General features: G+C 46.1%; 1 protein-coding gene and 1 pseudogene across 2 annotated transcripts; both read left to right on the plus strand.

Annotated features, from left to right (window-relative positions):
• Positions 1–2,954: 2,954 nt before the first annotated feature.
• LOC137542111 (uncharacterized) lies at positions 2,955–119,369 on the plus strand. 2 transcript variants are annotated; one of them, XM_068263786.1, is made up of 13 exons: positions 2,955–3,120; positions 34,678–35,292; positions 45,532–45,875; positions 57,448–57,551; positions 65,836–65,984; positions 72,295–72,662; positions 75,521–75,561; positions 85,253–85,440; positions 98,836–99,200; positions 103,861–103,934; positions 107,554–107,951; positions 109,913–110,289; positions 115,305–119,369. In XM_068263786.1, exons 2-13 carry the CDS (start codon positions 34,734–34,736, stop codon positions 115,401–115,403), a joined length of 3,066 nt encoding a protein of 1,021 aa, XP_068119887.1. In that variant the 5' UTR covers positions 2,955–3,120; positions 34,678–34,733; the 3' UTR covers positions 115,404–119,369. The 2 variants fall into 2 exon arrangements, with proteins under 2 accessions (XP_068119887.1, XP_068119888.1); XM_068263787.1 differs by having other exon boundaries at positions 107,557–107,951.
• Positions 23,864–25,378, plus strand: LOC137541055 (uncharacterized; annotated as a pseudogene).
• Positions 119,370–126,418: the final 7,049 nt, after the last annotated feature.

Consider the following 126,418-nt stretch of genomic DNA (forward strand, 5'->3'; position numbering starts at 1 on the left):
TCCTGTGCCCATGCAGCCACTCACCGATGCTCCGGCCCCGCCTCCGGTTCACTTCTGGAATTTCTGACTTTAAAGTCTGAAAAGCACTGCGCCTGCGTTGCCGTGTCCTCGCTTCCCCTGATGTCACCAGAAGCGTACTGCGCAGGCACAGACCATACTGGGCTTGTGCTATACACTCCTGGTGACATCAGCGGGAGCGAGGACACGGCAACGCAGGCGCAGGGGTTTTCTGACTTTAAAGTCAGAAATTACAGAAGTGAACCGGAGGCGGGGCCAGAGCCTCGGTGAGCGGATGCACGGGCACAGGATGTCTGCGGGGGACCATTACAAGCCCCGGGTAAGTTCAGCTCATTTTCCCCCAACCCCCCTACAGTATTCCTTTAAAGAGACTCAGAGACTAAACTATTAATAGATTTATACCTACTTGGGTGTTCCTCCAGCCCCATCCGCATGGATCGCTCCCACGCCGCCGTCCCAGTCAGGGCCATTCGACGCAAGCGCAGTGCGCTCCCTCCGTACTGTGCAGGCGCTGGCAAGACGGAGGGAGTCCCTGTGGATGCGTACAACTAGCCACGGCCAGTGGAAGTGACGGGACCCGGGACCGGCAGTAAAGGCAGCGGAGGACGGCAGCGTAGGAGCGATCCATGTGGATTGGGCTGGAGGAAGCCCCGGGTATATATAAGATCTTTTTCATTTTCCCGTCTCTGGTTTCCTTTAAAAACGCTCACGTAATTGCTGCACAAAGCGATTTTGTGAGCGTTTTTCCTTATAGCAAACACACCCCAAAAATGGTACAGGCACAACGTGCTGATATGAACCTTCTCATAGAGATTCATTGCACAAGCGTTTTATGGGCAGTTTTGAAAATCACCTGCGCTTGAAAAAAAGGGGCAAAAACGAGTGTGAACAAACCCTCCCACTATGTAACTGCAGCTAGGGTCACACCTTAAAGGTAGAAGATGCAGTTGCTACAGCACACATAGCTCCCAACTGTCCCTCTTTCACGAATATATATATATATATATATATATATATATATATATATATATATTTTTTTTTTTTTTATATAATATTTATATCTACTAAAAAGTGTGTTTCATTGTCTCTAAACTTCGCCATCCTTTAATGATATATCACTAATTTTAAAATGTTAATATGAAGGAAAATAAACCAGCATAGAAACCACATAGTGGGGTCTGAATTTTAAAACATATTTTTCTTATGAAACCTTTATGGTATGCGCGACTAGGGGTGTGGCAGGGGCATGGCTTAAAGTGAAACTCCGGCCAAAAATTGAACTTTATCCCAATTAGTTGCTGATACCCCCTTTTACATGAGAAATCTATTCCTTTTCACAAACGGATCATCAGGGGGCTCTGTATGACTGATATCAACCCCTCCCACAAGTAACCCCTCCCACAAGAAAAGTTCGAACTTTTGGCAGGTTCCTGTCTGAACCTTGTTGCATTGTAGGAAATAGCTGTTTTAAACTGCCAAAAAACCATGCAGCAGTTACATCACCTGCCAACAGTAAAATGTTCACTGGAGTTCCTCTTTAAAGGGGTTCTTTCGCGGAAAAAAGTAGGCAGTTAAAAAATGTGACAGATGACAGGTTTTGGGCCAGTCCATCTTTTTAACCACTTGAGGACCCACCCTTTACCCCCCCTTAAGGACCAGCGCTGTTTAAAGGGATCTGTGCTGGGTGGGCTCTACAGCCCCCAGCACAGATCAGAGGGCACGCAGAACGATCAGATCGCCCCCCTTTTTTCCCCCCTATGGGGATGATGTGCAGGGGGGGTCTGATCGCTCCTGCGTGCAGGCTAGTTGCGGGGGGGGGGCACCTCAAAGCCCCCCTCCGCGGCGACATTCACCCCCCTCCCTCTCCTACCTCTCCCCCCGGTGATCCGGGCTGCACAGGACGCTATCCGTCCCGTCACATGGAGGCGATCCCCGGCCGCTGATTGCCGATCTGCCTTACGGCGCTGCTGCGCAGCAGCGCCGTACAATGTAAACAAAGCGGATTATTTCCGCTTGTGTTTACATTTAGCCTGCGAGCCGCCATCGGCGGCCCGCAGGCTATTCACGGAGCCCCCCCGCCGTGATTTGACAGGAAGCAGCCGCTCGCGCGAGCGGCTGCTTCCTAATTAATCAGCCTGCAGCTGGCAGTACTGCGTCGCTGGTCCTGCAGCTGCCACTTTGCCGACGCACGGTATAAGCGTGCGGTCGGCAAGTGGTTAAGGGGGATTCTCAGGGCTTTCTTTGTTTTCAACAGCATTTCCTGAACAGCAGTTTAACTGCCAAAATAGCAAGATACCAGCTGGCCTCCCTAATCACTTGCACACTATTATGTCAGTTAGATTTTGCAACTGTTGTTCAGGAAATGCTGTTGAAAACAAAGAAAGCCCTGAGAATCCCCCTTAAAAAGATGGACTGGCCCAAAACCTGTCATCTGTCACTTTTTTTAACTGCCTACTTTTTTTCGCGAAAGAACCCCTTTAAGTGTCCCGCTTTCTCATGTCAAAAAGTTGGGAGGTATCAGCACACCTCCTAACAAGCGTTGCCCTGCTTCCTGGTAACAAGAGCAGCCTAGGTCACACCTTATAAGGACTGCTGCTGCTAGTTTCCCCCAGTTCCACCTCACTGCTGACAGACAATCCTATTGCCACCTCAGAACCCCATATTCTAATTCCACATCTCGCTACCTCACGATACGCGCAGCTGCAAGCCGAGCCACTTCAGGGCAGGCACTCGTAGTCGCTAAACTCGCTATAATTTAAAAACGAAACTCACACAGCCAGGAGATTGAGAACACGTGACCGAGCTGCCCAATGAGAGAGCTGCGCAGGGAGGGCGGCTGTCACCGGGAAATGCCAGTGAATACGCAGATTGCGATTCCCCTTGTCATTCAATTCTATAGCGTAGCGCGGGTCACGTGACCAGTGCTGATGGCGCCATCTTGCGGCAGGGACCCGGTAGGTACTAGGTAGTGGCGAAGGCGGAAATGTGGCGCCAGCTCGGGGAAAGTCTGCTAATGGAGTTTTTGTAGTCCGGACTCCGGAGCCTCTGATGGGAGTATCTGCTGCGGATACCAGAGGGTCCCTCTCCTGCCCTGGCCAGCAGGTAACTGTCATTAGTGTCTGTCATTTGTGTGATGAGGAGAAGGGTGGTTACCCCAGGCCAGGGGCGTAGCAATAGGGGGTGCAGAGGTAGCGACCGCATCGGGGCCCTTGGGCCAGAGGGGCCCCTAAGGGCCCTCCCTTAACTACAGAATTAGCTCTCTATTGGTCATATGCTCATAATAATGACTTCTGTAGATACTTTGAATAGTGGTAATCATTAACAAACTGTTCCCCATCCCCTTCTTGCACCTCTGACACTGTAGTTGCCATTGGCAGATTTTGGTGCGCCGTATAAATTGTTATGTATAGAGTGCTTGGGGGGCCCCATTGTAAAACTTGCATCGGGGCCCACAGCTCCTTAGCTACGCCACTGCCCCAGGCGTGTCATGTGACTATATATATATATATATATATATATATATATATATATATATATTCTATATATTTGAGATAATATGGCTCCAGTTAACTCCAATTCCACGTAAAGGAGTTTTAATTCAAGTAACGTTTTTTTTTTAGTTTTCTCATAGGTGATAATTTTCCACTTCTTTTTAAAGCGGCATTGTCACCATAAAAATCAAATTTCAACAGCAACTGGGTTGAGTGTATTAAAGGGGTTCTCTTGCACTTAAAAAAAACAAAAACTGCCACTTAACTGGGGCTTCTATTGGCCCCCTGCAGCTGTCATGTCCCACGCCGTCCTCCTCCGATCACTCGTTCCCTGGCACCGGTGTAATTAGTCGTCTAACTAGACGCATAGAAGTGCGGCTGTGAGCACACGCAGCCAAGTCTGCGCAGCCACACTTCTATTCATCTAGTTAGCCAAATAATTACACGGGTGCTGGCGGCGGGGAACGGAGGATCGGAGGAGGACGGCGCAGGACTTTCTAGCTGCAGGGGGCCAATAGAAGCCCCAGGTAAGTAGCAGTTTTTTTTTTTTTTTTTAAGTGCAAGAGAACCCCTTTAAAGGGATACTGTAGGGGGTCAGGGGAAAATGAGCTGAACTTACCCGGGGCTTCTAATGGTCCCCTGCAGACATCCTGTGCCCGCGCAGCCACTCACCAATGCTCCGGCCCCGCCTCCGGTTCACTTCTGGAATTTCAGACTTTAAAGTCAGAAAACCACTGCGCCTGCACGCCCGTGTCCTCGCTCACGCTGATGTCACCGGGAGTTTACTGCGCAGACACAGACCATACTGGGCCTGCGCTGTGCGCTCTTGATGACATCAGCGGGATCAAGGACACGGCAACGCAGGCGCAGTGGTTTTCAGACTTTAAAGTCTGAAATTCCAGAAGTGAACCGGAGGCGGGGCCGGAGCATCGGTGAGTGGCTGCGCCAACACAGGATGTCTGCGGGGGACCGTTAGAAGCCCCGGGTAAGTTAAACTCATTTTCCCCTGACCCCCCTACAGTATCCCTTTAAGTGATAAAGATGCTAATCCTGCATTCAAAACTTTTTCTGCATGGAGTTATCACATACCTTAGTAGCACAGCCCTTTAGTAGCCGTTGCCATTCAGTTGCATGCTGGTTTTTTTTGTATCTATAATATATTCCGCCTCTTCTTTATGTCGCTGCCTAGCTAAAACATGATCCTCTGCTCACTTGAGTTTACAAGCAAGGCTGAGTGACTCAGTGATTGGAAGAGAAAATAAAAAACAAGTTAAGGGAAGAAAGGACATCAGTATCTAGCCTTGAACTGTGGGCAAAAGACATGCCCCCACCAGGAACAGAATTATCTTCATTTACTATATAAAATTCACTGAAATCAAAAAGTGGACAGTACAATACATGTGTTATGTAAGTATCTGTCTTTGCGTTCCTGTCCGCAATAGCGTTCTGTGCTGGCCGCTATTGCAGAACAGGAATGCAAAGAATACGCACGGCCATCGACTCCGATTCTAAGCCAAGGCGGGGGAACGGAGGATAGTTGACGGGCACAGGGGGCTGGTGGAAGCCCCAGGTAAGTGAAACTCTTTCTTTATTTGTCTTCATGTACAAGTAACTTTTAAGCACTCTGCAACTGAAAAAGTACAAGAAAGTAGGCTGCGCAGTAGCCCAGACTAACGTGGCTGAGCCAATTACCGGGGCTGATCGCGGATGAACGGCAGAACGTGGGAGGATGGCGAGGGACGCGCACGTGCTTGCGGAGCAGGAGAAAGCCCTGGGTGAGTATAAAATCTTTAGGATCCCTCAGCTCAGGTTTCCTTTAAAGAAAACCTGTAACAAAAAAAAAAAACCTTCCCGGGGGGTACTCACCTTGGGTGGGGGAGGCCTCCGGATCCTATTGAGGCTTCCGCTGTCCTCCTGTGTCCCACGGTGGCGGTGATGAAGCTCCCCAAACAGCGGGGATGTAAATATTTACCTTCCCGGCTCCGGCACAGTATTGGCTCTCTGCTCGGAGATGGCCGGAAATAGCCGATCGCTGTCGGCCCGCTCTACTGCGCAGGCGTAAGTCTCCTGCGCAGTACAGCGGACCCAACAGAGATCGGCTATTTTCACCTATCTCTGTGCTGAGAGCCGCAACAGCGCCCCCGCTGGAGCCAGGGAAGGTAAACAAATCAGTGCTTGTCAGGCTTGTCGAGGGAGGATTGCCGGACACTTTGGGGGAGCCAGCGCTGGATTGCCTGCAGCTACAGGGGAGGGGGAAGCCTCATTGGGTCCCTGAGGCTTCCCCCTCCCGAGCTGAGAAACCCTCCCCCCCCGGGGGAACTTATCTTTGTTACAGGGTCTAACCAGTAATGCGTAAAAATGTATGTGTTAATGTTCCTGCACTGGCGGGAATGCATAAAAATGTACGCAACGCGGCCCGCCGACCTCGGAGGTCGGCAAGCTGCCAGCGGGGGACTGGAGCAGCAGTGAGTGACTACGACAGCACAGGATGGCTGCATGGGGCTGGTAGAAGCCCCAGGTAAGTGAAACTCATTTTTTTATTTTGCTTGAACCTTCCCTTTAAGTGGTTAAAGTAAATTGGAAGCAAAAATAAAAACACATAACGACAGTCACATAGATCAGTATCAGCGCCTCAAAGAGAGGCGCTCAAAACTTTGGCTATCAATCATTTTACTAATACATTATACAGTGGAATGCGAAAGTTTGGGCAACGTTGTTAATCGTCATGATTTTCCTGTATAAACCGTTGGTTGTTACGATAAAAAAATGTCAGTTAAATATAACATATAGGAGACACACACAGTGATATTTGAGAACTGAAATGAAGTTTATTGGATTTACAGAAAGTGTGCAATAATTGTTTAAACAAAATTAGGCAGGTGCATACATTTGGGCACTACAAAAAAGAAATGAAATCAATATTTAGTAGATCCTCCTTTTGCAGAAATTACATCCTCTAAACGCTTCCTGTAGGTTCCAATGAGAGTCTGGATTCTGGTTGAAGGTATTTTGGACCATTCCTCTTTAAAAAACATCTCTAGTTCATTCAGGTTTTATGGCTTCCGAGCATGGACAGCTCTCTTTAACTCACACCACAGATTTTCAATTATATTCAGGTCTGGGGACTGAGATGGCCATTCCAGAATGTTGTACTTGTTCCTCTGCATGAATGCCTTAGTGGATTTTGAGCAGTGTTTAGGGTCGTTGTCTTGTTAAAAGATCCAGCCCCGGCGCAGCTTCAGCTTTGTCACTGATTCCTGGACATTGGTCTCCAGAATCTGCTGATACTGAGTGGAATCCATGCGTTCCTCAGCTTTGGCAAGATTCCCAGTCCCTGCACTGGCCACACAGCCCCACAGCATGATGGAACCACCACCATATTTTACTGTAGGTAGCAGGTGTTTTTCTTGGAATGCTGTGTTTTTCCTCCATGCATAACGCCCCTTGTTATGCCCAAATAACTCAATTTAGTTTCATCAGTCCACAGCACATTACAAAATTAAGCTGTCTTATCCAAATGTGGTTTAGCATGCCACAAGCAGCTCTGTTTGTGTGTGAGTGGAGAACTGGCTTCCTCTGCATCACTCTCGCATACAGCATCTCCTTGTTTAAAGGAGAACTGTAGTGAGAGGTATATGGAGGCTGCCATATTTATTTCCTTTTAAGCAATACCAGTTGCCTGGCAGCCCTGATGGTCTATTTGCCTAAAGAAGTGTCTGAATCACACCAGAAACAAGCATGCAGCTAATCTTGTCATATCTGTCTAAATTTGTCAGAAACACCTGATCTGCTGCATGCTTGTTCAGGGCCTATGGCTGAAAGTATTAGAGGCAGAGGATTAGCTGAATAGCCAGGCAACTGGTATTGCTTAAAAGGAAATAAATATGGCAGCCTCCATATACCTCTCACTACAGTTCTCCTTTAAAGTGTGCAGAATGGTTGAACGATGCACAGTGACTCCATCTGCAGCAAGATGATGTTGTAGGCCTTTGGTGCTGGTCTGTGGGTTGACTCTGACTGTTCTTACCATTCATCGCTTTTGTCTATCTGAGATTTTTCTTGTTCTGCCACTTCAAGCCTTAACTTGAACTGAGCCTGTGGTCTTCCATTTCTTCAATATGTGCATAGCTGTGGAAACAGACAGCTGAAATGTCTGAGACAGCTTTCTCTATCCTTCCCCTAAACCATGATGGGGAACAATCTTTGTCTTCAGGTCATTTGAGAGTTGTTTTGAGACCCCCATGTTGCTACTCTTCAGAGGAAATGAAAAGAGGAGGGAAATTTACAATTTCCCCCCTAACCACTTAAAGGGAACCAGAGACGAGGGTTAGCTTAAAAATGGTAAAAGATGTCACACATACCTGGGGCTTCCTCTAGCTCCATAAGCCTGGATCGCTCCCACGCCGCCATCCTCTGCTGTCTGTATCGCCGGGTCCCGTCACTTGTAAGCATGCGCAGGGGCTCCCTCCGGATTTGTGCGCCTACGTAGTACGGAGGTAGTGCACTGCGCTTGCGTCGACTGCCCGAAGGGACCCGATACCGACAGACAGAGGCAGCGGAGGACGGCGTCGTGGGAGCGATCCAGGCTTATGGAGCTGGAGGAAGCCTTACGTATGTATAAATCTATTTGTTTTTCAGCTCTGGTTCTCTTTAAAGAGACTCCGTAACAAAAATTGCATCCTGTTTTTTATCATCCTACAAGTTCCAAAAGCTATTCTAATGTGTTCTGGCTAACTGCAGCACTTTCTACTATGACAGTCTCTGTAATAAATCAATGTATCTTTCCCCTGTCAGACTTGTCGGCCTGTGTCTGGAAGGCTGCCAAGTTCTTCAGTGTTGTGGTTCTGCTATGAACTCACCCTTCCTGGCCCCTCTATGCATACTGCCTGTGTGTTATTTAGATAAGAGAGAAAAGAGAAGCTGCTCTAATCAGCTGGATAAATCGTCCTCTGAGCTGGCTGGGCTTTCACATACTGAGGAATTACAAACAAGGGCAAAGCTGTTTGCAGGAAGAAAAGAGCAGCCTGAAACTTCAGTGCATGGGGGAAAGAAACACACAAATGATCTCTTGAGATTCAAAAGGAATGCTGTATACAGCCTGCTTATGTATGGATGTATTTTCTATGTGTGGACATACTGTACATCAACCTACTTCCTGTTTTGGTGGCCATTTTGTTTGTTTACAAACAAACTTTTAAAAACTGTTTTTAACCACTTTTAATGCGGTGGGGAGCGGCGAAATTGTGACAGAGGGTAATAGGAGATGTCCCCTAACGCACTGGTATGTTTACTTTTGAGCGATTTTAACAATACAGATTGTCTTTAAGGACTGTAGTCTTAACCACTTTACCCCTGCTCGTACGAATTTCTCCGTCCCTTTTTCAATCCTTTAACCCCCAGGGACGGAGAAATCCGTACTTTCCGCGCTCCGGCCGCTGCACGCGCTCCCGCTCGCTCTAGCGCGCACTCCCGCGGGTAAACACGCCGCTCGCCTGGAGATCAATGAACGGGAAAATCCATTCCCGTTCGTTGATCTAAGCCCCGCAATGATCCGCTGCTTTTCCGCTAAGCAGCGCGATCATTGTGAAAAAAAAAAACAACTTACCCAGCCTCCTAGTACTTCCTCCAAGCGTCCGGAAGTATTAAACAAAAAGTTACTGTTGCCATCTTGTGGCCAAATAGGAAAACTACACCCTAAACATTTTTCACATACAAATTAATTACTTAAAGAGAGTCTGAAGCGAGAATAAATCTCGCTTCAGACCTTAGTTAGCAGGGGCATGTGTGCCCCTGCTAAAACGCCGCTATCCCGCGGCTTAACGGGGGTCCCTTCACCCCCAAATCCCCTCGGTGCAGCGGGGGAGCGCTTCCTGTTTGGGGCAGGGCTAACCGCCGCAGCCTTGCCCCACGCGCGTCTGTCAGACGCGTATCTCCGCCTCTCCCCCGCCCCTCTCAGTCTTCCTTCACTGAGAGGGGCGGGGGGGAGGCGGCGATGTGCGGCTGATAGACGCGACTGGAGGCAGGGCTGCAGCCGTTAGCCCTGCCTCCAGGAAGAAGAAGATTTACGACCAACTTGCGACCAAGTCTTGCGGGGGTGGGTTTGGGGGTGAAGGGACTCCCGTTTAGCCGCGGGATAGCGGCATTTTAGCAGGGGCACAAATGCCCCTGCTAACTATGAGCTCTGAAGCGAGATTTATTCTCGCTTCAGAGTCTCTTTAAACACAAAAAATGAACTCATTACCTCCCACACTCCCCATTTTTTTTTTTTTTTTTAATTACATTTTTTTTTAAATTTACAATTAAAAAAAATACATAGTTACCTTAGGGACTGAACTTTTTAAATATTTATGTCAGGAGGGTACAACACTGTTACTTTATAAACTATGGGCTTGTAATTAGGGATGGACGCAAAACTGAAAAAAATGCACCTTTATTTTCAAATAAAATATTGGCGCCAAACATTGTGATAGGGACATAATTTAAACAGTTTTATAACTGGGACAAAAGGGCAAATACATTTCATGGATTTTAATTACAGTAGCATGCATTATTTAAAAACTATAATGGCCGAAAACTGAAAAATAATTAATTTTTTCCCACATTTTTCCTATTTTCCCATTAAAACACATTTAGAATAAAATAATTCTTGGCATAATGTCCCACCTAAAGAAAGCCTAATTGGTGGCGGGAAAAACAAGATATAGTTCATTTCATTGTGATAAGTAATGATAAAGTTATAGACGAATGAATGGATGGAGCGCTGAAAGGTGAAAATTGATCTGGTGCTCAGGGGGTAAAACCCCTCAGTGGTGAAGTAGTTAAAACCCCTTAAAGAGACTCTGAAGCGAGAATAATTCTCGCTTCAGAGCTCATAGTTAGCAGGGGCATTTGTGCTCCTGCTAAAACGCCACTATCCTGCGGCTAAACGGGGGTCCCTTCACCCCCAAACCCACCCCCACAATGCTTGGTCGTGAGTGGAGGCAGGGCTGCAGCCGTTAGCCCTGCCTCCAGTCGCGTCTATCAGCGGCGCATCGCCGCCTCTCCCCCGCCCCTCTCAGTGAAGGAAGACAGAGGGGCGGGGGAGAGGCGGAGATACGCGCTGACAGACGCGCGTGGGGCAGGGCTGCGGCGGTTAGCCCTGCCCCAAACAGGAAGCGCTCCCCGGGTGCACCGAGGGGATTTGGGGGTGAAGGGACCCCCATTAAGCCGCGGGATAGCGGCGGTTTAGCAGGGGCACACATGCCCCTGCTATGTATGAGGTCTGAAGCGAGATTTATTCTCACTTCAGACTCTCTTTAAGGACCAGCCACTTTTTTTCCATTCAGACCTCTGCAGCTTTAACGGTTTATTGCTCGGTCATACAACCAACCACCTAAATGAATTTTACCTCCTTTTCTTGTCACTAATACAGCTTTCTTTTGGTGCTATTTGATTGCTGCTGTGAGTTTTAGTTTTTATTATATTCATCAAAAAAAAGACATGAATCTTGTCAAAAAAATGATTTGTTTAACTTTCTGGGCTGACATTTTTCAAATAAAGTACAATTTCTATATACATTTTTGTCCAAATTTATTGTGCTACATGTCTTTGATCAATAAATAGACACTTATTGGATTTTTTTTTTTGTTTGGGTAAAAGTTATAGCGTTTACAAACTGGTGCAAAAAGTGAATTTCCCCAGTTTGAAGCATCTCTGACGTTTCTGAGCACCTGTCTCGTTTCATGGGGTGCTAGAATTCCAGGATAGTATAAATACCCCCCAAATGACCCCATTTTGGATAGAAGACATCCCAAAGTATTTACTGAGAGACATGGTGAGTTCATAGATTTTATTTTTTCGCACAAGTTAGCGGTAAATTACACTTTGTGACAAAAAATAAAATTAAATCTGCCACAGACTCACCATGCCCCTCTGAAAACTTTGGGGTGTCTACTTTCCAAAATGGGGTCATTTGTGGGGTGTTTACTGTCCTGGCAGTTTGGGGGGCGCTAAATTGTAAGCACCCCTGTAAAGCCTAAAGGTGCTCATAGGACTTTGGGCCCCTTAGCGCACCTAGGCTGCAAAAAAGTGTCACATGTAGTATTGCCGTACTCAGAAGTAGTATAATGTGCTTTGGGGTGTATTTTTACACATACCCATGCTGGGTGGGAGAAATATCTCTGTAAATGAGAATTTTTAAATTTTTCTTTTACACACAATTGTCCATTTACAGAGATATTTCTCCCACCCAGCATGGGTATGTGTAAAAATACACCCCAAAACACATTAAACTACTTCTCCTGAGTACGGCGATACCACATGTGACACTTTTTTTGCAGCCTATGTTCGCTAATGGGCCCAAAGTCCTATGAGTACCTTTAGGATTTCACAGGTCATTTTGAGGCATCTGAATTTCCAGACTACTCACGGTTTAGGGCCCCTAAAATGCCAGGGCAGTATAGGAACCCCACAAGTGACCCCATTTTTGGGTATTCCGTTAGGAGTTTGGTGAGTTCATAGAAGATTATGGGCTTAAGTCACAAAGCGGAGCTAACTATTAGCACGCCTGTGAAAACCCCCTTAGCACGTCTAAACCAGCTTTTCGCGCACAAAACTTTATGCGCACAAAACTTTACGCGCACACTGCACAGAGCGCTCCGCGCGAAGTGCCCATTAAAGCCTATGGGACTTAGCGCGCGCATAGGACTTTGCGCGCGTAAAACTTTGCGCGTGATCTGATTGAGAAATCTGGTGCTAACCTACTTAGCACCCTGGTTAGCGCGCCTAAAGACTTTAGATGTGCTAAGTAGGTTAGCACCGCTTTGTGAATCAAGCCCTTTGTCACAAGTTAGCAGAAATTGATTTTTATTGATTTTTTTTTTTTTTTCACAAAGTGTCATTTTCCACTAACTTGTGACAAAAATAAAATCTATGAACTCATCATACACCTAACGGAATACCTTGGGGTGTCTTCTTTCTAAAACGGGGACACTTGTGGGGTTCCTATACTGCACTGGCATTTTAGGGGCTCTAAACCCCATGAGGAGTAGTTTAGAAACCAAATGCCTCAAAATGACCTGTAAAATCCTACAGGTACTCATTGGACTTTGGACCCCTTAGCGCACTTAGGCTGCAAAAAAAGTGCCACACATGTGGTATCGCCGTACTCAGGAGAAGTAGTTTAATGTGTTTTGGGGTGTATTTTTACACATACCCATGCTGGGTGGGAGAAATATCTCTGTATGACAATCTTTTGCTTTTTTTTACACACAATTGTCCATTTACAGAGATATTTCTCCCACCCAGCATGGGTATGTGTAAAAATACACCCCAAAACACATTATACTACTTCTCCTGAGTATGGCGATACCACATGTGTGACACTTTTTTGCAGCCTAGGTGCGCTAAGGGGCCCAACGTCCTATTCACAGGTCATTTTGAGGCATTTGTTTTCTAGACTACTCCTCACGGTTTAGGGCCCCTAAAATGCCAGGACAGTTTAGGAACCCCACAAGTGACCCCATTTTAAGAAAGACAACACCCCAAGGTATTTTGTTAGAAGTATGGCGAGTTCATAGATTTTATTTTTTGTCACAAATTAGTGGAAATTGATTTTTTTTTTCCACAAAGTGCCATTTTCCACTAACTTGTGACAAAAATAAAATCTTCTATGAACTCATCATACACCTAACGGAATACCTTGGGGTGTCTTCTTCTTTCTGAAATGGGGTCACTTGTGGGTTTCCTATACTGCCCTGGCATTTTTGGGGCCCAAAACCGTGAGTAGTAGTCAGGAAACCAAATGCCACAAAATGACTGTTCAGGGGGTATAAGCATCTGCAAATTTTGATGACAGGTGGTCTATGAGGGGCAACATTTTGTGGAACCGGTTATAAGCAGGGCGGCCTCTTAGATGACAGGTTATATTGGCACTGAAGTGCAGGACAGCGCTGTGGAGTCAGAGCAATTTTGGGTGCCTGGAGTCGGAGTCGGGAAAAAATGCACCGACTCCTATTGCAATTAAAATAGAAGATATGATAAAATGTTCTATTTCTCAGATAATAGTCATTAAAAATAATGTGTGTGTGTGTGTGTGTGTGTGTGTGTGTGTGTGTGTGTGTGTGTGTGTATATATGCAGCCGGGGACATGCAGCCGGAGAGTCGTTCGTCGCAGCAGAGCGGGGAGGCTGCAGACATTGCTTCTGCCAGCACCCGCTCTGCAGGAACGGCAGGATTCCCCTGCCGCGACGAACGACTCTCGGGACACGCGTGTCCCCGCCGGCTGCTACTTATTGTATGGAAGGCGGGGATCGGGGAGAGGAGAGAGGCAGTGCGAAAGCCGGCGGCTTCATCTATTACATTGACGCCGGCTAGATTTCATTAAATTAAGCAAGTTGTCATCAATTTGGCCGCAGCGAGACGGCGTAAACATAACATTTCTAACATTGGCCGCTGCGCTGCGGCCACTTTGCACATTGGCCGGCCAGAACTAGAAGTGGCCACACTTTGGGTTCTGGCCGTAACATATATACGAAGTAACATCTATGCTGTAAGAATAAAGCCTGATGTGTAGCTGTGTCACTAATAGAGATGGTCAATGAGATGGAAATAATTCTGCATTGATGCTGGTTTATGCAAATGTATGCACTCCCTTTGCTCATGAAATCAAATAATTTGATATGTTGTTAAAATTTGGTTTGGTGACTATGAATTAAAGGGTACCTGAGGCGAATTAAAAGAAAAGCTTTATACATACCTGGGGCTTCTTCCAGCCCCCTTCAGGCCATTCGGTCCCTCGCTGTCCTCCTCCGCCACCTGGATCTTCTGCTATGAGTCCAGGTAATTCAGCCAGTCAGAGCAGTTTGGCTACGTGCCGCTTCCACAGCCAGGAGCATTCTGCACCTACGCAATAGTGCTGCGCAGGTGTAGTACGCCTCCGGCGGCGGAGTGTGTGCATGTGCACTACACCAGACTGGCTCAAGTACCTGGACTCATAGCAGAAGATCCAGGTGGTGGAGGAGGACAGCGAGGGACTGATTAGCCTGAAGGGGGCTGGAGGAAACCCCAGGTATGTATAAAACTTTAATTTCATCTGTCTCAGGTTCACTTTGTTACACAGTAGTACTATACTCTACATATGCTCTCCCCACAGAGCTGCAGGGAATCCACTGAAAATGATGTACACATTGTACACAGAGAGGTGTTGTCTATCACCCATAAACCTGGTTCAGATTGTGCATGAAGAATGTGTAATAGAGGAAGAATCTCCTCATTCCCCTGCAGAGTAGCTGCACATCATTCTTACATGTACCCACAGTTACATTGCCTAGGGCCTGATAGATGTTCTTTGTTCCGGTCTGTACCTTTTGCAAGTACTCTTACCAAGGACTAGTTTTAGTCTAAAGGGAATAAATATGGCAGTCTCCATATCCTTCTCACTTCAGTTGTCTTGTAAAATTCCTAAGCGTTGACAGTTAAGAGACGACTTTCACGTTACATACTGTTAATTAACAAAATTGTAATATGCAAATTAGAGGAGTCGGAGTCGGTGGAATCCTAAACTTCGGAGTCGGTGGATTTTTGGACTGACTCCACAGCCCTGGTGCAGGAAGCGCAGGATGTTTTCAAATCGTGACCTGGACATGGCAGCAGAGAACAGGGTGTCATGATATAGCAGCTAGGATGTTGGGATAATACAGAAGCATATTTTTCTGACTGTATCATATGTGATGTCTGCTACAGCCATTCTGGCTTTGGGGCAAGCTGTGTTTGTTTGTATGGCAGTATGAAGTACTTTGAGCTTTTTGTAGTCAGTTCCTCTGGAAGTTGGATGCTGCTAATTGAATCTCCTGTAGTACATATGCATTTGAGGGGGAACAATAGCAGACGATCTCAGATGTGATTGTCTGTGTCTGGTTACAGGTAATTGCATGCACACGGCTACCTGTAACCAAAATACAATCTTTTGATGTATGGACTAGACCAGGGGTGCCCACACTTTTTCGGCTCGCGAGCTACTTTAAAATTCGCCGAGGCCAGGAGATCTACCAACATTTCAAATACTGAGCTTAGCATTAATAATGCTGGTATATTACTATACAAGTCTTGTATAGTCATATAACAACATTATAAATGCTAAGTTTAGCATGGGACGACCACAAATTGCAATCTCATTGGCAGAGGATTTCCCCACAAAGGCAATCTCATTGGCAGAGGATTTCCCCACACAGGCAATCTCATTGGCAGAGGATTTCCCCACGCAGGCAATCTCATTGGCAGAGGATTTCCCCACGCAGGCAATCTCATTGGCAGAGGATTTCCCCACGCAGGCAATCTCATTGGCAGAGGATTTCCCCACGCAGGCAATCTCATTGGCAGAGGATTTCCCCACGCAGGCAATCTCATTGGCAGAGGATTTCCCCACGCAGGCAATCTCATTGGCAGAGGATTTCCCCACGCAGGCAATCTCATTGGCAGAGGATTTCCCCACGCAGGCAATCTCATTGGCAGAGGATTTCCCCACGCAGGCAATCTCATTGGCAGAGGATTTCCCCACGCAGGCAATCTCATTGGCAGAGGATTTCCCCACGCAGGCAATCTCATTGGCAGAGGATTTCCCCACGCAGGCAATCTCATTGGCAGAGGATTTCCCCACGCAGGCAATCTCATTGGCAGATGATTTCCCCACGCAGGCAATCTCATTGGCAGATGATTTCCCCACACAGGCAATCTCATTGGCAGATTTCCCAACAAGTGCAATCTCATTGGCAGATTTCCCCACAAGTGCAATCTCATTGGCAGATTTCCCCACAAGTGCAATCTCATTGGCAGATTTCCCAACAAGTGCAATCTCATTGGCAGATTTCCCAACAAGTGCAATCTCATTGGCAGATTTCCCCACAAATGCAATCTCATTGGCAGATTTCCCCACAAATACAATCTCATTGGCAGATTTCCCCACAAATACAATCTCATTGGCAGATTTCCCCACAAGTGCAATCTCATTGGCAGATTTCCCCACAAGTGCAATCTCGTTGGCAGATTTCCCCACAAGTGCAATCTCGTTGGCAGATTTCCCCACAAGTGCAATCTCGTTGGCAGATTTCCCCACAAGTGCAATCTCATTGGCAGATTTCCCCACAAGTGCAATCTCATTGGCAGATTTCCCCACAAGTGCAATCTCATTGGCAGATTTCCCCACAAGTGCAATCTCATTGGCAGATTTCCCCACAAGTGCAATCTCATTGGCAGATTTCCCCACAAGTGCAATCTCATTGGCAGATTTCCCCACAAATGTACCCCCACACAGTGACATTAACCCCCCCTCCCCACCCCAGCATATTTGGCAGCAATCCTTCCCTCAACTAGGGGTGCCCACATTAAGCTCAGTTAAACCCCCAGCCCTCCCTCCCCTCCCCCCGCATGGCTTCTATGAATAATAACTAAATCCCCTTCCCCCTGCAGCCCCACAGTAAACTAATTGGCCCCGACCTGCAGCGCGACCCGACCCACCAGCACCATAATTCTATTACCCACCTTGGCAGCAATGTAATTCCTCCGCTCTCCAGTGTCCAGTCCAGTCCTTCCAAAGATGGATGCGGTAGTAGAAGCCCGCGGGACAAGGGGGAGGCATGGCCACAACGCTTGACCATCACAGAGGAGGGAGAGAAGACGCTCACAATTGGCTCCTCTCCCCCTCCAGCCACGCCTCTCCCATCAGCGCTGCTCAATTGGCTCCTCTCCCCCTCCAGCCACGCCTCTCTGTTTAGCCGCGCCTCTCCCATCAGCGCTGCTTCGCTCGGAAGCAGATTTTGACAGCCGCAGCACGACACAGAGAACACGCGCGGCTATATTTAACAAGACGCGGCCAAGAGGCCGCGATCTACCAAATGATCGACCTATTGAGCACCCCTGGACTAGACTATAGTTACTTTGCAAATTGGATTTTATTGAAGTGTTTTGAAATCTCTGAAAGATCCAAAACTTAAGGTGGCCATACACTGGCCCGATTTGCGCCCGTTTCGACAGCAGATTCGATCACTGGGATCGAATCTACTGCCAATCGTTCACGCTACACGCCGAATTTCGATCCATTCCGTCCGATCGCGCCGTGCGGAAAATAACCGTCGATCGCCCGCGGGTAAAGAGCGCATCGCTAGCGGCGTTCGAGTGCCCGACGACCGACACAATAGAGCCGCATACATTACCTGCTCCGCCGGCGCGACTCCCGGGTCTCCGCTCTTCTCCGTCTCCGCTCTGGTCTGGTCTCCGGCATGCTTCCCTTCTTCCTGTCCCGGCAGGAAGTTTAAACAGTAGAGGGCGCTCTACTGTTTAAACTTCCCCCAGACAGGAAGAAGGGAAGCATGCCGGAGACCAGAGCAGACCAGAGCGGAGACGGAGAAGAAGAGTGGTGACCGGGGGCAGTCGCACCAGCGGAGCAGGTAATGTATGCGGGCGGGGGGAGCGGCGGCAGCACCACCACAACAGATTGTGATCTGTTTCAGGCTGAAATTGGTTCACAATCTGTTTGCAGTAAAGGTAGCCATACGATCCCTCTCTGATCAGATTCGATCAGATAGGGATCTGTCTGTTGGTCGAATCTGATGGCAAATCGACCAGTGTATGGCCACCTTAACACAGAATTGCTTTGAAGTCTGCAAAGTGTGACAGGAAAAGCTTTGAAGTTTGCCTGTCACAGTCTGGGAAATTGCATTAGATTGTGGGATGAAACATCCTTTGCCCGGGGCAACACTTGGGACTATAAAACAGCAGTTAGGACAGTCACAACTTGTAGTCTTTGGAGATAGCACAACGCTAGGACTAACCTGGTTCCTGACCAGAAGTTGCGTCCTCCCACAACGTTCAGATCGATATGCTGGTAACGTTATCCCATTTTTATTTTTATGCAAATATCCTTGTGTGTATCGTAACTTTTATTTTGTAACTGTTTACATTGTTTTTTGTACATCTTTTGTATATTGTAACATCTGAAACTGTGGCGGCTGCGGATATGCAGACTATACCCGCAGCCGCCTTTGTTCCCTGTTCACAGGCCTTATCCGTCCCGGCGGCATCCAGCACGCCGGGAACGGCATTGACTCTTGCTCATAGGGTCTCTGTATCGTGCGGGCGCGCGCGGAGACAGGACCTTTATGCTGGAAGAAGGCGCTGTGACAATCCAGCCCCGCGATCCCGTCGAGATCTGCTCCCGTTAGCGTACGCAGGAAGTACGGGCGCAGACGGACGAGACCGGTTGCTGGATCGCCAGAGGGAAGAAAGCAAAGGAAAAGGCGACAGAGCGTGCCAATCCCGTCTAATCTGCTCCCGTTAGCATACGCAGGAAGTACGGTGAACAGACTGACAGAGATTGGTCGCGCAGCTGCCGACAATATGTAATGGGACAAACATCCACCAATCCCGTATTACTAGGCCACTGTTGCCATGCAGGTCTCATGCACTAGAGACTTCTGGAGGCAAATTCACTGTGTGCGTAGTAAACGGTTAAAGAGAATCTGTATTGTTAAAATACACACCAATTTCACCACTCCCCGCCGCATTAAAAGTAGTCAAAAACAGTTTTAAAAAGTTTGTTTATAAACAAGCAAAATGGCCACCAAAACAGGAAGTAGGTTGATGTACAGCATGTCCACACATAGAAAATACATCCATACACAAGCAGGCTGTATACAGCCTTACTTCTGAATCTCAAGAGATCACTTGTGTGTGTTTACCTTCTGTCCCCAGCTTCTCTCATGCACTGAACATTACAGGCTTCCTGCAGACAGCTCTGCCTATGTCGTTAATTCCTTAGTATGTGACAGACCAGCTCCTTTCACAGCCTCCAGAGGAGGATTTTTATCCAGCTCTCTTCTATCACTGATAAGATAGCAGAGAAGCTGCTGGCTTATGTAAATAAAACACACACTGGAGTGTGCATAGAGGAACAGTTCAACACTGAAGAACTTGGCAGCCTTCCAGACACAGGCCGACAAGTCTGACAGGGGAAAGATACATTGATTTATTACAGAGATGGTTATAGTAGAAAGAGCTGCAGTGAGCCAGAACAGATTAGAATAGGATTAGGAACTTGTAGGATGGTAGAAAAAACGTTGTAATTTTTGTTACAGAGTCACTTTAAGATCGGTTGGAGATGCCCATACATGTACAATTCTGATTGTATATACAATCGGTAAACTAAAATATCGATTTCGCGCTGGAAATCGGGTAAATGCACTGCCACCACTCTTCCAGTTCAGGGAGGAAAGAGACTCCCGCAGTCGCAATACGGTAGCCAGCCCAATCACGTTCAACACGCTCCAGTCACCGTTCGGGGAATAGTCACTTCCGACGGTTTAAAGACTGTGAGCAATGTGACGTTAAAGAAAGGTTACTGGGTCCCTATATGATGCAATCTCGAATTGTGTTTACAATCGAGAAACGAAAGTTATCGATTTTACACAGGAAATCTGGTACTAGCTACTCCCAGAAGGAAGAAACGGTTATTTACAACCTAGCTAGCAAATCAACAATTTATAAGCAAATCGTAAAACAATGCGGTAGTATGACTGACTCTTCAGAGGGCAGATTCGTTATAGCAGCAATCAGATGACCAGAAAAGGCACAAGACTGAACGATAAAAATCGTTAGTTTATTTCTAAACTACATACACACAGCTTATTTTAGAACAGATTGATTTGACAGAGGGAAGAGAGGAAAAGAAACAGAATGTCCGATTATATACAGTTCAAATACCGTTATTGGTAGTCCATGCGGCAATCGCAAGTCTTTGGCGAAAGTCCCAAAATGGCAGTTGCCATGCGGCCAACAGGCCTTTGTTAGAAGTAGTTCTAAGATGGAGGTTTTGGCCCGTGTCCTTGCGGGCTGCCAGGATGTTACTAGGCATCAGATTGAAGGTAAAGGACCCCGAGCTTTCTGGGCTCTCTGGGGTTATAGCCCCCACTCCAGCAAGGAGGGGTTAGGGGGCGTGGATCACACACACCTCTTTGCAGCAGGAGGTCTCTGCCCATCTCATAGAAACAAGAATTTACCTGAATCATGATAGGTGTGCTCATCTGCAAACCGTACAAGTTATGTTAAATCTAATAACATTTTTAGGTTTGTCAGAATTTATCAAGAACATTGATACCAAACTTGGGGGGTTTAGAGTGAACGGTGACCCCCAAATGCATATCTCTGCTTTGGCAGGGCTTACCTTTAATTCTGGAACATCCAATTGTGTGGTTTGTTCCGAATTTCATAATAATTCTAAAGGCCTCTAAGGTTCTAAAGGCCGTTGCCTATTTGGTAAGTCATCTTTATGACAAAAGATGAATTTCATATTTGTGAGGTCACAGCTAGGTTTCCTAACTGTCAGTGGGAAAGCCAGCTGGGAGATGGCTTCTTTCTGATCTCTCAGGACATGGGGCCAGGTGACAAAACCTGCTGAGATCGGTGCCTTCAAGTCTCCAGAAAGAGGCCTTTATTGAATTTTGTCAGGCTTATCTGTGATGGATGAGGTCATAAACACCTCAGGGGGTCCCCTGTGCTGGCAGAGAGTCTTTTCACAGGAGGCTAATTAACTGACCATGAAAAGATTTCTCCAGCCCTTTGGCGACGGGAAAAAAAAAAGTGTATTTAAACCAAAAACTGTCACTCTGGTTGCTTGCAATGAAATTCGCAAGTGCGTTTGGGACTTGAATGGCGTACGCGCGGTTTTCTCGGGAACCGCGTGCGTCACAGGCGCGTCAGCTGACTTGCCGGTCGGCTGATGTCAGGGGTGACTCGCGCCGCTCGGATTGGCTGATTGCTAGGGGACGTGGCGCTGGGCTCTCCTCGGCTTCTTAAAGGGAAGGTCCAAGCAAAAAAAAAATGAGTTTCACTTACCTGGGGCTTCTACCAGCCCCATGCAGCCATCCTGTGCCCTCGTAGTCACTCACTGCTGCTCCAGTCCCCCGCTGGCAGCTTTCTGACCTCGGAGGTCAGGGCCACATTGCATACATTTTTACACATTCCCGCTAGTGCAGGAACAGTAACATATACATTTTTACGCGTTAGTGGTGCAACGTGTACATTTTTGTTCCTGCACTAGCTGGAATGCGTAAAAATGTATGCAATGTGGCCCTGACCTCCGAGGTCAGAAAGCTGCCAGCGGGGGACTGGAGCAGCAGTGAGTGACTACGAGGGCACAGGATGGCTACATGGGGCTGGTAGAAGTCCCAGGTAATTGAAACTCATTTTTTTTTTTTGCTTGGACCTTCCCTTTAAGCCTTCACAGATCATTGGCAACTTGTCTGCTTTTGCGAATACACTCGTGTTAGTGCTCAGACCTAGTGAGGTTCCTGTTGATGATTAGATGTATATGCAGTGTTTGCGATATACATCTATCTATAGTTAGTTATTATTACATTGTATTCTGATAACCTGTGTATGATTCTGGCTACTCTCTGACCTTGCTATTACTAAACGATTCTGTACCTCTGCCTTTCTGACTTAAAGAGACACTGAAGCGGAAAAAAAATTATGATATTATGATTTGTATGTGTAGCACAGCTAAGAAATAAAACATTAAGATCAGATACATCAGTGTAATTGTTTCCAGTACAGGAAGAGTTAAGGAACTCCAGTTGTTATCTCTATGCAAAAAAGCCATTAATCTCTACGACTTTCAAAGTCGTGGAGAGGGTTGTATTCTGACTTTTATTATCTCAACTGTAAGTGAACAGTTTTCTTTTTATCTACCAGAGGAGAGGTCATTAGTTCAGACTGTTCTGAAAGAATCATTTTGAATGCTGAGTGTTGTGTAATCTGCACATATTAGAGAATGATGCAATGTTAGAAAACACACTATATACCTGAAAATAAAAATATGAGAATATTTTCTTTGCTGCTAATCTTCTAGTAATTATTCATAGTACACAACCAATTCATTATATCTTATTTTTTTTTTCGCTTCAGTGTCTCTTTAAGTTGCTGAACCTCTGCCTGATATTTACTACTCTCTCGCCTGCCGATTTTGTACTATCTCTACCTGCCTGTTATCGTACCTTGCCTGTCTGACTACTCTACTCACCAGTGGGCCCTAGCCACTGGTGAGACGCTATAGCTATTAGAACCTACCAGCCAATCAGGTGAGGTTCAGACATACTTGCATAGCTCCAGTGACTGATAGTACCTTGCCAGCTCCACTGGCAAGGTCTAGTTAAACTATTCAGTCATTTGTGCTGTTAGTACCTTACCAGCTCTTCTGGCAAGGTCTAGTTAAACTATTCAGTCATTTGTGCTGTTATTACCTTACCAGCTCCTCTGGTAAGGTTTAGCCAAACTTCTTTAATTCTTTCATTATTAGTACTTTGCCAGCTCCTCTGGTAAAGGTATTATTACTTGTGTTGGTAGACCCTCCAGCTCCTCTGGAGAAGTCTATACTGTTGCACCAAACACCACACCTTACTCTCAGCTAGCTATAATAGTATTATTGGTGATACTGCAGATCACCACATAATCAGGTATAGCGTCTGTATTATTGGTGATTCTGCAGATCACAAATAATCAGACGTCTGAGTTGCAGCACCCAATCGTTACATATATTTTCTGCATTGTTCCACTTTTTTCTGGAATATTAAATAGTTGTTTAATAAGTTTGACTTCTGCTGTACTAAACAAACACTCATAGCCTAGAAGAGACTGACGTGTAACTGTGTACAAGTCCATGCTTGATTGTACGTTTGAGCAACACTACCGTATGAGATTGTAATTGCATTGTGTGTATGGGGCACTTTTGCGCTCGACAGCAGAGTGGCTAACAGTATCGTTTGGAACGATAGTTAGTGGTTTTGCTGCACTACAGTGTAACTTGCATTACAAGTCAGTGCCTGATTGTGCCGTGTAACTGTACTGTGTGTGCGTGGCGTTCCCGTATTCGGCCTAAAGCGCACAGCTGACCCGAATACGAAAACGCGGATTGCGCGCTGAGCATTCGACAGCCGAGTGGACGTTTCCAGCAACAGCTAGTGGTGGCAGTAAGAAGCATTTGAGGGGTCACAGCCTTGTTTTTAGCTTGAATAAGGCTGCTCCCCGCTTGGTCAAACCTGCAGTCGGGAACCGTATACGCAGGCGTGCCGCGGGCCGGTTCCTGACATAATGGCTGGCAGTGGTGGGATCGTTTAGTACATTAGTACGCAGTTTAGCTCGCTATTCTGAGTACTAAAGGCTGGAAGCTTGCTAGAAGCGACTAGCCTACAGAAGTCTACTCAGTGCAGAATCTATATACTTTTTTTTTTTTTTTTCAAGGATACACACTTGGTATTTTGCTTTCCCTCCCCCTTTTTTCTTTTTATTTTGCAACGCGATGGCTCAGAAAGCAACCAGCTATGCAAAACAAATAAATACTACTCAACCTGTGTGAGCACAAAGGCATCGAGACGGTGAGCGGCCAGACTAAGGAGCAGTTAGTTCGTGCCCTCGAGGAGTATGATGAGGCAGAGCAAGCCCGTGCTCCACCGCCAGCAGCTGCAGCTCACAATACATCAGAGGAGGAATCGCTCCCGCCGCAGGATGCGAGTGGAGACGATGTCCTGGACGATCCACCGAACATGGAGATGACATCTTTGGAAGCCGACCTACAGCTACTAGGTTCGGCTGATCCCGAACTGCGCCTAAAGCTGATCCTCGAACATCGGCAGGCCGAGAGGGAACAAGCTGCACAGCGACTCCAGGCCGAGAGGGAACAAGCTGCACAGCGACGCCAGGCCGAGAGGGAAAGTGCTGAACGGCAACACCAGCTGGAGCTGGCTAAACTTCAGCAGCAGAACCGGTCTGCTGGACCCGCAGAACGCGAAGGTGAGCAAGTCCACAGAATCCCCCTGGATAAGTTCCCCGCTATGGACAAGGACTCTGACATAGACACTTTCCTACAGGGGTTTGAAAGGACTTGTCGGCAGTATGGGGTGCCCCATGAGCAGTGGGCAAGATACCTCACACCAGGACTGAGAGGCAAGGCCCTGGAGGCGTTTGTGAGTCTCCCCCAGGAGGAAGAAACAGACTTTGAGGCGATTAAGAAAGCCATCATTGCGCGATACCACCTCACGCCAGAGGTGTATCGCAAACATTTCAGGACAGTGCAGCGAGGTCCTAATGACAGTTACCTGGATCATTCGTGCAACCTGCGCACTGCCTTCCAGCAGTGGGTAAAAGGACTGGCTGTTGAAACCTTTGATGCCCTGCAGGAACTGATAATAAAAGACCAGTTCCTCCACACTTGTCCTGTTGAGGTCCGGCAGTTTGTACGGGACCGAAAGCCGAAGACCATGGACGAGGCCGCGAAAGTCGCTGATTCCTACACGTCCAATCGTGCATCGGATTTTCGGAGGACTACGGCGCCCAGCTGGAAGGGAGAAAAGACTGCGAGACCTTCTCCTCTGAGCACCCAGCGGAGCCAAGAACCGCAGCCTCCTGGAGGTAAAACGGCCACCATTGACACTCGGAAATGTTTTGCCTGTAACAAACCGGGTCACATCAGTGCTACGTGCCCAGAAAAGAAGGAAGCCCCAAACTCTGGCGGGGCCCGAAATGCGTTGTGTGCCACCAGGAATGCAGGTAGCTATGCAGAGAATCTGCAACCTGTCACGGTTGGGGATACAGCTACCACCGGTCTGAGAGATACTGGAGCAGAGGTGACTCTAGTGCACCCCCAGCTTGTGAACCCCGAGGAGTACATTCCTGGCAAAACTATGGCTGTCAAAGGAGTTGGGGGTGTCACCCCCACCATACCCACCGCCTTGGTCCACCTGGATTGGGGGGGCGGCAGCGGAATGAAAGAAGTGGGGGTAACGGATGCCATCCCCATGAACTTTTGTTGGGTACTGACCTGGGACTGTACTCCAACCCCCGTGTAGCCTGCATCCCCAGCAGAAGTTCAGGACTCTAGCAAGGTACTGTTTGATAACTCTGTGCTGGTGGGGCCCCAGGGGCTAAGGACTGTGTACTAGGAGCCAGCCCTAGTGAGTCTCCAGTGCCCAGGCCTGGAGGGGGACACGTTGTTACCATGAACACAGATAATGTTGATGTAATATGTAATGTGTTGCATAATGACGTGTACAGTGAACGCTCCGTCAGCTGCAGTGGTGACCCGCAGTTCTCACTGGGCTGCAGCAGACTAATTGTCCACTGAAGGGGCGGATGTCACTGGGTCGGGCTCTTCCACTTCAGAGCCTGGCTCTGAGGACCCAGAGGCCTCTCAGTTTGCCACCTCCCTGGTGCCTGTGGCCGACAGCGCTGAGTTCTCCGAGGCTGTGCGACTTGATAGCAGCCTGGAAGAGCTCAGGAGTCTGGCGGACAGGGCACCGGGGGAGGGCGACAAAGTGAGGGTGTTCTGGGAGCAAGGCAGACTGTAAAGAGAGGTTATTCCCTCTGAGCCAATATATATTTGTATTGTATTTGTAGCGCACACCCTTGAACAATGATCTTCAACACTTTCTTTATATCTCCGGCATATTGTCCATAGACTTGCAGCACTTGTCAATACCAGCAGCACCTCCACCATAGACACCCACTCGTGATCAGACTCACTGGATGTATTGGCCACTGTTAAGCCGCATCTACACGCGTAGATGCGGCCGCGATGCTCCTTATCAATCGAGCCGCTGATGCGGCTCGATTGATAAGATCCGACAGGACGGATCTCCGCACCGCCGATTCCCTGCTCGATACCCGCGAGGGGACAATGGCAGGGAATCGTGCGGGAGATAAGCGGCGCCGGCGGGGACGAGCGGGGAATCGAATGCGGCGCACGCGCGGCGAGCGGGGACGCGGCGGGCACGCGGAAGAGGCGATCCGGCGGCTAATCGAGCCGCCGGATCGCTACAATGTCCCATGGTGTAGATGGGGCTTTAGACTGGCCAATCATGCACGATTCCAGGAAGCCTAGGCGCCTCAGGATCCTGGTGCAAATGCTGCTCTGTATCTTTATCCCTTTGCAAGACCTTGATAGCTGAACCTCTTCCTATAAAAGGAACTGCAAGTGCAGTGAAGAGGGAGTTATTAGATTTCTTGCACAGATGTAAAGTACCTCCTTGTTAGACCAGCCTTCTGCAAAATGTGATTCCTGGACGATTATGACATCTGCTTTGCTGGCTATGGCTTCTTTCCACAGAACAGGTTTTATTTGTATATTCAAGCTCCCTCGTAGAAAGAAAGACAGGACAATGGGACGTTACTCACAGTATAAAGTATCTTTTTATTAAAAGCTCCAAAGTTGCAACGCGTTTCACGGGTCACAATCCCGCTTAATCAGGCAAAATTTTTTGGAGGGTACAAAATCAGGTCAATGGCCTGGCTGAGCCCCTCTGTGACCACTTAATGGTTTTAGTACAGTATATCTACTCCCCTAAAAAACGTCATCTAAGCCTCAGGGGAGTAAATATACGTTCTTTGTCAAAATCGCCGCTGTGCGCTCTCCTGCTCGCCCATGCGTGCGATCCTGTGATTGTTCTCGACACCCCCTGTTAGCCCGGAGATCAATGAATGGGATTGCAGTTCCCATTCATTGTTTGTTTTAGGTCCCTGTGTCAATGATCGCAGCATTAATGTGACGCCTGTGGTCACGCCTGTGGTCATTTGTAAACACTAATTACCCGTACACTCATTACTTCCTGTTTTGCGTACTAAAAGCACGCGCAGGAAGCTAATGAGTGAGGACATTTTGTGGCCAAATAGTAAAATTATACCTACATTCATTTATTTTAATAAAGAGACCTACACATCATTTATAATTAACCCTTTACATCCCACACTCTCCCATAAATACCCACATGAAACTTTTGCATAAAAAAAAAAAATACAATTAAAAAAACAAACAAACCATAGTTACCTTAGGGACCAGGGCTGTGGAGTCGGTACAAAAATCTTCTGACTCCGACTCCACAGTTTATGAAACCACGACTCCGACTCCGGGTACCCAAAATGGCCCCGACTCCAACTCCTTAGTCTAATACTTAACTGGGCTATGGATTTTGTACAAAATCCTCCGACTCACGACCACGACTCCTCAGTTTATGAAATCAAACTCCGGGTGCCCAAAATTGCCCCGACTCCACAGCCCTGTGAACTTTTTTTTAATAAGTGTGTCAAGAGGGTATATTACTGTTATTTTTTTTTAAACTATGGACTTGTAAATAGTGATGGACGCAAAAAAATGCACCTTTATTTACAAATATTGGCACCATACATTGTGATAGGGACATAAGTTAAATGTTGTAATAACCTGGACGAATGAGCAAATAAAATACATGGGTTTTAATAATGGTAGCATGTGCTAATTTAAAACTATAATGGACGAAACCTGAGAAATAATGAATTTTTTTTCCGTTTTTTACTTTCTTAATATTCCCATTAAAATGCATTTAGAAAAAATAATTCTTAGCAAAATGTACCGCCCAAAGAAAGCCTAATTGTTGGCGGTAAAAACAAAATATAGATCATTTTGTTGGGATAAGTAGTGATAGTTATTGGCGAATGAATGGGAGGAGCACTGAAATGTGCAAATTGCTCAGATGCATAAGATGAAAATACACTGAAGGCTGAAGTGGTTAATACAAGTCACATTTTTTTTTTTTTTTTTAAACATTTTTTATTTGAGTTTATGCACATGACGTTAGTATGAAACATACAGATTGGTGTCGTACATCAACATCACATGCACAATTTTCCAGTTTACCCCCAGAAAGACCCCTCCCTTCCCTTCCCCGCTCATGCAGTACCTCGCTGTCTTCCCCACTTTTGCGTTGTTTTGTTTTCAACTTTTCTCATCTTTTGCTTTTTATACTTTTAGTCTCCCCAAGGTCCCCCCCCAGGTCCTCCAAGCAGTACCAGGATGTCAATTTGTAGTCTTTCATCAAAGCATTTATCTGTTGAGAAGTGAATTGGTTCAGAATAAAATTTCTCCATATTTTGAAGAATGCTTTCGTTCTTGTCTCCAGTGCTTGATGAGTGTTTAGTCTCTCCATATTAAAGACATACAAAAGTTCCTGTTTCAACATTTTTAAGTCTGGTGTTCCTGGGTCGAGCCATTTATTGAGAATAGTCCGCCTGGCTGCTATTAGTATAATATGAAACAGTTCCGATGGTTTGTCTCGATGATCGCTGGAATCACTTTAAGAATAGTTAAATAATATAAGCAGCTGCTGTTTAGAGACTTTCTTTTTACATGTTTTGTTTGCATACTGTAGAACTTTATCCCAGTATGTCTGAATCTTTGAACAAGACCACATACAATGCAGTAGATCTGCGTTTTTAGTTTTACATTTCGGGCACCATGGGTTATAACCTTGGGGGGGTATTTTATATTTAATATTGAAGGCATATTTGCCTCTATGAATAAACAACAGATAAGAGGAACGCCATTTTTCATCTTTTATTACCTGTCTTACTATCATATTGCCCTCTAAAATTTTTATCCCACTCCTTCTTCTGCTAAGATATCTTCCCATTTTTTCATTGCATCGTCTGCTTTATGTTGGCTGTCTAAGGCTCGGATTGCTAAATAATAATCAGCTAGGGATCGAGCAGAAAGCTCAGGTTTAATAATATTATCGAATTTTGTAGGCTTCATGATAGACTCATGGAGGTGTAAATTCTGTTTAACTATCGATCTAATTTGGGCATATGCCAGAAAGTCCCCTGGGGGAAGTCCATATTTTTTTCCTCAGTTCTGAAAATGACCACCATTTGCTCTCTTGTAGATTGAACATATTTCCCAAGCATTTAAGACCTTTATCGTCCCAGCTTGCAAAAACCTTTTGTTGAGTACTAGATGGAAAATTGGGGTTTCCCCAAATCGGAAGATATTTGGAAAATTGCCAGAGAAGCATACATTTTTTCCTAACTGCTTTCCAGGCTGCAATGGTATCTCTGAATAGAGTATTGTGTTTTAGCCTAACTGGGAGATTAGATAGCCGTGCATGTAGAAGGCCTGTAAGAGACCAAGGGAGCGCCTGCTCTTGTTCTAGCTTAGTGTTAGAATAGTGTTCTCTATCAGTAATCCAATCATGGGAGTGACGAAGAAGAGAGGCTAGGTTATATTACAAGTCACATTTTTACATAAAATTAACTTCACCCCAGAAAGAATGCACAAAATCAAGAGTACTAACAGTGACGTGCCCCAGGTGTCAGATAGAAATGGGAACATTCTTCCATATGTTCTGCAGCTGCTCACCACTAAAGTTCTTTTGGGAAGACCTATTTAGTGTAATTAATGAAATATTACTCACGTTTTATGCAGGGCTGTGGAGTCGGAGTCGGGGCAATTTTGGGTGCCTGGAGTCAGTCGGAGTCAGAAAAAAATGCACCGACTCTGACTCCTAATGAATTTAAACTGTAATTAAAATATAAAATATGATAAAATGTTCTATTTCTCAGATAATAGTCATCAATAATGTACATATACAGTAATAGCTGTGCTTAGTCCACAAACATGAAATAAACCAATCAAAATTAGTTACTTACTATAGTTACCTGTGTACACATCATATATACTGTACAGTCACAATCAGATGTGTATATCTGACTTTAAAAATACGGGGACTGCTTTATTGAAGCAGTCCCCGTATTTTTAAAGTCAGACATACACATCTGATTGTGATTGTGACTGTATATATGATGTGTACACAGGAATCTCATATATATACTAAATAACATCTATGCTGTAAGTATAAAGCCTGATGTGTAGCCAAGTCACTAATAGATGGTCAATGAGATGGAAATAATTCTGCGTTGATTCTGATTTATGCAAATCTCTTTGCTCATGAAATCAAATCATTTGATATGTTGTTAAAATTTGGTTTGGTGACTACGAATTACCGTATTTTTCGGAATATAAGACGCACTTTTTCTTCCCCAAAACTGGGGGGGAAAAGTGGGTGCGTCTTATATTCTAAAGGTGCGGTATTTTGGCCCCCATGATATACTTACTGGATCCTGCCGCCGCGATCCTCTTCTCCTGCGGTAATCCAAGGGTCCCAGCTGTCATCCGAGGGTCCCAGCCGCCATCCAGGATCATGCTTGTTTAGTATCCCAGCCGCCAGCTCCTCTTCGCTGCAGTTCCCGTAGGCAGACTGCAGCCTTTCTGTGTACCCGCTCTGCCGATCCACCGACATCCTCCATATTTACGACGTCCTCTTCCTGGTTACAGTGCCCTCTACTCTGTGACGAGCGGCGCATGTGTAACGCATGACGTCAGGCGCACGTGCACCGCTCGTCACACAGTAGGGGCCACTGTAACCAGGAAGAAGACGCCATAACTATGGAGGATGTCGGCGGATCGGCAGCGTGGGTACACAGCTAAGCTGCAGTGGAGGATCCATGGAGGATGTCTGCGCATCAGCAACAAGATTGATGCCCGGAAGAAGTCACTTCTGCTGCAAATTGCGACGTCATTTGGGGCGGGTGGTGCTCGGTCTCTCCTCCCTTCCCTCATTCGGTAAGAGCCTTCAAATTTAATCACGGCAGCCTGGGGTTGCTCTTTTGCTCACACAGTTTATTCCTTTGATGTGGGTAACGTTCGTTTTCCGATTCCTCCTTTCTCACGCTGTGAGGTCTGTTCTTTTCACACTCAGCAGCCTTGGGCTGCTTTCTTTATAGCACAGTGTCACTATTGTTGGTTTGGATTGCCATTACTTTACGGTTTCTCTTCTATGCACTTTATTTTTGGTACCTTTGCTCTAAATTGCATATTGGCACGCTTTGCACTTTTGGTTCTTCCATTTTCCTGGACTTATCAACTGAATATTTATTGTTATTTATTTTGCACTGGCTCTTTGTGCATTATTGTTCAGGTATATGTCAGGATGAGACGCTCCTGCACTATAGACACACCTAGGTTTATGGTAGTTTATTTTTTAATTTTCCAGATTTTTGCCCTCTAAAACTAGGTGCGTCTTATATGCCGGAGCGTCTTATATTCCGAAAAATACGGTAAATGGTACCTGAGAAGGATGAAAAGAAAAGTTTTTTTATACATACCTGGGGCTTTTTCCAGCCCCCTTCAGGCCAATCAGTCCCTCGCTGTCCTCCTCCGCCACCTGGATCTTCTGCTATGATTTCCGGTAATTCAGCCAGTCAGCGCTGTCCGGCCGCATGCCGCTTCCACAGCCAGGAGCGTTCTGCACCTCCGCAATAGTGCTGCGCAGGTGTAGTACGCTCCCGGCGGCTGCGTGTGTGCATGTGCACTATGCCAGACTGGCTCAAGTACCTGGACTCATAGCAGAAGATCCAGGTGGTGGAGGAGGACAGCGAGGGACTGATTAGCCTGAAGGGGGCTGGAGGAAGCCCCAGGTCTGTATAAAACTTTAATTTCATCTGTCTCAGGTTTCCTTTGTTACACAGTAGTACTGTACTCTACATATGCACTCTCCACAGAGCTGCAGGGAATCCAATGTGAATGTTGTGCACATTGAACACAGAGGTGTTGTCTATCACCCATAAACCTGGTTCAGATTGTACATGAAGAATGTGTAATAGAGGAAGAATCTCCTTATTCCCCTGCAGAGTACCTGCACATCACTCTTACATGTACCCACAGTTACATTGCCTAGGGCCTGATCCATGTTCAGATATGTAATAGAGGAAGAATCTCCTCATTACCCTGCAGAGTACCTGCACATCACTCTTCCATGTACCCACAGTTACATTGCCTAGGGCCTGATCCATGTTCAGATTGTGCATGAAGAATGTGTAATAGAGGAAGAATCTCCTTATTCCCCTGCAGAGTACCTGCACATCACTCTTACATGTACCCACAGTTACATTGCCTAGGGCCTGATCCATGTTCAGATATGTAATAGAGGAAGAATCTCCTCATTCCCCTGCAGAGTACCTGCACATCACTCTTACATGTACCCACACTTACATTGCCTAGGGCCTGATAGATGTTCTTTGTTCCGGTCTTTACCTTTTTACAAGTACTCTTACCAAGGACTAGTTTTAGTCTAAAGGGAATAAATATGGCAGTCTCCATATCCTTCTCACTTCAGTTGCCTTTTAAAATTCCTAAGCGTTGGCAGTTAAGAGACTAATTTCATGTTACATACTTTCAATCAACAAGATTTTAATATGCAAATTAGAGGAGTCAGTCGAGGAGTCGGAGTCGGTGGAATCCTAAACTGAGGAGTCGGAGTCGGTGGATTTGTACCGACTCCACAGCCCTGGTTTTATGCGCTCCCAGGGAATCTCGATTAGGCCTGATGGTGTGTCCCGTCCCCCCAGCAGGTAGGCCTAGTATCTCGTATTTATTGCTTGTTTTACGCCGGTGAAGAAATACTGAGCATGTGGACTACGGATGATCACATTTATGCAAATTGTTTGGAATGTATGCAAATTTTATGCAAATATATGCAGCTTGAAAATGGACCAGTCTACTTAAACCTGGGTTTAAATTGAATGGTCAGTTTTTCAAACTGCATACATTTGCATAATTTCAGAAAAATTTGCATCTCATTTGTCATTCCTAGTGTGAACAGGAGACAGGGTCCCTCAGTTAGTTACTAGAAACAAGCGATCAATTCTGCCTTTCCTCTCTACAGAATGACCGATAAAAATCTCAACTACCCACAAAGATTCGAGAACATTTGGGCGCCTTGGTATAACAACGCAGAGATGCCAAATGTCAACACCATATGACTAGATAGAGACATACTTCTAGTAAAGAGGAAAAACCGAGAGCCAAAAATAGTGTAGTATGTCAGTACAATAAGTATGGTGTTTGTACAAATGAAAAGGTACTCACAAAGGTGTCTTACCGCTAAGGCAACCCCTGTAATTGCAGGTGGGGCGATTGGAACCAACCCCACTTGGGTTAAGAATGTTGCTCTCCGTAGCAGTGAAGGATAAGGGGTAACGCCTCTCCACCAAGGGCAGAAAAAAGTATTAGTAATTTTTGTACAGAGGCGCCAATAAAGAATAAAAAAAAAAAAAAAAAAAAAAAAAAGGGTAGTGGTGAATACTCTGCATGGGGCCCTGGGGAGAACCGCATTAGCAGGGGGGACAGCTGGGCGAGGGGTGGTAAATATACTGAGTTTCCCCAAAAATAAGACAGTATCTTATATTAATTTTTGCTCCATAAAGTGTGCTTTTCAGGGGATGTCTATTTGCACTGCACAATGTGTCCTCATGCTGGCTGCCTCTTATTGCTGCTCATTGTAATGTCACAGTGCCGATCAGGCACCTGTCATGTCATCCCTGCACACAGTTGATAAACTTGCTGTGTGTAAGGATGACATGACAGGTGCCTGATCGGCACTGCACAATGTGTCCCCATGCTTGGGCGCCTGTGTGAAGCCGATGTAACGTTTTAAGCTACCTCTACGTTCTAATTGGATCAGGTAGTCTGTGAGGCAGGATCATGGCTCTGTGATTGGGCCAATCATTACAGTCGCTGAGTAGCAGTGAGTGCAGTGATAGGCCCAAAAAATGGAGCATGATCCCGCCTCTGAGGCTGCTCGATCCAATTAAAAACAGCCTGTGTCAACTCAGGGCGAAGGAGGCGATTAGCGGCTCAGCGTGCAAGCATGCAGCCCGGCATGAACGCAGAGACGGCAGCTACCGGTAGTAACTAGATACCGTACTACGCTATTTCATTAGCGGTATGTGTAATGTGGGATGCGGCTGACGGGGTATCATGTTGCCTGGGGCTAGGTCTTATTTTCGGGGGATGCCTTATATTTGGGGGAATAAGTGAAATTTCAGCTAGGTCTTATATTCAGGGGATGTCCTACTTTAGGGGAAAGACGGTAGATTCCATGCTGAAATTATTGAAAATCAATGTGCAGTGTGTGGCAGCTATAGAGCCCTCTCTGATCAGATGATGGTTAATTTGCATATATTCAGCAGTGTTGCTCTGGGAGACATATATTCAGCAGTGTTGCTCAAGCTCACTCCAACCTGAATTATCGCAAATTCTTTCTGTTTTAGGAAAGCAAACTTTTGTTTTTTCTGATCAGATCAGAGAGTGAACTGTGTTTTGGGCACATTGGGAGAAAGCCTGCCAATGTATGGCAGGCTTTACTTTGTCGCAGATCTTGGTTAGGAGGAGGAAACGGGGGCATACATACATAGTGGTCAATGTTTTTCTTATTTTTTTCATTTTCATTCTATAATGCAGCTTGAAAAAAATAACAGATTTTACATATTTTCTCTTTTATAGAAACGCAAGATCACAATACGATAAAGAATTCACCCCAGCTGGAAGCCTTACCGCAAATGGAGACAAAAATGGAGGGATGTCTTCATCCAAACCAACCTCTGAAACAGACATTATCAAGCCAAGATTTTGTCAAAATAGACCCCAAACCTGCACCCTACCCACCACCGTTTGCTAGCGGTGATAATCCTTTAATAACAGGGACTGCAAAATCTTCCCCAATGAAAAAAAACAGAGGTCCTAAAGCTGTTCTTATGATAAAACCTGGTTTGTTAACCTCACCATCCATTTTCATACAGCAACAAGTTTTTGTACTACAGACTACAGTTACTGTACCACTGCAAGCAGGGTTTGTGCCTCCGCAAGCAGGGTTTGTGCCTCCGCAAGCGGGGTTTGTGCCTCCGCAAGCAACGTTTGTGCCACCGCAAGCAGCGTCTGGGCCTCCACAAGCAGCCTTTGTGCCTCCGCAAGCAGCGTCTGTGCCATTGCAAGCAGCCTTTGTGCCACAGCAAGTAGCGTTTCTTGTACCACAACAACCAGTTTTCTCAAAACAGCCAACAGATGTTCGGTTGTGCCTCTCAGAAGGTTTTAAGCTTGCCCAGGAACTGGAGAATAAACGTGAGTAGTGAAAGTTGTTTATAATGAGCAGGACATAAAAGTTGTTTCTATTACGCTAGGTCATCTGTATGGTCCTACTGCAATCTTTGTCAAAGCAAATCAGAACTGATAATAGACTGAGGTAAACATTTTGTGTCTATAGTACACTGAAATTCCAGTATTATTTTGTGCTTCAAAGCTAAAAACATAAGTTTTTTTTTTTTGTTTTTTGTTTTTTTTCTCAAGTTTTAGTTGTCTCAGGTGGATGATGACCATTTTTTTACTTTTTTTTGACAGCTCCCATATTGAACTTTTGGCCCTCTGTTATCTATTCCCTGCACTAAAGGCTCGTACACACATCCAACTGAGTTCACGACCAACTCCACGATATGACTGAGGCCCCATTCACATTGCACACGTTGCCGTCCGTGTTTTGGCAACGTGTGCGGAAGGCAGAAACGCGCAACATCAGAAGTGCATAGACTTCACTGTCTGATGTTCACACTGCATGCGTTCTGGACCAGCGAGGTCCGCGAACGCATGCGGCACGCGCGGCTGACCCATTCCATGCATTGAATGGGTATCAGCCACGCAACGCATGCAAACGTGGATGGCGTTTGTACGCTTTGCGTAATGATCGCACTGCCATCTGCGGTTGGTAATATGAACGGGGCGTGACCAAGCGATTGCTTGACTTGTATTTTCCAACAGGGCTGTGGAGTCGGTCCAAAAATCATCCGACTCCAACTCCTTCGTTTCAATCTATTGATTGAAAGTATGTAACCTGGGAAAGTATGTAAATGCTGGGAATACACGGGTCGATCCAGCGGGCGATTAGCCGCCGGATCGACCCCAGCCGCGCCCCCGTCGGCGCTTCCTTATCAGCGCTCGATTCCCTGCCATTGTCCGCCGGCGAGAATCGAGCGGGCGGGGGTCGAGCGGCTTGATCGGGCCAGCTGAATATTATCAACTGGCCGGATCAGCTGGTCGATACACGGTACAGAAACGTACCGTGTATCCCCAGCATAAAATGCAAATGTTGTCAGAGCTGAGCAATTTAAAAGATATATTAACTGGCATCTGCTTTAAAGGAATTCTGTAATAGAAAAAAATAAATAATAAAATACCCCTCTGGGGGATACATACCTCGGGAGGGGCCTCTGCATCCTAATGAGGCTTCCCCAATCCTCCTCCGTTGCTCCGTTAGCCTGCCCGAGTCCCCCAACGTGCGGAGATGTGAATATTTACCGCTCTGCGATCCAGCGCAGGCGCACTAGCCGCTTTTCGTGCGGGTAAGGCAGAAATAGCCAAACAAATCGATCCGCTCTACTGCGGTCCTATGGGTAGTATATGGGCCGTGCTGCCCATAATTATTCATACACCTGGCAAATTTTATTCAACCAGCAAGTCATTTTGATGGGAAATGACCTAGGCATCTCCCAAAAGATAATAAGATGATGTACAAGAGGCATTATTGGTGAAAAAAAAACATTTCTCAGCTTTTATTTACATTTGAGCAAAAAGTGTCCAGTCCAAAATTATTCAAAATCTTCTCAATAATCAATAGAAAAGCCTTTATTGGCTATTACAGCAATCAAACCCTTCCTATAATTGCAGACCAGCTTTTTGCTTGTCTCCACGGGTATTTTTTCATCTTTAGCAATGAGCTCCAAGTCTTTCAGGTTGGAGGGTCTTCTTGCCATCACCCTGATCTTTTGCTCCCTCCACAGACTCTTAATAGGTTTCAAGTCAGGACTCTGGCGGGGCCACTCCAAAACGTTAATTTTGGTGTCTGGTAACCATTTCTTCACCACTTTTGCTGTATGTTTTGGGTCATAGTCATGCTGAAATGTCCATTGGTGGCCAAGGCCACGTTTCTCTGCAGATTGCCTGATGTTGTAGTTGAGAATCCTCATGTATTACATGTATTGTGATTAGGTTCCCTGGTCCAATGGCTGAAAAATCAACCCCAAAGCATTAGGGTTCCCACCGCCATATTTCTCAGTGGGGATGGTGCTCTTTGGGTTGAAGGCTTATCATTTTTTTTTATGCCAAATTAGGGTGCAAATGCAGAAAATAGCCATTTTTTTCATTGTTAACCCTTCCTAATTTTCACATGACACATCCCAAAGTTATAAAAGACAAAAATGAATTATTTGGCCCTTCCCGGTTAAAATGATACCCCATACATATTTTATTACTAGCTGAGCATGTGGTGGACCATTATACCCAGTCTGTGCGTCTGTAGCGATCGGAATGCTTTCGCTAGGTTGACAGTTGGGGGCCATAGTGCTGTACAGATGCATCACTAGGCAACAGCAGAGCGATACATCTGTAGAGCATTGGGTCCCCAAACTTTCGCTCTAGAAATCACATACGACTACTACAGGTGGCAGTTTATAGTTTATAAAAAGTTTCTATCCAGGCATAGGTATTGCAGGGGTTAATAATGGGTTAATAGGCTAGGCTGGGGTTAAAAATTACGGTAACTGGGGATTAAAAAAAACAAAACAAAAACCCTACTTTATTGGGACCATGTCACTGTACAAACTCTCTCCCTCTCCCCTGGGTCATGACTGGGTCTAACTATAGCGTAACCCTCACTGATAATAAATTGCAGCCATAAAACACTTTCCTAGCAGTGAATGGCTTCTGAGAGCAGGAAGCCATTCACTGCGATTTGCTTCTGATCACAAATCGCAAGGTACATTAAACTAATGGAAACTGCAGCAGCAATTTCCATTGGTGCGATCCGATTGCGATGCGATTTTGGTCAAAGCGCAATCGTCGTCCTGCCACGTTTTGTATGCGATTGAGCTGGACTATGAGTATAGTAGCTCAATCGCATGGTGGAAATTGAAAAGCGATTGCGATCGGAATCGCGATCGCATTTCATAGTGGAAAAGAGCCCTCAATAGTTCATAGATTTTAGCTCTGGCATACATCAATGCATGTGTCATTGAGATGAGGTAAAAACTTAAGTAGATTTAGATATAAACTAAAACTGTAGGACAACTAAAAAGGTCATTTTTAGAAGGAGGATAGATAAAATTGTTTATCTCATTAGTTTATTTTTACCTCTGATGTCCTTTAAGAGTTTAGTTTTTTGTCTTGATTTTTGCCCTCAACCTAGGTCCGTCTTATATGCTAAAAACACAGTACTTATCATTGAGAGTTACTTAACTTAAAGAGAGTCTGAAGCCTAATAAAATACTTCTCTTGACCTTCTACTTATGTGAAGCAATATCAGCAGTGCTGAAACCAGGGCTGTGGAGTCGGAGCAATTTTGGGTGCCTGGAGTCTGGAAAAAAATGCACCCACTCCTAATGAATTTAAACTGTAATTAAAATAGAAAATATGATAAAATGTTCTATTTCTCAGATAATAGTCATCATAAATAATTTATATATACAGTAATAGCTGTGCTTAGTCCACAAAAATGAAATAAACCAATCCAAATTAGTTACTTGTGCTGCTTCAATAAAGCAGTCCCCATATTTCATTATTAAGTCAGATATAGATATCTGATTGTGACTGTATATATGATGTGTACACAGGAATCTCTTATATATACTAAATAACATCTATGCTGTAAGTATAAACCTGATGTGTAGCCGTGTCACTAATAGAGATGGTCAGTGAGATGGAAATAATTCTGCGTTGATTCTGATTTATGCAAATGTACGCACTCTTTGCTCATGAAATCAAATAATTTATGTTGTTAAAATTTGGTTTGGTGACTACGAATTAAAGGGTACCTGAGACAGATGAAAAGAAAAGTGTGTTATATATATACCCGGGGCTTCCTCCAGCCCCCTTCAGGCTAATCAGTCTCTCGCTGTCCACATCCACCACCTGGATCTTCTGCCATGAGTCCAGGTAATTCAGCCAATCAGCGGAGTATGGCCACGTGCCGCTCCCACAGCCGGGAGCATTCTGCACCTGCGCAATAGTGCTGCGCAGGTGTAGTATGCTCCCAGTGGCGGAGTGTGTGCATGCGCACTATGCCAGACTGGCTCAAGTACCTGGACTCATAGCAGAAGATCCAGGTGGCGGAGGAGGACAACGAGGGACTGATTAGCCTGAAAGGGGCTGGAGGAAGCCCCAGGAATGTATAAAACTTTAATTTCATCTGTCTCAGGTTTACTTTGTTACACAGTAAGTACTATACTCTACATATGCACTCCCCACAGAGCTGCAGGGAATCCACTGAGAATGTTGTGCACATTGAACACAGAGGTGTTGTCTATCACCCATAAACCTGGTTCAGATTGTGCATGAAGAATTCCCCTGCAGAGTACCTGCTCATCATTCTTACATGTACCCACAGTTACATTGCCTAGGGCCTGATAGATATTCTTTGTTCCGGTCTGTACCTTTTACAAGTACTCTTACCAAGGACTAGTTTTAGTCTATGACTAAAGGGAATAAATATGGCAGTCTCCATATCCTTCTCACTTCAGTTGTCTTGTAAAATTCCTAAGCGTTGGCAGTTAAGAGATGAATTTCATGTTACATACTTTCAATCAACAATATTATAATATGCAAATTAGAGGAGTCGGAGGAATCCTAAACTGAGGAGTCGGAGTCGGTGGATTTTTGTACCGACTCCACAGCCCTGGCTGAAACGCCGCATTCCTGCTGCAGAACGAGGGCTTTATACCCCCCAAATTCCCGGGGCAAAATTTCGCGACTTTCCAGGTTGTGGATTTTGCTGCCCGGGGAGGCAGAGCTTTGCGCTGTAGCTCTGCCTCCACTGGAGTCAGTCTCCGTGTGGATCTCCTCCTCTCCTTGCCCCTCTCTGTGAAAGAAGATTGAGGGGGGCGGGGAGAGGTGGCGAACAGCGGAGATTGACTCCAGTAGAGGCAGAGCTACAGCGCAAAGCTCTGCCTCTATCAGGAAGCACTCCCCGACTTATAAAGCCCTCGTTCTGCACAGGAATACAGCGTTTCAGCACTGCTGATATTGCTTAAAGGGGCACTACAGCGAAAAATTTTAAGATGTAAAATATGTGCAAACATGTACAAATAAAAAGTACGTTTTTTTCCAGAGTAAAATGAGCCATAAATTACTTTTCTCCTATGTTGCTGTCACTTATGCTGGATCCACACGGTGCGTTCGCGCACTCGATTTCCCACTCGATTCCCGCCGATTCGTTTATTTCCAACATGTCCGATTTGGATTTCGATGGATCGTTAGGTCGATTCGGCATACTTTGCATGCGAATCGACCTAACGATCCATCGAAATCCAAATCGGACATGTTGGAAATAAACGAATCGACGGGAAATCGAGTGCGCGAACGCACCGTGTGGATCCAGCATTACAGTAGGTAGAAATCTGACAGAAGCGACAGGTTTTGGACTAGTCCATCTCTTCATGGGGGAGATTCTCAGGGATTTATTTATTTTCAAAAGCACTTAGTGAATGGCAGTTGCTCCGTCCAACTTCCAGAAAACTGTGTAGGGAGCAGGGAAGCGGGCCAGCATCATTGTTTAAATCCTTAGGGAATATCGTTCTAAAGAATAAAAGCCTTGCTGAGAATCCCCTATGAAGAGATGGAATAGTCCAAAACCTGTCGGTTCTGTCAGATTTCTACTACCTACTGTAAGTGACAGCAACATAGGAGAAAAGTAATTTATGGCTCATTTTACTCTGGAAAAAATGTTCTTGGCTTATTTGTCTGTTTACACAGCTTTTAAATTTTACAATTTGTCGCTGTAGAGCCCCTTTAACAAAAGTAGCAGGTAAAAAGAGGTATTCTATTAGGCTTCAGACTCTCTTTAAAGAAAATCTGTAATGAAAAAACGTCCCATGAGTGGGGAGAATAATGCATTTGGATGTCTGGGTTTGCTAAAGATCTGGCATGCCAGATCTTCAGAAGATGTTGGGCAAGCGCTTTAAAGGACAACCGATGTGACATGATGAGATAGAGAAGTGTATGTACAGTGCCTAGCACACAAATAACTATGCTGTGTTCCTTTTTTTCTTTCTCTGCCTGAAAGAGTTAAACATCAGGTATGCAAGTGACAGTTTATGTCCGAGTCGGGATCAGTTCGGACTGGGTCAGACCATAGCATAACCCTCACAGATAAATAATTAAAGCCATAAACCACTTTCCTGTCAGTAAATAGCTTCTCTGAGCAGGAAAGAGATAAAAGGGTCAGTAATTCATAGATTTGAGCTCTGGCATACTTCAGTGAATGTGTCATTGAGCAGAGACAATGAAACAGTAAAAACTTCAAAACTAGATTTAAATATAAAATAAAACTGTGGGATATCTAAAAAAAAGTCATTTTTAGGAGAAGGAGAATAGATACAATTGTTTTTCTCATCAGTTTATTTTCACCTCGGATGTCCTTTAACCACTTCACCCCAAGGCGTTTTTTACCCTAACGGACAAGAGCGATTTTTCACCTTTCAGTGCTCATTCCTTTCATTTGCCAATAGCTTAATCATAATGAAATGATCTACCGTATATCTTGTTTTTTTCACCACCAATTAAGCTTTTTGGGGTTGATATTTGTTTTCAGTAATTAATTTATTTTGTATGCATTTTAAAGGGGAAAAAATACACTATTTCTCCAATTTCATCCCCTATAGTTTTAATATAAACACTGCTACTGTGCATAAAACCCACACATTTTATCTGCCTATTTGTCCTGTTTCTTACAAGATTTTAATGATGTCCCGAGTACAAAGTATGGTGACAATATAGTATTTGGAAATAAAGGTGTATTTTTTTCTATGTATTCTTTTAATCACTAATTTCACATGCACGCTCGCGGGAACGCACGTGCACGCGACCAACGGCAGCAGCAACAGCACGGATTGACTTATAAAAACGTCCTGGAGCCGTTAAAATGCTCTAGCAGGACGTTTTTATAAGTCTGCTTGACACTAAGTGGTTAAACACACTGGATTCATGTTAAATTTTTGGCCGAGGTGGTCTTGATCAGCTGCCACAGCAGGGTTTGTTTTAGCATCTGTAGATTTGTAAAGGAATTGTAATCACGGACGCGCAAATAACAAGGGGATTGAGGAAGCGCGCGGACAGAACAAAGCATGGACCCTGGACCCGCACCGATCAGTACTGGGATCCTTCAGGATGGTTTTACATATGAAATGTGTGTTTGCAGTGCGATCACCTGCCACTTTTTAAAAGGTTTGCATCACCCACTGACTTCCGCTGTCACAGAAGTCAGGTGGTAACACGCTGTTGCCCCTGTATGGGCTTGGTGGCGGATCCGCCACTTCCGGTGCATCCCAACGCGGTAAGTGTGCATTGCCTTAAAGGGAACCTGAAGCGAGTAAAATTATTTAAAATAAACTCGTGATGTAGCTGCAAATGAATATTACATACTTACCTCGCCATCAGTTCCTCTCAGAAGCTCACCATTTTCTTCTGACAGTGATCCCTTCCAGTTCTGACAATATTTTGTCAGAACTGAAATATACCAGTTGCTGTCAGTTATATATCAGCAGCTGTCAGTTACAACTGAATGTGCAAGGTAATGTCCATGTTTCCCTATGGCTCAAGTGGGCGATATTACAGTTTAACAGTGTGCTGACCAGGAAGCCGTTATGGGGTAAGGGCCATTTTTAAAATGGAGGACGGAGACTTTCATTGATCACAGTGGACAAACGGGATGCAGGAGAGGAGAAAGAGATAGTAGTAGACTACACAGGAGGTAAGTATAACCTGTGTATAGTTATTTTGACTTTTTATTTTCAGTTCAGGTTCTCTTGAAACATGTTCGACAAGAGCCGTCTCTATCCGAGCATGCCTGCACTAGCAGGGCTGTGAAGTTGGAGGAATTTTTGGGATACCTGGAGTTGTAAAAAAAATGCTGACTCTTATGAATTTTAAATTGTAATTAAAAGGAGAAATGTGGTAAAAGTCCTGCTACCTGACATGAGTGGAAGTTCTTGACTGTGTGCTTATTTGTTCTCCAAAATGCTGATCTTCTAGCATATGTGCTAGGTCACAAAGCCCCTCAGATCAGCTCATTGGTAGTCTCCATGATCTTCTTCCACAACCTTGTGACCTGCTCTTTTACTCTTTTTACAGTTTGGCATTTGCAGAAATATAATTTTATCCCCTGTGTGAATACTTCACCCTACTACCAATTACTGAATATGAGAGAGCCTAAGCACTTTGAGACCTATGGGAGAAAAGCGCTATAGAAATGTTATTGTTACTTTTACTCCACCTCTGCATGCGCTCTTAGGGGATGTTGGGAGGTGCAGGCAGTTCATTGCTCTGCTGAGTGTATACTGACTGAGGCGCTACACCTGCTATTGCCGAAAATCTGTTTTGTCCCCACTTTTATTGCCTGATGAAGCGGGCTGGGCCTGCAAAATGCGTTGCACTGTTTTTGGGGTACCGTATAATAAATGTATTGATTTATATGAAGACAGGATCTCGTGTCTGCTTTTTGGAGGCAAGCCCACCACTTCCTCCAAGCAATTTTTTAAATGTTTTATTGACTTTTATCCTGCTGGCGCCTCTGTTCTACATACAAATACTCTGTGTCCACTCCTGGTGGAGGGGAGTGCTACCCCCTTTCTTGTTTCTTTACTACAGAGAGCGACTTCTTAATCCTGAGTGAGGACAGGTCTAATCTCCTCACCTGCCTATTGAGTGGTTGCCTGAATGGTAACCCATGTTTGTGAGTATAAATTCTCTCACTAAACCACTTACCAATTGTCTTTAACATACTACACCATAATGGGCTCTCGGTTTTTTCTATTTTATATATTGAAGAAGGGCTATAGATTTCCTAACCTGCTCCCCGGTACCTGTAGTTTGTAGGGGGACATAAGAGATGTCGGCAGTTCTTTTCAGTACTTTAAGCGAAACTGTAAATTGAAAAAAAAACCAAAAACACTTTAACTTACCTGGGGCTTCCCCGAGCCCCCAGCAGCCATCCTGTCCCGCACCGGTGCTGCGCGTGCCTCAGTTTTCCCGTGCCGGCTAGTTTTGTTACGGTTGTTGACAGCAACTGCGCCTGCACGCCCCAGGCTGTGCAAAGCTTTCTTCGCGTTAGGCACGCTATAGCGTCCTGTGCTATTGCAGGCAGGAAAGCGAAGAAAGCTTTGCGTAGCCCGGGGCGCGTAGGCACAGTTGCCGTCGACTTGCAAATCGGCGGTAACGAAACTCGCCGGCACGGGAGAACGGAGGCTTGTGCAGCACTGGCACAGGGCAAGACGGCTGCTGGGGGCTTGGGGAAGCCCCAGGTAAGTGAAACTTATTTTTTTTTAATGAATTTACTGTTCCGCTTTAATTGTAATAATGTATTGTGATTAATTGTAATGGAAATGGATTTCAGCCTTCTTGCTATAAAGAAAGCAGGACTGTTTCCTTTAGGCTACGTTTCCACTAGTGCGTTTTGACTCCGTTGCGGAAGACGCGTAAACGAATTCGCATACGGATGTATGCAAATTTAATTTTTCTATGCGATTTTAACCATGTCAGTGCCTGTGTACTTTTTCATTACGTTTTATACAAAAACGTACGCAAATTCGTATGGAAAATCGCATGGAATTTTCCTATTACATTACTTGCGAATCGCACACACTGTGCAGTGTGCGAATTCTTATGGCTCAGAATTTTTGTGTGCAGCCCTGCGCGCAGATTGTTTTTGTAGTGGAAACAGGCCCATTGACTTGTATTGTCATGCGAATCTGCATGCAGAAAATGTATGCGAATTTGCGCTACTGAAAACGGGCCCTAAGACCTACACTTTAAAGGGAACCAGAGGCCCCAGAAAAAAGATTCTATACATACCTGGGGCTTCCTCCAGCCCCATACGCACGGATCACTCCAACACCGCCGTCCTCCGCTTCCTGTATTCGGCGGTACGGGATCCCGTAGTTTCGGCCAGTCGGTGGCAGCACGCGGCCAATTGTCCGCATCACAGGGGCTCCCGGCATACCTTTACGCGTGCGGCTGCATACTGCGCAGCCGCACGCGTAAGGGTATGGAGGGAGCCCCTGCTCATGCGGACAATTGGCCGCGTCCGCCGGAAGTGACGGGACCCGGTACCGGCGGATCCAGGAAGCGGAGGACAGCGGCGTGGGAGCGATCCGTGCGTATGGGGCTGGAGGAAGCCCCAGGTATGTATAGAATCTTTTTTTTCTGGGGCCTCTGGTTCCCTTTAAATTGAGAGGTTAACCTTTGGCAGAGTGTCACTGTAGTACTCTTCCTATAAGCGGGTTGGCAAATTGAGTAATTTCATGTTGGCTTCTTTTCCTACAGCTGGTGACTTCACTTTAGTATTTGACTTTGTGAAGGCGAATCGGGAAGCCATACTGCTACTAGGAAGAAACAGCGATACCTACGTGGCAATTGGAGACCATTTCTTCTTTCCTTCTGTATGGCGGCCACAGCAAGAGCCATGGAAAGAATTTTACCTCGCAACAGGGACCAGACTTGCAGTTCTTGGGATAATATGTCCCTTAATACGATGTCTTGTTCTTGTGGGAGAAGATGGCTTCATATATGGCTATGAAATGCAAACTGATATAACCTATCGGATTGGCAACAGTCTAAAACAGCTACTTCAAGATGGAATTACAGCCACTGGCGAATCTGTTGAAAAGGTACATATATAATTGTAAATCAATTACCGTGTATTTCAGACCATAAGACGCTCATGACTGTAAGAGGCATGTAGGTTTAGAGGGCAAAAATCTGAGAAAAGAAATGACTAAACTTCGTGCGTCAGTGGTGCAGGGGCGTCTTATGGACCCTTTTCCCCTAAGCTGTCTCTCAGCTATTCTATGTAAGCTACACTGCCCAGCTGCTTTACACTACCCCCTGCTGCCCCCACCATTTACACCCAGGGCTGTGGAGTCAGTACAAAAATCATACGACTCCGACTCCTCAGTTTATGAAACCACCGACTCCAACTCCAGGTACCCAAAATGGCTCCGACTCCAACTCCGACTTCACAGCCCTGGTTACACCACACTAGCCCCTGCTGCCCCCACCAATTCCACTGCACTGCACTAACCACTGCTGCTCCACTATGCCAACCCCTGCTGCCCCACCAGCTAAGCTGCACTACACAATACACTGCACTACACTATGCCAACCCCTGCTGCCCCACCAGCTAAGCTACACTACACAATACACTCCACTACACTATGCCAACCCCTGCTACCCCACCAGCTAAGCTACACAATACACTGCACTACACTATGCCAACCCCTGCTGCCCCACCAGCTAAGCTGCACTGCACAATACACTACACTACACTATGCCAACCCCTGCTGCCCCACCAGCTAAGCTACACTACACAATGCACTGCACTACACTATGCCAACCCCTGCTGCCCCACCAGCTAAGCTACACTACACAATACACTGCACTACACTATGCCAACCCCTGCTGCCCCACCTGCTAAGCTACACTGCACTACACTATGCCAACCCCTGCTGCCCCACCTGCTAAGCTACACTATGCCAACCCCTGCTGCCCCACCAGCTAAGCTACACTGCACTACACTATGCCAACCTCTGCTACCCCACCAGCTAAGCTACACTACACAATACACTGCACTATGCCAACCCCTGCTGCCCCACCAGCTAATCTACACTACAAAATACACTGCACTACACTATGCCAACCCCTGCTGCCCCACCAGCTAAGCTACACTACACAATACACTGCACTACACTATGCCAACCCCTGCTGCCCCACCAGCTAAGCTACACTACACAATACACTGCACTACACTATGCCAACCCCTGCTGCCCCACCAGCTAAGCTACACTACACAATACACTGCACTACACTATGCCAACCTCTGCTGCCCCACCAGCTAAGCTACACTACACAATACACTGCACTACACTATGCCAACCCCTGCTGCCCCTCCAGCTAAGCTACACTACACAATACACTGCACTACACTATGCCAACCTCTGCTGCCCCACCAGCTAAGCTACACTACACAATACACTCCACTGCACTATGCCAACCCCTGCTGCCCCTCCAGCTAAGCTACACTACACAATACACTGCACTACACTATGCCAACCCCTGCTGCCCCATCAGCTAGGCTACACTACACAATACACTGCACTACACTATGCCAACCCCTGCTGCCCCACCAGCTAAGCTACACTGCACTACACTATGCCAACCCCTGCTGCCCCACCAGCTAAGCTACACTACACACTCCACTACACTATGCCAACCCCTGCTGCCCCTCCAGCTAAGCTACACTACACAATACACTGCACTACACTATGCCAACCTCTGCTGCCCCATCAGCTAAGCTACACTACACAATACACTGCACTACCCTATGCCAACCCCTGCTGCCCCTCCAGCTAAGCTACACTACACAATACACTGCACTACACTATGCCAACCCCTGCTGCCCCACCAGCTAAGCTACACTACACAATACACTCCACTGCACTATGCCAACCCCTGCTGCCCCTCCAGCTAAGCTACACTACACAATACACTGCACTACACTATGCCAACCCCTGCTGCCCCATCAGCTAGGCTACACTACACAATACACTGCACTACACTATGCCAACCCCTGCTGCCCCACCAGCTAAGCTACACTGCACTACACTATGCCAACCCCTGCTGCCCCACCAGCTAAGCTACACTACACACTCCACTACACTATGCCAACCCCTGCTGCCCCTCCAGCTAAGCTACACTACACAATACACTGCACTACACTATGCCAACCTCTGCTGCCCCATCAGCTAAGCTACACTACACAATACACTGCACTACCCTATGCCAACCCCTGCTGCCCCTCCAGCTAAGCTACACTACACAATACACTGCACTACACTATGCCAACCCCTGCTGCCCCTCCAGCTAAGCTACACTACACAATACACTGCACTACACTATGCCAACCCCTGCTGCCCCTCCAGCTAAGCTACACTACACAATACACTGCACTACACTATGCCAACCCCTGCTGCCCCATCAGCTAGGCTACACTACACAATACACTGCACTACACTATGCCAACCCCTGCTGCCCCACCAGCTAAGCTACACTACACAATACACTACACTATGCCAACCCCTGCTGCCCCACCAGCTAAGCTACACTACACAATACACTCCACTACACTATGCCAACCCCTGCTGCCCCTCCAGCTAAGCTACACTACACAATACACTGCACTACACTATGCCAACCTCTGCTGCCCCATCAGCTAAGCTACACTACACAATACACTGCACTACACTTTGCCAACCTCTGCTGCCCCATCAGCTAAGCTACACTACACAATACACTGCACTACCCTATGCCAACCCCTGCTGCCCCTCCAACTAAGCTACACTATATACACTGCACTATGCCAACCCCTGCTGCCCCACCAGCTAAGCTACACTACACAATACACTGCACTACACTATGCCAACCCCTGCTGCCCCACCAGCTAAGCTACACTACACAATACACTCCACTGCACTATGCCAACCCCTGCTGCCCCTCCAGCTAAGCTACACTACACAATACACTGCACTACACTATGCCAACCCCTGCTGCCCCATCAGCTAGGCTACGCTACACAATACACTGCACTACACTATGCCAACCCCTGCTGCCCCACCAGCTAAGCTACACTGCACTACACTATGCCAACCCCTGCTGCCCCACCAGCTAAGCTACACTACACACTCCACTACACTATGCCAACCCCTGCTGCCCCTCCAGCTAAGCTACACTAAACAATACACTGCACTATGCCAACCTCTGCTGCCCCTCCAACTAAGCTACACTATATACACTACACTATGCCAACCCCTGCTGCCCCACCAGCTAAGCTACACTACACAATACACTGCACTACACTATGCCAACCCCTGCTGCCCCACCAGCTAAGCTACACTACACAATACACTGCACTACACTATGCCAACCCCTGCTGCCCCACCAGCTAAGCTACACTACACAATACACTCCACTGCACTATGCCAACCCCTGCTGCCCCTCCAGCTAAGCTACACTACACAATACACTGCACTACACTATGCCAACCCCTGCTGCCCCATCAGCTAGGCTACACTACACAATACACTGCACTACCCTATGCCAACCCCTGCTGCCCCACCAGCTAAGCTACACTGCACTACACTATGCCAACCCCTGCTGCCCCACCAGCTAAGCTACACTACACACTCCACTACACTATGCCAACCCCTGCTGCCCCTCCAGCTAAGCTACACTACACAATACACTGCACTACACTATGCCAACCTCTGCTGCCCCATCAGCTAAGCTACACTACACAATACACTGCACTACCCTATGCCAACCCCTGCTGCCCCTCCAGCTAAGCTACACTACACAATACACTGCACTACACTATGCCAACCCCTGCTGCCCCTCCAGCTAAGCTACACTACACAATACACTGCACTACACTATGCCAACCCCTGCTGCCCCTCCAGCTAAGCTACACTACACAATACACTGCACTACACTATGCCAACCTCTGCTGCCCCATCAGCTAGGCTACACTACACAATACACTGCACTACACTATGCCAACCCCTGCTGCCCCACCAGCTAAGCTACACTACACAATACACTACACTATGCCAACCCCTGCTGCCCCACCAGCTAAGCTACACTACACAATACACTCCACTACACTATGCCAACCCCTGCTGCCCCTCCAGCTAAGCTACACTACACAATACACTGCACTACACTATGCCAACCTCTGCTGCCCCATCAGCTAAGCTACACTACACAATACACTGCACTACACTTTGCCAACCTCTGCTGCCCCATCAGCTAAGCTACACTACACAATACACTGCACTACCCTATGCCAACCCCTGCTGCCCCTCCAACTAAGCTACACTATATACACTGCACTATGCCAACCCCTGCTGTCCCTCCAACTAAGCTACACTATATACACTACACTATGCCAACCCCTGCTGCCCCACCAGCTAAGCTACACTACACAATACACTGCACTACACTATGCCAACCCCTGCTGCCCCACCAGCTAAGCTACACTACACAGTACACTGCACTACACTATGCCAATCCCTGCTGCCCCACCAGCTAAGCTATACTACACAATACACTGCACTACACTATGCCAACCCCTGCTGCCCCACCAGCTAAGCTACACTACACAATACACTGCACTACACTATGCCAACCCCTGCTGCCCCTCCAGCTAAGCTACACTACACAATACACTGCACTACACTATGCCAACCCCTGCTGCCCCTCCAGCTAAGCTACACTACACAATACACTGCACTACACTATGCCAACCCCTGCTGCCCCACCAGCTAAGCTACACTGCACTACACTATGCCAACCTCTGCTACCCCACCAGCTAAGCTACACTACACAATACACTGCACTATGCCAACCCCTGCTGCCCCACCAGCTAATCTACACTACACAATACACTGCACTACACTATGCCAACCCCTGCTGCCCCACCAGCTAAGCTACAATACACTGCACTACACTATGCCAACCCCTGCTGCCCCACCAGCTAAGCTACACTACACAATACACTGCACTACACTATGCCAACCCCTGCTGCCCCACCAGCTAAGCTACAATACACTGCACTACACTATGCCAACCTCTGCTGCCCCACCAGCTAAGCTACACTACACTATACACTGCACTACACTATGCCAACCCCTGCTGCCCCTCCAGCTAAGCTACACTACACAATACACTGCACTACACTATGCCAACACCTGCTGCCCCATCAGCTAGGCTACACTACACAATACACTGCACTACACTATGCCAACCCCTGCTGCCCCACCAGCTAAGCTACACTACACAATACACTCCACTACACTATGCCAACCCCTGCTGCCCCTCCAGCTAAGCTACACTACACAATACACTGCACTACACTATGCCAACCCCTGCTGCCCCATCAGCTAGGCTACACTGCACTACACTATGCCAACCCCTGCTGCCCCACCAGCTAAGCTACACTACACAATACTCTGCACTACACTATGCCAACCCCTGCTGCCCCTCCAACTAAGCTACACTATATACACTGCACTATGCCAACCCCTGCTGCCCCTCCAACTAAGCTACACTATATACACTACACTATGCCAACCCCTGCTGCCCCTCCAACTAAGCTATACTACACAATACACTCCACTACACTATGCCAACCCCTGCTGCCCCTCCAACTAAGCTACACTACACAATACACTGCACTACACTATGCCAACCCCTGCTGCCCCACCAGCTAAGCTACACTACAGAATACACTGCACTACACTATGCCAACCCCTGCTGCCCCACCAGCTAAGCTACACTACACAGTACACTGCACTACACTATGCCAACCCCTGCTGCCCCTCCAACTAAGCTACACTACACAATACACTGCACTACACTATGCCAACCCCTGCTGCCCCACCAGCTAAGGTACACTACACAATACACTGCACTACACTATGCCAACCCCTGCTGCCCCTCCAGCTAAGCTACACTATATACACTGCACTATGCAAACCCCTGCTGCCCCTCCAACTAAGCTACACTATATACACTACACTATGCCAACCCCTGCTGCCCCATCAGCTAAGCTACACTACACAATACACTGCACTACACTATGCCAACCTCTGCTGCCCCATCAGCTAAGCTACACTATATACACTGCACTATGCCAACCCCTGCTGTCCCACCAGATAAGCTACACTATATACACTGCACTATGCCAACCCCTGCTGCCCCTCCAACTAAGCTACACTATATACACTACACTATGCCAACCCCTGCTGCCCCTCCAACTAAGCTATACTACACAATACACTCCACTACACTATGCCAACCTCTGCTGCCCCACCAGCTAAGCTACACTACACAATACACTGCACTACACTATGCCAACCTCTGCTGCCCCATCAGCTAAGCTACACTATATACACTGCACTATGCCAACCCCTGCTGTCCCACCAGATAAGCTACACTATATACACTGCACTATGCCAACCCCTGCTGTCCCACCAGCTAAGCTACACAACACAACACAATACACTGCACTACACTATGCCAACCCCTGCTGCCCCACCAGCTAAGCTACACTACACAATACACTGCACTACACTATGCCAACCCCTGCTGCCCCACCAGCTAAGCTACACTACACAATACACTGCACTACCCTATGCCAACCCCTGCTGCTCCTCCAGCTAAGCTACACTACACAATACACTGCACTACACTATGCCAACCCCTGCTGCCCCACCAGCTAAGCTACACTACACAATACACTGCACTACACTATGCCAACCCCTGCTGCCCCACCAGCTAAGCTACACTACACAATACACTGCACTACACTATGCCAACCCCTGCTGCACCACCAGCTAAGCTACACTACACAGTACACTGCACTACACTATGCCAACCCCTGCTGCACCACCAGCTAAGCTACACTACACAGTACACTGCACTACACTATGCCAACCCCTGCTGCCCCACCAGCTAAGCTACACTATATACACTGCACTACACTATGCCAACCCCTGCTGCCCCACCAGCTAAGCTACACTATATACACTGCACTACACTATGCCAACCCCTGCTGCCCCACCAGCTAAGTTACACTACACAATACACTGCACTACACTATACCAACCCCTGCTGCCCCACCAGCTAAGCTACACTGCACAATACACTGCACTACACTATGCCAACCCCTGCTGCCCCTCCAGCTAAGCTACACTACACAATACACTGCACTACACTATGCCAACCCCTGCTGCCCCTCCAGCTAAGCTACACTACACAATACACTGCACTACACTATGCCAACCCCTGCTGCCCCACCTGGTAAGCTACACTACACAATACACTGCACTACACTATGCCAACCCCTGCTGCCCCACCAGCTAAGCTACACTACACAATACACTGCACTACACTATGCCAACCCCTGCTGCCCCATCAGCTAGGCTACACTACACAATACACTGCACTACACTATGCCAACCCCTGCTGCCCCACCAGCTAAGCTACACTACACAATACACTGCACTACACTATGCCAACCCCTGCTGCACCACCAGCTAAGCTACACTACACAGTACACTGCACTACACTATGCCAACCCCTGCTGCACCACCAGCTAAGCTACACTACACAGTACACTGCACTACACTATGCCAACCCCTGCTGCCCCACCAGCTAAGCTACACTATATACACTGCACTACACTATGCCAACCCCTGCTGCCCCACCAGCTAAGCTACACTATATACACTGCACTACACTATGCCAACCCCTGCTGCCCCACCAGCTAAGTTACACTACACTACACTATGCCAACCTCTGCTACCCCACCAGCTAAGCTACACTACACAATACACTGCACTATGCCAACCCCTGCTGCCCCACCAGCTAAGCTACACTACACAATACACTGCACTACACTATGCCAACCCCTGCTGCCTCACCAGCTAAGCTACACTACACAATACACTGCACTACACTATGCCAACCCCTGCTGCCCCACCAGCTAAGCTGTACTGAACTAACTAATCTACAAATGCAAGCAAATCTGTAAGAAAAAATAAAACCCTTGGGGGCTACTTACCTCAGGAGGTGGAAGCCTCTGGATTCTGACGCTTCCCTGTCCTCCTTCGTCTCGGCATTCCAGCGCTGGAAACTCCCGAGCCGCGGAAAGGTAAATGCTTACCTAGTGCGATCCAGACGCAGTAGCGTCTTTCCATTTGGGGTCAGGCGGAAATCGCCAGCCCATCGGAAAGCAGCTACTGTGTTTGCGTTGGAGCCGTGGAAGGTATATATTTGACATTCCTGTGCAGTGCTTGTAGGGGGAATTTTCGGGGGGGGGGGGGGGGGGGGGGGGCAGCACTGGCTGGATGGTCGAGGCTAGGGAGGACGGGGAAGCCTTTTTGCAGTTCTAAGGCTTTCCCCTCCTAAGGTAAGTACCCCACATGGGCTGGGTTTTTTTCTTACAGTTCCTCTTTAACTGTGAGCTCTCATCTGAACCAGCCACCACACTCTTCCCCTTGCTCTGGTCCTGCCGCCCTACACACTCCTCTCCTCTCCTGCTCTATCCAGCTGCTGCCGTTACATTGTGGCCACCTGCTGTTATACCCGTGCTTCTCTTCTCCTCCGTCTCCAGCTGCTGCTATACACTGAGGCTGGCTGCCGCTATACATGTGCAGCACGCATCACGCTGGACCCAAGCGCATGTGCACGACTGGGGTCAAGCAGTTACAAAGAACCACTGACAGGAAGTGTATAGGCTCAGTGTGTATAGGGGCAGGTGACTGCAGTGTACAGCAGCAGCTGGATTTGGAGGAGAAGAGCTTGTGTACAGGGGCAGGACCGGAGTGAGGGGGAAAGGAGTGCAGCAGCTGGATGTGGTAAGTGTTTCCCTGCGCACTCTGCACCACTACGGCACGCTTTGCTGTATATTTACACTATAAGACGCTATACACTCTCCCCCCCCCCCCCCCCCCCAGAAAGGAAGAAAAAGTGCATCTTGTAGTCCGTAATGCAGCCTGAAATGGCTTACTAGAAAAAAAAGAGTCCCAATATTTTATATTGCCTCTCGTAACTGCCACAAAGCTCCAAATACCAAGATGGATTTGTACTTTTTACCACCCAAGGCCCACTACCTCCAGCTGTCCCATCAACATAAGAGTTAGGATAGGGTTAACAGACATAGGAAAGTGGGGAGGTTAGAAATACTGATAGATCAGGATATGAGGGTTAGGTATTAACAAAAAAAAAAAGTGGTTAGGGGAGATTAAGGTGTACCTGAGGCATGTTCCCTGCTGCAGGACCTTGTGGTGTGGTTGGTTTACATAACTACTGCAACAACCCATCAATGTTAAAGAGAATCTGTACTCTAAAATTCTTACAATAAAAAGCATACCATTCTATTCATTACGTTCTCCTGGGCCCCTCTGTGCTGTTTCTGCCATTCCCTGCTGCAATCCTGGCTTGTAATTGTCAGTTTTAGGCAGTGTTTACATGCTAACCAGCTTGTGATAGGCCGAGAGGAGCTCAGTCTGTGACTCACACAGAGCCTGCAGGGGGCATGGAGAGGGTGTGTATAGCTTCTATCCTATCCTATCACAAACAAAGCAGCACATTCCTGCCTGAGTGCCTGAGCCCGACAGAGCCGTCAGAGGAAAGACGATTAGATTATAGAACAGAGATAATACAGCTACTGTGCAACTAGGAAAGGCTGCAGTAAGACAGACCACATTAGAACAGGCATAGGAACTTATAGGATAGAAGAAATAAGGCTGAACATTTAACTTGCCTTTTAAACCATACTTTGCCACCTGCAAACGTCCCAGCTCTGTTTTTTTTTTTTATTTATTTATTTATAAACCTTAATATGAACTCACTAGATGTTTGGATTATCCATTTTAGGGTACCAAAATTCTTTGTGTTGGATGAGGTCAGACATGGGTTATGTTACTGTTGATCTTTTTAGCAAATGTACATCACACCCACATTTTATGCCTCCTAACCTATCCTGCAATCCTTACATTTGTCCCTCCTCCAACTATCATTAACTTTTTTTTATCCACCCCTCTTCCAGTCATTGCCGTCTGACCTGCATGTATCTATCAACTGCCACTTAGGGAACCCGAGGTGAGAGTGATCATATTTAGTGCCATATTTATTTCCTTTTAAACAATGCCAGTTTATGCCTGGCAGCCCTGCTGATCTATTTGGCTGCAGTAGTGTTTGAATCACAGCAGAAACAAGCATGCAGCCAATCTGGTCAGATCTTACAATTAATGTCAGACACGCCTGATCTGCTGCATGCTTGTTCAGGGGCTATGGCTAAAACTATTAGAGGCAGAGGATCAGCAGATTAACCAAGGAAACTGGTATTGCTTAAAAGGAAATAAAAATGGCAGCCTCCATTTCACTCTCATCTCGAGTTCACTTAAAGCGGACCTGAACTAAGAACTTCCTATCTGCTCTAAAAGATGAGCAACAGCATAATAACCTTTAAAGAAAATCATTTCTTTGCAACAGCAGGTACAAATTCCTTCCTGCTTTCATGGAAGCAGACATAAAGTCACCTTCCTGTATTTTCAAATGAGCTCTCTGATGAGGCAGCCAGCTGCCACAGCTACAAATTACAACTTGTGCTTAGTCACAGATGGGAGGGGGGGGGGGGGGGGGGCGTACATACAGGGTTGATTTCTCTATGGTTTCCTTCTGCCCTGTGGAAGAGTTTAAGTCCACTTTAACCCCCTTGGCGGTCTGATTCTTTCTGGATTTTAGGATCTAAAAGCGGTGCAATTTTGTTTGCACCATTTCATACCGTAAAACCTGGAAAAAATCCTGCTGCCAGGGAGATCTGCAGCAGTTCCACAATGACTCACCTCCCTGGCTCCAGTGCTGCAGTTATCCCTCCATCCTCTGGCTGGCGCCGCAACCCTAAAGTGAGATTGACGGCTGTTGTCATGACTACAGCCGGGATCTTACCAGCAGGAAGCAGAGCCCCGGAGGAGAGGAAGAAGAATGCCGGCCAACATCGGGATCTCATAGGAGGTATGTAGAAACGCTCCCGCTGCGCGCATTGCTCTGCATACAGCCTCCGGCAGCTGCCCCGAGCAGAGGTCAGGATTACCGCTCTGAGCTGCGATTTTTCGCCCCGACCCTAGCTCGGGATTACCGCCAAGGAGGGTAAAAAAGCCAGGGATTTGACATTTTGGTGCTATTTATGCTGTATGCTTATACTGTAGAACACATTGATGTTTTAGGCCTCTTTCACAGTGCGACGTTAAAGTCGCACGTTAAAACACCTAACGCAGAATAACTCACTGCAATGAAAAATCAATGCCTCGTTTACAGTGCACACGTTGCGTTGTTGTCTAACGCTGCACGTTAAGTGAAAGTACTGCATGCAGTGTGTTATGCACGTTATTAGCTGCGTTGGACTGTTTGCACATGCTCACTAATGACTTGGAGATATACTTTGCATTGCTTGTATTTTCTACTGTATATGCTGTATACGTTGGTAACGCTGCGTTGGGACTTTTTGGGGGCGTTGCAAGTTTGTGGTGCGACTTTAACGTTGCATCAAACCACAACGTCCCACTGTAAAAGAGGCCTTATGTGATACTGACAGTCTGGCTGCCTTTTGTTTCCCTACAGTTTGAAGGCCTGTGGGAGATTGGAGAAGATCAGTCTGGGGTTCCATTAGCCAAACAAGCAGCCAAAACCTTCTCTGATGATGGTGCTGCGAGGTCTGTTGGCCGGTAAGTTAAATATATGGATGGAGGGCCAGATTCCTCTCTTCCCTCCCTCCCTGCAGAGTTGTGAGCGGTGCAGTAATTACAGGGTTAACTAACCTAATTGCCGCTTCCAGCACTGAGCTCCATGGCCACAGCGGCGTCATGTGACAAGCTGGCAGGACGTGCCAACGTGTCGCATGACGCCACTGTGGCCATGGAGATTGGTGCTTGCATGTCGCATACGGCCTGCGTGCCGTAGTATGCCTAGCGCTGAACTAGAGCATTCCTATTGTGCGTGTGTAAGTTCACAGTCCGCTCATGCAGAATAGAGATGCACTCGTCTCTGGAACTTCTCGGTGATGCTAGTAGTTCCAAAGACCTATTCGGTAAAATGGCTACAGCGCAAGACTGTTCTGTAACGATGGTCCGAATAGAGGAACAAACACTGCATGCTAACAAGAGCTTCTGCTTGCCTCCCCTCCAGGTGAACCGTGAGATAGCCTGACCTGCCAAGGGGACAGGAAGCACAAGATGCAATTTAAATAACCACACCTTCCTACCTATCCTTAGTGCTTTCCTGTCCCCTGGACAGACAGGATGCAATCGTTGGATCTCCATTGGTCTAAGGGTAAGGCCAGCCTGTCCCTGCCTGCTTGCGGGAGTTCCTAGACTGGGACTCCGCATGGCGATTCCTAGCGTGGAGGGGTCTGGGCAGGTGACGGCTGGTACAGGGAGACCTCGCAAGTGCATATGCACCGCTGCAGGTCTCTGAGCAATCCACTGCGTCCGGCCATAGATTTGAGCGTAGTGCGGTGGGTGGCACTCTACACTGAGGCTCCAGCGGAAGTTGTCATTGTGGCTTCCCGGACCTTCCACCGGTGGGGAGGCGGACTTTACGCCTCGTGGGAGCGCCGCACGCGTCCATTTCATGGACGCAGCGACATAGTGTGCTACACCAGCGTTCCCTCAGCCATTCACAATGGAGGATACCTCTCAGGGCAGGGTCACTATGGCGCATACTGACACCGACCAGGTAAGGTCTTGTTTGTCAGTTCTTATGGGGCAAAGCTTTTTTTATTATGTACATACTCTTCCCCCCCCCCTCAGACCACTGTTTGCACCTAATCACCCATCAATAGCCCCCTGTCACTATCTATCAACGCTAAAATTTAGATTAAGTCCTAAACTGCCCCCTGGGGGCTCCTGATCACCCCCCTCCCCCTGTGTACTGTATACATCTATTCTCCCCTGTAATCACCCACTGATCACCTGTCAATCACCCCCTGTCACTGCCACCCATCAGATCAGACCCTTACCTGCCCCTTGCGGGCACCTGATCACCCGCCCACACGCTCAGATCGCCCGCAGACCTGCCCTCAGATCACCTCCCAAGTGCATTGTTTTCATCTGTTCTCCCCTTTAATCACCCACTGATCACCCATCAATCACCCCCTGTCCCCACCTGTCACTGCTACTCATCCGATCAGACCCTATTCTGCCCCTTGCGGGCACCCAATTACCCGCCCACACCCTCAGATCGCCCTCAGACACCCCCTGATCACCTCGCCAGTGCATTGCTTGCATCTATTCTCCCCTCTAATCATCCACTGATCACCCATCAATCACCACCTGTCACTGCTACCTATCATACCCATCAGATCAGACCCTCATCTGCCCCTTGCGGGCACCCAATCACCCGTCCACACCCTCAGATTGCTCTCAGACCCCCCCGATCACCTCCCCAGTGCATTATTTACATCTGTTCTCCCCTCTAATCACACCCCGATCACCTATCAATCACCCTGTCACCACCTGTCATTGCTACCATCAGATCAGACCCTAATCTGCCCCTTGTGGGCACCCAAACACCCGCCTACACCCTCAGATCTCCCTCAGACCCCCCTGATCACCTCCCCAGTGCATTATTTACATCTGTTCTCCCCTATAATCACCCACTGATGACCCATCAATCACCACCTGTCACTGCTACCCATCAGATCAAACCCTCATCTGCCCCTTGCGGGCACCCAATCACCCGCCCACACCCTCAGATCGCTCTCAGACCCCCCCCCCCCTTGATCACCTCCCCAGTGCATTGCTTGCATCTATTCCCCCCTCTAATCACACCCTGAGACAACCATCAATCACCACCTGTCACCCCCCAGCATACCTACACATCAGATCAGGCCCTAATTTGCCCTGTGTGGGCTCCTGATCACTTGACCAAACCCCCTCCGATCACCTCCCCAGTGCATTGATTGCATCTATTCTCCCCTCTAATCACCACCTGAGACACCCATTAATCACCTCCTGTCACCACCTGTCACCCCCTAGCACTCCTATCCATCAGATCAGGCCCTAATCTGCCCCCTGCGGGCTTCTGATCTCCCGGCCAAACCCTCAACCGCCCCATCTCAGTGACAGAATTTTTTTTTTCTGATCACTGCTGCTCTCTACGACTTAATTGTGGCTGAGACCAACCATTATGCCACACAATACGCAACCGCCAATCCAAGAAGCTACCATGCCCAGCCTTTTCGGTGGAAACACTCCAAATTTCCGAACGTAACATTTTTTGGGGCCTTCTCCTTAACATGGGTCTAGTTAAAAAGAATGTATTGCAGTCTTATTGGTCTACGCACCCAATGCATCACATGCCCATGTTCTCTGCTGCCATGTCCAACCTGTCATCTAAGAGGCCACCCTGCTTATGACCGATTCCACAAAATTCGTCCCCTCATAGACCACCTGTCATCAAAATTTGCAGATGCTTATACCCCTGAACAGTCATTTTGAGGCATTTGGTTTCCAGACTACTCCTCACGCTTTTGGGCCCCTAAAATGCCAGGGCAGTATAGGAACCCCACAAGTGACCCCATTTTAGAAAGAAGACACCCCAAGGTATTCCGTTAGGATTATAGTGAGTTTATTGAAGATTTTATTTTTTGTCACAAGTTAGTGGAAAATGACACCAAAATCAATTTCCGCTAACTTGTGACAAAAAATAAAATCTTCTATGAACTCGCCATACACCTAACGGAATACCTTGGGGTGTCTTCTATCTAAAATGGGATCACTTGTGGGTTTCCTAAACTGCCCTGGCATTTTAAGGGCCCTAAACCGTGAGGAGTAGTCTGGAAACCAAATGCCTCAAAATGACCTGTGCAATCCTAAAGGTATTCATTGGACTTTGGGCTGGATGGGAGAAATATCTCTGTAAATGACAATTTTTTGTTTGTTTGTTTTTTTTTTACTCACAATTGTCCATTTACAGAGATATTTCTCCCACCCAGCATGAGTATGTGTAAAAATACACCCCAAAACACATTATAGTACTTCTCTTGAGTATGGTGATACCACATGTGACACTTTTTTTTGCAGCCTATGTGCACTAAGGGGCCCAAAGACCTATGAGCACCTTTAGGCTTTACAGGGGTGCTTACAATTTAGCGCCCCCCCCCCCCAAAAAAAAAAAATTCCCGGCCTGGCAAAAAATTTCAAAAAGCAAATACATTTTGCCAAACAAACAGGGAAGGGTACAGAATTCGATTTTCCAGGAAACCTCCAAAACAATTTCGAGTAATTTTTTTGCAGTCCTCAGTGAAGCAGGCTGCAATGGAAAAAGCTGTGGAGAATCTTTTCCAGGAGAGGGTTGTGGAAGTGGTTCCAGTTCAGGAGAGAGGAAAGGGGTTTTACTCCACTCTCTTCCTGGTTCCAAGGCCGAACGGCGATTTTCGCCTGATTATAAATCTTGGGTTTTTTAACTGCTTTGTAAAATACAAAAAGTTTTGCATGGAATCAATTTCTTCCACAATTCAACTTCTGTGAAAGGATTACTTCAAGACATCCATAGATTTTATGGATGCATGTTATGTACCCATTCTGCCAGCTCATTGGAAATATCTGAGAGCAGCAGTTTGCATTCGATCCCAGGTCCTTCACATGCAGGATCATTACAAAGATCATGATAGAAATTGTAGCCCATCTGAGATTGCAGAAGAATATTGTAGTTCCATACCTAGATGATCTTCTGATAGCAGGGATGCTCAACTTCGGATTCAGGGATGCTCAACTTCGGATTCCTAATTACAATCGGCGGGGGGGGGGGATGGATGTCAATCTTTTCTCTCTGACATCTTCTTCGGTCCGTCCCTCGGCACCTCCCACGATGCGCTCCATTCCGGCGTCATGTGAGTACAAACACTTCCTCCTTCCAGGTTGAAGGAGGAAGTGTATAATCAGGTGACGCCGGATTAGAGCGCATCGTGGGAGGCGCAGAGGGACGGACCGAAGAAGACGTCAAAGAGGTAAGTGTCTGAACAAAGAGGTCTTTCTGATGATTTGCAGCAAGAGGTGTCTTCCATCCATAGACCTGTTTGCTGCCTGGAACAATGCACTTCCCAGCTTTTGCTCCCTCAATCCCAAAGGCTCTCCGATATGTCTAGATCACAGGTGTGGAACTCCAGGCCTGGAGGGTCAGATCCATGCCAGTGTTTAGGATGGACTGAGAAAGAGAGGAATGTCTTCTACCTGATTGTCCACACCTTTCCTGATTCAGACCCATCAATGAATTTGAGCTGTCTCAGAAATGTGTGAGGACCTCGGCCCTCGAAGGACCGGTTTGACATCCCTGGTCTAGACGCATTCCTGCTTCACTGGGGTCTGGAGAGAGCATTTGAGCACCCTTAGTTAGCAGCCCTAAGTGCATACTTTGATTTCCCTTTTACCTCTAATTCTTTGATTAAAAGGTTTATTAAGGCGGTTAAAAGAAAAACAGTGGTGAAGAAACCGTCTGTTCCGCCTTGGGATTTGAATTTAAGGGGTCCATACACTCAGCCGTTTTTTGGCCGATCAATCGATCAAAATTGATTGGTCGATTGCAAATCGATTGACCGATTTGTGGCCGATTTCGATCGATTTCAATCGATCTGGCAGGCTGGAACATCTAGGTCGATCTGTTGAAATTGCTTATCATTTTGCATTGGCCCTAATGAAAATCTAATGGCAAAAAAAATGCCATCAGATCGATTTTCAATAGATTTCAAAATGAAAGCTATTGGAAATCTGTTCCTAGTAAAAAAAAAATTCCTAAACACATCAGATAGATCAGAGATCTATCTGATGATCTGTCTGCTGCTAATGTAACGAGTGTATGGCCATCTTTAGTCCTAAATTCTCTTATCTCATTCCCCTTTGAGCCCTTGGATCAAATCCACATTAGGGACTTGACGCTGAAAACATGTTTCCTAGTAGCAGTGACTACAGCCAGGCGTATTGGGGAAATACAAGCCTTAAGCTGGCCATACACTAGGCCGATTCCCGCCAGATCGACAGCAGATTCGATCACTGGGATCGAATCTGCTGTCACATCGTTCCCGCAACACGCCGAATTTTTTTCCATTTCGTCCGATCGCTCCGTGCGGAAAATTACCGTCGATCGCCCTCGGGTAGGGAGCGCGTCGCTAGCGGCGTTCGAGTACCCGACGACCGACGCAATAGAGCCCGCATACATTACCTGCTCCCCCGGTCACCGCTGCTCCGTCTCCGCGCTGGTCTGGTCTCCGGGTCCGGCATGCTTCACTTCTTCTAGCCCGGCAGGAAGTTTAAACAGTAGAGGGCGCTCTACTGTTTAAACTTCCTGCCGGGCAGAAAGAAGTAAAGCATGCCGGACCTGGAGACCAGAGCGGAGACGAGGCAGCGGTGACCGGGGGCAGTCGCGCCGGCGGAGCAGGTAATGTATGCGGCGGGGGGGGGGGGGGGCGGAGCGGCGGCAGCAGCACCACCACCACAACAGATTGTGAATGGTTTCAGGCTGAAATCGGTTCACAATCTATTTGCAGTAAAGGTGGCCATACGATCCCTCTCTGATCAGATTCGATCAGAGAGGGATCTATCTGTTGGTCGAATCTTTTGGCAAATCGACCAGTGTATGGCTACCTTTATGCCTAGTACACACCATACAATTTTCTGTAAGATTTTCTGTAATTAGATTATTTTGTGTAAAGTACTGGTAGAGACTGGTCTGATCTCTGGTGCATTGTCTTCTGGTTATCTCCTGCTGAGTAGAACAATGCCTAATTGCTCGGCAGATAGATGGTTAGATAGATGATTTCCAACATGTTGGAAATTATCTATCTGGCAGGTTAATCTTACAGAAAATCTTACAGAAAATTGTATGGTGTGTACTAGGCATACATTAGGCCACCATTTATGACTATCCAGCCGAATAGAATCATTTTTAAGTTACCTCCTAGTTTTTCTCCAAAAGTAGTGACAGATTTCCATAGGGAGTAGAGATGTTGCGAACTGTTCGCTCGGCGAACATCTCTGGGGCTTTTACTACTTCCGGGTCGCGCTGACCCGGAGTAGTACGCCTGTGCTGCCCGGCGAAGCGCGTCCTAGATCGCGCTCCTGTTGCCGGGCACTCTCTGCGCATGTGCATGATGTCGTTCATGACGTCACGCACATGCGCAGAGAGTGCCCGGCAACAGGAGCGCGATCTAGGACGCGCTTCGCCGGGCAGCGCAGGCGTACTACTCCGGGTCAGAGCGACCCGGAAGTAGTAAAAGCCCCATGCATTCAGAGATGTTCGCCGGCGAACGGTTCGGGAACCGTTCGCTACATCTCTAATAGGGAGCAGGAAATCTTTATCCCTTCTTTCTGTCCGAATCCTTCAAACCGCAAGGAAGAGAAGTTTAGTTCCCTGGATGTCAGGAAAATTATTTTGTCTTATTTAGATAAAACTGCTGAGTGGAGACAGGAGGATAATTTATTTGTTCAGTTTCAGGGTGCTCGTAAGGGTTAAGAGCATCCAGGAGTACTCTCAGTAACTGGCTAAAGTTATGCATAAACAAAGCTTATGAAATAGCAGGTAAGCCAGCCCCTGTGAAAGTCAAAGCACAGTCTACTAGGGCTGTCTCCTCTTCCTGGGCAGAAATAAATTCCACCTCAGTATTCCAAATTTGTAAGGCTGCCACATGGTTCTCTTATGACACCTTTATAGAGCACTACCGTTTGGATTTGCCAAGTCATCAAGACTTGGGGTTTGATCGCAAAGTATTATCTGCGGTTGTCCCACCTTGAGATAGGTAATATTCTAACGCTCGCGGTTCACCTGGAGGGGAGGCAAGCAGAAGCCAATAATTACCCTTACCGGTAATTGGATTTCTGCGTAGCCTCCACTCCAGGTGGGCCTATCGACCCAAATCTAATGGTAAGTCTCCTACTGAGTCAAGGTACCTAGTCTAAGCACTGAGGATAGGTAGGAAGGCGTGGCTATTTAAATTGCATCTTGTGCTCCCTGTCCCCTTAGCAGGTCAGACTGTCTCACGGTTCACCTGGAGGGGAGGCTACGCAGAAATTACCAGTAAGTGTAATTATTGGCTTTCCCTCTACGAACGTAAATATCAAACCTGAAAGGAGTTCCTTTTACTCCAGGTTTGCTTTCATTTTAGCAGTTTTATGCATGTCTGGAGAGACAATCACAGTTAAGTAGGCTACCTGATCAGTGGGGCTGAGCGGATCAGGTAGCCGCAAAAGCCACCATTCCCCGCTTCTCCTGTGGGCGCTGTAATGAAAAATATTGCGACCTGTAATATTTTGAAACGTATAAGTATACATTATTGCAACCGGTTGCAAAATATTATGAAGTTTTCACCACACCGCAATGGCCCACTTTCACTTTTGTGACCTCTGGGTCACGACGGCGGAATGAGAGACTGTGTCACACTCACAGCATACAGGGAGGCGGGGGGGTGACCGGGCATGGCCAGGGAGAGAAACCTGGCCAATGGCAGCTCTGGAAACCCTACAGGAACGGCCCTGGCGGGTGTTTTGAGCAGGGAATTCCTCTCCCCCGTGTTTGCCTCTGAGATGGTGACAAATAATGTCGCCAAACTCAGGGGTCATATTGTGGCGGTGGGGGAGGGGGGGGGCACAGAGGGATGTCATGAGGCAGAGAACATTACAGAGACACAGAGGCTCTATCTCTCCCTCCCCCCCCCCCAGAACCACCTCGGATTCTCTTTAACTTAGACAATCTATTAAGGATGAATTTCGTTTAGTCTTATTGTATTAATTTAGATGTTACATGTTTTTAACTAGTACTGTAATTTGAGTACTGTAGTTCCAGTATTTTTAAAAGGCTTTTTACATCTGTGTTTATTATTTAAGATGGAAATACTAAAGGATATATTCATGAATGAGCCATGTTAAGCAGAGTGTTATTTCATTTGTGAAACTTTTAGATGTTTACTTTTGTATTTGAAAAAAAAAATGTTTATCTTTTGTTTTATTTTTTCCTAAACAGAAAGATTCAGCATTGTGATGGTACATCCAAGGAGCTGGTTAGAATAGACCCCAGAACATTACAGATGTTTCCTACCTGCGCAAAGTTTGTCGATTTTAAGTTTTGTATCTGTGAAGCTCAGGAGCTCCTTCAGCATCTGGAACAGAAATGTGAGTAGTGGAAATGCTGGTTTAGGTTTGACAGGTCATGTGCAGCTTGCAGTACACACAGTCTGTGGTGCAGGGAGTTACCAGTGCCTGTCCACCTGTCCAGGTTGTTTAAAAAGTTACACCAGCTAATAAAGGAGCTTATTAACAGTTGTACAAGTTAGTGCTGCACAGACGTAGAGGGCCTGGAGTTAGTATTTTAAAGGTAACCTAAACTGAGAAGGATGTGGATTTTTCCTTTTAAAGGGGAACTGAAGAGAGAGGTATATGGAGGCTGCCATGTTTATTTCCTTTTAAGCAATACCAGTTGCCTGGCAGCCCTGCTGATCCTCTGCCTCTAATACTATTAGCCATAGCCCATGAACAAGTCAGATCTGACAAGACTAGCTGCATGCTTGTTTCTGGTATTATTCAGATACTACTGCAGAGAAATAGACCAGCAGGGCTGCCAGGCAACTGGTATTGATTAAAAGGAAATAAACATGGCAGCCTCCATATACCGCTCTCTTTAGTTCCCCTTTAAAATAATACCAGTTGCCTGACTCTCCTGCTGATCCTGTGTCTCTAATACTTTTAGCCACAGCCCCTGAACAAGCATGCAGATCAGGTGCTCTGACTGAAGTCAGACTGGATTAGCTGCAGGCTTGTTTCAGGTGTGTGATTCAGCCACTAATGCAGCCAAAGAGATCAGCAGGACTGACAAGCAACTGCTATTTAAAGAGGAGCTGCCAGCCATACTATTTTAGAAAAACAAACACATATAAGTAGAAAAATACTTGCTCTACTTACATAACATTTGTATTGCACTGGCCACGTTTGATTTTAGTGATTTTTCTACAGTAAAAAAAGAGAAAATCCTTCTTAGCATTTCCCATTTTAAAGAGTCTGAAGCGAGAATAAATCTCGCTTCAGAGCTCATAGTTAGCAGGGCATGTGTGCCCCTGCTAAACCGCCGCTATCCCGCGGCTAAACGAGGGTCCCTTCACCTCCAAATCCCCCTCCGTGCAGCGGGGGAGCGCTTCCTGGTTGGGGCAGGGCTAACCGCTGCAGCCCTGCCCCACGCGCATCTGTCAGTGCGTATCTCCGCCTTTCCCCCGCCCCTGTCAGTCTTCCTTCACTGAGAGGGGCGGGGGAGAGGCGGCGATGCGCCGCTGATAGACGCGACTGGAGGCAGGGCTGCAGCCATTAGCCCTGCCTTCAGGAGCGACCAAGTCTGCGACCAAGTGTTGCAGTGGGGGGTTTGGGGGTGAAGGGACCCCCATTTAGCGGCGCGATAGCGGCGGTTTAGCAGGGGCACACGTGCCCCTGCTAACTATGAGCTCTGAAGCAAGATTTATTCTCGCTTCAGAGTCTCTTTAAGTGTGGCTATTTTGAAGCCAATCGTAATGTAATTTCCTCCCTTACTCTCCTCTGCCTGATTCGCGGCCCTTTACTATAGAAAGTGCATTGTCTCAGCATGAGAAATATTGGCCAATCAGAGAGGAACAGATGTGTGGGAGGGAAAGAGGCTTCTGCCAATCAGGCTGCATTAGTTAAGTCTGAGGGGAAGTAGAGAAGCAAAAAAGGACAACCCAGCATGCCCTGCAACTTCATTTTTGTGTGCCAAATAAGAGTCATGTAAACTGGGGAATGATAATTTATCAACAAGAAAAGTAATAGTGATTTTAACTTTTGTATTGCCTGGTTAGCATCCTTATTACTTGTTTACCAGATAAAAATAAAGAATTGATTTTTGATTTTATGCCTGACAGTTACACTTTAAAAGGAAACATCCATATCCCTCTTAGTTTAGGTTCCCTTTAAGTGTAATTGTCATTGAAGGAAATGTGATTGCACCAAAAATCCCTCAATGTGCTAAGATGCTTACATGCAAAAAGGAGGAAAACCGCTCGCCCTGCTAGTGCAAATTTCCCGGTGGCGTTAATTACTATTCCCCTACAGGCCACCATGGACTCAAGGGTAAGATGCAATCCAGCTGACAGCTATTGCTGGAGGCTAAATTTTACTGTGTTGTGTTTTTTTGTTTGTTTTGTTTTTTTTTTTTGTAATTTGGGCTCCATCCTTTGTCGTCTCACAAAGAAAATTTAAAACAAACAAAAACTTGGTAAAATTACATTTTGCTGCGGCACACTACACTATATGTCAGCTTTGCAAACACATTTTATACATTTTAACCACTTGAGGACCCACCCTTTACCCCCCCTTAAGGACCAGCGCTGTTTTAGCTGATCTGTGCTGGGTGGGCTCTGCAGCCCCCAGCACAGATCAGGGTGCAGGCAGAGCGACAAGATCGCCCCCCTTTTTTCCCCACTAGGGGGATGATGTGCTGGGGGGGTCTGATCGCTCCTGCCTGCCGGGTGTTGCGGGGGGGGGCACCTCAAAGCCCCCCTCCGCGGCGAAATCCTCCCCCTCACTCTCCTACCTGCCCCCCCCCTGGTGACCGGGCTGCACAGGACGCTATCCGTCCTGTGCAGCCAGTGACAGGCTGTCCCCTGTCACATGGTGGCGATCCCCGGCCGCTGATTGGCCGGGGATCGCCGATCTGCCTTACGGCGCTGCTGCGCAGCAGCGCCTTACAATGTAAACAAAGCGGATTATTTCCGCTTGTGTTTACATTTAGCCTGCGAGCCGCCATCGGCGGCCCGCAGGCTATTCACGGAGCCCCCCGCCGTGAATTGACAGGAAGCAGCCGCTCGCGTGAGCGGCTGCTTCCTGATTAATCAGCCTGCAGCTGGCGACGCAATACTGCATCGCTGGTCCAGGGAACAGGGGGATCAGAGGACACAGAGGTGGCGCAGAGGGGGACGCTGAAGCAACAGGGGACAGGTGACACATTGGGGAGCAGAGGTAGCACAGTGGTGGACACTGGAGGCACAGGGGAACAGAGGTGACAGAGGAGGTACAGGGGACTGCACAGTATTCCAACTTAGGGACTGTAGGTTCTTTCAAAACCTGAATCCGTTTTTATCTGTTTATCTGTTCATTAACCACCCTGGCGTTCTGATAAGATCGCCAGGGAGGCTGCGGGAGGGTTTTTTTTTAATAAAAAAAAAACTATTTCATGCAGCCAACTGAAAGTTGGCCCACTAGAGGGCGCTCCGGAGGCGTTCTTCCGATCGCCTCCGGCGCCCAGAATAAACAAGGAAGGCCGCAATGAGCGGCCTTCCTTGTTTTGCTTCCCTCGTCGCCATAGCGACGAGCGGAGTGACGTCATGGACGTCAGCCGACGTCCTGACGTCAGCCGCCTCCGATCCAGCCCTTAGCGCTGGCCGGAACTTTTTGTTCCGGCTACGCTGGGCTCAGGCGGCTGGGGGGACCCTCTTTCGCCGCTGCTCGCGGCGGATCGCCGCAGAGCGGCGGCGATCAGGCAGCACACGCGGCTGGCAAAGTGCCGGCTGCGTGTGCTGCTTTTTACTTGAGCCAAATCGGCCCAGCAGGGCCTGAGCGGCAGGCTCCGGCGGTACTGGACGAGCTGAGCTCGTCCAGACCGCTCAGCTGGTTAACCGGGGACTACTTGTATACGATTGAATACAGGCTCCGGATTTTTTTTGCACACAACACAGGTTGCATGGATGTATTCTGAATTGTTTGCATATTAATTTTTTTTATTAGTGCATTGCACATTTTCTGTCACATTTACCTGCTGGTCAGGATTATAATGATCATTATTTGTCTGTTTATTAGGCTTTTGAACATCTCTGCTCCAGTGAGTTCTCCTTTGGTAGTCACTGGGGTATAGCTATCACATACAGAGGTCTTATGCTGGGAATACACCATAAAATTTTCTGTTAGATTCTTCTGTTATGCTTGGAATACACGCGTCCCTGCCGGCGCTTCCTTATCAGCGCTCGATTCCCTGCCATTGTCCGCAGGGGGGAATCGAGTGGGCGGGGGTCGAGCCGCTTGGTCGGGCCAGCTGAATATTATCAGCTGGCCGGATCAGCTGGTCGATACACGGTACAGAAACGTACTGTGTATCCCCAGCATTAGATTTTTCTGTTAGAATGCATAATTAGATTATTTTCTGTAGAGAATGGTCATCATCTCTGGTGCATTGTCTTCTGTTTATCTCCTGCTGAGTCAAACAATGCCTAATTGCTCGGCAGATATATGGTAAGATAGATACATTTCCAACTTTATCTATCTGGCAGGTCTAACAGAAAATTGTATGGTGTATTCCCAGCATTAGAGTACATGTGACATGGGTGTATACATAAGGGCATAGTCATAATACTTAAGCTGGCCATACACTAGGCCGTTACCCGCCGATCAACAGCAGATTCGATCACTGGGATCTAATCTGCTGTCAAATCGTTCACGCAACACGCTAAATTTCGATCTATTTCGGCCCGAAATAGATCGGTCCCGTCGATCGCGGCGTGCGGGAAATTACCGTCGATCGCCCGCGGGTAAGGAGCGCATCGCTAGCGGCGTACGACCGACGCAGGTATACATTACCTGAAGCTGGCTCCCAGCATCTCCGCATACGGCATCCGTGTATAACTTCCTGTGTCACTGCAGTGACAGCGGAAGTACAAATAGAGGGCGCTCTATTTGAACTTCCGCTGTCACTGGAGTGACAGAAAGTGATGCTGGGATGCGAAAGCTGATGCGGAGAAGATGCCCGCCGGGAGCCGATGCGGAGAAGATGCCCGGGACCAGGCTTCAGGTAATGTATGCGGGGGCTCGGGGGGCGACAGCGGCAGCTCAGCAGATTGTGATCGGTTTTAGGCTGAAATCGATTCACAATCTGTTTGCAGTAAAGGTGGCCATACGATCCCTCTCTGATCAGATTCGATCAGAGAGGGATCTATCTGTTGGTCGAATCTGATGGCAAATCGACCAGTGTATGGCCACCTTTAGTGTTTTTAAATTCATGATTGTAATTTTTTTTTACTATATTGGTAAATACTGTATATTCTGGCGTATAATACTTTTTAACCATTGAAAATCTCCTGAAAAGTCAGGGGTCGTCTTATACGCCGGTTGTCATTGGTGATACGCCCTATCCTGTTACCGCCCTTTAAGATCTTGCTGCTGTGCGAGATCAGAGAGGCAGAGAAGGAGGTAAATAGGATACAGGGACGGGGCCAGACGGGTGAAAGAGGCGTGTTTTATGGGTACAGCGCAATCTATTCTTTCATACCGCTCTGATAAACAGGTAGACATGGAGAGCTGACCGATCCGCTTAGGGAGAGGGAGAGTTGACCAATCCAACCAGCCAATCGCCTATATACTGTTACAGTATATACTGGGCACCACATACAGTACAGCACCAGTATCTGTTCATACATAGCACCAGTATATGTTTTTTTTTTTTTTTTGTAACTATTTTTATTTCAGCTTTAAGAATATCAGTACAAACCGTTAGTACAAAGTAGTTTGCAAAATAACATATAATAAGTAGACTTGGCGGTTACAGATAGGAAAAGCGTAGATAGAATTGGAAGATATTAGGCCAGGTGTTGAGGTAAAAGTCCATGTCCATAATTGAAAACTGTTTCAAAACGAGAAAGGTGGTGATTTCCAAGCCTACTAAAAAAAAATAAAAAGGGAGAACAGGAAAATTGACATAGCAACTAATTACACAGTCATGTACATAAGGAGTATAGTTGAGGACTACTGTCTACTGTCAAAGGTAATAGACAATCCCCAAAATTGGTCATATTAATTAACTAAACATTGTTAAGGTGGAAAGAACATTAACGAAATATGTCTGGTTGGTTCTGTAATTTGTATGAGAAATATATAAGCCAGGGCAGTGAGGAAAGGTGAGCCCTGCAGATGATCATGATATCTAGGGGTAGCTAGAGAGGATCAGTCGTTGGGAAAGTGATTATCCCATGGACCCCAAATCTTGTCAAAACGTAATTCGGTATCCTTGAGGGTAGCTGTAAGTTTTTCCATTAGTTTAATCCATTTGATTTTAATTATTACTTCAGAGAGTTCCGTAAGGGCTATTTTTTTCCAATTTGAAGAAATGGATAATCTCGCTGCAGTGAAATTTTTTAATATTTATTTGGTGTATTTTGGAAGTGGGGTAGTCTTATAAGACGAGTATATCCCAAACTCTATATTTTAACTGGTAAAGTTGGGGGGTCGTCTTATACACCCAGTCGTTTTATATACAGGAAAATACAGTAATAAATATTGATAATTTGTGCGGTGGTGCTGTCTGATGATATCTCCATTTGTAGGAGTGTAAGTCATGATGTAAGTGTAATTTACAGTTGTGCATGTTAATTGTCCTATGGTCAGGTTTGATAGTTGTTGGAGAGTGATTCTGTTATGTGTCTGTTGGTTCCCCTCCCAGATGGAGACCTGGACGCCATCATGAACTTTGTGCAGAAAACTGAGAACGCTCTACTGCCACTTGGAAATCACAGTAACACATATTTGGAAATAGGTGATTTAAAGAGACACAATTTATGGTGGCCCGGGTTTAGGGTGGAGGGCTGGGATGAGCTTTACCTGCCCGCACGGACCAGAGTGGCAGTTATTGGAGTCGTGCGTCCCTTTCCAACGTGGATTGTTCTTATGGGAGAAAATGGATGTGTGTACGCCTACGAGCACGATGTGATCCATCTGATTGGCGACAGTCTGAAACAGCTACTGCAAGATGGTATTCATTATGGCAGGACAATGTACTGGCAGAAGCTCACTGGACCCCACAGTGATAAGGTAACAGAAATGCCAATAAATCTATGCTTTTCTATCATTAAATGTAATGTTGGCTTCTTCAAACAAAGTATTTGCTGTAATTTAGCTTTAAAGGGATTCTTAAAGTAAACCAGAGTTGAGTTAATAGGGGGATTCAATACTTACCCAGGGCTTCCTCCAGCCCCATACGCACGTGAATCCCTCGCCGTCCGTCTGCGGTCTGCCGTTCAGCCATAATCCGCCCCGGTAACGGGCTCAGTTAATCCGCCCCGGTAACAGGCTCGGGAGGTCCGTGCATGTGCAGAAGGCCGCGACTGGGCCTGTTCCCAGGGCTAATCGTGACTCAGCGGCAGACTGCAGGAGGATGGTGAGGGACTCGCGTGCTTATGGGGCTGGAGGAAGCCCTGGGTAAGTATCAAATCTTCCTATTAATTCAGCTCTGGTTTACTTTAAATAAATATATACAGTGATGTGAAAAAACTATTTGCCCCCTTCCTGATTTCTTATTCTTTTGCATGTTTGTCACACTTAAATGTTTCTGCTCATCAAACACTGTTAACTATTAGTCAAAGATAACATAATTGAACACAAAATGCAGTTATAAATGATGGTTTTCATTATTTAGTGAGAAAAAAAACTGTGGTTTATCACACCTGAGTTTAATTTCTGTAGTCACCCCCAGGCCCTATTACTGCCACACCTGTTTCAATCAAGAAATCACTTAAATAGGAGCTATCTGACACAGAGAAGTAGACCAAAAGCACCTCAAAAGCTAGACATCATGCCAAGATCCAAAGAAATTCAGGAACAAATGAGAACAAAAGTAATTGAGATCTATCAGTCTGGTAAAGGTTATAAAGCCATTTCTAAAGCTTTGGGACTCCAGCGAACCACAGTGAGAGCCATTATCCACAAATGGCAAAAACATGGAACAGTAATGAACCTTCCCAGGAGTGGCCGGCCGACCAAAATTACCCCAAGAGCGCAGAGAAAACTCATCCGAGAGGCCACAAAAGACCCCAGGACAACATCTAAAGAACGGTTTTGCTGCTTCAGGACCTGGAAGGCTTGCTGTGATAGATGGAACCATGAATTCTACTGTCTACCAAAAAATCCTGAAGGAGAATGTCCGGCCATCTGTTTGTCAACTCAAGCTGAAGCGATCTTGGGTGGTGCAGCAGGACAATGACCCAAAACACACCAGCAAATCCACCTCTGAATGGCTGAAGAAAAACAAAATGAAGACTTTGGAGTGGCCTAGTCAAAGTCCTGACCTGAATCCTATTGAGATGTTGTGGCATGACCTTAAAAAGGCGGTTCATGCTAGAAAACCCTCAAAGCTGAATTACAACAATTCTGCAAAGATGAGTGGACCAAAAAAAAAAGTTAGCGCAAACGCTTGATTGCAGTTATTGCTGCTAAGGGTGGCCCAACCAGTTATTAGGTTCAGGGGGCAATTTCTTTTTCACACAGGGCCATGTAGGTTTTGAGTTTTTTTTCTCACTAAATAAAAACCATCATTTAAAACTGCATTTTGTGTTCAATTATGTTATCTTTGACTAATAGTTAACGGTTTTGATGAGCAGAAACATTTAAGTGTGACAAACATGCAAAAGAATAAGAAATCAGGAAGGGGGCAAATAGTTTTTCACACCACTGTACAGGGTGCATTTCTCTGTGGTTTCCTTCTGTCCTGTGCAATAGTTCAGGTCCACTTTAATCTCCATTATCTAGCTAGCAGAAGCTACTACTGTCATTCACTTAATCCTTTTACTCTCACTCACAATTGGTATATTACTGTATAAACAGAGTAGAAGTTATATTTTTATATGAAGTGCAATAACGCTTTACAGAATGTAATTTGTACACTTTGGGCTTGATTCACTTAGACAAATAGCGTGCATTATCTGAGTTACCATACCTTTTCAGAGTTAATGTGCCTTATCAAAGTAGCATAGCTAGCACTACAATATTATGCTGCCTGCTAATTGGCAATGACGAGAGCTCCACTCTGCCTGCCCTGAGCCCCTTTACTTTAAAGGACATTATCCCCGCATTTTTATTGGCCCAATAGGCTGCCTGGCAAGTTTACTGTCAAGTGACAGGCAGCCTATTGGGCCAATCAAAGTGCAGGCATAATGTCCTTTAACCTCCTTGGCGGTAACCCCGTGTGTGACACGGGGTAAGCCGCTGGAGGGTGCCGCTCAGGCCCTGCTGGGCCGATTTACATAATTTTTTTTTCAAACACGCAGCTAGCACTTTGCTAGCTGCGTGTTTGCTCTGATCACCGCCGGCCGCCGCGGAAACAGGCCCCCCCCCCCCCCCCGCATACCCCTTGCGCAGCCTGGCCAATCGCCGCCAGGCTGCGCTATGGGGTGGATCGGGACTCCCTTTGCCGTCACTCCATTCGTCGCCATGGCGACGGGGGAAGCCCTCAAGGAAATCCCGTTCAGAACGGGATTTCCTTATGGGCAAGCGGCGATCGGAGGGGACGGGTGGACGCCGCGGGGAGGGGGGAAGCATGTAGCTAGCGCTAGGCTAGCTACATGCTAGAAAGAAAAAAAAAAAAGGTGAAAAAAACCTCCCGCGGCTGCGCAGCCGCGGGAGTCATACCGCCAGGGGGGTTAGAGGACTGGACCCGCAGGAGCTCAGGACAGGACAAGTGGAGCTCTCCTCATTGCCAATTAGCAGGCATAAGTTCGTAGCGCTCGCTATACTATGATAAGGCATGCTAACTCTGATAAGGCATGCTATCTGTCTAAGTGAATCAACCCCATAGTCTGCTGTACAGCACTGCTTCATGCAAATGAACTTGCATAGAACTTTCAGTTGACTGTCTGTTTCTTCCCCCCCCCCCCATTTTTTTCTCACAACTTCAGAGAATCTCCTGGATCACCCGTGACCACTCTTCTGATGGCGGGTAAGTTACACATATATTGAGATAAAGTGACTTTTGCTAGACAGCATGTTAGTAAAGCCTTTTGGACAACATGTTATTTAAAGGACAACTGTAGTGAACGGTATATGGAGACTGCCATAATATTTCCTTTTAAACCATACCAGTTGCCTGGCAGTCCTGCTGATCTATTTGGCTATGGTAGTGTCTGAATCAAACCAGAAAAGAGCATGCAGCTAATCTTGTCAGATCTGACAATGTCAGAAACTCCTGACTTGCTGCATGCTTGTTCAGGGGCTATGGCTAAAAGTGTTAGCAGCAGAGGATCAGCAGCATGGCCAGGCTACTGGTATCGCTTAAAAATGAAATAAATGTAGCAGTTTCCAAATCCCTCTCGCTTCAGTGGTCCTTTTAAGCGGACCTGAAGATGTTTAAAAAAAAAAAAAGTTTCACTTACCTGGGGCTTCTTCCAGCCCCCTGCAGCCGTCCTGTGCCCACAAAGTTACCAAACAATCCTCTGTTCCCCCGCTGCAGCTCACTTTCACTTCAGGCAGTCACCATCCGCCGTGCATATTTTTGCATGCAGCTTTCCAAAACGTGCAAAAATTTGCATATGAATGTGAATTTTAAATCAGAATCGCATGCGAGAAAACTGAACACTGCCTTAAGACAGCCATACACTGGTCGATTGCCACCAGATCGACCAACAGATGGATCCTTTTCTGATGCAATCTGATTAAAGCGGGATCTAATGGCTGTCCATACACTGCACACAGGTTTTGAATCAATTGCAGCATGAAATAAATTCACAACCTGTGGAGCTGCCGCCTGCCTCAGGTCACTCCACCAACATCAATACATTACCTGTTCCGCCGACGTGAATGTCCGTGCTGACACTTTCTCCGGCTGGCCTTCTTCATCTTCTCCACTTCCTGTCCCGTCCTGTGAGAAGGGGAAGTTCAAACAGTAGAGCGCCCTGTACTGTTCGAACTTTCTCTGGTCACAGGACGGGACAGGAAGTGAAGATGAAGGCCAGCCAGAGAAAGTGTCAGCAAGGACTTGGGGATTCACGCCGGTGGAACAGGTGAGATTATTGCTGCGTCGGTCGTCGCCAAAACGAACGCCGCTAAGATGCGCTCCTGACCCGCCGGCGATCAAGCAAATTTTCCACATGGACAGATCGGCAGAATCGAATCGATTTCGGTTGGAAATTGGTTGATCGGTCTGCGTTTGCGTAATCTCTTTCACAGCAGATTCGATCACAGTGATCTAATCTGCTGTCTATCGGTGGGAAATCGAGCAAATGTATGGGCACCTTTAGAACTTCTGGACGAGCCTGACTCATCCTTACCATTTTCAGCTATATTTCCCAGGACGAGTCTGGCTCATCCATACCAGCAGAGAAGTTACAGTATTTTCTTGGATCCTCTGCAGAGGACAACCTCACCTCCAGCACTAGTGTGTGAAATGGGGCTCTAGGCAAGATAGCAGTTTTTGCTCACCAGTGATGTTCAACTGGCTTTTTTTTTTTTTTTTTTTTTTTTTTGATTCTTTATTTTCAAAAACAAAATTTGTATATATAACAGAATGGAAAAATAGGCAGAAAAAGAGTGATCCATTATATAACATACCATGTTTGAACCAGTACAAATATTAAGCAGTAGTCAACTACCAGTGTCGGCCCATTGATACATATGACACAGCATGTTCCTACATAGCCTATATCGAATAAACATTTTTGTAATGAGACATCCAGTGCTATATTGAATCGTATATTATAAACCGAGCTGTCAAAACACGTCTGCCCCCATGTGTATCGAGCATGGATGCCTTCTAATACCAAATCGGTATAATTAAAGTTATGGGAAATTCCAGGGCCCAGAGGAATCATACACCTGGAACCACCCATGAGAACTAACCTAATAAAACCAGGGATCCATGAATGGAGTATTATCGCTTATCTGGAAAATCTCAGCTGCAGAGGTGCCATCAAATCATCTCCTAAGTTAAGGTGGCCACTAATGATCCAACCTTTTTCATCCAATCTTGCCATTTCTATGTAATATAAGGGAACTGCCTAAGTTATCCATTCAGAATATTTACTCAGTTTACCCTTCTACTACATAGATGTGGTAAGATTGGATGAAAAAGATTGGATCATTAGTGGCCACCTTTAGGGAGAGGAAAGGGTGAGGTTTTAGAATAAGGAGAGAGTAAGAAGGAAAAAGAGAGAGAAGAGAAGACAGAGGAAACAGAAAAGAGAGAGGTTCAGTGGTGGTACCCAAGGGCACATGCTCTCCGCTAAAGTGGGAGGGTCCCTCGGGACCAGTCCCTAGTTATCCAAAAGTGACCAGAAATGTCGGAGAAGTGAGTCCATCAGATCTGCATTGGTGGCCCTATCAGGTCTTTAAAAGCATCTGAGGCCTCGTATTCAGACCATGGGGCCCAGGTGCGGCTTTATTGTTCATCCTTGTTGTGAAGAGCTAGTCAGGTGTTCCATTTGATCTATAGTCTGTAGTTTCTTCAACCATTCAGAGACCATTGGGGGTTGGGTCAACTTCCAGTGGCGAGCTATCATAATTGTAGCTGCATTGATCATATGTTTTGAGAGAGATTTCTTGTATCTCCCTATGCTTCTAGGTGTATTGTGTAGAAGTGTCAGGCGTTATACGATACGATTATATAAACTATAACCGTATGTATAAAATCAAAAACTAAGGCCTCCTACAAACATAATGGGAGGAGTCTTATATTAAAACGCCCAACCTTAAGTTCTTATAGCGAGTTTCTCAAGCTACTGGTACAAAGAGTGAAAAGTCAGGACAACTCTTAACTTTTAAAATAATTAATTTATTAAATATATAAAATTTGTCAGAAGGATTACAAATCACATAATACGAATCAAACAATAACCACCAAATAATAATAACCACAAGGTACTTTTCGGTATAAGCTGACTATACACTTCAGAGCAAAGTTGACCACAGATATTAACCAATAAAATCAATCACAATAGGCTGTACAAAAACAAGATGGCAGACATTTTATCTTATTTGCAAGGCTTGATTGTAATGCACAATCTAACAAGGGAAAAATATGGAAGCAGATCTAGCTGGTCTAAAAACCTCAATATATAAAACAAGTTTAAAGTTTACTGATATATAAACACTTATTTTACAAAAAATCTGATTTTAAATCAAAGGAAAAAGATGTGAAATTATGCAATTATGACCTGATCTGTAAATGAAACCTTTATATGTCAACCAATCTTTTATCTCTCTCTAACAAGTTATCAATCTTTTATCTCTCTCTTAACAAGAGAAAAATGAACCCAAATCAAACAGGGATATTCCTAGTTGCAATTCCAGGAAGGTCACATGTTCAGGGTGTTCTATACTAGGTATAGAATCATTGAAAATCCAAGCCCCTAACTTAGTTGGCTTTGATATAATTAAAAATGTATAGTTACCAATAAAATGAAATCCGGAATCTTGCCAGGCCTGCACGGCTAACCCGATCTGGGAGTGGCCTCAAGGCTGGTAGAGCGTGATAGTCTGGGATCCCTGCTTTCAGAGGTTGAGAGTGTGTGTGCCTTCAGAGGAGAGTCGGTTTCTTTTATAGAGTGTCCTTTAGAGAGTGTGTATCTCGAGCATTCCTGCACTCTTTATTGGTTTCCTTTGGTCAATAATCCAACCTCCACGGATTAACTAAGATCCATTTGGAGTTGGTGGGCGTATTCTTTCAAATTTCTATTTAACTAGCTCACTTAACTATCAGCCTTATATAAATCATGTGACATTTATTTCTGACTGTGTAATTTCCTCCAGCAGGGGACACACTCGTATAAGATATATTATTCAAAATAAAAGAATAACCTATTGACCTGTTAATACCATGTTCAACACTATGTTGACAATTCATTAAACTTTCCTTTCTTTTAATTCCTTAACACATAAAACTGGTCAGGACACTAGCTCTTTGGGCAAATTCAGCTGGTCAACAATAAGTTATGACTCTGTTTGAGAACAACCATTTATAATCCAAGAATGTTTAGCTCCGCAAACATGGCTCTTGAGTGTGGATAGCTACAAAGTTAATGATTATAACTAGAACACATATGCAAGTTCTGTAGAAAACCTCCTCTGGGGAAAATGGTTTGAATTAAGCATAAGCTGATATATGATATTTAAATATATATATCCCCATATACTATCCACTTAACTATATAAAATATGGGATAATGCTTATTACATTACTATATATGACATGCTATATATAATGACATACTCATATAGAATTCCTGATAAGATTATAAGAAATTCTATATCAGAATCTTCACCTTGTAACTCCAAGCTGTCTCTGGCCAGCTCGCACCTTGGACTGTAAACAAGGACACTTGGCTTCAATATTGTCCAAGAGAAAGTAAACTTTTAAGATTTGCCTAAAGATTAAGAATTATTACTCCAGTAAACATTCTTCAGAGGTCTGTCACTAAACCATGTCCTCTGAATTTCACTACTCACCTTAAATTGACTACACGGGTTTAAATCTTATATAGAGAGCGCTAACCACTACGCCACCGTGCTGATGATTGAAAACTTGACAGAAGGTAGTATGCAGGGTCATCCGAGGGGTCTACTCCCGTTGCTTGGGCCATTATTGATTTAACTGAAGACCAGAATAAGGTCAGGTTTCCGGCAGCTCCAGAAGATATGGAAGAGCGTTCCTCTCTGTTGTGAACATCGCCAACACAGAGGGCTAGAGTTGGGGAATATCCTGTGGGGTCTGTCCGGAGTGAGATACCATTGGGTTAGCATTTTATAGCCCGATTCTTGTATGCAAGCTGAAGTCGAGGATTTTTGTGTAGAGCGTGTGATCTTTTGCCATTGGGTGTCAGAAAAAGTTTTGCCCAGATCCGTTTCCCATCTATTTCGCATGGATGAGGAAAGATCAGAATTAGTTATGAGGAGGGAGTATAGCTGAGAGAGACTCTTTGTAACATAACCCTCTCCATTACATAATTTTTCAAAGGCAGTGAGGTCTCTAGGGAGGCTACTAGGCTTTATTTTTTTATTTTTTTTACTTCGACCTGGTGGGGGCCGGCATCCACCAGGCCCCTAGACTCTCTCAAGGCCCTAGGCAACTGCCTAAAATTGTATTGTGGATAACCCGGCTCAGGAGTGACTGACTTCTCTTCTGCTTCTCCCACCAAATTTTTACTTTGTGACACAGACCGTTTCATCTAAAAGAGCACATACATGAGAGGTGCTTGTTTCTCCAATGTCACGGTCGCGTCCAGGAGGTATTATTAATCTGACCACTCTGAAATACTTACCAGATTTGGGTTAGTACATCTCATTGGGAGTTCTTAAAGTTTCCTTTTTCAAGAGTATTCCATTGCATGGACCTATACGAAGAAGGAACAAAAAGAGTGACAATGAGAGCTCAATATAGTGTAGTATGCACTGGTAAATGAAGGTGTGTGGAAAGAGTATGTGCAATATACTCTCAAGTCAGGGTTACCGCATCGGCAACCACTGTAAAAGCAGGTGGGGAGAAGTTGTTCTCTGTAGATCAAGGAAAAAAGGGGGTACACCCCTCCACCAAGGGTGGATATGTATAACGTAGTATGGATACAGAGGCGCCAGAAGGATAAAAAGATCTGAAACGTTTAAAAATGAGGCGGTAGTGGTGGACTTACCTCCTCCGGGCAGACACAAGAAAATGCCAATCAATTTTCAGCAAACAATTTATTTACGCACTTCAGTACAATACAATGCATTTCGCAGGAGTCACCCGCTTCCTCAGGCAATAAGATGGAGCATATACATAGACAGGTCTTGTGCTATGCCAAGCGCCTACTATACATAGGCGCTTGGCATAGTACCAGACCTGTTTTTGTATATGCTCCATCTTCTTGCCTGGGGAAGCAGGTCTCTCCCGCGAAACGCGTTGTATTTTACTGGAGTATGTAAATAAATTCAGATACAATGCAATGATATATATCGGCGCAACCATTAAAAATGCATGAATTGATATGCAGCCAAAGTCCAACACTTCAGTATAACGTCTTCAGCAAATGTCTATGTAAACCTTTAGCGCTAATCAAACAAGTCCACCACCACAAGCGCTTACCAGATTGCTACAGACCTTAATTACAGGGTCTGTAACATAGCATGGTCAGCGGCCGGTATCTTCCCAGCTGGCCTCCTCTCCCAATACAGGTATCCACAACAGTTCACAGGCTCTCACATGTGGCAATTCCCAGAATCAATCATAAAAAATTATAAACTCTTCTAAGCGTATAAATTTTAAATTTAATAATACTTCAGTTAAAAATAGGCAATAAAAGATCACTCACATCTGGGTCCTCGTAACAGGGACCCAAAGCAGGTTACAGCATTAAAATGATACAGGACACCGTCCAGCCAAATGTCCGCCTCACCCAGGCTGGACGGTGTCCTGTATCATTTTAATGCTGTAATCTGCTTTGTATTGCGAGAGGAGGCCAGCTGGGAAGATACCGGCTGCTGACCTTATTATGCCAAGTTACAGACCCTGTAATTGAGGTCTGTAGCAATCTGGTAAGCGCATCTAATTTTATGGTGCTTGTGGGGGTGGACTTGTTTGATTAGCGCTGAAGGTTTACATAGACATATGTAAATAAATTGTTTGCTGAAAATTGATTGGCATTTTCTTGTGTCTGCCCGGAGGAGGTAAGTCCACCACTACCGCCTCATTTTTAAACATTTGAGATCTTTGTATCCTTCTGGCGCCTCTGTATTCATACTACAATTATATGAAGAAGGAGGCTGTCCTCCCTACACGGGTGCAGCTATTCTGGCTTCTCAACTGTGTGACTGACATTCACGGAGCTCTTTTGGGAAAAAAAGGAGTCCTTAAAGAGAACCAGAGATGAAGCACCCTCATGTATTTTACCTTATAAATCAGTGGGAACATGACAGTAAACACCTAATCTGCTCTTTGTTTCATTGTTCTCTGTTTAATCTGACTGTTATCACCTCTGATAAGAATCCCCGACTGAGCACTCAGTCTGGCTTTGCTACGGAAAGATTATAGCGGAGTCAGTCTTCTCTGGTCTCTTTTCAAGCCCAAGCCTGCCCCCTTGTGGCTCTGCTATAATGACTCAGCTATAATTATTCCCTGCAAAGCCAGACTGAATGCTCAATCGGAGATTCTTATCACAGCTGATAACAGACACTTTTAGCAGTGAGGATGAAACCGAGAGCAGGGTAAGTGTTTTCTCTAATGTTCCCACTGATATATATGGTAAAATACATGAGGGTGCTTCGTCTCTGGTTCCCTTTAAAGGAATCATCAGGGAAAATGTACAAAATGAGGTTTACTCACCTGGGCCTTTCTCCAGCCCCTTGCAGCCGACTGTCCCAAGCCCGACCTCTCCGCCGCCGTCCCGGGCTCCCCGCACGATGCAGAGGATGACCGCAGGGTCAGCCTTACTGCGCCTGCGCAAACTGCCACTGTCAATCATGGCCACGTGGTCGGTCTCTGCACCGTGCGGGGAGCCCGGGATGGCGGCGGAGAGCGGAGCAGTCAGCGTGGGACAGTCTGCTGCAAGGGGCTGGAGAAAGCCCCAGGTGAGTAAACCTCATTTTGTACATGTTCCCTGACAACTCCTTTAAGAATCCCCCATGAGGAGATGACTAGACCAAAACCTGTCAGGAAGAGGTTCAGCGCTGTCAGATTATATGCTTAGTGTAACGGATTGTGCAATATATAGGAAGTAAAAAGAAAGTACAATGTATTTACTCTGGTAAGTATATACAGTATATATGTATAAACGGCTATTTTAGGCTGGTTTCACAGTGGGAGGTTAAAGTCCCACGTTACAGCAGCCAGTAACGCAGCCTAACTCACAGCACTGTAAAATCAATTGTGCTGTTCACAGTGCCCACGTTGCGTTACATTGTAACGCTGCACGTTATACTGGGCTAAGCAGCGTTAGACTGTTTGCACATGCTCAGTAATGTTGGAGGAGGTCTCCCCTCCTCCTACTCTGCGGCCAGCCACATGGCTAATTAATATTCACTGCACTGCAGAGACTGGTGGTAGGACTGTAGTGTTGTCCGGATCATGAACGAATCGTTCATTTGATCCGGATCTTTTTTGTGTGTCGAATCATCCGGATCACCACAATGAAGGATTCGGTTCACAGTGGATGTCTGTCTGGAAGAAACAGAAACATACAGAATGTACAGTGCAGGGAAAGTCCTGTCCTGCTAGTCATTTCACCCAGTCTGCTTCCCTAGTAAAAGGATTCAAATGATTTGGTTCAAAGATCTGGATCTTTTCAATGATCCGATTCAAATGATCCGAATCCTTAAAAAGATCCGGACTTCCTATCACTAACCTGGAGCGGCTGCTTTGAGAGCCGCATAACGCAGCTCAATCTGACGTCCAACTTCAACACCACCATGCATTGCGTTAGGGGCACGTTATGCGACCATAACATCCCCTAAAACGCAACATCTTGGTGGGAAAGTAGCCTTAAAGAGAACCTGTACTGAGTAAAAATATTTAAAATAAACTCATGAGGTAACTTCAAATGAACATTACATAGTTACCTTGCCATCAATTCCTCTCAGAAGCTCACCATTTTCTTCTGACAATAATCCCATCCAGTTCTGACAATATTTTGTCAGATCTGAAATATATCAGTTGCTGTCAGTAAAATATCAGTTGCTGTCAGTTATAGCTGAGAGGAAAACGGATGTACCAAGTAATGTCCATGTTTCCCTATGGCTCAAGTGGGCGATGTTACAGTTTAACTGTGTGCTGACCAGAAAGCTGTTATGGGTAATGGCTATTTTCAAAATGGAGGACGGAAAATTCCCTTGATCATAGTGAACAAACAGGACGCAGGACAGGAGAAAGACACTGAGGAGTAGACTACATGGAAGGTAAGTATGACTTGTGTATGCTTATTTTGACTTTTATTTTCAGTACAGGTTTTCTTTAAAGAGGAACTGTAACATAAAAAGATCCCCTGGGGGGTACTCACCTCGGGTGGGGGAAGCCTCCGGATCCTAATGAGGCTTCCCACGCCGTCCTCCATCCGTCAGGGGTCTCGCTGCAGCCCTCCGTGGAGTCCGGGCACCGGTGACGTCAATATTTACCTTCCTGGCTCCTGCGCAGGCGCTCTGACGGCTGTCGGCTCCGAACTACACGGAAATACCCGATCGCCGTCGGGTCCGCTCTACTGCGCAGGCGCAAGTTTCCTGCGCCTGCGCAGTAGAGCGGACCCGAATGAGATCGGGTATTTCCGTGTAGTTCGGAATGGAAAGTCGCCACAGCGCCCCCGCTGGAGCCAGCAAAGGTAAATATTGAACTGACAGTCGGCACAGTCGCCGGCTGTTCGGAGGGCTGCAGCGAGACCCCCGTGGGACAGAGGACGGCGTGGGAAGCCTCATTAGGATCCGGAGGCTTCCCCCACCCGAGGTGAGTACCCCCCAGGGGATCTTTTGAATGTTACAGAGTCTCTTTAAGGGTTAGTTTTCCACAATAGTTTGAAATTTAAATTTAATACATTGTCAAATTTATGATTTTTTTTTCATATAAATTGTATATTGCAGTGTTCACCTCTCTACTTGCCATAGAAAATCCTTTTGAAAATAGTTTTATTTTCCTTTGTGGGTTATAGCTGGTAAAATGCATATACATTTCTTGTTTACTACAGCTGGGCATTTACATTTGAGAATACTTCAGAGGATCCAGGGAAACCCTATATACAGACGATGAAGAAAAAGAAGAAGAAAAAGCTTGAAGAAGTGACCTCTGCATATATGGTTCCTTGGCTATCCTATGAAAGTCACCAGCAAGGCCTCTCACTAGCAAAAAAGCTCATTGAGGAGCTGGAGAAAAAATGTAAGTAGTGACAACTTTCCGTACTGGGAAGAATGCAAGAGCGATCTGGTGATCTTTGAAAAAGGCAGTAGTTTCAGAACCAAAAACAAGTTGCTATATGGACAGACAGAGCGCGCTTGATAAGGGCGAGTTTGAGCGATCCGCCGGGCGGATCGCTCAAACTCACCCTTATCAAGCGAACGACAGCCTGTACACACCCCCGATTTAGCGGGGGAACGACGGGACGTTCAAACGACCCGTCGTTCGCGGAAATCCGACGTGTGTATGGGCCTGTAGGATTATTCCTTATCAATCGAGCCGCTGATGGCTCGATTGTTATCTGACAGGTCCGATGACCCGCCGGATAGATTCCCTGCTCAATCCCCGCAGGCGGACAATAGCGGGGTATCGAGCGGAAGATGAGGAGCGCCCGCAGGGACGAGAGGGAATCGATCCGGCCGCCCGTGGGGACGCAGCAGGAGTCGATCTGGCGGCTAATCGAGCCGCTGGGTCTACTCGTCTATGCCCAGTATTACAGAAAAATCTAACAGAAGAATCTAACAGAAAATTGTATGGTGTATTCCCAGCATAAGACCTCCTTGAAATGGCTGCAGCATGAGAGTACAGAAGAAATCTTCTATCCAACTCTCCAAAATGGTAGGGTGACATTACATCTCTTCTGTAATAAACTCCAAAACTGAGATCTCTTCTTGGTGCAATTTGGTACACTTTTTTTTCGCTTAATTCATTTTATCAAGAGTGTCTGAGACAAAACATTGGTAGGATTTTAGAAATCCGTGCAGAACTGTCTCAGACATCTTAAGAAATCACTAGCTAGTGCAGATTCCTTCTTAACCTCCTTAGCGGTATGCCTGACACGGTGTTGGGCATACCGCTGTCTGTCCTCAGGAGTGCCCCAGGATGAATTAATTTGCAGTAATAGATGCAAAACCTTTAGCTAGCACTAGGCTAGCTAGTAAAAGTGTCCGGCACCCCTGGATCCCCCCGTTTATACATTACCCAGCCTGGCTCCAGCGATCACACAGCCTTCCCGCACAGCTCCGGTCTCATTATGGGGAGGATCGGGTTTGCGCATGACGTCTGCAAAGTCATGACCTCGTGTGCGATCCTCCTCATAGTGAAGAGTGGAGCTGTCCGGGGATGCTGCGCCGATCACTGTAGCCAGGCTGGGTAATGTATAAACAGGGGGATCCAGGGGTGCCGGACACTTGTACTAGCTAGCCTAGTGCTAGCTAAAGGTTTTGCAGCTATTACTGCACATTTATTCATCCTGGGGCACAAAGTAACAAAACCTCCTAAACGGCGTAACGCTCAGGAGGTTAAAGAATACCCGAAGTGACATGTGACATGATGATAGACACGTGTATGTACAGTGTCTAGCACACAAATAACTATGCTGTTCCTTTTTTTCTTTCTCTGTCTGAAAGAGTTAAATATCAGGTATGTAAGTGGCTGACTCAGTCCTGACTCGGATAGGAAGTGACTACAGTGTGACCCTCACTGATAAAAACAATTCCAACTATAAAACACTTTCCTATCAGAAAATGGCTTCTGAGAGCAGGAAAGAGATAAAAAGGGGAATTTCTTACCAGTGAGGGTCACACTGTAGTCACTTCCTGTCTGAGTCAGGACTGAGTCAGCCACTTACATACCTGATATTTAACTCTTTCAGGCAGAGAAAGAAAAAAAGGAACACAGCATAGTTATTTGTGTGCTTGGCACTGTACATACCCATGTCTATCTCATCATGTCACATGTTACTTCGGTTATCCTTTAAAGGACACTCGAGGTGAAAATAAACTGATGAGAAAAACAATTGTATCTATCCTCCCCCTCCTAAAAATGACTTTTTTAGATATTCCACAGATTTATTTTAGATTAAAATCTAGTTTTGAAGTTTTTACCGTTTCATTGTCTCTGCTCAATGACACCTTCGTTGCTGTATGTCAGAGCTCAAATCTATCATCTATTGACCTTTTTTTTATCTCTTTTCTGCTCTCAGAAGCCATTTACTGACAGCAAAGTGTTTTATGGCTGTAATTTCTTATCAGTGGGGGTTATGCTATAGTCTGACCCAGTCCTGACCCAGATAGAAACTGTCACTTTTATACCTGATGTTTAACTCTTTCAGGCAGAGAAAGAAAAAAAAGGAACACAGGACAGTTATTAGTGTGCTTGGCACTGTACATACCCATGTCTATCTCATCATGTCACATGTCACCTCGGGTATCCTTTAAACTGTTGTAAAATAGGAGGAGTATCTCAGACAGTGCAGAGTGTGAGGGAAATGCATTGATACAGAAAAAAGAAGTTAGAATAGCATAAATATATTATTTACGGTAGATTATGTTCGATTAACTGACAAGATGTGATGTAAATAAGTATATAATATAAATGTATTAGAACCGAAACAGAGGATCAATGCCCAGCACTGCTGCACTATCTGTAGAACTGCTATTAATAAGCACTTCTTAATCTGCGGCAGTTTAGGAATGGATTTGCACTTTTCTTAAAGGGACTCCGAACTCTGATTAAAAATAAAATTTGAACTTACCCGGGGCTTTCTCCATCCCAGCCCTGGTCGGGACGTCCCACGCCGGCCTCCTGGCTCTTCTCCCGGCGGCTGTCCGCATAGCGCGGACAGGCCGGGCCCCCGGGCGACACTGGCGAGTGTCGGGGCTTCTTCTTCCCCATACGTCACGAATGACGTCACACGCCGGCCGACGCGCGTCATGACGGCGGCCGGCGTGATAGCACGGCGCATGCGCGGTTTAATCGCGCATGCGCCGTGCTGTCACGCCGGCCGCCGTCATGACGCGCGGCGGCCGGCGTGTGACGTCATTCGTGACGTATGGGGAAGAAGAAGCCCCGACACTCGCCAGTGTCGCCCGGGGGACCGGCCTGTCCGTGCTATGCGGACAGCCGCCGGGAGAAGAGCCAGGAGGCCGGCGTGGGACGTCCCGACCAGGGCTGGGATGGAGAAAGCCCCGGGTAAGTTCAAATTTTATTTTTAATCAGAGCTCGGAGTCCCTTTAAAGGACCACTATTGCGAATCATTTCATTTTTAATCCCCTCACAGTAGATACATCAAGTATACAAAATCCTTACTGTTTTATTTTTAATTTTTTTTTCAGATATGGCCCTTTAATTTGCCATATATCACTGTAGCTTGTGTCCGTCAGTCCCTGAAGTAACGCTGACATACTTTTGTAACTGTAAGGCAGGGAACACACTTGACTGTTTTCGTGCGCGTTTTCTGCACAGAAAAACTGAGAACTCATGTTAATCAATGTGCTAGTACACACTTACTGTGTTGTTCCCGCGCAGAAAAAAAACTGACATTCTGCATCCTGATACTGCACATTTTGGCAGTTTTCTGTATCAATTACCTCAGCTGCTGTGAAAAAAACGCGCGCGTTTTCCTGCATGGAAACACACTTAGTGTGCAGAAAAAGTATGCAGAAAAACGCGCGCGGAAAACTGAAAGTCAAGTGTGTTCCCTGCCTAAAGCCATAGCAGGGGGGGCCTTGTCAGGTATTGAGGAAAAAAACCACAAAAACGATAAAACAAATGGTTTAGCCCTGCTCTCCCTAACTGCCAAAACTGTATAATAAAAACTCACGCTCTGCCCGTCTTCCCATCATCATAAGCCAATTACATGTAAAGGACCCCCGCACACAGGCATTGAGGGAGGCAGCTGTAAGCGCAGAATCTGCTGCGTAATGAGCTGCTCTCCATCCATTCACTGCGTGTCTGCCTGTAGAAGAAACCAGTGACGGGCTGTGTAATGAGCCGCTCTGGCTTCAATCGCCTCAGCTCTGCCTCTCATGACGCACTTCACTAATTAGCCACTCCCCCCTCCATTCATTTGCTGAACAAGTATTTAATTTTTAAGGCGTCTTAATATTTATTCCTATGAATATATGGGGGGGGGGGGGAGTGGATAATTAGTCAAGTGCATCATGAGTGGCAGAGCCGAGGCATTTGAAGCCCTACTGTAGATAAAAAACACACATTTTGTTTGGCTATTCTTACCGTTTATCACAAAACTTAGATTATGTTCCTGTCACAATTAATGATGATTTGATTATGAAATAATTCTGCAGTGTGCATTTTTAACTATGAACTGAGAAAATGAAAGTATTTTAATGGTTTAAATGGGTCTCATTAGCTCAGGTAACATATATTCCCTTTCACCAATTAGTGCTGTATCAGATAGTGCTGGAAGTGTGCACAGGAGCAAGCACTGCTTCTGTTACAAGACTTATATCTATGTCCTCGTGGCTTAGATGAAGTCACAGAGGACGTAGATATACTGTAGTGGTTGATAAAGTGGTTAAAATGTACCCAAGCTCGGGTCAAAAAGGAAATGCCAAGGGCTTTGTCAGGGCTGCGCTCCTCTTCAAGCACGAGTGCGGCCTTACTGGGCCTGTGCAAGTACAGCCTCCTGCGCAGTAAGCCGGAGCTGCTCCTGCCTGATCCACTAGAGGGCCCCGCCAAGTGACAGCAAGAGCATGGAGGACTTAAGAAGCCTCCATAGGATCCAGAGGCATTTATTTTCTTAGGTAAGAATTTCCTTTTTGACTCCATCTTGTAATCCTAGCGCATTGTCTACTGTTCATAGTTACATAGTTATTTTGGTTGAAAAAAGACATGCGTCCATCGAGTTCAACCAGTACAAAGTACAACTCCAGCCCGTCCCCCACATATCCCTGTTGATCCAGAGGAAGGCGAAAAAACCCCCACAAGGCATGGTCCAATTAGCCCCAAAAGGGAAAAATTCCTTCCTGACTCCAGATGGCAATCAGATAAAATCCCTGGATCAACATCATTAGGCATTACCTAGTAATTGTAGCCATGGATGTCATTCAACGCAAGGAAAGCATCTAAGCCCCCTTTAAATGCAGGTATAGAGTTTGCCATAACGACTTCCTGTGGCAATGCATTCCACATCTTAATCATTCTTACTGTAAAGAACCCTTTCCTAAATAAATGGCTAAAACGTTTTTCCTCCATGCGTAGATCATGTCCTCTAGTCCTTTGAGAAGGCCTAGGGACAAAAAGCTCATCCGGCAAGCTATTATATTGCCCTCTGATGTATTTATACATGTTAATTAAATCTCCTCTAAGACGTCTTTTCTCTAGACTAAATAAACCCAGTTTATCTAACCTTTCTTGGTAAGCGAGACCTTCCATCCCACGTATCAATTTTGTTGCTCGTCGCTGCACCTGCTCTAAAACTGCAATATCTTTCCTGTAATGTGGTGCCCAGAACTGAATTCCATATTCCAGATGTGGTCTAAACAGGGGAAATATTATGCTCGCATCTCAAGTTTTTATTTCCCTTTTAATGCATCCCAAAATTTTGTTAGCTTTAGCTGCAGCGGCTTGGCATTGAGTACGATTATTTAACTTGTTGTCGATGAGTACTCCTAAGTCCTTCTCCAATTTTGATGTCACAACTGTATCCCATTTATTTTGTATGGTGCTAGACCATTGGTACGACCAAAATGCATGACTTTACATTTTTCAACATTGAATTTCATCTGCCATGTATGTGCCCATATAGCCATCCTATCCAGATCCTGTTGCAATATGACACTATCTTCCTGAGAGTTGATGATTCTGCACAATTTTGTATCATCTGCAAAAAAAGCAACATTGCTCACTACTGCATCCACTAGGTCATTAACCAGCTGGGCGGTATGGACGAGCTCAGCTCGTCCAGTACCGCCGGAGCCTGCCGCTCAGGCCCTGCTGGGCCGATTTGCCCCAAATAAAGTGCAGCACACGCAGCCGGCACTTTGCCAGCCGCGTGTGCTGCCCGATCGCCGCCGCTCTGCGGCGATTCGCCGCGAGCAGCGGCGAAAGAGGGTCCCCCCAGCCGCCTGAGCCCTGCGCAGCCGGAACAAAAAGTTCCGGCCAGCGCTAAGGGCTGGATCGGATGCGTCTGACGTCAGGACGTCGGCTGACGTCCATGACGTCACTCCGCTCGTCGCTATGGCGACGGTGTAAGCAAAACAAGGAAGGCCGCTCATTGCGGCCTTCCTTGTTTATTCTGGGCGCCGGAGGCGATCGGAAGAACGCCTCCGGAGCGCCATCTAGTGGGCTTTCATGCAGCCAACTTTCAGTTGGCTGCATGAAATAGTTTTTTTTTAATTTAAAAAAAACCCTCCCGCAGCCTCCCTGGCGATCTTATCAGAACGCCAGGGTGGTTAATAAATAAATTGAAGAGCACTGGACCCAGTACAGACCCCTGTGGGACCCCACTGCTAACAGTCTCCCATTTTGAGTATGATCCATTGACCACAACTCTTTGTTTCCTGTCCATAAGCCAGTTCCCTATCCATGCACACAGACTCTTCCCCAGTCCTTGCATCCTCAACTTTTGCACCAGACTTTTGTGGGGAACAATGTCGAAGGCCTTTGCAAAGTCCAAGTATATCACATCTACAGCATTCCCAATATCCATATTAGAATTCACTACCTCATAAAAGCTGAGCATGTTAGTCAAACAGGACCTGTCTTTAGTAAACCCATGTTGATGCTGAGAAATAAGATTATTTTCTACTATGAAGTCATGTATAGTATCTCTTAGTAACCCCTCAAATAGTTTGCATACAACTGATGTTAAGCTTACAGGTCTATAATTTCCTGGATCAGATTTTTTGCCCTTCTTAAATAATGGGAAAACGTGGGCTGTACGCCAATCCACTGGGACTCTGTCAGTTGCAAGAGAGTCACAAAAGATAAGATAAAGGGGTTTATCTATAACTGAACTTAATTCCCTTAGGACCCGAGGATGCATGCCATCCGGGCCAGGTGCCTTGTCTATTTTTAATTTATTTAGTCTTGCCTTTACTTCTTCCTGCGTTAAGTATTTAATATTACAGTTAGAAGATTGAGACTCTTCTGCCTCTGTAATTTGCAACAGTGCTGTTTCCTTTGTGAAGACAGAAGCAAAGAAAGCATTTAATAACTCTGCCTTCCCTTGGTCATCCACCATTGAGTTCCCACCCTCATCCTTTAGGAGTCCTATACAGTCAACCTTTCTTTTTTTAGAGGGTTCATCTCGTGATAATGTGTGAAAACATGTGCATTCCATAGCAATTAATCATGCTCCAAATTAATAACCTACATGTTGCATTATGTGCCCGCTGTAGCATGCACAATATGCGACACGTCGTATGAATGTACCTTATGGGTAAAGGATTGTAAATGTCCCACTTGTAATAAAATAAAACTGATTAGATACTAAAGTGTTCCTAAGAGAAAATAAGGTTAAACAGTATAATATATGGTCTCAAGACACCCCTAAGCTCCTTAAATATGTTCAGCCTCCCCTCTATCTTGCCACTGTAACCCCTGTTTTGAACTCCGGTGGGATCTCCAGGGTGCATGTCCACTTAGCTGTGTGTAGCCCTCTCTATATGCATGCTCGCTTAGCTGTGTGTAGCCCTCTCTATATGCATGTCCGCTTAGCTGTGTGTAGCCCTCTATATGCATGCTCGCTTAGCTGTATGTAGCCCTCTCTATATGCATGCTCGCTTGGCTGTGTGTAGCCCTCTCTATATGCATGCTCGCTTAGCTGTGTGTAGCCCTCTCTATATGCATGCTCGCTTAGCTGTATGTAGCCCTCTCTATATGCATGCTCGCTTAGCTGTGTGTAGCCCTCTCTATATGCATGCTCGCTTGGCTGTGTGTAGCCCTCTCTATATGCATGCTCGCTTAGCTGTGTGTAGCCCTCTCTATATGCATGCTCGCTTAGCTGTGTGTAGCCCTCTCTATATGCATGTCCGCTTAGCTGTGTGTAGCCCTCTCTATATGCATGCTCGCTTAGCTGTGTGTAGCCCTCTCTATATGCATGCCTGCTTAGCTGTATGTAGCCCTCTCTATTTGCATGCTCGCTTAGCTGTGTGTAGCCCTCTCTATATGCATGTCCGCTTAGCTGTGTGTAGCCCTCTATATGCATGCTCGCTTGGCTGTGTGCAGCCCTCTCTATATGCATGTCCGCTTAGCTGTGTGTAGCCCTCTCTATATGCATGCTCGCTTAGCTGTGTGTAGCCCTCTCTATATGCATGTCCGCTTAGCTGTGTGTAGCCCTCTATATGCATGCTCGCTTGGCTGTGTGCAGCCCTCTCTATATGCATGTCCGCTTAGCTGTGTGTAGCCCTCTCTATATGCATGCTCGCTTAGCTGTGTGTAGCCCTCTCTAAATGCATGCCTGCTTAGCTGTGTGTAGCCCTCTCTATATGCATGTCCGCTTAGCTGTGTGTAGCCCTCTATATGCATGCCCGCTTGGCTGTGTGCAGCCCTCTCTATATGCATGCTCGCTTAGCTGTGTGTAGCCCTCTTTATATGCATGTCCGCTTAGCTGTGTGCAGCCCTCTCTATATGCATGCTCGCTTAGCTGTGTGTAGCCCTCTCTATATGCATGCCTGCTTAGCTGTGTGTAGCCCTCTCTATATGCATGCTCGCTTGGCTGTGTGCAGCCCTCTCTATATGCATGTCCGCTTAGCTGTGTGTAGCCCTCTCTATATGCATGCCTGCTTAGCTGTGTGTAGCCCGCTCTATATGCATGTCCGCTTAGCTGTGTGTAGCCCTCTCTATATACATGCCTGCTTAGCTGTGTGTAGCCCTCTCTATATGCATGCTCGCTTAGCTGTGTGTAGCCCTCTCTATATGCATGCTCGCTTAGCTGTGTGTAGCCCTCTCTATATGCATGCTCGCTTAGCTGTGTGTAGCCCTCTCTATATGCATGCTCGCTTAGCTGTGTGTAGCCCTCTATATGCATGCTCGCTTAGCTGTGTGTAGCCCTCTCTATATACATGCTCGCTTGGCTGTGTGTAGCCCTCTCTATGTGCATGTCAGCTTAGCTGTGTGTAGCCCTCTCTATATGCATGCCCGCTTAGCTGTGTGTAGCCCTCTCTATATGCATGCTCGCTTAGCTGTGTGTAGCCCTCTCTATATACATGCTCGCTTGGCTGTGTGTAGCCCTCTCTATGTGCATGTCAGCTTAGCTGTGTGTAGCCCTCTATATGCATGCCCGCTTAGCTGTGTGTAGCCCTCTCTATATGCATGCTCGCTTAGCTGTGTGTAGCCCTCTCTATATGGATGCTCACTTAGCTGTGTGTAGCCCTCTCTATATGCATGCTCGCTTGGCAGTGTGCAGCCCTTTCTATATGCATGCTCGCTTAGCTGTGTTTAGCTCTCTCTATATGAATGCCCGCTTAGCTGTGTGTAGCCCTCTCTATATGCATGCTCGCTTAGCTGTGTTTAGCTCTCTATATGAATGCCCGCTTAGCTGTGTGTAGCCCTCTATATGCATGCTCGCTTAGCTGTTTGTAGCCCTCTCTATATGCATGTCCACTTAGCTGTGTGTAGCCCTCTCTATATGCATGCTCGCTTAGCTGTGTGCAGCCCTCTCTATATGCATGCTCGCTTGGCTGTGTGTAGCCTTCTCTATATGCATGTCCGTTTAGCTGTGTGTAGCCCTCTCTATATGCATGCCCGCTTAGCTGTGTGTAGCCCTCTCTATATGCATGCTCGCTTAGCTGTGTGTAGCCCTCTCTATATGCATGCTCGCTTGGCTGTGTGCAGCCCTTTCTATATGCATGCTCGCTTTGCTGTGTGTAGCCCTTTCTATATGCATGCTCGCTTGGCTGTGTGCAGCCCTTTCTATATGCATGCCCGCTTAGCTGTGTGTAGCCCTCTCTATATGCATGCTCGCTTAGCTGTGTGTAGCCCTCTCTATATGCATGCTCGCTTAGCTGTGTGTAGCCCTCTCTATATGCATGCTCGCTTAGCTGTGTGTAGCCCTCTCTATATGCATGCTCGCTTAGCTGTGTGTAGCCCTCTCTATATGCATGTCAGCTTAGCTTTGTGTAGCCCTCTCTATATGCATGCTCGCTTAACTGTGTTTAGCCCTCTCTATATGCATGTCCGGTTAGCTGTGTGTAGCCCTCTCTATATGCATGCCCGCTTAGCTGTGTGTAGCCCTCTCTATATGCATGCTCGCTTAGCTGTGTTTAGCTCTCTATATGAATGCCCGCTTAGCTGTGTGTAGCCCTCTATATGCATGCTCGCTTAGCTGTTTGTAGCCCTCTCTATATGCATGTCCACTTAGCTGTGTGTAGCCCTCTCTATATGCATGCTCGCTTAGCTGTGTGCAGCCCTCTCTATATGCATGCTCGCTTGGCTGTGTGTAGCCTTCTCTATATGCATGTCCGTTTAGCTGTGTGTAGCCCTCTCTATATGCATGCCCGCTTAGCTGTGTGTAGCCCTCTCTATATGCATGCTCGCTTAGCTGTGTGTAGCCCTCTCTATATGCATGCCCGCTTAGCTGTGTGTAGCCCTCTCTATATGCATGCTCGCTTAGCTGTGTTTAGCTCTCTATATGAATGCCCGCTTAGCTGTGTGTAGCCCTCTATATGCATGCTCGCTTAGCTGTTTGTAGCCCTCTCTATATGCATGTCCACTTAGCTGTGTGTAGCCCTCTCTATATGCATGCTCGCTTAGCTGTGTGCAGCCCTCTCTATATGCATGCTCGCTTGGCTGTGTGTAGCCTTCTCTATATGCATGTCCGTTTAGCTGTGTGTAGCCCTCTCTATATGCATGCCCGCTTAGCTGTGTGTAGCCCTCTCTATATGCATGCTCGCTTAGCTGTGTGTAGCCCTCTCTATATGCATGCTCGCTTGGCTGTGTGCAGCCCTTTCTATATGCATGCTCGCTTTGCTGTGTGTAGCCCTTTCTATATGCATGCTCGCTTGGCTGTGTGCAGCCCTTTCTATATGCATGCCCGCTTAGCTGTGTGTAGCCCTCTCTATATGCATGCTCGCTTAGCTGTGTGTAGCCCTCTCTATATGCATGCTCGCTTAGCTGTGTGTAGCCCTCTCTATATGCATGCTCGCTTAGCTGTGTGTAGCCCTCTCTATATGCATGCTCGCTTAGCTGTGTGTAGCCCTCTCTATATGCATGCTCGCTTAGCTGTGTGTAGCCCTCTCTATATGCATGTCAGCTTAGCTTTGTGTAGCCCTCTCTATATGCATGCTCGCTTAACTGTGTTTAGCCCTCTCTATATGCATGTCCGGTTAGCTGTGTGTAGCCCTCTCTATATGCATGCCCGCTTGGCTGTGTGTAGCCTTCTCTATATGCATGCTCGCTTAACTGTGTTTAGCCCTCTCTATATGCATGTCCGGTTAGCTGTGTGTAGCCCTCTCTATATGCATGTCCGGTTAGCTGTGTGTAGCCCTCTCTATATGCATGCTCGCTTAGCTGTGTGTAGCCCTCTCTATATGCATGCTCGCTTAGCTGTGTGTAGCCCTCTCTATGTGCATGTCCTGTTAGCTGTATGCAGCCCTCTCTATATGCATGCCTGCTTGGCTGTGTGCAGCAGTCGTTGCCAGGAGAGTCTTGTGCATGTGTAGTTACAATTTGTTTATGAACTGCCATGCCCAGAATGTTCTCAGCCAAGGCAGCTGTGCAAAGCCGTGCAAAGCTGCAATCCACAAAGGGGTATGGAGTGGACAGTTCTACCGATGGAGGCCATATTGGCAAGATGGGGGGGAGGCCAAATGCAATAAGAAACCCTCCGGTGAACATTAAACCAAGCATGTGCCTTCTTAAAATAAGAAAGAAAGGATTCTATCCGTAACTTAGAAGTCCTCCTTGACTGCTGCAAGCCAGGACCCTCTTCTTTTTTGCGGCCACTCTCCGATCTGTGTCCGAGTGTAGCCATGCTGCGCAAGCATGAACAGCTTTGAGGTACTGCACAAACACGGAGGAAGAAGCCATGCACCAGCAGCTTTATGCTACTGCCCACTATGGCAGGGCCCGTACACGGATGAGAGCGCAGCCATGCAGACATATTTGACAAAGGCCTCAATTCACTAAGATCATGCTGGAGATAAGGCAAGAGAAAACTTACCTCCACATAAGAGAGAGTTATCTTATCTCTTCATTCCTTAAAGAGAATCTGTATTGTTAAAACCGCACAAAAGTAAACATACCAGTGTGTTAGGGGACATCTCCTATTCCCCTCTGTCACAATTTCACCGCTCCCCGCCGCATTAAAAGTGGTTAAAAACAGTTTTAAAAAGTTTGTTTATAAACAAACAAAATGGCCACCAAAACAGGAAGTAGGTTGATGTACAGCATGTCCACACATAGAAAATACATCCATACACAAGCAGGCTGTATACAGCCTTCCTTTTGAATCTCAAAAGATCATTTGTGTGTTTCTTTCCCCCCTGAGGGGGGAGTGCATAGCAGAACCACAACACTGAAGAACTTGGCAGCCTTCCAGACACAGGCTGACAAGTCTGACAGGGGAAATATACATTGATTTATTACAGAGACTGTGATAGTACAAAGTGCTGCAGTAAGCCAGAACACATTAGAATAGCTTTTGGAACTTGTAGGATGATAAAAAACAGGATGCAATTTTTGTTACGGAGTCTCTTTAAGTTACCTCCTCTGTAGTTAAGTTACCTCCTCTGTAGTTAAGTTACCTCCTCTGTAGTTAAGTTACCTCCTCTGTAGTTAAGTTACCTCCTCTGTAGTTAAGTTACCTCCTCTGTAGTTAAGTTACCTCCTCTGTAGTTAAGTTACCTCCTCTGTAGTTAAGTTACCTCCTCTGTAGTTATTGTACCTCCTCTGTAGTTCATTTACCTCCTCTGTAGTTATTTTCACACGCAGCTAATAAACAGCCTGTCTTTAACTCTGGAGTTATGTTAAGGATTGAAGAGTTAACTTAAAGACAGAAGAGTTAACTTTAGGTTTGCCTGAGGTAAAATGTTTCCTGAATACTACATGCCTCATCACCATAGTAACAACTCTAGAAGAGTTATTAAAGACAGGAGATAAGCTTAGTGAATTGAGGCCAAAGTCTTGTTGGATATGATCAGGACGACTCTGATCGTTGATGGATCAGGAAGCCACTGGACTATCCAGAGGTTTACCGCCACTTGAGCTTTGGCTCTGCAAGATTAATTAGAGATAAGAGAGATCAATTGCCTTACATTATCCTGGTGGAGGGGGCTTTTTTTTTGGGAAGAGGGTCAGAAGGGGTTAACCTTAGTTACCTAGTTTGCCGCCTGCTGCTGATGTACACCACACTGCTTTCCATCTTCCAATACTTCGCTCTCCATCTTTCTGACTCTTCTGCCTTCACAGCAGAAGGTCCGGTTTGGAAAGCAGAAGTGGAGCCCATTGGATTTCATAGGTGAATTCACCCTTTCTGGACTAAAACGGAATTCCAAATAGCCCCTGGAAACATAACCTTTTTTGTAACTAAAAAAGCAACTGTAACAAAGTCTTCCTATAGACATGTTTGTGAATTATGGCATTTCAGGAAACTGAAAATCTGATAAATGTATTTCAAATTTCCATCTACAGCTGGAGACCTTTCAGTGATCTCGAACTTTGTGGCAAATAATCAAATGACCTTCCTGCCCATTGGAAAGCAAAGAAGGATATATTTGAAGATTGATTATCTTCCCCACCTTTTGTCTTCTCTAAGAACGACGGTTAACCTCTTTCCCAGAATAAGAAGAATAAACATTCTTGGTAGGATGTACCCTTTCTTTGATTGGATAGTTTTTGTAAGTGAAGAAGGACATGTGTATGCCTGTGCCGAACGAGGTGATATTGGAGAAGTGATCTTTCTGATTGCCAAAAGTCTACAAGAACTCCTACAAGATGGTATCCGTTATACTGGTACAGTTTACTGGCGAAAACGCCCAGAAGACTTCAGTGATGCGGTATGATTATACTGTAGCTATTATCTTCAGTTCCTGTCAATGCTAAGAGCTACTTTAACTCAGAACTAACCTTTCTACTCTTAGGCCTAGTGCACACCAGAGCCGTTTGGTTGCGTTTTCAGATCCGATTGCGGATGTGGAAACGCTAGGGTAATGTATTTCAATGGGCTGGTGCACACCAGAGCAGGAGGCGTTTTGCAGAAACGCATACTCCCGGGCTGCTGCAGATTTTGGATTGCGGAGGCGTTTCTGCCTCATTGTAAAGTATAGGAAAAACGCAAACCGCTCTGAAAAATGCTACATCCAGGGCCGGCCTTAGGTTCCACAGCGCCCTGAGCGAAACCTGATTTTTGTGCCCCCCCCCTTCATCCCCCCCACCCCAACCTTATTTAGAATGATAGCACAGCACCAACGATTTGCACCACGCATTATAGCTGCAGTGCGCCCTCCCCAAAAAAACGCCCTCAGACTCAGTACAGGTAGGTAGCCAGGTATAGGTGCCCCCAATATAGTATCTCATGTGTAGGTGCCCTCAATATAGGTTGCCAAGCATAGGTGCCCCCAGTATAGGAAGTCAGTTGAAGGTCTCCATCCCCTCCTAGGTAGCCAGGCGTAGGTGCCTCCAGTATAGGTAGCCAGGTGTTGGTGCCCTCAGTAAAGGTAGCCAGTCATAGGTGCCCCCCAGTATAGGAAATCAGGTGTAGATGCCCTCAGTATAGGCAAGCAGCTATAGGCGCCCTCTTGGAAGCCGGCGCCCTGAGCGACCGCTCCGGTCGCTCAGGTCAAAGGCCGGCTATGGCTACATCAGAGCGGTTTTCCAGGCGGTTTTGTTACAGAAGCTGTTCAGTAACAGCTTTACTGTAACAATATCTGTAATCTGCTGTACCAAAAACCGCAGCACAAAACCGCAAAAGCGCTTCAAAATAAGAAGAAAAACGCTAGCGTTTTGCGGATCTGCTTGCGGTTTTTGTTGTGCACCAGGCCTTATTGAGGGTGTTTATTTTAATTAGGAGGCCTCAAGTGATCCATCTGTATATGAGAGCCTAACCAGGGGACGAATAACCTACGTGAGAAGTATGGAAGGTGCTGATATAGATTCTTGAAGACTTGAGCAAGCTGTTGCCTCATCTTTAAGGCTATACTTTGGGTTAAGAGAGGATCTGAACTCAGAATTTCCTCTCTGCTCTATAAGACCGCATAATAACCTATAAAGACAAACATTTCTTTGTTACAGATGATACAAATCCTGCAATAAATCTGCAGTGTATCTAATTCCTGCTTTCATGGAAGCAGACATATTGTTATCATGCGTTTACTAATTACCTCTCTGCTGTGTCAGTCAGCTGACAGCTGAGGGAACACATTACAATTGTGATTAGTCACAGATGAGGGGGAATTAGACAGGCTAAACTCTAAATACATACAGGGTGCATTTCTCTGTTTTCCTTCTGTCCTGTGCAAGAGTTCAGGCCCAGTTTAAGCTACTTACACACACTAGATTATACTCAGCTGGGGCAGCCAATAAGGACTGCCTCGGACAATAGCGTGTGAGGGAGCCTGCCGTCATACCCTGGCTTGCTGGATCATTAATGACGACTAAGGGCTCGTTTCCACTAATGCGGCGTGCGTCTCGTAGACGCACGCCGGCACTGAGCAGGTGGGCGGGATCGCAGCCTCTGGCGCGAATTCTGCGGGGGGTTCCGGCCGAATCGCTCCCGCAAGCGATTCGGCCGCAGCGCCGTTATCCCCTATGGCAGAGTTTCCCCGTGCGATTCATGTGTGGGGAAACTCTGCGGAATCGCGGCGGAAACCGCTATAGTGGAAACGGGCCCTAAGCGACCTTCGAGTGGAATGCTGTCCTGTTCACCCTGCCTGGAGGAAGCTGCTACATCGTGTGCAATGCGTTGTTCCTCCACCTCGCAACAGACGCACCGCACCCAAGAGGAGTAGAGGCACAAATTTACCAAATATCAGGGTTGTGGAGTCGGTATAAAAATCATCCGCCTCGGACTACTCAGTTTATGAAACCACTGACTCCGACTCCAAGTACCCAAAATAGCTCCGATTCCTTAATTTTTACAAAGGCTATGGATTTGGTACAAAAATCATCTGACCTCAGTTTATTGAAACTACCGACTCCAGGTACCCAAAATTGCCCTCGACTCCACAGCCCTGCAGAATATGGCCCCAAACTGTCGCTCAAGGCATTTGGTCCCAATCCCTATGAGCAATGGTAATTGGCAATGTACAGGTCCTTCTCAAAAAATTAGCATATTGTGATAAAGTTCATTATTTTCTGTAATGTACTGATAAACATTACACTTTCATATATATGAGAGGAGAGGACCTCGGGCCATCGGGGGGGAAGAGTGCTGCGGCGATGGCACAGGATGGCTGCAAGGGGCTGGAGGAAGCCCCAGGTAAGTGGATTTTTTATTTTTAAGTTCCTCAGACGTGTTCTTTAAGCTATGTATACAGGTCCTTCTCAAAAAATTAGCATATTGTGATGAAGTTCATTATTTTCTGTAATGTACTGATAAACATTAGACTTTCATATATTTTAGATTCATTACACACAACTGAAGTAGTTCCAGCCTTTTATTGTTTTAATATTGATGATTTTGGCATACAGCTCATGAAAACCCAAAATTCCTATCGCAAAAAAATTGCATATTTCATCCAACCAATAAAAGAAAAGTGTTTTTAAAACAAAGTCAACCTTCAAATAATTATGTTCAGTTATGCACTCAATACTTGGTCGGGAATCCTTTTGCGGTTTTGAGTAATGAATCAGGCTGGGAGTTTTTAAAAGCCTCAGGAATCTTTTGCAGGTGTTTAGAGTTAGTTGATTCAGATGATTAAGTTAATAGCTCGTTTACAGAACCTTTTCATGATATGCTAATTTTTTGAGATAGGAATTTTGGGTTTTCATGAGCTGTATGCCAAATCATCAATATTAAAACAATAAAAGGCTTGAACTACTTCAGTTGTGTATAATGAATCTAAAATATATGAAAGTCTAATGTTTATCAGTACATTACAGAAAATAATGAACTTTATAACAATACGCTATTTTTTTTGGGAAGGACCTGTATACATAGCTTAAAGAACACGTCTGAGGAACTTAAAAATAAAAAATCCACTTACCTGAGGCTTCATCCAGCCCCTTGCAGCCATCCTGTGCCATCGCCGCAACTCTGCTCCCCGCCGGTGGCCCGAGGTCCTCTCCGTACAGGATGCCTACTTGCGCTCCAATCTGCGGCTCCCGTAGTTGCGCTGCCGTCATCCGGACTGTACTGCGCAGATGCAGTAGTTGTGCGCCTGTGCAGTACAGTCCGGATGACGTCAGTGAGCCGAACGCTGGAGCGCAAGTTGATGCCAACCTGGCAAGGTCGACATCTGCACTGGAGGAGACCGGGATCCACCAGAACTGCGGTGAGGGCACTCGGCACAGGATGGCTGCCAGGGGCTGGAGGAAGCCCCACGTAAGTGGATTTTTTTATTTTTAGGCTCCTTGGACCTTCCCTTTAAGTGAAGCGTAAATTATTATTATTAATGCTAAAGCCGGGAATACACTTGCAGGGGCGTTTATCACCAGGTCTCTGCTGTAGTGCGATTTAGATTTTCCTCCTGCAATTTTTGGCGTTCCAGCAAAATACATTGTAATTATGAATACGCCCATCATGTGGATATAGTTAACTATTTTGCCCAGTCCCTTGGAGTTTAGGGATTCTACTGTATAGGCGACCCGCACTAACTGTCCTGTGGAGGGACGATGGGGTTGCACATGAGAGAGCAGTGTCTGGTGGGTTGGATATGTATGAACATAACTGGCACAACTGGCTTGTTTCTCACTCGACTTGTAGGGATCTGCTGTAGCGGATACCTAAATGATGTCATGGGACAGCTGTATACATAAAAGATTCTATGCCAAGCTTGCTCTAGTGTGTCAAAGAATTTTTTCTCTACACAGGCTCGCACACACTTGCAACTTTTCTGCCCAACTATCTTTTTGATACTTCAAAAGCTGGTGAAGTAAAAAAATCACTGCAGTCCATTTTGGAAACTAAGATCCTCCAGATTTGCAACCTTCACTTGGGAGTGAGTGCAGATGTTTATTGATTGCATGTCAATTGAACACGCACTTAAAGTGAACCAGAGACGAAGCACCCTCATGTATTTTACCATATATATCAGTGGGAACATTAGAGAAAACACCTACCTTGCTTTCTGTTTCATTCTTCACTGCACAGCTTGCTTCTAACCAGCCCTGATAAGATCCCCGACTGAGCATTCAGCCTGGCTTAGCTATAATGACTCAGCTATAATGATTCCTGAGCAGAGCCAGCAGGGGGCAGGCTTGGACTTGAAGAGACATGAGAGAACACAGACTGAGCTATAAATATTCCTGAACAAAGCCAGACTGAATGCTCAGTCCGGGATTTTATCAGGGCTGATAAGAAGCAGGCTGAGCAGTGCAGAATGAAACAGAAAGCAAGGTAGCTGTTTTCTCTAATGTTCCCAATGATCTATATGGTAAAATACATGAGGGTCCTTCGTCTCTGGTTCACTTTAAGCGGGATGACCATGGCTACCCTTGCTTGTGTATCAGTTATTAAATATTAAGTTAAATATTAGCTTTCTGTTTTCTCTCTTGCAGGATAAGAAAATCTCAGGAGTTCAAAGTAAAACAGAAGCATCCGCCCCTGATAGTGGCATCGGGTCTTCTGGCAGGTACACATCCAAAGGATGATGTGACATTTGCTTGTGGACCACCTCCATCATTAAAGGGGTTCTGTGGCCTTTAAAAAAAAACAAAAAAAAAATACCGTCACTTACCTGGGGCTTCTACCGGCCCCCTGCAGCTATCAAGTCCCACGCTGTCACTGACCCCTGCGGGTCATCTGCCAATTATTCATCTAAGTAGACGAATAGCACTGCGGCTGCATGGCCATGGCTGCGCGTGTCATCGGGAGCTTACTGTGCAGGTGCAGTACGAAGTTTTCTTGTACTGCGCCTGAGCAGTAATCTCCCGATGACAAACGCAGCCGCTTTTTTTTAAACGCAGCCGCAGTGCTATTCGTCTAGTTAGATGAATAATTGCAGGTGACCCGTGGCGAGGAACGGAGGGGGCTTCAGTGACGGTGTGGGACTTGATAGTTGCAGGGGGCCGGTAGAAGCACCAGGTAAGTGACACTTTTTTTTTTTTTTTTTTTTTTTAAAGACCACAGAACCCCTTTAGGGCTGGGCTACACTGACTTAGTTGCTGTCAGTTGTAACACAACAAACAGCTGGTGCGCAGCAAATGTGAATTAATTTTCCATGTTTTACTATAGGGCAGTTTACATCTATGAGTATCTTATTGGCTCAAGGAACATCTATTCGCTTTCACCAATTAGTGCTGCAGCAGATAGTGCCAGAGGTTTTGCACAGGAGCAAGCCCAATCCTGCACAACTGGGCTTCAGCTACACTACTTATATCTACGTCCTAGTGGCTTAGATGAAGTCACAGAGGACATATAAATACTGTAGAGGTGGAAAAAGTGGTTAAAACACATTTGTTATCATTTGTCTGTGTAAACCAAAACTAAAGCCCCGTACACACAGTAGACTAAATTTGGCTGACGCGGCCGATAACGGCCTCAACCGATAATCTGGCATGTTTACAGAACACCCTGATCGGTGGCCGCCGTTTTGCCAAAGATCTGCCAGGCAGAGTAAATGCAGGTATTATAATCTGATCCTCTTACCAACAGGTTTTGAAATACTCCATCTCCTCATGGGAGACTCTCAACATTTCTTTCAATTACAGTATTTCAAAAGCACTCCCTGCAAAGGAATTATACAAAGATGCTAGCCTGCCTACTCACGTTCCACCATTCTGGCCATTAATCTGAGCAACCACCATTCAAGGAGTGCTTTTTAAAATAAGACATCTTAAGAATACCCCATGGGTAGATGAACTAGTCCAAAACCTATCAGTAAGAGGTTCAGAGTTGGTGGATTATAATACCTACTGTAATTGACATAGAAATTGTAAAATATTTAGTGCATTTATTCCGGGACACATACTTTTTATATGTATACATACAGTAGATAAGCATTTTCATCTTACAGTTTTTCGCCATAGTGCCCCTTTAACATACTTCCATTACTCCATTTGTGTTAAGTGGCTATTGGACTCTAATTGAAAGGCTTGACGTCATTTCCTGGAATTTTCCACGCTCTGTAAAGGCAACAGTGAACAAAGTGTACGCAAGTTGTCATCTGTTGGAATAGTGATATACTAATTGTAGTCATCTCTTTGTGAACCTTGTTGGAAGAAAATAACTTTTAGGCCCAATAAGATGCCTGTCAAGTGACAGGCGGCCTATTGGGTCAATCAAACTGCGGAGATAATGTGCTTTAAAGGGATTGGATCTGCAGGAGCTCAGGGCGGGACAAGTGGAGCTCTCATCATTGCCAATTAGCAGGCATAAGTTCATAGCGCTCACTATGCTACTCTGATAAGGCATGTTAACGCTGATAAGGCATGTTAAAGGTGCCCATACATCAAGCAATTTTGCAGTACGAACGACCATTCGATTTGATCATATTATCAAATTGAAAAGGAATTGAGAGAGAATAGAGTGTGTTCCAGAATTTCCAATCGATGAAAAGTGACTGATATCCTGTTGAATCGACCAGCTTAGTCGATCGAGCAGGATGTAAGATATCAGTCGATCACACAGGAATCGGCTACTGTTCACATATCATTCAATCGATTTTTGCATTCAGAGCATTGAGACACAATATTGGTCAGATCGATTAGTGAAGGTGAATCGCATAGGAATCGCTTGTAGTGTGTGCTCACTAGTCGATCAACTATACTGAAGTCAATTCCCCAATAAAGTTGATCGCTTTGTTGATTGAATCAGAATCGCTAGATGTATGGCTACCTTAACTCTTATAAGGCTTGTTAACTCTTATAAGGCATGTTAACTCTGGTAAGGCACGGTATTTGTTATAGTGAATCATCCCCATAGTTTGTTAGTAGCGATGGTGCAACTTTATGCGTGTTACCGTTGTAGTGGATGCGCTACTGGAATACCACAGGTCACGGTACTTATGCACGTAAGTACCGGTAACATTGACGAGCACTGTGTGTGCTGCGATTTTATGAATCAACCCCATTTTTGTGTAATACTTGTAGATTGTATACAAAATTGTGCGTTTCTTTTATAAAAGGCTCCTTTTATGACTGATGACCAAGAATTTCTTCCCTGAGCCGTTTAGTAACCATGTCTTTGTGTTCGGTACATCCTCAGTGGATCTACCACAATGACATCAAATTGGCACTAAGGCCTGGTGCACACCAGAGGAGTTTTTCTGAGCGTTTTCAGTTTTTAAATCTGCTGCTAATGTTATCCTATGTGTCTGTGCACACTGGAGCAATGAGGTTTTGTAAAAAAAAACATAGCATTACATTGGGAAGAGCTTTTAGAGGTTTCAAAAGCTCTTCCCAATGTAATGCTATGGGTTTTTTTTTTTTAATTTAAAAACTGAAAACGCTCAGAAAAACTCCTCTGGTGTGCACCAGGCCTTAGTGCCAAGCTTCAGATATCTTGTGAAGGCAAGGGGTCCAGTTATTGCAGTGGCCTGACCTCCAGCAGGGCCTCCCTGTAAGGGAGCATGGGGTGTGTACCACTCTGGAAAAGGGTATTACTGTTAAAGAAAACCTGTAACATCAAAAAGTTCCCCTGGGGGGTACTCACCTCGGTAGGGGGAAGCCACAGGGTCCCAATGAGGCTTCCCTTGCCGTCCTCTGTTCCACGGGGGTCTCGCTGCAGCCCACCGAACAGTGGCGATGTAAATATTTACCTTCACGGCTCCTGCGCAGGCGCTGTGGCGGCTCTCGGCTCCGAAATAGGCGGAAATACCCAATAGCAGTCAGGTCTGCTCTACTGCGCAGGCGCAAGTCTCCGGCGCCTGCGCAGTAGAGCGGACCCGACTGAGATCGGGTATTTCCCTCTACTAGAGAGCCGCAACAGCGCCCCCGCTGGAGCCTAAAAAGGTAAATATTGAACAAGCTGTCGGATCTGTCGGCCGCTGTTCGGAGGGCTGCAGCGAGACCCCCGTGGGACAGGATGGCGTGGGAAGCCTCATTGGGACCCTGAGGCTTCCCCCTCCCACTATGAGCACCCCCCAGGGGAACTTTTTGATGTTACAGTGTCTCTTTAAAGCTTTGGTAGGGAGTTATGGGACACAGCATTATAGTAGGTCCAGATGGTCACCTAAAATCCACCCAGCATTAGAGCAATAACAAACCTTGAGAAAAAGCTGGAAGAAGTGTATGATTGTCTTATTTTCTCAGCAGGCTGTCCACCTCTGACGAGAGCATTTCTGAAGAGACAGAAATGTCCAGTATCCCGAAATCTCCAGAGGACAGTGGAAGAATTAGTCCGGCACATGCAGAATGTACCTTCAGTCATGAAATAGAGCAGCTGCCCACTTCCGAGACCAGTATCCCGAAATCTCCAGAGGACAGTGGAAGAATTAGTCCGGCACATGCAGAATGTACCTTCAGTCATGAAATAGAGCAGCTGCCCACTTCCGAGACCAGTATCCCAAAATCTCCAGAGGGCAGTGGAAGAATTATTCAAACACAGACAGAAAGTTCTCTAAGTCATGAACCTGAGCAGCCACTTACCACCACAGAGCCTGAGCTCCTACAAAAACTGGAAAACCTTGGTCAGGAACTGCAGCAGAAACGTAAGTGATGATAACCTATGCTGGCTCTGTACCAGTCATTTGTAAATCCACTGCTGGAAGATATTAGATCTCATATCTCTCCTGCCGTATTCACACAGTGGGGATTGCTGAAAGGTCAGTTGAAGTTAAAGAAGAAAAGCCCATCTTTCACCTGGAAGCTGTACAGTTTCCCTGCCATCCACACCTGCCAGTGGCACGGCTCCTTGCCCACCTTTGCACCATGTAGCTAGGAATCTGAAGTTTCAGGACGTGTATAAATTGAAGTTTCATACATGTGTATAAATGGAAGTTGGTGCTTCCACACCGTCCAAAGGTGCCTCAAGTAGACGTAGCAAGGCTTTAAAGAGAATCTGTACTCTAAAATTATTACACTAAAAAGCATACCATTCTATTCATTATGTTCTCCTGGGCCCCTCTGTGCTGTTTCTGCCACTCCCTGCTGCAATCCTGGCTTGTAATTGTAAACACTGCCTACAACTGGCAAACAAAAGACATGGCATGTGATAGGCTGAGAGGAGCTCAGTCTGTGACTCATACAGAGCCTGCAGTGGGCCTGGAGAGGGTGTGTGTAGCTTCTATCCTATTACAAACAGAGCAGCACATTTCTGCCTGAGCCCGACAGAGTTGTTAGAGGAAAGATTAGATCATATAACAGAGATAATACAGCCACTGTGCAACTAGGAAAGGCTGCAGTAAGACAGACCACATTAGAACAGGTATAGTAACGTATAGGATAGAAGGAACAAGTCTGAAAATTTTGGTGCAGAGTCTCTTTAACATAAGTCATGATCCCGGGAAACAAGGCAGGCATTTTTTGGGTCCCGCCATAGACCGCAATGTTTATTGCAGCTACAGCGATGCCCAATGTATAATTTGGGCACTGGATATAAACAAGACATTTATATTGTGCTTTTCTCCTGTCTGATTCAAAGCGCTTGAGCTGCATCCACTAGAGCACACTCAGGCAGTAGCAGTGTTAGGGAGTCTTGCCCAAGGTCTCCTGAATAAGTGCTGGTTTACTGAACACGAAGAGCCGAGATTTGAACCCTGGTCGCCTGTGTCAGAGGCAGATCACTTAACCATTACACTATCCAGTCACTGCCATAGCCGAAGGTTATGTGCAGGATGGGATGGGGAGTAGGTCTAGGTTTAGAGTAGTAGGAGAGTTAGGAGTGTTAATGTAAAGAAAAAAAAAATAATTGGCTCTTGGGTGCATAAAAAGAATAAAAATTGCTTTATTAATATTAATCACATATATCAAACAATACAAAACCTCCAAATCCACAATAATCCCAAATACAATAAAATGAATAAATAAATAGCTCTCCTCAAAAAAAAAAAAAACCTCTACGGGGGCTGCAGTCTCCCACAAAAAGGTCAAAAAAGGAGTCCTATTCCATAAATGTTATGTATCAGTGGATGCCACATAAGTGTCTGGTTCCCGGGATTTTTTCTATGTCAGGAACCTTAACGTGGATCCGAGATAAACGTTTACTCATTGCATAATTGTGTTCATTTCATATAGTTTATAGGGCATTCCTCAAGCCAAATACTTTTTTGTTTTAATACTCTAATTCCCTATAAATTAAATAAGCCTTGCCCACAGCTTCTCCAGTGCCTTAGCTTGTCTGGTTTATGCAAAAGACACCTGTAAGCTGTAAGGACAGATCCCTGTTATCTGAGGTTAAGTTAACGAAAGACTCTATCTGTTTTTTGTATAACGAAGTGGAAATCTGTGCTGATCATGCACGTCAGTTGCGGCAAGCAGTGCTGGACATACATATGCTAAAATCTGAGTCCTCTAAAAATGTAGTAAGTCGATGGTTGACATGGGCTTCAGACCTCTTCATGAAATGGAATGGTATACTTTATTATTTACAAGGAAGACTGTTGTTTTAATTTTTGGGAGGCAGTTACAGGAAGATCAATGAAAATCTTACATTTCCTTTTTGCACTTCCAGATGGAGACCTCATACCAGTCTCAAATTTTGTGAAGGACCACGAGAAGGCCAGAGTGCCACTAGGAGGGAACAGCAAAATGTACCTGCGGTTGTGTGATCTGAGCGGCACTGAGTACATGGGCCGGAACTATATGCTGAAGAGCTGGGAAGAGCTCTACCTCCCGGAAACAACAAAGATGGAAGTCTTGGGGACTCTGGAGAGCACATTTGGCATTCTTCCCTGCCCACAATGGATTGTTCTTGTAGGGGAAGACAGACATGTGTACGCCTATGAAGATGAAAAGATCCACCAGATTGCTGAAAATTTACAAGCTCTGGTGCTAAGTGGCATAAATCATGAAGGTGCAACATATGAGTTCCCAGATGTTCCTTCTGAGGTATGGTATATTGAACGTATAATATAGTTTCTTCCTATCAGTGTCAACAATTTACACGCATTACTTAACTTTTCATCTAGAACAGGGTTTCTCAACTCCATATTTAAGTACCCCCAACAGTGTGTGTTTGTCAGGTAGTTAACCTCCTGAGCGTTACGCCGCTCAGGAGGTTTTGATAGCCTCTGAGTCCCCACAGTAATCTAATAGATGTAATGGCTGCAAAAGGTTTAGCTAGCACTAGGCTAGCTAGTATAGGTGGCCAACGCCCCCGATCCAGCCGCTTATACATCACCCAGCCTGGTTCCAGCGATCGACGCAGCCTCCCCGCACAGCTCTGGTCTTTTCCATGGGGAGAATCGTGACTGTGCATAACGTCATGTACGATCCTGTGCATAACGTCATGTAATGTATAAGTGGCTGGATCGGGGGCGATTGGGGGGTGCTGACCACCAATACTATCTAGCCTAGTGCTAGCTAAACTTTTGGCAGACATGCAATCAAATTTATACAGGGACTCCTGAGGTTAATGAACTGAGATACTAATTACTCCCACCTGTGAGTGTTTGCGGTTTTCTTCAAAACCTGCTCTGTTGGGGGTGCTGGAAGACTGAGTTGAGAAACCTTGACCCAGAACACAAGTGTCTATCTCCAGTCCTCAAGGGCCATATCCATGCCAGTGTTTAGGATGCACTGAGAAATGAGTTCTACTTGGTGAACCACACCGTTCCTGATTCAGTCCCATAAGATATTTTGAACTATGCCAGAAATGTGTGAGGACTGGAGTTGAAGGCGTGAGGACCTCAGCCTCTGAGAACTGTAGTTAAATAGGGATGGTCAATGAGATGCAAATAATTTCGAGTTGATGCAGGATTATGGAAATTCTGTATGCAGATTTATGCAGCTTGAAAATTGACTAATCTAATTTTACCTCAGCAGGATTTAATTGGTTCAATTTGAAGCTGCATACATGTGCATACAAAAATGTGCATAATGCTGCATCAATTTAAAATTTAAATGTCATTGACCATCCCCTAGAGTTGAATGTGTGAGAACCTCAGCCCCTGAGGAATGGAGATGAATGTGTAAGGACTCGGCCCCTGAGGAATGGAGATGAATGTGTGAGGACCTCGGCCCCTGAGGAATGGAGATGAATGTGTGAGGACCTTGGCCCTTGAGGAATGGAGATGAATGTGTGAGGACTGAGGACCCTGAGGAATGGAGATGAATGTGTGAGGACCTCGGCCCCTGAGGAATGGAGATGAATGTGTGAGGACCTCGTCCCCTGAGGAATGGAGATGTGTGAGGACCTCGGCCCCTGAGGAATGGAGATGAATGTGTGAGGACCTCGGCCCCTGAGGACTGGAGATGAATGTGTGAGGACCTCGGCCCTTGAGGAATGGAGATGAATGTGTGAGGACTAAGGACCCTGAGGAATGGAGATGAATGTGTGAGAACCTCGGCCCCTGAGGAATGGAGATGAATGTGTGAGGACCTCGGCCCCTGAGGAATGGAGATGAATGTGTGAGGACTGAGGACCCTGAGGAATGGAGATGAATGTGTGAGGACCTCGGCCCCTGAGGAATGGAGATGAATGTGTGAGGACTGAGGAATGGAGATGAATGTGTGAGGACCTCGGCCCCTGAGGAATGGAGATGAATGTGTGAGGACTCAGCCCCTGAGGAATGGAGATGAATGTGTGAGGACTCGGCCCCTGAGGACTGAAGATGAATGTGTGAGGACCTCGGCCCCTGAGGAATGGAGATGGATGTGTGAGGACCTTGGCCCCTGAGGAATGGAGATGGATGTGTGAGGACCTCGGCCCCTAAGGAATGGAGATGAATGTGTGAGGACTCGGCCCCTGAGGAATGGAGATGAATGTGTGAGGACCTCGGCCCCTGAGGACTGGAGATGAATGTGTGAGGACCTCGGCCCCTGAGGACTGGAGATGAATGTGTGAGGACCTCGGCCCCTGAGGACTGGAGATGAATGTGTGAGGACCTCGGCCCCTGAGGAATGGAGATGAATGTGTGAGGACCTCGGCCGCTGAGGAATGGAGATGAATGTGTGAGGACCTCGGGCCCTGAGGAATGGAGATGAATGTGTGAGGACCTCGGCCCCTGAGGAATGGAGATGAATGTGTGAGGACCTCGGCCCCTGAGGAATGGAGATGAATGTGTGAGGACCTCGGCCCCTGAGGAATGGAGATGAATGTGTGAGGACCTCAGCCCCTGAGGAATGGAGATGAATGTGTGAGGACCTCGGCCCCTGAGGAATGGAGATGAATGTGTGAGGACCTTGGCCCCTGAGGAATGGAGATGAATGTGTGAGGACCTCGGCCCCTGAGGAATGGAGATGAATGTGTGAGGACCTTGGCCCTTGAGGAATGGAGGTGAATGTGTGAGGACCTCGGGCCCTGAGGAATGGAGATGAATGTGTGAGGACCTCGGCCCCTGAGGAATGGAGATGAATGTGTGAGGACCTCGGCCCCTGAGGAATGGAGATGAATGTGTGAGGACCTTGGCCCTTGAGGAATGGAGGTGAATGCGTGAGGACTCGGCCCCAGAGGAATGGAGATGAATGTGTGAGGACCTCGGTCCCTGAGGAATGGAGATGAATGTGTGAGGACCTCGGCCCCTGAGGAATGGAGATGAATGTGTGAGGACCTCGGCCCCTGAGGAATGGAGATGAATGTGTGAGGACCTTGGCCCTTGAGGAATGGAGGTGAATGTGTGAGGACCTCGGGCCCTGAGGAATGGAGATGAATGTGTGAGGACCTCGGCCCCTGAGGAATGGAGATGAATGTGTGAGGACCTCGGCCCCTGAGGAATGGAGATGAATGTGTGAGGACCTTGGCCCTTGAGGAATGGAGGTGAATGCGTGAGGACTCGGCCCCAGAGGAATGGAGATGAATGTGTGAGGACCTCGGTCCCTGAGGAATGGAGGTGAATGTGTGAGGACTCGGCCCCAGAGGAATGGAGATGAATGTGTGAGGACCTCGGCCCCTGAGGAATGGAGATGAATGTGTGAGGACCTCGGCCCCTGAGGAATGGAGATGAATGTGTGAGGACCTTGGCCCTTGAGGAATGGAGGTGAATGTGTGAGGACTCGGCCCCAGAGGAATGGAGATGAATGTGTGAGGACCTCGGTCCCTGAGGAATGGAGGTGAATGTGTGAGGACTCGGCCCCAGAGGAATGGAGATGAATGTGTGAGGACCTCGGTCCCTGAGGAATGGAGGTGAATGTGTGAGGACCTCGGCCCCTGAGGAATGGAGATGAATGTGTGAGGACTCGGCCCCAGAGGAATGGAGATGAATGTGTGAGGACCTCGGTCCCTGAGGAATGGAGGTGAATGTGTGAGGACTCGGCCCCTGAGGAATGGAGATGAATGTGTGAGGACCTCGGTCCCTGAGGAATGGAGGTGAATGTGTGAGGACCTCGGCCCCTGAGGAATGGAGATGAATGTGTGAGGACCTCGGCCCCTGAGGAATGGAGGTGAATGTGTGAGGACCTCGGTCCCTGAGGAATGGAGGTGAATGTGTGAGGACCTCGGCCCCTGAGGAATGGAGATGAATGTGTGAGGACCTTGGCCCTTGAGGAATGGAGATGAATGTGTGAGGACCTCGGTCCCTCAGGAATGGAGATGAATGTGTGAGGACCTCGGTCCCTGAGGAATGGAGATGAATGTGTGAGGACCTCGGTCCCCGAGGACTGGAGATGAATGTGTGAGGACCTCGGTCCCTGAGGAATGGAGATGAATGTGTGAGGACCTCGGTCCCTGAGGAATGGAGATGAATGTGTGAGGACCTCGGTCCCTGAGGACTGGAGATGAATGTGTGAGGACCTCGGTCCCTGAGGAATGGAGGTGAATGTGTGAGGACCTCGGTCCCTGAGGAATGGAGGTGAATGTGTGAGGACCTCGGTCCCTGAGGAATGGAGGTGAATGTGTGAGGACCTCGGTCCCTGAGGAATGGAGGTGAATGTGTGAGGACCTCGGTCCCTGAGGAATGGAGATGAATGTGTGAGGACCTCGGCCCCTGAGGAATGGAGATGAATGTGTGAGGACCTCGGTCCCTGAGGAATGGACCACTATTGTATATTGGCTGCTTATCCCACTCTTGGCATTGGCATTGCTCCTTTTGCACACTGTATTGCTGCCATTCCAAACATTTTCTTTTTTTTGTTCATTAGGAAGCAAAAATATTGGCCATGTGGTAGTGTTGAATATACGGTATACTTAAAGGAGAATTTTAGAGAGTAATAGGGAGGCCGCCATATTGATTTCCTTTTAAGCCAGTTGCCTGGCAACCCCTGCAGATCTATTTGGCTGCAGTAGTGTGAATCGCACTAGGAACAAGCATGCAGCTAATCTTGTCAGATGTGACAATAATGTCAGAAACCCCTGATCTGCTGCATGCTTGTTCAGGGGCTATGGCTAAAAGTATTAGAGGCAGAGGTTCAGCGGGACAGCCAGGCAATGGGCATTGTTCAAAAAGAAATAATGCAGTCTCCATATCCCTCTCAGTTCAGATTCCCTGTAAAGAATAACAAAGGCAAAATGTCTGGATTAAATGGTTGCTATGGGCATGATTGGGCAGAAGTCCTCCTGCTTACTGCACCTCTTGTTCTCTGCCATCCTCCTCCTTTTGTCTGTAGAAAGGCCCCATTAGTGTGTACAAGTCGCACACATGTGTAGGCCTGGCGGCGGGCCTCAGTGACCGTGAGCGTTTGGGTATGCGTGGCTACAAGGCTTAACGTAGTACGCATACACCGAGCACTCCTGGCAGCAGTCAAGGATGTCGTTTAAAGTCTTAGGATTGCAATGTGGCGTGTGCATCAGTATCTGCAGTGATACAGAGCGAAAAATATGGTTCCAAAACTAGATTCCTACAGATCGTTACTTAAAAAATCATGCTGGAAATGCATGCCGCCACGGTGAACAGTCTGCTTTACACGTGACTAATTTTGTTTTACAGTGATAATTTGACAGTATTTTTCTTCTCCTCCAACCCCCACAGGATGAGGACGTTCTCCAGCAAGATCCAGAAATTCAAGCTATCCAACAAAGCAGAAGAGATTTATTTGTTGAAAATGATGTTAATTTTGATGACTGGTGACTGTGGACGAAAACGCACTCCTGTATACTGAGCCAGAATTGGGGCCTAAAAGATCCATAGCATTGTTGTTTCCCAGAACTTGATCAGGACCTTTACTAAATATAACTTAATAAAATTGCTTATTGTTTAAAATATTTATACAGTGAGGGAAAGAAGTATTTGATCCCGTTGATGTTGCTTGTTTGCCCTCTGACCAAGAAATGACCAGTCTATAGAGAGAGTAATGACAAAAGAACCCTCAAAACCCCAGTGCCCCACAATCAGAGCTTGATGTGCATTGTAATGAGTGAAATAAGATTCCCTATCAAAATATGACTTGGTACTTGACAGCAAAACCCTTTTTAGGAATCGGAGGTCAGAGGCTTTTGTAGTTGGCCACCAGGCTTGCACACATCTCAGGGGGGATTTTGGCTCCTCTTTACAGAACCTCTCCAAAGCAGTAGGGTTTCAAGGCTGTTTGGCAACTCAAATCTTCAGCTCCCTCCACAGATTTTCTATTGGATTAAGGTCTAGAGACTGGCTAATCTGCTCCAGAACCTTGATGTGCTTTTTCTTGAGCCACTCCTGTCTTGCTTTGGCTGCATGTTTCAGGTCATTTCCAGTACCTTGGCTGAGGGAAGGAGTTGCTCACCAAATATTTGATGGTCCATTGTCCCTTGGATAGGGCGAGGGTATTCTGTCCCCTTAGCAGAAAAACACCACCAAAGTATATGTTCATGTTTGATGGTGGGGATGGTGTTCTTGGGGTCATAGGCAACATCCCACCTCTTCCAAACACAGCGATTTGAGATGTCAAAAAACTCAATATTTGTCTCATCTGACCACAATACTTTCACCCAGTCTCTCCTCTTGATCATGTAGATGTACATTGGCAAACTGCAAACAGTCCTTTTCATGTGCTGTCTTCAGCAGGGGGGCCTTGTAGACTCTGCAAGATTGTAGTATTTCACGGTGAAAGTTGTTTTCTTGGTGATTATGGTCCCAGCTGCCCTGAAGTCATTGACATGGTCCCCCTGTGTACTTCTTGGGTGTTTCGTCATGATTCCCTCCACAAGGAGAGCTTATGCATGGAGCCCCAGACCAAGAGAGGTTGACAGTTATGTTGTGTTTCCTGCATTCGCGAATTGTTGCGCCAACTGTAGTCACCTTCTCGCCAAGCTGCTTGGTGACCAGTTCAGCTTTGTACAGGTCTACAATCTTATGTTGGCATCATTGGACAGCTCTATGGGTTTGGCTATGGGGGCCAGTTCTGAATCTCATTGATTGGAACTTGATAGATTGCTTCTGTGGACAGGCCCTGTAATGAGATGGGATTAGGAGCACTCCCTTACAGAGGGTGTTCTTAATCGCAGCTCGTTACCTGCATACAGTGAAGATACCTGGGAGCCTGAGATTGTGCTGCTTGAGCGGATCAAATATTTATTTCACTTATTACAATACACATCGAGCTTTGTCCCCTTATTGGGTTTTTGAGTGTTCTTTAGTCTCTCACAGCTACAATAAACCTGCCATTACAATTTTAGACTGGTCATTTCTTTGAGAGCAAACCAGCAAAATCCATCAGGGGGAAAATACCATATATACATGTGCACTAACCAACCTATGCATAAGCCCGCACCACCGCTGTGAGCCTGGAGCTCTAGTGGCCAGTTCAGAAGTTACAGGTTAGACGCGGGGATGCAAGGCTGCAGCATGTTCCCAATGCCGTCTTAGCATATTGGTGCCTTGCTATATATCACCCGCAGATAAGCCCACTTTACACCCAAAACAGGGGGTGTCAAAGTTGTCCTATCCACGGCGATATATGGTACTTCTTTCCCTCATTGTAAATGATTAGATCAATATCATCTCATTATAAAACCACATCTCACTCTGATTTACAATCTTAAATTTATCAATGATAGTGCCATCTTTATTGCTGGCAAGGTGAATCGCCGTGAGTTGTTGATCCTCCGTATGCACTAATTTTCCCTCCCATATCCTGCCCCCTTAGTATCTTTGGTTCTTCAATCTCCCTGAGTGCTCTGGGGATGAAAGCTGTGTAACACATTGCCTAGGCCATACAAGTCAAAGTCCGGACAAATTTGGCCCTCAGAGCCATTAAATTAGGCCTGCAAGTGGTTTCCCACCTTTGCATTATGTTTGGCTCACTACACAACCAGGGAAGCTATATTGGGAGTGAAGCCCTAGATCACCAGGGAAGCCATATGGGGAGGGAGGGGGAAAGCACTAGACACCAGGGAACTGTATAGGGGAGGGAGTACTACTAGACACTAGGGAACTTTATAAGGGAGGAAGGTGGCCAGTAGACATTGAGGTTGGCCAGTGACTTGGTCTCAGGGTACAAGTTCGGCCCACAGCTGGGTCTCAGGGTACAATATCGGCCCACTTTGTATTTGAGTTCGACTTCCGTGGCCTAGGCAAAACATCACTGGGAGGTTGGGGCTGCATAACCGTATACATCAATATCAAAGCGTTTCCAATGCTTAAACCAGGGTAGTTATTTGCACTGCTATTTATCAAATACAGACACTATACATAAACAACTAGTTAAAATGTAGGGTTATATAAAATTACCTGCTCTGCATTTCATAGTTAAAAGCCATTTCATCAGAGGCCAGCAATGTGATAAGCGTTAGATACAATCCAATTATCAGACCTGGACCAAAAATTAACACTGCTGTGGAGCGGATATCACGTGGGTATCTCCGTCATATCACATAGTACTGTAGCTGGTAATTATAAGCCCACTTGATCACTTAGGGTTAATGGGAGTACACTTATCAGATTTGCACATATTTTGCTGCACTGGCTATTGATTAGAACAGCCCGCTCGGGAATTATAAGTAGTTTGCGCTCTGCATTTGCATTTTTTCTGCGATTTTTAAATCGCACAGCTGCTGCATATTTTTTTTTTTTCTACAACAAAGTAAGCATTCCTGATTCAAATGTATTTTGCCACAATCCAAAACATTTCTAACTATTGTGGTAAAAGCAATCACAGAGCACCACAAACCCCAGAAAATTGTGACAAGTGTTCTCCCTGCCTAATTCTCTGAAACACCCACTTCCCTGGAGTCCAGCGAAACACCACATGCTGTCTATGGAGTCCCTTGTGAGTAAAGTGGGATAGGGTAGTCTGTGACTGACGTGTGAGTTATAACAGGGAAGTCTGTCAGGATGATAGTGCTAGGTCGCCTATATTGACAGTGTGGTGGGATTCTGTATCCACAAGAGGCCTTGACAGCTGTAATAACAGCATGTTGGGGGCACCAGGATGTTTATTGGGCCATCGGAATCTGTTAGGCCTCTTTTCCATGGACAGTTGATGGGCAGTGAATTGCCTCTCAAACGCTCACAACTGCTCGCTACTGCCTGGGAACTGCTCACTGCGGGAGGAAAAACGTTTTAGACATTTATTTAGGAAAGGGTTCTTTACAGTAAGAGTGATTACTTCCTGTAGCAATGCATTCCACATCTTCGTTATGGCAAATTCTATACCTGCATTTAACCACTTAACGACCGCCTAACACCGATAGCGTCGCAAGTGGTTTCCCATGGAAACCTTTCCATGTCAGTTCACAGAGGGTGTCTCCGTGAACAGCCTGCGACCCTCCGATCGCGGCTCGCAGGCTAATTGTAAACACGCGGGGAAGAAATCTCCGCTGTTTACATCATATGGCACTGCTGCGCAGCAGCGCCGAGATCGGCGATCCCTGGCCTCTGATTGGCCGGGGATCGCCGCAGTCTGATAGGCTGAAGCCTATTAGAGGTGGTGCAGGATGGATCTCCGTCCTGCGCCGCCCAGTGGAAGGAGGGGAGGGAGGGAAGTTCACGGCGGCTGAAAATCACTGCGGAGGGGGGCTTTGAGGAGCCCCCCCCCCCCCCGCAAGGCGACAATAGCCGTCAGCGATCAGACCCAGCAGGACATCTCCCTAGTGGAAAAAAAAGGGGGGGGGGGGGGGGGGGAGTCTGGTCGCCCTGGTTCTATCCTGATCTGTGCTGTGGGCTGGAGAGTCCACGCAGCACAGATCAGGTAAAAATGGCCTGGTCCTAAAGGGGGCTTAGATGCTTTCCTTGCGTTGAAAGACACCCATGGCTACAATTACTAGGTAATGCCTAATGATGTTGATCCAGGGATTTTATCTGATTGCCATCTGGAGTCGGGAAGGAATTTTTTCCCTTTTGGGGCTAATTGGACCATGCCTTGTAAGGGTTTTTTGCCTTCTTCTGGATCAACAGGGATATGTGAAGGAGCAGGCTGGTGTTGTACTTTGTTCTCTGGTTGAACTCCATGGACGTATGTCTTTTTTTCAACCCAAATAACTATGAAACTATGCTGCCTGGTAACTGCTTGCTGAGCACACAGTACAACTGCTCGTGGAAATGAGTCCTTAGAAGTGTGGTCAGAGTGACTTGGTCAACAATGAAGCCAGTATGGCTGTGATGACAGGCCAGAGCTGACCTTCTGGTCAGAAGCATAACAGGATGAGGAAGTCTGTGGAAATAATGGGGAAAAATCTTAAAGTATTTTCTTAGTTTATCAGCCATCCTCTTAAGCCTGGTACATACATCAAATTTTGATGGGCCTATTTCACTATTTCATGTAGCATGAGAGCTTATCTGCACAAATTGTTCATAGGCTGCACAGTCTGTTGGCCCTCAGGCTACACAGAGGTGGTAAAAGTGGTCAGTTATTGGCCAATCAATATTGGATGTGTGCCCCAGTCTTTGGTGGTTCAGTTCCCGTTTTACTGATACTGTCCAGAATACACCCTCTGGTGTTCCTACTAAACATGAATGTTGAAATATTTGCACTTTATGTATATCTCTATTCATTCATTAGTGGACGTGTGCATGAAAAAAGGGCGCAGAGAAAAAAGGGCTTGGCTTGATAACGAAAAGGCGTGGGTGGACAACGAAATCTGAGAATGATGAACGTCGTTGTCAAACTTGGTTAACGATAAATACCATTGTGATTATAGACTGAAAAGATATTAACATTAAAAATCGTTACGTAAGTCAACAATACAGCTTAACTCAACCCTACTCTCACATGGAACCCTCCCCTGGTGGTGCCTAAACCTAACCACTCCCCTGGTGGCACCTAACCCTAATTACCCCTGGTGGTCCCTAACCCCCCCCCCCCCCCCCCACACACACACACACACCCCGTGGTGTTGCCGCTGCCCGGGTGGTGCCTAACCTTAACCACTCCCCTGGGTGGTGGCTAACCCTAACCACTCCCTCTGCAGAAACGTCCTTTTACACATAGAAATGATAATATCTTTGATATGCAAAATCAGAATCAATTTTATTTCGCCAAGTAAGTTTGCACCTACAAGGTATTTGTCTTGGCAGTTGCCTAAACACAAACAAAAACAATACAAGGACAGACAGTGTGAATATTACAAGTTAAGGACGTATAGTGGCAGTAAGCAATGTGAGAATTGTTCATTTACAGTTCTGTGCTGATTACGATCAAGTCCTAGCAGCTCTAACGTGTACATATAAACAAAATATGACAAAAACTATATTGTTGCAAGCTTCTAAAACGATAACTACTTCAAAAACTATAATGTTCTAATGTTAACAATATTTTTCATGGCACCCTTTCTGCTTTTTTCGCCGTTTTAACGATAATTGCATTAAAGTCTATGGCGGTGCCCTTTTTGTCCACCCTCATCCTGCGCCCTTTTTTCCTGCTACCTAGGGGACACAGTACATCTTTGAAATGTGTACCAATGAAAAATTCTTTGCACATTACTTGTGAACTTTGTATGTGTCTTTTTCCATATGTGTATATTACACCGGTCTGTATGTGGTGCTCTTATCTTCTCTGTCCATGCCACAGTGCCCACCAAGGACTGTCTGTTAAAGTGAACCTCCGGACTAAAAATCTACTCAGCAGAACTGAAAAGGCCTGGTGTTTCTTTAACAGTTTCACAGCATCAGAACTTTGTTTTTCTTACCAAAGCATCATTTTTAGCTGCATTTTTAGCTAAGCTCCACCCATCAAAGAAAAAAAGCCAGGACTTTTTTTTTCCCTGATGCTGTGCGGAGCATGATGGGATTTCCTATGTTGTTGTTCACGTTGCCTAGCAACTGGGAGAGGTGCTCAGGACCCAGGACAGTTGGAACTGTGTCTCATGCTCCCTGTCACCTTTAACCAAAAAGATGGCTGCCATCATGAAATCAAACATTTGCCTGTTCCTTTAAAACAGTGTGGGTAAGAGATTATATTACCTATCTATTTTAAAGAGACTCTGTAACAAAAATGTCTTCCTGTTTTTTACCATCCTACAAGTTCCTAAACCTATTCTAATGTGCTCTGGCTTACTGCAGCACTTTCTACTATCACTGTCTCTGTAATAAATCAATGTATCGTTCCCCTGTCGGGCTTGTCGCCCTGTGTCTGGAAGGCTGCCAACTCTTCCGTGCTGTACTGTTATGCACACCCTTTCACCTGGCCCCTCTATGCACACTCCTGTGTGTGTGTTATTTACATAAGCCAGCAGCTTCTCTGCCCTTATCTTTTACAAGCTGGATAAAAATCCTCCTCTGTTGTGAAAGGAGTCACATGCTGAGGAATTAGACATAGGCAGAGCTGTCTGCAGGAAGAAACAAATCTTCAGTGGATGAGAGCTGCAGGGGGAAAGAAACACATAAATGATCTCTTGAGATTCAAAAGGAGGGGTGTATACAGCCTGCTTGAGTATCGATGTATTTTCTATGTGTGGACATGCTGTACATCAACCTACTTCCTGTTTGGGTGGCCATTTTGTTTGTTTATAAACAAACTTTTTAAAACTGTTTTTGACTACTTTGAATGCGGCGGGGAGCGGCAAAATTGTGACAGAGGCTAACGCACTGGTATGTTTACTTTTGTGCGATTTTAACAATACAGATTCTCTTTAATTAACATAACTAATGTAACTTAATGACGGTATGTTTGTTTAGGCTGGAGTTTCTCTTTAAAGAGGAACTCCAGTAAAAATAATGTGATTAAAAAAAAGTAACTCATTCATACATAATTATTGTAAAAATGAAGCAGTCAGTGTTTGCTCATTGTAAAATCTTTCCTCTCCCCGATTTACATTCTGACATGTATTACATGGTGACATTTTTACTGTGAGCAGGTTATGTAGCTGCTCCTAGCTGTTTTGGCTGTTAGAGACAGCTGCAAACAGCTAATTCCTGTCTGTGAACCTTGTTACATTGTAACAAACTACCAAAAGTACCGCGGTCCCAGAGTTTCTTGTGGGAGGGGTTTCAGCACACAATCAGTCATACAGTGCCCCCTGATGGTCTGTTTGTGAAAAGGAATATATTTCTCATGTAAAAGGGGATATCAGCTACTGATTGGGATAAAGTTCAATTCTAGGTTGGAGTTTCTCTTTAAGATCTGTTAAACCCATTATATCCTAGCTACAACTACTTGACTGGTTAAAGTCGCAATATAAAACGTATAACTTGTAGTTCATTCTTTACAAATGTGACGTATCAGATCTGTCTCAATATTGAAACATTGAATTACAGATTACCAAACAAGCTTGTGGTGTAATAGAATTCCTAGGAGTGTGTAAGGGGCTACAAAGGACCAAAAAGCCTGCAAAATAAGTTTGCCAAGAGAAGCCTCAAGGTCCCAATGAGGCTTCCCCCTCCCCTGTAGCTGCAGGCAGTACAGTGCTGGCTCCCCGCCACAGACTACACCCCCCCCCCCCTCAACTAAGTGTCCCAGAATCCTCCCTCGACCAGCGCTGCTTTATTTACCTTTCCTGGCTCCAGCGGGGACGCTGTTGCGGCTCTCAGCACGGAGAAAGGCGGTAATAGACGATCTCTGTCGGGTCCACTCTACTGCGCAGGCGACTGTATGCATGTTGGACTAATGTGGCTCTATGGGGTATGGATTACCCAGCAATTTTCATAGTGAGCCAGAACTCCTAGGAGTGTGTAAAGGGCTAAAAAAGGATTAAAAAGTCCTCTTACTAAACTAATATGCAAAACAATAGTTGGCCCCTTTTAAAACAGAATCTATCTGAATGAATCACTCCTCTCAAGTCCAGAAGTTTGTAAAGAAATAGAGGATCATCTGAAACAATATTTTAGCCTTAATGACAATGATCAGGTGACATCTGAAATCTTGGGGTTAAAGTGGATCCGAGGTGAACTTTTACACATTGCATAATTGTGTTCCTTTCCTATTGTTTATAGGGCATTCCTCAAGCCAAATACTTTTTTTTTTAATACTCTAATTCTCTATAAACTAAATAAACCACGCCCACAGTTTTCAGAGAGCCTTGGCAGTAGCAAGGGCTCATGGAAGCTCAGTCTGGGCAGGAGGAGGTGTTATTAGCCATTGATTTCAGAGGCAGAGGGGAGGAGGGGGATTAGGTTTTTTTCACAGGCTAAGGCCTCGTTCACATCAGGGCCGTTTCTGTGCGCTTTCCACAGCGCACTGCCCTGTGCGTTCAGCAAGGTATTGATTTTTCCATGTAACTAAATGTAGCTGGTTCACATCTATGCGCTGCGCTGAGCAGCGTTACAGAAACGTAGTGTTGCAGGCATTTCTGTGCGTTGAGCTGGAAAGCGCACAGCAATGCAAGTGAATGGGTCCGCTTTTTTAGCGCATAGAAGCGCATGCGTTTTTTACCCCTAATTGGAGAAAAAAATACATTTACATACAAAAACAAAGTTTTATTGACAACTGCTGCTGCTACAGTAAGCAAAACGTGCTTTAAAGAAGCGCAGCACAACACACAGAAACGCGGACTAAAGCGCGCACAAGCGCATGCGTTTTTTACCATGCGCTTTAACACGTTTTTCAGCGCAGCAGATGTGAACGAGGCCTTAGTGATCAAGATGCAGATAAGCCTGCCTCTGTGTAATGTTTACAAACAACATGGCTGCTGTCATTGTATCACAGGAAGAAATAATCATATTCTGTAGAAGCTGTTTGCAGCTAGATTTGCTGTATAAACTATCTAAACTTTAGATAAGATATATAGACAAGTTACTTGTTATAGTTAGTTTTTCATCTCGGATCCGCTTTAACCCATAAACCATATACAGTGGGATGCGAAAGTTTGGGAAACCTTTTAATCGTCATGATTTTCCTGTATAAATAGTAAGTGAAATGTAGTTTATTGGATTTACAGAAAGTGTGCAATAATTGTTTTAACAAAATTAAAAAGAAATGAAATCATGACGATTAACAAGGTTGCCCAAACTTTCGCATCCCACTGTATCAGGCTTTCTTATTAAAAAGGCGCCACAGATGAAAAAGCAAAGAAGTTTAGCCTTGAACAACCTTCAGGGAAAAATTGCAAAGAATTGAGGCTGCAAACCAGGTGTCTCCCTCTTTATACGTTCCGAAAACTATTAATGATATTAACTGTTTTTTATCCTCCCAGACCGAAAAATCTTTGAGATGGACTAGGGCTAAATTTTACGAACAATTAAAGTGAACCAGAGACGAAGCACCCTCATGTATTTTACCATATATATCAATGGGAACATGACAGTAAACACCTACTCTGCTCTCTGTTTCATTCTTCACTGTTCAGCTTGCTTCTTAGCAGCTGTGATAAAATCCCTGACTGAGCATTCAGTCTAGCTTTGCTATAATGACTCGGCTATAATGATTCCTGAGCAGAGCCAGGAGGGGGCAGGCTTGGGCTTGAAAAGACGTCAGAGAACACAGACTCTGCTATAAAGATTCCTGAGCAAAGCCAGACTTAATGCTCAGTCGGGGATTTTATCAGGGCTGATAACAAGCAGGCTGAGCAGTGAAGAATGAAACAGAGAGCAAGGGTAGGTGTTTTCTCTAATGTTCCAACTAATATATATGGTAAAATACATGAGGGTGCGTTGTCTTTGGTTCACTTTAAACAAGCCTGATAGCATGTTAGAAAATAAGCAGGTTCTCAGCAAAGGATCGGCACCACACCAAAGTATTATAAGATCTGATACTTTATTATGTCATAAAATGACAGGCAACGACAGCCCACTGTTTCGGCCACTTCTGGCCTTTCGCAAGTTGCCATGAAAGTCAAATGCAACATAAAACATCACATATATGTGTATATATATATATATATATACACAAAGCCCACCCCTTGGGGTGGGACACTCATGCCATAGGTACTGAGGAGCGAGGGAAGCCGGACCTGATGGGGAACTTAAACCACAAAATAGACCAATGCAAGGAGAGCATTTCAAATACACACCAATCAGCAACATCCAAGTGAGTGCAGTAAATCGCCGGCTGTAAATCCACTAACTGCCAAAAGGACAGGTGCATCACGCTCTATAGCCCCGCCGCTGTAGCAGCAGCGACAAGCACTGCCGGTCATGTGACAAGTCACACTACCGGCAAGGAGCCAATCATCTGCCTTCATCCTCCGCCCAATCGAGCAGCCAGCCCCGGCATCTAGAGCGGAGGGGTTGTGATTTTGATTGGCCAATATTTAACTCATCCATGTAGTATGAGAACTTACCTACACTATTTGTTCAGAGTACTCTAAATCTGGTGACCCTCATACTACACGAAGGTGGTTTAGTTGGTCAGTGATTTTCCAATAAAAATTGTATGTGTATGCACCCTAAAGTCTAGTACACTCAATTATAATTGGCCAATCACTGAACAATTTTACCACCTCCATGTAGTATAAGAGCTTACCTACACAATCAGCCCAGTATTCAATGTCTGTTGACAATCCTACTACATTGAGGTGGTAAAATTGGTCAGTGATTGGCCAACCATCATAGAAGTGTGTACTAGGTACTGTATAAGTCTGACCTGAGCTTTTTGAGGTTTCTCTCTGAGGTCAATGCAATATTAGCAAAAAAAATCTGCCACCTATAATGACACTATGCCCCACTTTGATAATATCTGGCTTCAGAAAATTGGAGGTTGAAACATCCAAACTATATTATGGCAAACCCCGATCAGCAGAATGTGACCGTGTTTTCCTCAAGTGTACAGATATCTGTGATTGTTCTACTTCCACTTG

The sequence above is a fragment of the Hyperolius riggenbachi genome, chromosome 12 (assembly GCF_040937935.1).
Source record: "Hyperolius riggenbachi isolate aHypRig1 chromosome 12, aHypRig1.pri, whole genome shotgun sequence".
In the NCBI taxonomy this organism is placed as follows: Eukaryota; Metazoa; Chordata; class Amphibia; order Anura; family Hyperoliidae; genus Hyperolius; species Hyperolius riggenbachi.

Coding starts and splice junctions, on each gene's coding strand:
- LOC137542111 (XM_068263786.1), top strand. CDS start 34,734: ATGGAGACAAAAATGGAGGGATGTCTTCATCCAAACCAACCTCTGAAA. Junction 65,985..72,294: donor TCAGCATCTGGAACAGAAAT/GTGAGTAGTGGA, acceptor TTCCCCTCCCAG/ATGGAGACCTGGACGCCATC. Junction 103,935..107,553: donor GGCATCGGGTCTTCTGGCAG/GTACACATCCAA, acceptor TTATTTTCTCAG/CAGGCTGTCCACCTCTGACG.